Source organism: Phytophthora infestans, genomic scaffold, assembly GCF_000142945.1.
Source record: "Phytophthora infestans T30-4 supercont1.15 genomic scaffold, whole genome shotgun sequence".
Classification (NCBI taxonomy): domain Eukaryota; phylum Oomycota; class Peronosporomycetes; order Peronosporales; family Peronosporaceae; genus Phytophthora; species Phytophthora infestans.
In genome coordinates, this window is record NW_003303744.1 from 2,883,311 (window position 1) to 3,018,395 (window position 135,085).

Genomic DNA, 135,085 nt, shown 5'->3' on the forward strand with positions numbered 1-135,085 from the left:
CGATTTGTTAGGACTTCCGGTGGAGATACACGGTGGAGATACAACGTCCGGCCACATGAGGCTTGACCAGCGATTTGTTAGGACTTCCGGTGGAGATATCGCTGTTCTGATTGCCCTCCAAAATCACCAGCTCAGACTTACCACTAGCACAAAATGCAGCCCAGACCATGACACTCCCACCACCACTTTGGCGAGTATAGTAGACTTCAGGCTCGCGGCGTAAATCGTGCCAATAGTACTGCATACAATCCGGTCCATCGAGATTGAACTTCTTTTCATCTGAAAAGACGCAGGCTCCCCATTTTTCCTCACTCCATGTCACCTTGTCACGAGCCCATTTGAGACGAGCCTCCTTGTGCTTCTTTGTTAGCACGGGGGAAGCTTTACGCTTTTTATATTTCATGTTAGGGTCGGCTTGTAGGATTTCACGGATCCTCCGTGTACTTACCGGTAGCTCTAAGGCCATTTTGAGCTCCGCAGAGCTCAGCTTGCCTTTCGAAGCTTCACGGAGCAGTCGGCGGTGAGCTGTCGGTGTCAACTTCTTGGGTTGTCCGGGTCTTTTAGATTTCGTGTAGCCTTTTGGATCGGTTAGGAGTGCGTGTACAACTGGTCGAGAGCGACGTACGCGCTGCGCTATTGCTCGCTCGCTTAGCCCTGCCTCGCGAAATGCTATTATACGATGCTGCTCTTCTTGGGTGAGCTTGGTTCCTCTAGGCATGCTAGTAGTACCTTTACATGCACAAACGTATGTTAGTACACTTGTATGGTGCTGGGCATCATTATATTAGAAGGACACGCCAAAACAACGCGTCCTTGACTGCAAAGTACGCACCGGCAGTATACTAACCGCCAGCCTCCTCAAGCAAGGGAGGCGTTTTTTTCTGTGGTGGGGGGAGGAAATGGCCGATTTACCTGAATCGAGTGGCGTCCGCTTCGGTTTACTGCGCGTTTTTCATTGGTCCCAAGAACGTGCAGAAAAACCTCGCATTGGATAAAATCTATCGAAAAACAAGGGTGGCAGTTTACTAACCGCCAGCACTGTAGTGAGTAGCCCAGCTTTTGCTAAGTTCGTTTTAAAATTAAGTGCGCAGCTAAAGTACGCACATCCGCTGTGCTAGGTAAACTAGCTTTGTATAAAAATGCAGAATTGTCGTCTTTTTGGTGTACCCACTCAGGATTCGCCTGTTGAAGTAGCCTGATGTATCCTTAGATTTCGGCTACGAGAACTCTCAACTCAATTGACGTCTTTTTACTAATAGATATACGGTAAGTGTACAGCATGACGTAGTTGCCGTATTTCACGTAACAGTGCCTACGTTAAAAAATGCTGAATATTTTTACTGTGCTGTTATGGCGATCACGTAATAGGTATCCGCCATATCGTTTGACGAAATCAAAAAGGTTATACCTCGACCTAAACGAATGAACATGTTGCTTGTTCTGGGCTAGATATTTGGTATATGCGAGCAGTGGACATCTTAGAAGCGATCCTTAGCGACCATCTAGGGGTTTTTCTTCCTGTACGCCTTGTGTATTTTGTTCAGCAGTGTGGTACGTTTCCAGGAGTTTCTTGGCCGGGTCGTAAGCAGCGTGAGCTCGAAGTAGCCGTTGGACCGAATCACTTGGAAGAGCAGTGTTGGAGGTCGAGGCGGCGTTAGAGTTCGACAGAGCGTTGCTGGTAGCCAGCAAGGCGGCTGCGATCATCAGGAGAGCTCGAGATAGGTGCATGATATCGGTGGCTTATAAACTGAAGAGCAAATTCTGAAGTGAGCCCTAAGCCGCTGATAATGTAGCTGGATGCATTGCTGGCCTCTATCATGCCATCTATCGCAGGCTATGAATACAGTATAAGTATTCATGAGAGACGTGCTTTACATGTTACTTGTGGTGGTGTTGCACTGGCGACGATATGACAGATCCCAAATGTTATCGTGATCACTCGGCACGTGATAAAGCTTATTTGTTGGTGTAATAGTGTACGTACACGCCGTACACTGTACAGCCAGCGACATATACAGTACAGTAATGGTAAAAAAGAATTAGGTACTCCTATTGCGCTTTCTTACACGACTTAACTAATACAAAATGCTGTATATGCCAGTACATCTTAGTCTGGCTGAGCTTCTTACAAGTGCATCATCGGAGGTAGCTAACCGTCTTAACCGTAACTACAAGGGTTAAAAGAATGCAAAGATCCAGCTCTATTCTGCGTTCAATTCGCTCTTGTATCGCATGGAAATATGATGAAGCTGATGAACCCGTTGAATAAGAACGTGCACCAGTATTTGCTTGTCTTGAATTAAATTTGGTTTTGGCGATTTGGTTTGATCGTTATTCTTTAGAAAGCTTACTATTTCTGACGCTGCATTCTACAACAAGGGTGCTCAGAATTGAGGGAAGCCCTACCAGACTAAGATGCATTGAAATATTTATATTTAGACAAGAAACATAGCAGGAATATGTACTTATTTCAACATAACTGTAGTTTATTGCTGACCGTACAGTGAAGGACGCACAACGTCAACACAACAGAAATTGCTGACTTCATCACGTGCCAAGCGATCACAATGCATCTCACGCCTTTGTTCTCGCCACCCAGCGTCTCACGATTCTATACGGATACGAAGTGTGTGTTTGTATGAAGACGTCCGATCCAAAATTTAAAGGCACGTGCTGGAGAGCCCAACTGGGAAATTATGAGACGGGGCATTTGCCCCAACTCGCCCCAACTGTGCCAGACCGCGACCAAACAGAGAACAAACGAGCCCAATCTGAGCCCAATCCAGCCCAAGTGGAAGCAGTCCACTGAACGCTTCTTCGTTCTCCACAAAGATGTCCCACTCAGTTGGAAGAGGCATCTGATGATGTTCTTACCCACTCCTCGTCGCTGTTGTTAAATGAACACTCATCCAAATTCTCGCTGACTTCGTCGCTGGATGACACGGGGGATCACAAGACCTCCCTGACGCGCAAGTTCTTGGCAGGCTGGTTCCCGACTGCTTTGGCCCGTAAGTCGCGCGATGCAGGGCGTGTTATCGTCGTGACGCGTTGATCGCATGCTGCGCTACGCCGCAGTCGCGGTCGCTCTCCATGGCTCGTATTCCTGCTCGAATGAATTAATGGTGAGGAGGGGGGATCGTACTATACACTATACGCTGGACGGATGAACTAGTGGGGTAGGCCTCAGTTGGGTTCTCCAGCCACTCTCAAATTTAAAAATCAGATCGATGCGGCGTGTCATCCCTCCGCGAGGAGGGGAAAACCGTTGAGGTTAATTGCTAGGGTGGTAATGGGCAAAGGTAATTGCGCATCCGATTCCAGTAATCATAAAATCTGGCAGGGTATCGACTGATACCGGTGCCGAATTGGAGGTGCACGACTGTATAGGGTCCTAAATCATACGATAAAATACTCGCAAACACACAATATGAGAGTGCTTTATCCTGGGCGAGAACAAAGGCGTGAGATGCATTGTGATCGCTTGGCACGTGATGAAGTCAGCAATTTCTGTTGTGTTGACGTTGTGCGTCCTTCACTGTACGGTCAGCAATAAACTACAGTTATGTTGAAATAAGTACATATTCCTGCTATGTTTCTTGTCTAAATATAAATATTTCAATGCATCTTAGTCTGGTAGGGCTTCCCTCAATTCTGAGCACCCTTGTTGTAGAATGCAGCGTCAGAAATAGTAAGCTTTCTAAAGAATAACGATCAAACCAAATCGCCAAAACCAAATTTAATTCAAGACAAGCAAATACTGGTGCACGTTCTTATTCAACGGGTTCATCAGCTTCATCATATTTCCATGCGATACAAGAGCGAATTGAACGCAGAATAGAGCTGGATCTTTTGCATTCTTTTAACCCTTGTAGTTACGGTTAAGACGGTTAGCTACCTCCGATGATGCACTTGTAAGAAGCTCAGCCAGACTAAGATGTACTGGCATATACAGCATTTTGTATTAGTTAAGTCGTGTAAGAAAGCGCAATAGGAGTACCTAATTCTTTTTTACCATTACTGTACTGTATATGTCGCTGGCTGTACAGTGTACGGCGTGTACGTACACTATTACACCAACAAATAAGCTTTATCACGTGCCGAGTGATCACGATAACATCTGGGATCTGTCATATCGTCGCCAGTGCAACACCACCACAAGTAACATGTAAAGCACGTCTCTCATGAATACTTATACTGTATTCATAGCCTGCGATAGATGGCATGATAGAGGCCAGCAATGCATCCAGCTACATTATCAGCGGCTTAGGGCTCACTTCAGAATTTGCTCTTCAGTTTATAAGCCACCGATATCATGCACCTATCTCGAGCTCTCCTGATGATCGCAGCCGCCTTGCTGGCTACCAGCAACGCTCTGTCGAACTCTAACGCCGCCTCGACCTCCAACACTGCTCTTCCAAGTGATTCAGCCCAACGGCTACTTCGAGCTCACGCTTCTCACGACACGACTGCTGCCGAAGAAGAAAGGCACGCCCCTTTCGAGCGAGTCAACTCGTTGGCTAAAAAATACGACATTGATCTTGGAAAAGCCGCCGCTGACGTGAGTTATTTTCTTACCCTGGACAAGCAACTCCTGCAAGAGTACCAGACTGCGCTGGCCAAATTACACGAGGCGTACAGGCCGAACAAAAACCCGCGATGATCACTAAGGAGCACGTTTAAGATGTCCACTGCTCACATAGACCAAATGTCTAGTCCAGAACAAGCAACATGTCCATTTGTTGAGGTCGAGATATAACATTTTGATTTCGTCAAACGAAATAGCGGATATCAATCACGTGATCGCCATAACAACACAATAAAAAATCAGCATTTTAACGTAGGCACTGTTGCATGAAATACGGCAACTGCGTCATGTTGTACTCTTGCTGTAGATCTATTAGTAAAAAGACGTTAATTGAGTTGAGAGTTCTCGTAGCCGAAAGCGAAGGATACATCAACGAGAATTTTTCACTGCAACATTTAATGTTGCGGTCTCTGTTTAAACAACATTTCACTTGAGCCGACTCGCGGTGTGTTTTAAACACGTATTGTACCTTTTCTCCTCGAAAAAAACGGGCTGCGTTTCATCTGCTCGGTGAGGCTGCCTTGAATGATTAGGTCGTCGATGGGATCGAGGTCAAGCAAGTCGAGAGATTCATTCACGGAGTCGTATTTCTGGGCATCCGGCATCTCAGCACCTTGACGAAGCAAGGCACTAAGGCCTTTTTCAAGTGGAGAACGCGTTATGTGCCGAATACTTTAAGCAATTTGATTGGCTAAGAGTTACGGCACTCCTGCATATGTTTTGCTCGTTCGTGTCAGTTTTTCAAAACACCAGCCAGAGGTGTTCTAGCGAGAGAACAATTGTGCTAGGGAAATGAAAGGCAGTTTTTACCCTGCAAGACTGGTCGCATGGATTCCAGTCCGGGAGGTCGGAAAGCTCGCACCTGTGCATTGCGCTAGGCAGCGACAGGGGTCGCGTGGCACATGAGAAATAGCACTTAAGTTCAAGCAGTGGTTGGTGAGGTCCGCCTATGATGCCGTTCCCCCTACATCAGTAGATAGCACGCACAGCTGTTCGACATTGTAGTGTACTTCGGGCGGGGAATTGATAAATGATGCAGTCAATAGCTGCCAAGAAGGGAGAATTTACTTGGACAACCACAGCACAGATTATCAAAACTGGAAGCACAAAATAAGGCAAACAGAAAGCCCTAACCCATTCTGAAGCACAGAACACAGTTCTCTACCTGAACCAGGACCTAAACGTCGCGGAATGTAGCCTCCGACGTCCATCTGCACGAATAGCAAGGTTATCCGTTAAGCAGGATGTCTCCACGGATCTGTCCGCCCGTCTTCCTGCCAGCAATAACATCCATAAGCGTGGTCTTTCCTAAAGAACCTATCAGAGCAGAGATCGTCCCTGGTTTTACAAAAAATATTCGAGAACGCAAGCTCCTACATGCCAACATGTCGATCTTTTCAAGCTGTGCCAGTGAAACGGAAGGAGGGCGTTTTAAATTGGATTAGAAGGTGAATATTGTTGATACAGACAACGACGGTGAAGCAACCCCCCCCACCACACACACACACAAAAACTCGACGTGCAAATTTGGACTCAAGTACAACAAAAACAAAAATGGGCTGCTTTAATTTAAACCAATTACATAAATTGCTGGACAGCACGCCTGAGCGTTATGGCTGTGAGACGATGGATGCATCTCGTCGCCAAAACAATTACACCGTCAAAGAGAGGCTGGAAGCGCTAGAGCAGGGGGCACTGGAGGGATGTAAGCCTACCTCTCGGGCGCTTAAAATTCCATTGAGTAGACCAAAAGAATAGAGGAAAAAGGCAAATCTGCTGTTTGAGTTCAAGGGCGCCCAGACAAGCAAAACGACAAAAAGACAGGGAGCAAAGACGAAAATCGTATTTAGCTTGGGAGAACAAGTCTACGACTGTAGTGATGGTGTTGATCAAAAACATACATGTACATTCGTTTTGTTTTCCTTTTTTTTCTTTTTTTTACTCTTTTGTTTTATTTCATTTTGACCAATCGCAGGTGATACCGCGCAAGGGCACAGTTTTTAATTGTCTTGTTGGCCTTTCTCATTTTGTATTGAAAATAAATATCTACGGGGGGTGACTTTCACCGTCGTTGTCTGTACTTGCTGCTACAGCCATGACTCCACCACAAGTTTTGTGATATTTTTCTAATTAATAGCATGAACATCTGAATTGCTAAATGATTGGGCGATTCGTTTCCAACTCTATATCAGTTTACTCGACAAAAAAAACATAATGTGAAGGATTTAGAATTTAATTTAACAGTCGAAGAACGCTGTGTAACCGGCCAATTATCTCGTCCGGCCGTAGGGCGGGTCGTTGCTTTACAGTGCTGCACTACGCCGTACGCTTTGTCAAGAAGTTTGACTTCTAGATTGAACAATACACAGTACTGGCCGACATGATCCACTTGATCCTGCGCCGGAACGTCCACCACTTGTGCTCTCTCCCACTTGATTATCAACATTAAACTGCCTTAGCCACTTGCTCGTACAGCCTACACCTGCCTTCCACTCACACACACACCGGATTCCCCGTCAGCACGCACGCAACCTTTACGCTCGTCCACTCGACTCGCTACTCCCAACAGAGTAGATTCGATCCCCGCCTGCTCCCAACAGGGCAAATTTTTGATTGAGCGACCCTCCTTGCTTCCCCGCACCCGATCACTGGATTCATTGGGATGTGCAGCACGCACGTGCTGCACGATGATGCCACTTGCATCATTCGCGCCACTCGCCGCCTCACACAACCAAATATTTTTCCATACTCCCCCGTGATCAGGGTTGGATTTTGCCGCGGCTTTATCGGCAAAATCGGCAATATCCCTTTTTTTGCCGATCGGCAATTCGGCAAAATCGGCAAAATCGGCTTTATTTTTCGGCATTATCCGTCCGGATTGCCCAGAAGACGTGATCCGTATCCGGACCCATCCGAATGGCCAACTCTCCGCAAGATTAGCGACATTGTCGTCTTCTTTCCCGCTCTGGTCCATGTTCGAGCAATATATATCACATCAAAGTGGCGGGCGACTGGCCCGCCAGCTGCTGCGACTCGCGGACAGGGCCGAGCTCGGCAGGAGTGTGGTGATGGAAGTCCTGCTGGACGGGCCGTACGGCGGCGTGTTAGTCGACGTGTACGGGTCTAGAGGCGCTCACGTGGTGCCGCTGGCGGAGGGCGTCGGGGGACAAGGTGGCTGGAGGAAAAGTACTGGAGATCCGAGTGTGGTATCATGACAATTGTTTCTTAAATGCATCGTCGACGACAGAAGATGAGAAAGCTTTGGTGAGACGAAAGACGCGGGAACTATGTGGAGAAGAACGAGAACATGGTGATGAAGAGGAACTGGACCTGATGAGATGATTATTTTGAAGGCATCCTGGTAGCATGTGTAAGCTGACGTGGCTTCTTGTTCTGTTGTATGCTACGATGGGGCTGCAACGAAGTGCTGGTCCGGTCGTACACGTACAGCGAATTAATAATGCCGATTTTCACGACGATGAGCATTATGGTAAAGCGAGCTACGGCTGTATCGATTGAAGAAACGATATCAGATCGAGCAATCTTCATTAATGCACCAACAAACATATATTCTTCATTAATGCACCAGCAAACATATATTCTTAAATTCTTACGTGCGTTGCTGCAATCGAGTCACGTAAGGCGTCAACCCAAACGTTCGTTCTGATGGGGAAAGTGTTTTGAGACTGAACTTTTGGCCTCAAATACCAGTGAGCTTTGTTTCTTGTGGAAATGTCTTATCGTTGCGCTGCGGAAACTCTGTGGTATTTGGTTCTGGAATGTCTTCGAGTCCAGCACACACGTTTTGCTCCAGCTCTTCGTTTTGTGTACTACTAGTACAGTTTTCGTCGCTCGTTAATTCATCTCCATCTAACACATTGAAAATATCCTGCCAGTATTCAGTCGTATCTAAACCTGGAGTATCCTGCCTCACGATGGCTCGATTCTCTTCTAGTTCTTCAAGAGTGATAGGAGGAACAGTATCACAGTTAGCGACGTGCGTTCGCTCTGAGGCAGCAACAATACGTTTGATTTTACAGCATTCCACCCCTTGGTTGTATTCTTTGTCAAGCTGGCGAATACCTTGGCGAACTAGTGAAAACTTACGCGCCTTATCAATGGACATTCTGTTTTTCAGTGCTGTATGGATTGCGGCTAGCTCGCTAAAGTACCGTTCACACGTCGCTGTATTGACAGCGATAGAAAGAATGACTGAAGCGAGCCTGGGCAGCTTTGAGTGTGGTCTGATGGTACGCGCAAAGCTCCAGTGTTTTCCTACATCTCCATTGAATCGCACAATTTCACAGCTGACGAACGCACCACAAAACCAGTCATGTAGATCATTTGATAAAACTCCAACGATGTTGTTGTCGACGTACCGCCGGTGGTAGTAGGTGGCATATCCGCACAACCTTTCAAGGAAACGCAGCTCTGGTTCTTCAGTATGGATGGCTACAGCTACACGAACATGCGACGGATGTAGGAAAAGTGCTAGCAGCATTAGCGGCTGCTCGCACTGTTGCCATCTCTTCTCCACGATCGATACAAGGTCCAAATTCTCAAAGTTCCCCAGAAACCCACGATAGATATCACGATAGGAAATTACAACATCTGCAAGTGAGTTTTCGTCACGCTGCAACTTGTAGGATACATTTGAGAGTGGCCGGATTACCTCTTCAGCTCTTACAAGCGATCGCCAAAATGCTGGGTCGCCAAAAATCTCAAGTGCAGGCGGGAAATCATTATCGTTATGGTACTTCGCCCAAAATTGAATCAGTGCACTTCGAATACGCAAAAGTGATGCAAAGCACCCTTACATACTGTTCTAACGAGTTTCACAGAGATTGATGAAACCCAGTGACTTGCCGTATACTGTTGTAATGACTTCATGCGCGCGAACTAGCCATTTTGAAGACGATGCATTCAATGTTACGGTAGCAAGTGATGCTTGCTTCGTGAGCTTACGAAATGAGGAGTTCAGGACAGCTTTCACAATGCTGTTAGTATCGTGCGCAAAGCAGTGGATATATGCAATGTCTGGGCGGCGGCACGCTAGAATGCGGCGTGCACGACCACACTGGCCAGCGTTGTCAGTAACCACAGCTCCTATCTTCCATTCATTTTTTGAATCGATTTCGTTTATCACTTTCTCCATTTGTTGAGCGATGGCAAGACCATCATGCCTCGAACCAGTCGGAAAAAGTCCATACGTAACAATTGTCCCAAAAAGCGCGAGCATGCATCCAAGCAAATGCAACTTTACAACATTCATCCACACGTCCGATAAAAAATTGAGTCGCCCGCCACTGAACGCGAGGCGGTTCTTGAGCGCCTCAACCTGGCCCTCTTCTTCGACTTTGATGTACTTATCTAGAAGCCGTCCCATACTCTTTCGCTTGGGAAGAGCTTTCTCGCATGCTCGGTTTAGAAATACTAACAGACGTATTGTGGAGAGCTTCTCAACAAAGCGATCTGGTAACGAATTGTCTGCTTGGAACTGGATAAGAAGGCGCTCAAATTCTTCTTGCTCTTCTCCAGTATATACGCTGTTGAAAAACTCACGGATCCCCCGCTGGCGCTTATCAGTACTTGTAGAAGAAGCGTAGTCAGAAAGGCATCTCGATCTCGACTCGGAAATCGCCGCCGAGCTTGGAGCTAGACTTGGCGCTTGATTGGATGCACTCATTTGCACGAAATGCTGAATAATGGACTGCTGAAGCTGTGGTGTTGACACATCTCCTCGGTCCAATGCTTCTTTATAGTATTGGCAACGCGCCAGATGACTTCTGTAATTTGTATCGCGCGCCACTAGAGCAGTGGGGTTGGGTGCGTCCGGTCTCACCGGGTCCTGGAAAGCTGCTAGGCAGTGCTTGCAAATGATCTGAGGCCTATTGCCTTTCTTCTGTAACCGCGTGGCGACAAATTGCTGCCTTTCGAAGCTTTGGGCTCGTCCCATTCTTCTGGAGTGAACAACGTGGGGCTGTGAACAAGGGTGTATAGTATAGGTATAATTCCTATATGAAGGCTCATTGTGATGTATAGGGGATGTATGCAAGGCTCTTCGGCTTTTCAATCGACGAGCGACTGGCGACTTGGTTTTTTGCAAATCTTAGATGAATTGCCGCGGCAAAATCCAACCCTGCCGTAATCGCCCGGCACGGCAAGTTCCACTCATGCATCCCATCCTCGTCTAGACTGGCTACACCATGGTCCACTGGACCAGCCAGCCTGTCACACTGCAGCTGCAAGTGATCGTCTATCCTTGCATTGTCCTTATCGGCTTTGTAATGGTCCATTTGACCGTCCAATGCGTTACAACTGCTTCGACCGTGCACAAATTTCGCCATATCCGAACGACTTTTGGTCCTTGTTCGTAGGACGAATTTGATTGGGAACTTGAAATCATATTTATGCAGTCAAAGTCACACAGCATAAAAAGTTTAATAAAAACTTATTGATGTACGGCGTGAGGAATGATACTATAAACATGTGTTGGTTAGAAAAGAGCCGTCATTCGGTTTCTATACCTGCGCTCAAATGCACTACCTGGGCCAGTACTTACAGCAAAACAAACATCAGCGCTAACACGTAAACAGGTATTCTCAGTGTAAGTCGCATACGATATAGTTTCTACTGTGGTACCCATCTCAATTATTAGTAGTCCTACCTGTGTTCTTTACATTTAGAAACAGGTTTTTATCATACCGGTATTTTTTTAAGCAAACGGGTTTGCCCATTGAGGAGAAAAGGTTATAGCTTATCGCGAAGAGAGCTAAGAGAAAAAGCTGCCGTGTTCCCTGTAACATGTTTGCATTAATAAATCTGAATGTCATGTTCTAATACCTAATAGTGCGATGAAAATGATTAGGTGATTAATTGAGAAGTGAGACTCGACCGGCTGCTCCGTGGATACCTCGTGCGGGTTTGCTGCAGCACACACCAACTTACTTCCGCTAAAGTATAGTCCACATGGTTTTGCGAGCTCGTTTGAATACTCAAAATTGACATACATAGGACCGCGTAGTATTTGTGGAGGCGCCTCTAACGACGAGCTCACACAAAATATCTTCCAATCAACTGTATGTCGACCGAGACGGCCGAAGCTTGAGCTTGGCCATCGTGACTGCATGCTTACCTCGATCTTCGCTTAACTTGTCTCCGTCAGGAGTAGTGAAAAACAAGCATGTAATTGGCGAAGTAATATGTTGTAATCTTAGCTCGTAGAGCAAAACAGCTTGCCTCGTGAAAGTATCAATGTCAAAGTGCACAAATAATTTCTAAAGGTGAAATATTGTACAGCGGTGATCAGCCCCATTAACCAGGTCTACACCAGCAGCAACCGGCATGAGGAGCGACTTTTGGCAGATTAAGTGCGTCAACAGCAGGTCTGCATGTTCAGTCGCGTCTACAGCAGCACTGCATTATCGGCTGCGTCAACAGCGCACTGCATAAAGAAGGGGGGGTACCACAGGGCGCGATCTCCAGTGGTGAAGGACTAGAATGGTAAAACTCACACTCAATAGATCTACTCACTTCGCTACTTACTTTCAAGCGCACAGAACGCCATACTAGAGTCGTACTTCGACGCTGTCTACACGATGTGCACACTCCGCAGTGTGTAATCGAGGCAGCTCAGACTCTAGAGCCTAGAGCAGGGTTTAGAGCAGGGTTTCCTAGATTTAAAATATATGATAGCAATTTCTAGATCAACAGGCTCGCTGATCCGAGTGCAAAATGCCGTCCAAACTCCGTTGGGATCCGGTCGTTTCGCACGGATATGTATTCGTGGGCTGCAAGAAATATGGTAGGACTGCCGGTATTTGTCGCGACATGCCCCCCCCCCCCCCGATATTTTTTTTACTGATACATGGAGCTAGATTATGTTACCCAGTCGCTCTTGATGCTACATAGACAATGCTCCAATAAAAATACGTATTGCGTCGTACCGCGATGGCTTGGCTTGAAATTACGATCTTGGAATTACACTTCCGTCAATGACATATATTAATCGATGAAGTCGAGAGATGTCAGTGCGAGAAGATGAAGCCTTGGGGCCTAACCTAAGGACTATATATCCAAAGTTGGATTTCAAATTGCTGATTATTGCTCCAAGTTATCTTCAGTGCTGTTATTTCAGCAGCCACTCGTTAGAAAAACAAACAGTGAATCCACTGGTTTACATAATTTCTTACGTTTTTCTTCTCTGCAATTTAGAATACTACGTACTGTAGTAGTGTGTCCATCCCACCATACCTGCTGTATCCCCCTAAATTGTGTAAAAAAGTCTCTGTAAATTATTTCAGTGCTAACGAGCGGGGAGGGGTGTCCGGTTGGTGTTTCAATTTCCAAAACCAAATAGTCTGGGTGTTGAAAATAACCATGAATTCATAAGGGTACGTACTATACCGGAAAGTTATAGCTCTGCTGTTTATACCTGTGCTGGTTTATTAACAATACAAATGTTACCTGTGTCGTTGCCCTCGCGCTTAAAGTACAATCAATATTATCGAATGTAGCACGAACAAATAACAGGAGCTATACCTGAACCGCGTGTAAATGCGGACGATTGGTTTTCTCAGTTGCTCCCGAGAAAAACAAGCACGAACACGGTAGATTCGGTCTTATGAAATGTTAGTGTGGGAAGGATGAAGTAGCCCAGCTCGATCGATATTATAGCAACGTTTACGAGGCACAAGCATGTTTGTAGGCACTCACAGGTTCTTGATGAAAATCGCTTGGCGCGAACACAAAATCAGGTGGTGTATGCCTGTAATGGGTCTACTTAAAGCCCACTACTTCGGCTTACACGTTAGCGCACGTGTACGGGGAGGCGTAAGATACGTTTCATTTAGATTAAATATACTTTTGTCCAAAAGTATAGAATACTGAAATAGGAAAGCAAAGCCGATTTCTGGTAAAATTGAGAACTGTTCTTTTTTTGTTTTGTATGGGTTTGCCTCCTAATCTAAAATTCTACATACCGTCACCAAGTCGATAACGAAGAAGTATAGCGGCACGAACTCCGCTCGAAAATTAGAACTTCTTCGTGCGCAGAACAACTTCGTTGGTTTGATTGTACCGCCTGTATAGTCCAAACGCGCGTAAACCATAGTTTAATAACTTTTATTTAGGACAGTTAGACCGATTGTCAACAGGAACCCGACGCCAACGCAGCATAAGGCGTATTCAAGGTCTTCGAGTATTACAATGGTATCGACACCGACTATTATATCTGTATATTACTGTTTAATCCCAATTGCTGTACCTTCACCCATCCTATGGATGACACGCAAATTGTTAGAGGTTAAAAGCAATTGGCAATGTACCAGATAACATTGTTTTGACACTGTCTCCAAAATAGTGAAGTTTAAATTATAATGGTCACCAAGCCAACAAAAAGGACATGTCATCCGACCTAGTTGTAGTACGGCTGTAACAGGGTACGTACCCCTAGCTACATGAAGTGTGGTATGTCATACTTCGGAATATTTGGTACATGGTACCAGGTTCGTCCGAGGCCAGCCATTGGCAGACGACATTGCTTTTCTAAAGGTGACTTGTAGTTTGTATATTTAACTCAAGGATAGCCTACCTATAAATATATTTACTCTCGGAAGCTAACTTCCTCTTGCGCGAGGTGCTGTGTGACCCCGTCACACTTGGTAGCACTTGTTGCCAAGCCACGCCAACGCGGGTAGACTACGTGAACCTCTCTGACGTTCGCTACAAAGGATAGGAACGGCTTCCCCCATCTGAGCGACTCTCAGTTCGAGTCAGTTCGGAAGATGGCTGGCATCTTCGGAATGGAGGCTCTGCAGAGTCTGGTGGCATCAACAGCGGCCGAGCGGCTCAATCGCGTCAATGCGCTTGACGCTTACGAGCCGGGGCTCATCACGCATGTGCGGGAGAGCCTGCAGACGCCGCACCCGAAGCCAATACGGCTGAAGGCTAAGCCGTATGAAAGGAAGGAAGGTGATAACCTTCACTTCTGGGTTCGAGAGGTAGAGCTTGCGATGGACGCGGCTCTGACCTCGACTGAGCAACTCCGTTTTGCTGTTGTACTCTCCAGCATTAGCGGTCGCTCTAAGCGTTGGGTGTACACGCGGGAGGCGACATCCCTTGGATGTTTCACATCCTGAACTGAGCTTTGTGAACAGCTCCGAGCCGCGTTCCTGCCGGCGAACTACGAGTACCGCCGGCGTTCGCACTTCCTATCATACAAGCTAGGAGGGCGCGATCTGCACGAGTAAGTCCAAGAGATACGGGAGCTCACGGCATCCCTAGTGAGGAACGCACTCAACGAACACGTTAAGATGACTGTGTTCATGGACGGCCTTTGCGTGGGCTTAGCGCGCACTCAGCTATTTAGGGTGCGGTCAAGCATCCTCGAAGAGGCGATTCAAGTGACTGTTCAGGAAGAATACAGCCATCAACAGGCGCGGACGCCGGCCTCAGCATGGTCTGGTAATTCTTTGGCGAATCCCGGTCGAACAAACTCCAACGGTCTAGTTCCCATATAACGCGGGTCCGCCGAGCAGCGCGACATTCGCTGCTTTGGCTGCGGGAAGCTGTGCCACGTCAAGCACGACTGCCCCGTCGAGAGACACCGCATGCGGACTTTCCCCAAGCCCATCCTTAAGGGTCGCTAGAAGAAGCCAGGACAGGGGAACGCCGGAGACCAGTAGGGGCGGGCCGCCCTACTGGGGAAGAACTAAGGCTTCGTGAGGGGTGCGCGGGTAGCGCGTACCACGGGGACTTAGCCCCTGAGAGTATTCGCAATCTCGAATCGGCGAAGTGCAGCGGCGGGTTGCTCGTAGTACACGGAAGTGTACGGGGATATGATCACCCCTTTAGAATCTTGATCGATTCTGGGGCGTCGAAGAATTGTGCACGCCGCCAGACGGTTGCTCGTAAAAGCAACAAGTTGTCCGATGCTTTGAGAGAAAGCAAGGGCAACGGAACGGTGTCAGTGCGACTGGCCGACGGGAAGGTCGCCACGGTTCCCAACGTCCAAGCGGATCTGGCCGTCAAGTATGAGGACTTTGACAGCCTCGAATAGCTTACTGTTCTCGACGTGGATCCCTACGATATGATCCTGGGCATGCCCTGGATCGAGAAACACGAGCTCTGGATCGACTGGCGAGGCAAGGCAATCGGTGCCTGCGAAGTCATTGGTGAGTCATGTTTTCACCTCTGTCAGGACCCGAGTCGTCCGTAATGGGTGCTAGGGTACCGAAGCATCCAGCAGATGCTTGGGAGTCGTCGACCTATATGACAAATCCGAGGACGCATCGATGGTGGCGGCGCTAGAAGGCGCCGGCCAAACGGATAACTTAGATCCGCAAGCGGCTAACATAATTCCACAGACAGCTGTCACGAACGCTGATAAGAGCGTTCTTAAGATGGGTAACAGAGTTCCACACACGGTCTACCAGACCTTAACTGAAGAGGAATACGTCGGATACGCTTCCTGTGTGGGTAGCACAGTGCCACTCGCGGTCTCCCAGGCCGTAACTGAAGCGGAAGACGTCGGATACGCCTCCTGTGTGGGTAGCACAGCTCCAGACGCGGTCGCCCAGACCGTTACTGAAGCGGAAGACGTCGGACACGCTTCCTGTGTGGGTAACACAGTACCACACGAGACCTCGAGCGACCCGGATGTCAGCGCTCCGACATCCCCAGACGTGGGTAAGAAAGCTCCACGTCGCCGTCGACGACGCCGCCGCCGCCGCTAAAAGTCGGACCTGAACTTTGTTCAGTTCGACGTCGCTTCAAGCGACTCGAAGTCCAGGACCCGGGATCCTCCGACACAGCCGGTGGAAGAGGGTTATCACATCGTCTATGGCGAGTCTTTCCAGGTCAGCTCAAGTCTGGGAAGATTGCAGAGATGGTGCTCATAAGACCTGAGACCACTCGGGAGGAGTTGAGCCCCTCCTCTGTCTTGGACAAGGACGTCCTGGAAGAGTTGAACAAGCAGCGTCAGACACGCTTGGGTTCTAAGACCCTTAGGAACCCCAAGGATCCGGTGTATCCTTTGGTGACGGAGTATGCTTAATTTGGGGGGAGGGGTACCTGTCAATAACTAATAAACCGAAGATAAAGATGAAAATACAGGACCTAATCACTTAGTTTTTTTTTATCAACACAATAAACAGCTTTAAAAGGGGCCAAATTAATTATTTTAGAGCTGTCCGTCCAACGTACCGTTGCACTATAATACCAGGATTAAGAGTATTTGGAGAGGACTTCCACGAATTTCTTTACTGCAAAAAAATGATTCTAGTATCCACCGGATATACATCGAGTGATCGTGCGAATACGAGCTTAAAATGAACGGAAGATATTTCAACGACCAAACCGAAGTATCAAAGTGTTTAGCGGATGGCGTTGAATCGAGCTATGGATTTACACGCCTTGCTACCGTGTTTATATCATAGGCGGAGCCTTGTGGTGGAGGCTAATTTGCTCGTAATTTAGTGAGATTTGCAAAAGGGACGCGATATGAAACACTGAACGTGAATATAATTTGCTCACATATTGAAGGCCTTTTGTCGACTACGACGACTTCAGTTAGGCCAAAATACGTGCTGACATGTATCAGTGGATCAGTCTGGTGAAAGGCTTTAGGTGACGATAACCTGGCCCTACGCCTCTGTCTCATCACTACGAGGTATGCCTCTCTAATTTAACGCTTGAATATTCGTATTCAGTAATTGCTGGCCTTAAAAACATTTATTTAGATGATTCTGTCCCTAACCAGCCAAGCTTGTTGGGATTTATGCCAGGGACGACCACACGATTTTTTTAAATGTTGCTCTGATTTGGACGGGAAGGGAACCAATCGAAAGTTGCTGAACACAGCTTCACCAATAGGTTTGGTCAAAAACGTGCATTAAGAGACAAAAGAGGCAGGTTAAAAATCGCTCTTGACAAAAACATTGTTTTCAATACAAAACCCAAGTACAGCTTTGTCACATTAGGGCCAGGTTTTACGTTTTGTCCCACAGGGGATACCGACGACAACGATTTTCCTACCCCCCCCCCCTTGCTAGAGTTTCTGCCTACAGCTCGGTTATCCACTTCGATCGAGAAAATTAGAGCCCAGCACTTGATAGTTGCACCATCATGTTGTCGTGTATACTCCACCACAGGAGCAAATGCGATCTACTTATAAAAAGGGAATTGCTAGCTAAGACTTTGAGGGTCATCGTTTTTAGCGTCTAAACCATGGACATAATATGTCTATAGTTTTTATTTTTTTCGTGTAATTTGCGATATTATCGATATTATCGCAAACTACACGAAGAAAAAAAAACTGATCCAGTTTTGCTGACGTCGATAGCTGAAGCAGCTGAAGGGGCAGTTTTAATATCGAAAAGTAAAGGAATCGAGGAACGAAAATCGCAAAGTTTATTTTCTTCTGGTAGCTACTATTGAAGTATTTGTAGAGCGTAACAACCCCAGTAATCTCCAATTCTTGCGACTCACATGTTGCTTGTTCAGGACTTAAGTTGCTTAATCCGTAGATGTGTCGCATTATCCGTGATGCTCATACGTGACCATCCGCTCTCCCTTCTTCCTGTTACCTTGGATAAAAAAATCCAGATACGCACGATACTTTGCGTAATTCTCACGCACCTCAGGGTCATTCAAGTACGCAGTGCTCTTGCCAGCTTTCGCCACGTCAATCTTCAATTCCTTAGCGTATTTGGCTAGTAACTCATAGTGTTCTTTCGTGAGACCCCTCTCTTCGGAGTCAATTTCATCTTCATCAGCAGCGCGGTGGGCCCTCAGGAGTCGTTGACCTGGCGCATCAAGTAAAGTTGCCTTTGAGGTCTTGGCTTTCTTGTCACTCGTAGCGAAGGCTTCACTGGAAACTAGACAGGCTGCAGCGATCACAGCGAAGACGTGGGCGAGGCGCATGGGTGCACTGGGTGTTTGCAGCTGACAGCTCCTGAGCAAACTGTAATGTGAGAGTCGAACCTTCACCAAATGTGTTCTTGGTCCTTCCTCATCGAGGTTGAACATTCCGCATCTTACTTTTTCTCAGAAGCCACGATCATGAGCGTGCATATCTTTGTGTCATCATCATTGTTACAACTAAACGATACTCTCACGGTAGAATTCATGGCTCTGAAATGCTGAAAGACGAACTGTACTGAAGTCTCCAGCTATCTAATGATGTGCTCACCGTAGACTTCACTGTAAAAAGCTCCAATGTACGGTACGTTTGAGGAACTTACCGGGCGATGATTATGCATTGCCATTGAATACAGTAAATATCGGTATCCATGTGCTGTGCCTGCGGACCGCAATATCACCACACTACGGTGGCATTGCGACTGACAGCAGCATGATCATTTCCAGATTCTATTGCGAATCGCAATTTGCGATCAATTGGCAGCTTGTTGTGTGGTGTTGTACGTCGTAATCTGTATGGCGAGCGGTACAGAGAATTTTAATGCCGTATATGCTACTTCGAAACATTATTTTTTTAGTTTTTCATGCTCAGTAAAATACTTAAAAGTATGTTGACTGGTGGTATTTGACCAATTATTGTAATAAATAGGCTAGCCCGAATTTGATTTATATTGTACTTACATTTTGTAAGCCATCATGCTACAGTACAGTCGTGCACCTCGTTTTCGGCCCCGGTATGGCTTAATAACCTGCACAATCTAATGATTGCGTCACATGCATTGCGCAAATGAGTTGCCCATCTCCTTTGGACCAAATAACCTCAATGGTATTCCCCTCCTCGAGGAGGGATGAAATGCCGCACTTCCGCCACGATGTATCAGCTCAATCACTTCACCATATCACAGCTCATTATAAATTTTGTCGCAAAACGCCATGACACGTCGCCCGTCCGCCTATTCTACGTTGAATCTCGCCAATAAGCAAACATTGTGCAGGAAGGCAGCCACAGAGCCATCATGGACACAGTCTCAGCTCACTCAGTAGGCCACACAAGAGTTTCAAACCCACGTAAAGCGCTCCACCCTCCAAAGCATTCTAAAGCGCAAGAGGGACACGAAGACGTCCTGAATGCTCACTCTCTCCGCAAAAGGTTTTGCACGGCTTCGCAGCGCTCGTCCGACGAGTGTCGTCTCATAGCGACGAACCTGTTGAGTTAACTAATGTCGTTGTTCACTAGCTTTCTCCCAACACAACCGGTGCCTTGCAGTCAATTGACCAAGGGATTATTAAAAGTCTCAAGGACCACTACTGTACAAAGAAGTAGGAGGCCGAGCTGGACATGTTTTACAAAGGCGAGAAGTATACCCCCGTCAATATTTATACAGCGATGAAGTGGTGCTCAGAAGGTTGGCCATCACACTGGTATGGTGTCGAAGATGTAATTGAGATTTATACTTAATTAAGGTAATACAAAGAAGTACATTTGGATTCCATCTGTTCCTCTATATATATTCGCAGCTCGTAGACTCTATATGGTCCACCCCGCCGAATACGAGGTGCACGACTGTATTGTTTAAATATTTATATTCCTGTTATGCATGTACTTTGTTTTAAAAAAATGCAATTTTTATAAAAAAGCATAATAGACTTGCTGAGCTTGATCCAAGTCCGAGCAGCTATCCTGCAGAGTGCATCGTCGGAGGTATTAATAGTTAGCTGTCTCAAGCGTAACAATCCAGCTCTCTTCTGCGCTCAAATCATTCTTGACTTTTACGGCTTCCAGTAGGGGGCTACATTTAATAATTATAGCTAGATTTTGAAAACACAATATTGCCGTACTGATCGCCATAAAAAAGAATAATGTGCGGGGTTTGTATTGACAGGAGAATAAATCATTGCAAATGAGTTAAACAAATATGTCGCTGCATTTTGACAATGACATTAGCTTAACTCTGGCAGGTCTCGCCAGAATGGTTATGCTGCAAATCTCGCCAGAATGTTATGCTATAAGCAACATCTGGAATGATTATGCTACCAGTACAAGCTTCTGGCCAGAATGGTTATGCTACTAGCATAACCATTCTGCTACTGTAAGAGCAACATCGCATTTCCATTTCGTCTATACGATAGCAACTGCATGTACTTCAAGTTTTTTTTTCCTTTCATAGTGGCGATTTCGGTACCTCGCCATTATGGACATGAAAAAGGAGGAGAGATTTCGACACCGGTGAAAAGGGATCGTAACACCAGGGTTGTGACAGAAGGTGGGAGGGATCAAATCACCGGAAAAGCCGCTTTCCACACCATGAAAAGGGTTTAGCTTTTAAATAATAGAGGTCTTAAGAGCTGTGGGTTTCTGGCAGTCTAACAGCGAAAAACATGTGCTGAAGCCCACGAGGAGGGCTGGCGAAATCCCACAATTGTCAAGGACTTTTACGGTTGGTGGGGAGCAATTACATTTACTAAATATACTGTACCTTATGGCAGTGATTACGGATCGAAGTCTTGTTCGCCCTGCATGCTTTTTTAAATTCTAATTTCTTTAAGTATTGAGCCAGTGTTCCGTATCAAAAGCTTTTTTTGGACTGCCCGTATGGCAAGTACAGTAAGGCTCTTTTACGGTAACTACTGTAGTAAATGTCGTTAATTTACTGATTCACACATTTTTTCACCCCTTCCTCTCTTTAATAAATGGTTTGTAATAGCACATCATCGAAAATAATCCGGATTGCTATTGGTGTGTGCACATAATATGATAGCGGAGTATTGCGGTCACTGTTAAAGTAGTACTCGATCGCGTAAACAGTTGACGCTATTCAGAAATCCCCCCTGAACAAGCGTAGCTTGTTCTTCATATACCCCTTTTTATCGGATCACATGGATTTATGAATACATTTGGCAAATCACAAGAGCGCTGAGAATTCACTATGCAAATTAATCAGACGACCCCGTACGCTTATTGAGGGGGACTTCTATATGACCACAGCGACAATTTTGTACTGTATCGATTCGATACAAATTTCAAATGAGAAGGTATTATTTTCCTACCAATTCGTACAAACTTCACAAATTTCACTCGGCAGTAAAGGTTTAGCATGGGTATAAACTGATAGAAACTTGGTGCACGATACAAATTATAGCTCACTTTACTCCTCGAAGTAAATGCTAGGATTTTGTCTGCTTAGATTATCTAACTTTATTCAGATTTTCTTACACTATAGATGGCTAGGTATTGTGCAAGAATATCACTATTCATAGCTGATCTTAATTACTATAAAAAGTCTGTAAACGTAGCTGTCGAGGCCGTTGAGGTGTTTGTCGGGGCAGAAAGATAGGATCTGCAGACTGGCAGTCCAATGAGAGCACGTAGCGCCGACAGGCAGCGCGACATCATCCGTCTACCTTTCGTCCTTGCTTGCTTGAAGTAGCAGTGGTTTCAACGCCTCACTGCAGCCACTTGACGCAGCATCGAGACGCTGAGACTCCTGGACACGGTGATTTCGGAGCTCTGCCAGTATTTTTCGCGAGGTGATGGGCTCGCTCGTATGTGTCGTTAGGGCCGTATCGGGCCAGTCGCCGCGGGCGTCGCTAGTGTTGGTCTCGGTTGGCCCAGAACTTCACCGAGCAGAGTGTAAATAGGTAAATAAGTGGAAGATAAGTAAAAGAGTAGACGTATCATGTGGATAGAGCGAAGATAACCGCAGCAGCTCACTCACTGCCGCGTCGACGGTGCTGGTCGCCGCAGCAGGTGCGCTCGCTGAGAAATTGTGATTGTGAGAAACAATCTTTTCGGTGATAGAAAATGATAATCTCGCTCAAATCGAATTACCTTCCTAAACAGATTTAAAAAATCAAGAGGTGGTGGAGTTTAGTGTGGTAACATATTTTATCTGAATACGATTGCAGATACTGTAAAATTCAAAAGCACTACGCCAAAAGCACTACCAGCACAATTCTCTAGTAATTAGCACACCCAGTTATTTATGTTTATGTTAAATTGCTATTTATTCTCTGGATATTTATATCCAGAGTCTTAGGTGGGTTCCAGAACCGTCGTGGATCCTATAAAAACGCATAAGATCGTACTTCTGTACTTGATAGATTGCAACTACTAATAACAAATCAGGTACAATAATGACGCAATACTGAATAATTACTAAAACGTTATGCTACAATGGCTGAATGCTAACCCAGTCGGTGAAGAACGACATTCGCGCAATAGAACACTTGAGTAACATTCAATAATAACATTCAAACAACAACGTCACTCATTAAATACATTCAAACTACAACGTCACTCATTCACACATACGGCGTCTGTCTCCCGGTCTATTTGGATCGCAGAGGTATGAAGACTACTTGAAGCGCACGAACCCAGCAGCAGCACTGGCGGCAGCCACGCAGAATTCTCCGACACCCGGAGCTACGACGACTGAAACTGGAGCGGTCGGAGGCTTCGGAGCGCAACCAGCAACGAGTTCAGCCTTTGGAGCGACAGGAGGCTTTGGTAACACTCCGCCATCTGCATTCGGTGCTGCCTCTAGTGGAGGAGGCTTTGGATCGTTCGCTTTTGGCTCAGCTACGGCGTCTACAACAACTGGCGGTTTTGGTGGATTTGAATCGCAGCCTGGTGCTCCCGCCACAAGCGGTGATCTGTTTGGAAGTAGTGCAGCACGCCCTGCCACTGGAGGATTCGGCGCACCGGCCACAAGCAGTGGTGCTGCGCCTGCTGCTTCGTCGGCTTTTGGGGCACCTGCCACTGGTGGTGATTTTGGATATACCACCGGTGAATTCGGTAGCAGTTTTGCGCTGCTCCAGCACCAAGGACACATTCTACGCTACTCGACCTTCAACCCGTTTGCGTTATTGCTTTACTTACCTCAGGATGTTGTACGGCGTCTGTCCAAGGCCTCATACTACTTGTACCTATATAACAACGTCGAGCTCGAAGTTGTAAGTGGTAAATTGCTAACGTCGATTCATTGTGAGTATAAAGAGCGCTAACAAACTTGGCATGCCGATTCGTATCGGTGCGCGGGTCTACTGATGTTTAAAGAGACAACAAGACATCATATATTTGTTAAATGGTGTACAGCAATCCTTGTCCAGATAGATTGTTAGTGCCTACCAGTCAGGTGACGTAACCGCGAGCTTACTCCGTTTTCGGCTTCTTTGGTGCTCGTGCCTTATTTGGCTGTTGTGCGAGAAGGCATTCCTCGCCTGTTCCAGGCTCCACGACCTCCCGGTTTGTCTTCCCCAGCTCTGAGCTTCCTTGGCAATTTAGGCGAACAAAGGGGAGCATCCACGTGGCGCGTCGGCGTCAGTTTGGTTGCCTTCCCGTGCCTTGACTCTCAGCTTCGGGAGGAGAGGTGTTCTCGAGATCGGAATCAGTGTCTTAGACTTTTGTGACCATCTCGATGCGATTCGTGTTGCCTTGAGCCATTTTGTTTCAAACAAGGCCAGCCCCGTCACTCGTTCGACGTACACTTCCGCTCCATCGGGGGTCTCAATGAAGTTTTGAACGTCGGGGTCTTGCTTCTTGTTGGTCCACACCGAAAGTCGAAAAAACATGGCTGCCTTCTCGTCAAAGCTCATTGACGGCATCTCCTGTTTCAGTTCCGGCTCCAACTTCGTAACTTGTTCGATACTTAGCCAGATGTTCCAGCCACTCGCGAACTCTTCTCGAAACGCGATGTACATATCCAAACCGATGTACGGTGGCATTTTGGCGGGTTCTGAGGGCGTGGACGTCGAATCTGGCGGATTGACGGCAGTGACTTTGCGTAGCATTTCCACGATGTCAGGGGTCTTCTCGTATACTGGTGGGCGTTTTTCTTGTTTGCGCTTGATCCTGGATCGAAGAAGATCAGCCAGCTCCATACTTCTTGTGGACAATTAAAAAGTGAGCTGGGTAGGCTGTTCAAATATTTACCTTGCCGTTGCAGCTAGTATTCTATGCGTGCCCTTGTGTTTGCCTGTGTCTGTGTGCGTGTTGGGGGGGGGGTGGCGGGGATGACACGAGTTTGCTGATAAATACAGAACCGATGTACATGTACCACGCATCACCACTTCCATTACTGTACAAGAATGAACGAGCAAATTTTCCAACTATGATTCTTTCTTAAATTTTTAACCAGTTTTGCCTGATATTGGATGATGCATTATATCGATAAAACATGTAGTATTGGGGATTGACGAAATTGAGCATACAAAATTACAGCAATGCTGTAGGGATATCAGCGGGAGAACGAAAACGCTATGACGCTTCTGTGAAAGTTTATCGATTCCGTATCAGACGAGTGACTTCGAGCAGTGACGCAGATAGCTCGAGATTTGACATGAATAAGGCTGTGGAGTGTCGTTGCTGTAAAGTCGCAACAGCAACAACACGAATAATTTATCGTCTTCTTGTTTCGTACCCAAAACTTTAGGCGAAAGCTCGAACACATGGACTTAACGCAAATTCATCGACCGTAGAACCTACCCAATGAGAACCAGACCTCATACAGCCCAGTGGTAACACGTACTGTACCAGGAGATGTAAATAGAGAATTGGCACCCACAACGAAGTGCTCGGCTTACATCCTCGGACGTTGCCCGTTATTAGCTGTCCAACGTCTGCCTGGTGTAATATGTGGCCGTACTTCGAGCAGGTTGACATTGCATGGATGAACACAAATCGACTGATAAGATGTTCAATCGCGTATTTACTGTCAATCCAGCACAGCCATGGACCCGCTGTGGTCGCCCGGTGCCGTGACAATCTGGACGATTTTAATCAATGGCGGCGCTACTTGTCCTATTTTCCCTGCCCAAGATGATTATTCCTGTGATTGCAAGCACCAGATGTGCTACGATGAGAATGGCTCTTGTTGTGGTAATTATCACTCCAAGATCCTTTGTGACGACAGAAATTGTACAATTGGTCTTGGCTGCGGTAATCGGTTTATCCGGACACATTCCTTCAACATTATTCAAACGCGTACTGCTCTGGGTCTAGCTCCGTCAACCTTCTTGGCAAAAGGATCGTTTGTGCTTGAGTTTGTCGGCGAACTCATATTTGAGAGTATCAAGAGTGAGCGAAGTCGCGACTATATAATCGAGGTTGCAACAACGACGATTCGGAATGACAAGATATTCATCGATGCCGGCAAGTGTGGAAACGAATCCAGATTTATCAACCATTCGTGCGCGCCTAACTGCAAATGGGTCGAGTTTTTATCGTGCGATGGACCTCGTATAGGCATCTTTGCTATTCGTGATATTTCAGCTGGTGAAGAAATAACGGTGGAGTATACCCGCGAGAAACTATGGTTTAAGTGCCTGTGTGCCAAACCCAACTGCCGTGACAGACTCGTGTAATGTTCAATTGTCGGTTTCATCCGTGTTCAGACCCGTAAAAGCGTTTCTTCACTTAAATATACAAGTTTGTTTTGAGCATATCATTAAGTGATGTGATTGCGGAACCTGAACATTTAATATGGCGGTGTCGCGTGGTAGAATCGTAATTCGAACGTTCGAAATGACTCCTACCTACCTTGATATTTAGGTGCGGAAACAGCCATCCATAGTCATTGGGCACCTGGAAATTTCACGTCGCGTTGTTGGGTGTACTAAATGGTTTGTTTGTTTCTTTCTTTGCCGTCACATGACGATTTCGCTTAAAAGGCACCATTCTGCTTTGAAAGCACAATGCATTCCGAGCGAGTGTCATGTACTTGCATGGCGAATAGACCCACCCGCTCACAATTAACTCACTGAGTACCGTTTTGCCAGGCTTGCTCTCAGCAACTCGCGGATAACGCGCGTGCTCATGATCGAAACATGAAAGAAAGCTCGAGCATCAATGAGTGAGGGTGACCATGCTGCTCAACTTGTGAAAAGGAAGCATCGGTGAACATCCAGTGTTGGACCTGAAAGCAAAAATTTAGCGGCCGTTAACAACTTCTTAAAGCATTTTGACGAAATGGAAAAGCGTACGTCCGAACGTGGAGCCAAATATCTCTCGGGTGGTTTGCTAAATGAACTTGCTTGCTGTGTCTGTGACTGTATGCACCCTGCGGCGCGCGTCAAGGTGGAAAAAGTTGATTCTGGCGCGTATCTTCTGCAGTCAATGAAACCCGACTAAAACCTCCAAAAACACGTCCATCGGAACTTCGAACGTACTACGATATGTCGGGTCTGAGTGCTGAACTGGCAGGGATATTGTTGGCGAGATCAGGCATTGTTGTAAAAGACGAACAACTAACCATGCAGGTGTGCACTTCGTGCAGAACATCACTACTGGACAGAAAGAGAGGTCACCCGCCTAAATTTGCTGTTGCCAATGGGCTTTTTATGGGTTGTTTGCCTATGTGTTTTTCCGACAGTACTTTCACGGAGAATGCAATGTTAAATCTTTCGCAACCGATGCATTTTATCTCTGTGGTTCGAGGAGGAAAACACTCCTCTATACGTTCTCACACGGGGCTATGACGACCGCTCAAAAAGCAGCAACTTTAAAAAAAAATATGATGTTCGCCTCTTGCGCCTAAGAGAACAGCTAGACTGGTACAAAGCAAAGAATCATTTATACATATCTGTGGAAGTGAAACCGGAGTGGGAAACTACGATTGCGACAATTCGTACGCGTGTCGTACTGAATCAAGCTGGCGATGGTAATCGCGAACACATATCTTCTTACAATGATCAGACGTCTGACGAACGGCTCAACCCACCGGCTGGGTCTCGCACAGGAATTGTACTTCCCACCCGAGATGACAATGAAATTAATTACTCCGGTGACGCAATATCGTCTAAAGCGACGCTACCAACAATTGATTGCTCAATACAGGATGAAAATAGCTATTTTCTGAACCCTGCCAACTCAGTCGCAAGCCCAACGCAGCAAAGTTTATATAGAGGGACTGATGGGTCTGAGGAACTTGACCGTGCAACCTGGAGGCATAACGCACCTGCACCTGCCCATGAATCGGTTTCCGAAGAAGATGAGATGTGTGAGCAAACTGCCGATGGATGGATAAGTGACTTCAGGCATATTGACGTTCTTACCGGTGTTCAGCTTGCACTGAATAATTCTCGCGTAGTGGTCTATCGATCATCTAATATTTAGTCCGATTTTGACTCGGCGTTTTGAACGAACTCATTCTCGGAATTGTTTCCCTACGGGCGAGGAGGCCTTGAAGAATCTCGTGTTATACCGATCAGCCTTTTGGAGTTCATTAGATTTTGTTTGCAGCACTCATCACGTCGCATTGTCCAGCATCGCTCGTTCGCCATGGTTGCGTTTGATGTTTTAGCCAGGCACAACGCACTTCATGCGATTTCAATCAGAGCTCGGATGTTGCCAGGTTCAATGGAGCGGTCTGCTAGTGTTTCTTGTGAAGACCTTCAAAACTATGTCCAATACCAGCAGAGCCGATTAAAGGCTATAGCAGATCAGTTGCCCATACCACCTGCACCGGAAATTAACAGATCGGTCCGTGAATTATACGGTAATATTTCAACGGGGATGCGATCCTACTGGGGGTCTAACGATGAGCGGACAGCAGCACGTGCAGACCTCTTTTCGATGCAACTGAAGCTTGGCCAGCCGACAATTTTTTTTACGATTTCGCCAGACAGTGCAAGCTCCTTTCAAATTGCTAATCTGGCCGGAGGTGTCGCAGATGATGTATTTGAAGAAATGCAAGCAGGCATCTATGAATGCTTGGAGTTTACTCGAGCAAAGTTGGGATCGATAGCGACGGCTAATCCAGCCATTTGTGCAAGGTAAGTTGTGATGCAACTCATTTGTACCCTATCAAAAGCACAGACTAACGGTTTATGATATAGACATTTTGATCGCTTGATGAACATGTTTATTGATGTAGTTTTGAATTGGGATTCAGATCAAGGCTGTTCTCGAAAGGATTCAGGACTCTTCGGTCACACAAAATCATTTTATGCTGCAACAGAATCACAAAATTCAACGGAATCGCTTCACTCTCACATGCTCATTTGGATTATAAATATGCCGTCTACAGTTGACGAGTACTATACGATGTGCTCCTCCGAGAGATTCCGGTCTACACTGATTCAATACGTCGAAGCGATTTCGACCGCAAACGTGCCACTTAATATGTCTCTCTGTCCTTCCTGTGGAATTGGCGAGATTAAACCACTCGCACTCCACCAACTGGCATTGAGGAAACCTCGATCTGGCGCAACCAAACGAGCAACATGTTATTGCGATCACTGTGGAGAAAAATATGGGGCTGATCAATTGATCATGAAGACATCCAATCGAATATTACAAAAAAACAATGCGCTCGACTGTGACGATATGAAAACATTTAGCATAATTGCTAGCCCGCGACCGTTATCCCCTGCTTCGAATTTGACGTCAAATGAGGCTGTATTTGCTCTCGTGCGTTGTTGGCTTACCAACATCATTGGTTCCATTCAAATTCATGCTTCAAGGTTACTAAACGGACCCCCGACGGAAAGGTTTGTCGGATGTTTATGCCGAAAGAAACTTGTAAAATGACACGGTGGACATCGGATAATAGAATCGAGCTGAAACGCCATCCAGGCAACGGGTACACTAACACATACGTACCGATTGTCAACGCGTTGTTTAAGTGCAAGCATGACATAAAATTTCTAGCCGCCGGTGAAGGTAGGATGTCAATGTTCCCTTTTACTCACCTGTTAACCGTTTCCAATACATCGATCCCATGTACACAGGTCCCGAAAAAGCATATTATACTATCAAGTATACGACCAAACACCAAGTGAACCTCGAAAATCCATGGGCGCTTCATTTGCACGCATTTGATAAGGCAAATCGCGTACTTTCGAACGAAACGGTAGCTCAAGCTGCCGCGGAACGTCGCCGCATCCAATTTATGTCTTGCACGCTGTCGAATCCGCATGAGGTCGCCGCACCGATGGCGTGCCTGTACGGCATCAAAGGCACTGTTATGTATTCGTCACATGAGCTCGTAAAATTACCGCTCCCAACAGTATTGAAGGCACTGTTCCAGCAAGATGAGCAACTTGACATTGTCCTCGAAGGTGACACCAATCAGCTCAATTTACTATATGGACTATATATCTCAGCCAGCAACACTAGAATCTGTGGACCTCATATGGACTATATATCTCAGCCAGCAACACTAGAATCTGTGGACCTCATGACCTTTGCTGAAAATTGGTGCAGAAAAAATAGCAAACGTGGAGTGCCGTTTTTGAAAGAGCATCCTCATTTTGGTACACATACGATAGTTGGGTCCACATCCGAACGCGTTGTAATAATCAGTCACAAACGGCTTCCAGACGTTCGCAGATCTAACCTCCCAAAGGATGAATTGCTTCGCTACCAACAGTCTGTGATGGCACTATTTCGTCCTTTTCGCTGTGGCGCTGACTTTGATACAGATGGTGAAACTTTTGGTACATTTGTTTTAGCAATGGTGGGCAACGGAAGCTCCACCAAGTGCTCGAACGTTCGTAAAAAATAATACCGACTACTTTGCCTCTCGAGAATTGCTTCAATCACAGGATGACCCTGAAGCTGCTAGATACCTTCGTTATGAAGCGGGCCTAGATGATGATCGTGAAATCGATTCTACCGGCTTTGACATGCAGGATGCCGACGAAGATGAAGGCGATTTTGACGAAAGTGAACCCGAGGATATGGACGAGATAGTATGGGCCCCAACACAGCCTACAAAGTATATCAAGGACCTCGAAAAATCTACAGATTGTGTGGACCTTGCTGCAGTTTCCACTTTAGCAGATACGATGGTCACAAACATATCAATGTCTCTCGAAGATGTTGAACAAAAGCTACACTGCTTAGTTGCTCCAGAATCACATCTGCGTTTGGGAACCTGTGCTTCGACGTTGTGGGCTAAATACCCAGATTTTCCGACTAGAGTACGTCTCCTTCAACAATCAATTGGAAACGATGAGGTAATGGAGCAACGTTATGAGTCAGCGGTGCCGGTCTTAAACGATGAATACCGCACTCATGACACACCAGATATGCATTTACTGGACCAAGTATCTCTGGCAACTCAACTGAACGAAAAACAGCACAAAATGTTTGCTAATGTGGGAAAGAAACTGTTGAAATCGCTTTTACTGGGTCATGACGTCAACGAACAAATTGTAGCATTTCTTGGAGGAAAGCCAGGTGCAGGGAAAAGCAGGGTTATTGGCGCATTGCAGGTTCTTGCCCAGAAGTGGAAATCGGAGGAGTCGATAGCAACATGTGCGTACCAAGGAGTCGCTGCTCAAGCCGCAAACGAGCAGACCATTCACAAATTATTTGGATAGTACGTGAATACCAAACGACGATGGTCTACGACTCAAGAGAAACGGGAACGGTTTGCAAAATTGAAGTTACTAATCGTGGATGAGATATCTACGTGTGTTGTCAGTATTCTTGGCAAAATGGATTCGTTCCTCCGCGAGATACTTGGTAACCCGACAAAATTGTTTGGTGGAATTCATGTACTTCTAGTTGGCGTTGGCTTCAGCAGCTGCCCGTTGCAGGGCAACCGGCATTTATCACTGCCGATGAAGTGATCCAGTTGCGCCGAAGACACTCAATAGACTACTTGGATCGTGTGAGGGGGATAAAAGCGTACCGCTCACTTAACTCGGTGGTCATTCTTACCGAAAATATGCGTCATAGGCGTGATCCGGTATGGAGAGATATTCTCGACAAGTGGAGACTTGAAAATTACGAAGATGCTGACATTGACCACGTGAATAAAACTACCCATGACGAAAATCGGACATCACTCAACATAGGTACGAAGTCCTACTGCCCAATTACTGTCACATCCAACGCCCTCCGTGCTGAGTTCAACATGTCGTCGCTGTGAGTATTCTGCAAGAAAGCTGGTGTGGTTTTACATCGATTTCCTGGGGCTGTGTCTAGACCCAGACATCGTTTGATCAGTCCGCAACGAAAATCGCTCGAGTCCATCCGTGATGACAAAACTGGAGGCATGCCGATTGTGCTTGAGATCGCAATTCAATGGCCATGTATTTTTGGACCATCGGCATTGACCCTTTTTCTGACAATTGTTGGTCTAACATCTTGAGCTGCCGGTAGTCCAGAAACTAATTGTGGGATCCTTTACACCATATTTACTGTTTTGAATCTAAAGTCACAAAATAAGTATTTCTGAAGCGCTCCGAATCGTTAGATTTTATCGCATTTGCACGCATTAAAGTACTCACTGAGTCCGATAACTCGCCTGTAGAATAAGTTGCCTACTTTTATTTGTGACCCGAACAGTAGACGAATGAAATACATTAGTTTTAATACAGCTGCTGAATTACTTAAGTATTTTGTTTGTTTACTGTTTGATAACGGTATGCATGTGTGCATGTATGCCTTCCAGTCCATACATCGTTTCAGTCGACTTTTCAAGATAAAACACTTTCATTTGTACCCAACGGGGTAAAGGAGAAAAAAAGAGAAATACAATTCAACATTTGAGCTCATGGTGCCTTTTCTTATGCAAATATCCTGTTACGTTCTAAGTGCCCAGCTCGGAATACTAGACCCAAACTAACAGCTGGTAAGGCTACTACGTAACATCTACTTGTAGGGGGTACTCTAGATGTCTGACGCAGTAGCTTTCAAATGGAACTAATGCCGTGCGCTGCCCGGGAAGCTCTGGATATACGCAGAGTGCGACTAATAACAGTACAGTACAACATGATTTCTTAACAACAAGCTGTGGGATTATGTAAAGTGGTTCGCATCCCAATAATGATGTGGTGCACACATCTCGTCGGCTCTTTTTCTCCACGCATCTCGGCATCTCATCACGCTGTTCGTACAGTCCGGACTCATGATTTCGAGCTACTTTTGGCTCGTGTACCTCGTGATCCCTGGTTATCTGCTGTATCACGGCGGTCGCATTAACCTAACGGGCCTCAAGCTGGGATACCGCCGTATTGACACCGCCGAAATCTACGGAAACGAGGAGGATGTGGGTCGTGCAGTACGTGACTCGGGTATCCCGCAAGAGGAGATCTTCGTAATCTCGAGACTGAGGTGTTTCAGTTCAATGAGGTCGAAGGAGAAGATCAGAATGAGACTGTGAGACACAAGAAGACGATGAGAAAGCATACACGGAATAATTGCATTTATCATAGTTCTATCGCCTCCAGCCGCGAGCTCTCATATTACCGGATCACAATTGAAATTTGACTTCGACGACAACTCGACGTCGGCAATTTTGTAGAGCAGTGGGGCTGCAACGTGTAGAAATGCGAGGTGTTGTTCCTTGTTGAGACCAAATGCGCTGGATACGTTCTGTACCGATGCGAATGGTGGCAGATCGTCAGCCAACGTGGGGTTTCGGTAGGATTACCGGCTGTTAAGTCGGCGATGGTAGCGTTGATCAGCTCGACTGTAATCTCAGTCGTCTTAAGAAGCGCATGAATGACAGTCGAACTGTGGTCCGGTTCCTCGGCTATTAGTTGGTGTTCAAACACGTCCAGCTCGCCCAAACTTACTGGTACTAATCGCACCGAGACGTCCGCCATCTCAAGGGCTGGCAAGTCAGTCAGCTCTACGTTATTGCGGAGCAATCGCTGTCGTCGGCAGCGTTTTCCAAAACTGCTGCTTCTTCGTCAGTCAAATTGGTCGGGTTGGCGGCGCATGCGTACAAGTCTGGTGCGACTTCTAACAAATTTTCACCCCGTGCAGCAGCAGCGCTGCTGTCACGGTCAATGCGGCTGTCCAGCACATCTGGATCCGTACATATGTTGTGTTCACTTTCGGCAGCTTACTGCGCTCGGAACGCGCAAGCTTTATCCAGTGCAAAATAGTGTTGCTGATGGAACTCAAGTGAACGTTGGATCTTTGGCTGTACATTTGGGTTCCACTGCAAAGAAATGTTGACGTGCTGATCCTTCATCGTCAAGAAAGTCTCGCGGATGTCGGAACGGACAGTAAAGAAGAGCGGTTGCACGGTAGTACAGTTCTGATTGGTCGCCGTGTTCGACGTCTTTAAGTAGACGAGCATCTGGTAGACGAGGGCCGATGATCTCTGGTACATTTGGGTACTCAACTCGAGAAAGGCCGTGCAAGCGCGCGTGTGAAGCGACAACGTCTGGATTGTTGGATGCAAATGTGCAGGTGTCTCCTAGCACGGCAAATTTGGATGTGCTTGGCTTGAACCATGCGCAAAAATCGTATCAGCAGTACTCATCAAGACACTTCGGGCGTGTGATGTAATGCCGGATTGATGACTGCGTCACGAGATGATCGCCTTGTCGAACGACCGACAGCTCGATGTCTTGATTTACCATCATATGCAGACCTTCAACAAGTACTAAGCGCTCAAACTTGCAACTGAACTTTCCGGCTCCTCCCTCCATAAGTATTGCCGTCGCAAGCGGCCCTCCGATTTCGATCGCCGACGATGCGGAGTACGCTAGGGACATGAGACGGCTGATGCCTTGTTGCATCTCAGTTGATTTGTCATTGGTGCTGCGGCCTCGCGCTCCTCTCGCCGTCGCAATGCAAGTTCCATCACATCAATGTTGTCAAGCGTGCTCTGACGTTTAGATGCGTACTGCATCGCATATTGTATTGCTTGCAGGCTATTGCCTGACCAGAGAGCTCGTACGTCCATATTAAAATGTAGTAGACGTCGCCTGATTGGTATATATGGGTTGAGCCACTGGTTGCCGACACTGCGTCGGTATTTCATTTCGCCACCATCGGTGAGCTGTGTTGCTTTTTCAAAATTACGGAAAAATGGTATCTGCAAGCTGTACCAGAGGTGCCTTTCACACAAGATGACGTGTGCTCGTATGCATGCACCTGGTCGTGTTGCAGGAGTCGGCTGAGCGGTAGGTTTGTGTGCAGAAAGCCTGCTGAATCGCAACCCAAGCGCGTTAGTTGCTTGTCTTGTACTGATCGATTTACAGTCTGCGTCGAGTTCGCACCACTTGCGCTCAATGACGAGACTTGCGATATCTGTGTCAGTGAGCTGTTGTTCACATTGGTTACACGCTGCGGTTTTGGGCGGGGGTGTGCCGGTCTTTAGACGATGCTTAAACTTGGGAAGGATGCTGAGTGGATTAAGGTTGCCAGTGCAATTTGGCGTTGGGCACTTGATCTCTTCGATTGAGCGGAAAACAGGCAGCTCGGCAGCGAAAATTGACGCACAGTACTCTTCAAATCTTACACGCATCGTTGAATTAGCGAGTAGGTTTTGCCAATCAGATTTGGTCTTCGGTAACCCCGCAACCCACATTACCCCATGGATGTGGACGAGTAGACGTCCTTGTTGCTCGAGCGCATAGAAAAATGTTTCGACAAATCCGGGCTCTCCTCAAAGAGAGCTCTGTTTTCTCCTATTGTGATATTTCAAAATGAAATTTTCATAGTTTGTGATTTGACCAGTGTGCGTCACACAAGATTTGCTCACGACTCAAAATGGCAAATAACAGGGTTACGCCCCCGTTTTCGACGACATTTACACGATGTATGTAAAAACAAATTACTAGCCATTTGTATGTAAACGCAAGAATGCCCCCGTTCCCTCCCTGCCACGCGTTCAGCCAGCACGCTTACTCCCTCCCTTTGCAAAGTATTCGCACCGCACCAGACTCTGCCAGCCTCCCTCGGTATCATGACTAGCGCAACCAGCCATCACTATGCTCTCCACAACGTGGAGCACTTCACCTTCACCTCAATCATTGAGGCGACGAGCGACGAGGTTGGGGCTGTAGCGTGGTGGCAACAAGCAGGACTTCTAGAAAGCGCTATGTATTGTCCAGGCTGCCAGCGCCCGATGCGTTTAAGAGTCTCCGGGAAGACGAAACACTGGCGGTGCTGCCGCAAAAAAATGCCACAATGACGGAAGGGAGGTAAGTTTGAGTATATTAACTAATACTTGGTTTTCTGGGATAAAACTGTCGCTAGCCCAAGCTACTGTATGCATGGTGCATGCGTGCATCGCACGCACACGCGGCGGAGATAGCGACGTGTCGAAGACTACGGTGGAGGACTGGTACGGCTACGTACGTTGTCTCTGCTCGAAGCAGCTGCTCAGTGATCAATTTCAGGTACTGCTCATATGCTGTTCAAATGTGTATTAGTGCTCTTAACATGTATGGCTACGGTACTTGTAGATTGGTGGTGTGGGCCACATTGTAGAAATTGACGAAACAAGCCTCAAAAAGAAGAGCAAACACAATCGTGGGCGACGATTCCCGGACTATTGGCTCTTTGGTGGAGCTGACCGGTCTACAGGACAGTGGTTTGGTCGAATTGTTGACGCGGATAGAACCCAGAAGAAGCTATTTCCCGTCATTCGGAAGTTTATCTAGCCCGGGTACGATATTATGATCAATACTTTATGACATATGAATCATTGTATTTATTAACTTGATTTTTGTAAGGAACAATAATTCACTCGGACATGTTTGCCACATACGTCACCGAGCGAAAGACTAAGCGCGGCGTGCACATCAGAACGCTCGCCAACCATCCTTCTCTTCGGGATTTGAACTATACGCACAAGTATGTGAACCATACAGAACACTACGTGGATCCAGAGACGAAAACGCATACAAACACTATAGAAAGCCTGTGGGAGATCCACATTAAGCGTCACGTCAAAGTCATGCGAGGTATGACAAAGAGTGCACTCGATGGCTATTTGGACGAGTATGTGTGGCGCTCGTGGTACTTCGCACGGAAGGCTACCACCGCACAGGTAATGTGTGGCTTAGTACAGCTAATTAACCGTCACGGGACATAACAACACAAAAAAATTGTATTGAAATTTTATTTTAAAATATTACAATAGGAGAAAACGGAGCTCTCCTTGGGGAGAGCCCAAATCCGAATATCCCAGGTTCGGCTTTCGGCTTGTTCGCCGTCGAGTCCCAACCGAACATCACGTCGATGAGAATTGTACAGCACATTTGAAAGTACTGCGCCTGTAGCGTTGTGTTTTGCATCGTGAGCCGTTTCATTCTGCTGCTGCTCGGCATATTTACGACCGTGCATGCTGCGGGATCCCTGGGACGGCCGTTCGGCAAGTCGAATCGCGACCAGAACGCGACCGCAATTGATCCTTCGGAATGCGGTGTCAGCGTCCAAAATATCGACGGGTTTCCGTACATTAACGCCATCGCGTTTACCTTGCGTTGGAACCCATCACGTTTCTCATTACTGCCCCACATTTTTGGCTGTCGACGCATTGATCGCTTGGAGTACGTTGTTGGCACGGCCGTGACGTTCGGAGGTTGTGACCGAATTTTCAGTTCGTGCTGCGCGTCGCATCGCTGCACGCGCTTCCATTGCTCCACGAAGTTCTTCTGCAGAGATTTGGATGGCATGTGTTGCAGCATCGGGGTTGTGTCGAACGCGGACAAACACACCAGTTTTTACGCGTTCCGTTGCCAAGTAGTCGAACATTTGATTTTAAATAATGCATCTTCCGCGATTCGATTGGAGAAGACGTTCAAGGAATGCAACACGACGTCTCGTTTGGTATATCGATTGCTTCGTGAGCTTGAAAGCCCTCCAATTCCGAACGTCAGCAGATGTGGATAGACGCGCTCCAGGTAGTAGGGATCGTTGTGCTGGAGGATAGACGTTGATCGGCGCGCAACATACGTTAAGTGGCCCATGATTACATCTAGTGCGCGTGAGAGGCATGCATCCTCGTTAACATCCACTGCTGTCACGATGATCACGGTCTCCGTCGGAAGAATACTGGTTTCGTCCGCAACTGCACTGTTAATGTCGGAAGAGGCTGCAACTGTTTGCTGTCTCGCTCGCGCACGCGCAACGAGGCCAGCGTTGTCTTCATTCTTGCCGATCCTTGTGCAGAAAAAATCTCGAGACTGGGCCACGTTATCAAACTCGAAGTTCTCGTCAATGTCTTTGTTCAGCGGGTTAATGCGACGCAATAACATTTGAAGCGCATGTACGCGTGCGTCATTACATTCGTGTTGCTTGGCGACCACCAATTCTTGCTCCGGCGCCATTGGGCCTGCGAGAACCACTCGAAAGTCATTACATGTGCGGACACTTGGAACGCTACTCGCAATTATTGCATGACGGTTGTCCCACGAGATCAAGCGGCTCTGCAAAACGTTACCAGGCCCGCCGTAGACCACTTTGACGATTCTGCGTGTTTGCACGAGGCCGACCGCTTGGCGTTCGATCAGTGCGATCGCGTCAATTTCGCCGAACGTACCTGCGACGGAACAGTCTGCGATCGCAATCCGCGGTGGTGCAAGCTCATCTTTTATGCTTTTGCATAGTATTAATTTTGCATCCAGCGCTCGTAAATGCCTCAGTACATCACGCGACATCCATATTTGGACGCAATTTTCTGTATGCTCCACCCCGCGTGGAGACAAAAGCATCCCTGCCAGTCGTTTATCAATCGTACCACAATTGTAGTAGTCTCGGATTGAGGGCGTGGTCCATGCTTTAGGCCCCAAAACTCGCCGCATTGCTGCTAATGGTAACTCTGCGATGGACATTCTGCACGCATCTCTGCGAAAAACCCAGATGTCCGTAACAATGCAAGCTCGCCTGTCGATGCACTCATCGCCAAAGTTGTCCACGACTTCCGTCTCGATCCGTTGACTCGTCGCCGTTTTCAATGGTTCGAACGCACCGGTTTCATTGATCGCTTGCAGCTGCTTGTACGATAACCATGGTGACTTTGGGTGGGGCGTGCGTGCACGCTTCGCTTGTTGCTCATTTTGACTTGAGTGATTCTCTTCTCTGGCTCGCTTCAGTGACGACAGTTGCTGCTGGGTTAAATCTACGAGCCGTCGATAGGGAATAGAAACACAGTTAGCGATTGGCATCCTAAGCCCCATTCTATCAATTCTTCTGTGCGTCAGTTTGACGAATGGGCAGCAGTCACGTTAACAGAGCTTTTCTCTGGAAGACGGCGATGGGTGGTGGGACTGCTAGTAATCATTTAACTTCTCGGATTACTGCAGTCATTTTTAATGCGTGAAGATGGAAACTTCAGTAGATCTGGCACGATGTCGACGTCGCCGCACGGTGTACGAGAAACTCTATATTCTCGACGTGACACGAACATGGACACCTGCACAAGCCGCTACTGTCTACGGTGTCAGCCGCAGTACAATCATTTCGTGGCGGGCTACCGAGGATCGCTTCCGGCAACAGGATTTGCCGCCCCGGCAACATTTTGGAGATGTAAGTGGTCACGCAACCCAGCGTTAGTTCAAACAGCAATGGGTAACGTCAGATTAAAAATGTTGTGCGGACTAGCGATGTTTCTCGTGATTTCTCACACAGCACACGCATAACGAACTGCTGCACCACGCTGGTAGTCAATCAGGCATCGTGAATGTCGGCTACGTCGGTCAACGTGGAACGCTCGCTGAGATTGCAGTGCGAATTATGTTCCCACCGCTCCAAGTGGGGCACCCCAGAACAACGGCAACGTTAATTGAAGGAGTAGGTTTCGCTCACGTAATCGACACGATGGACGCTCTTACTGATAAGGAGATCGACTATTGCGTGTTGCCGACCACATCATTGTTGTCACTACGTCCCGATTTCATGCTCTCTCAATTAATCTCGAGGCCGCTTAATATTGTTGGCGAGATTGCGTGCACTATGGAGCTGTGTCTTAGCGCGCTGCCTGGTACGGCGCTGCGGGAATGTGACTGCGTTATGTCCGACTCGGCATTGCTCCAAAAGTACGAAGCGTTGATTTTCCAACTCGAGAGCGACCAAGGTTCACCGATTGTGCGTCAAGTGGCGTGGGACAGCGCTGGTGCATGCTTCATAGTGCGTGAGCAAGCCGCACATGGCATCGCCGCCATCGCCAGTAAGGATGCCGCTCGTGAAACCGGGTTGAACGTGTTAGTGGACAACCTCTGCGATGACAGCCCAGAATTAGCACAGTACCTGATCCTCGGTCGGCAGCAATGCGTACCCATCCAACCTCGCTCTGATTGTGCACTGCGCAAGGTGACATTGTACGTAATACTGCAAAACCAGCCAAAATGACTATCGGCCACCATGTAAGCGTTTGCCGACGTCTACGCTCATGTTGTCGACATCCAGACATACACCAATCGGTACGTGTACGCGTCCTACCATGCTCCAGAAAGCCTAGCGCTGTGTTTGACAACCCCTGCTTTATGTTGCTGCCGCAGTTGCGCCGAGCATAAAGTGCTCATCACTGTTAAAGCGACCGTGCCCTCGCCGTTTGCGAAGCCCCCTCCTCTGCTGCTGGAGCGTCTTGACGATCTGTCTACGCCCATGCACGTCTTTGATACGTATTTCTGCCTCACCAACATGACGTAACAGTACCAACGCTCAGCATATGCGCGAGTTACGGTGCTCTTGTTGTGTACATGCATGCGTGTTTGCTCGGCCATTGGCCACGAAGCGTCGTACGCTGTACCGTGGCGCAGTGTTCGCCACGCTGATTGAGCTAGCCTTATCACCTTTCTTGTGGTGGTAACCCGTCGTGGGCGGGCAAAGCGAGATACCAAGTTCATTCACTCGAATTTTTTGTTGTACTCGCGCGTATACGATACTTGGACGGTTTTGCACGAACTATATTTCGCAGGTTGGCGGGCCTTTGATCACTGCACTTCCATTCTGCCAGCTTTTTTGCAGACGCTACAACTAACCTGTGGAAAGTAGTATATTATATACTACCTTTCACAGGTTGCACTTGACGCTTTGTTTGCTTGTATGTATGCTTTACTTTCGAAACTTCAATGTTGAAGTCGACTAATTGAGCTACATCACGGTGCTTCCATCTCGCTAACCTTTTTGCAGGTACAATTTCTCACAGGTCCTGCGTTGTATGTTTGTATGTGGGAAGCAGTGTTTCCTCTGCCATGGTACAATGCAAGGTATGTGTTTTGCTTAATTAACGATACCTGCGGTTAGGTTTCGACACAATAAGCCGGCCATTCAAGAACAGGCCACACAACACAACAACTGCAACATCATCGGCCATCTGCAACCAAGGTTGTATTTTTGAATATCCTGATCTCTGATTGGCTGCACGTAGCGTATAGACCACAATTGTGCCTTGTACAGCGCGAGACGGTGGAGTGGTGATTGCAACTTGAATTGCTCACACGGTGGCAGGTAAAGGTCAGTTTTGCAACCCAATCTGATACAAAAAGCAAGTCAGGCTGCAAACGTACTTAGGGTAGAACCAGATATCAAAATCCAGGTGAGATGAAGCCAGAAGTTTGCAAAGAAAGAAAAGACCGCCACAAGCCCCAGCACTTTGACAAGTCAGTACAAGCGAGAGCTCACGAGGTTCATGCCGTGGTAGCGCTGTACTCGGAGATGGTAGTCGCCGTGAATTAGCAGCCCATCACTCGCAGATTGGAGCAGGGCGACGCCAAACAGCCGAAGTGCTGGACGAAGTCATGCATTTACGGCGAAAGAACCAACGAGAGCTACCGAAGATTCAGGCATACTTAAGCGAATTGCCATGTAGCCATCTTTTCGGCGCGACGTTATTACGCAGGATATAACTACATCGCCACCTAATCCGCCTCCGACTCGCCGAGCGTCTACGGCTGTACTTTCAAAGCGGCCGAAATATTTATTCAAACTTTGGCACGAATAATAGGTCGGATGCGGTGACCTGAAAGCAGCAAAAGACTTAACGTCAATCGAGCGTGGTACGAGCAAATTCGCCTTCTTTAGGCAAAAAGTGTTCTGGGACGTAGTCGTTAGCTTGGTGCGCTCAGGTTTTACCAGTGACGCAGCGATAGACAAGGTATATTCAGTCTATGGTAGGCAGCTCTCAGTGTCAAGTATCTTGGTGGCCCTCCGTGCGGATCGTAAGAATGGCGGCCATCCTACTCTGCGTGTGTAGTTACCGCTTTGTGCACTTCAACAGTCATCAGCACTAGTATTAACCAATCAAAATAGGGTTGCAAGCCCGGTTGCACAAAAGGCCGATATTTTAAATTCTGAAGTACCGTAAACTTCGGCCGGTAGTCCTCCATCCATGACTAGGTTCGATTTCAGCACGTAGCCCCGCTCAATCTTCTCACCAGGTGCAATTGCGATGTGAAAGCGGAGCAGCGTGGTGGCCAGGAAAAACTTGACTTCCAGCACAGCCTTTTTCATACCCAGACATATACGCGGGCCGGCTTGAAAGGTCGGACATTCGCATCTCCAACCAGCGTTCAGGGCGAAATTATAATGAATCATTACCCCAGAGCTCGCCACTGCGACCCATACACCACGGATTGTAGACCATGTCCACACCAGCAGGCACGAATGTACCATCCGTCGTATTTGACTGCACATTTGAGGTTATACGGCACCGGTGGGTACGGTCGCAAGCAACAGCGTCAAGGTATTACATGTTTTCACCATTTCAAACGTGAATGGAGTGAAACTTGAGTCAGTACTTTGGTTCATACTTTCCAGCTCCTCAACGATTCGTTCTTGAACGGGTGGATGTCTAGCGACGGCGTAGTAGGCTTCACATAGTTGTTGACGTTCGTCGACAGAATGTGCTGCACGTCCTTTGGACCCGTGATCTGTAAAGGGGAGATGCAGGAATTATTAGTATTTTCAGCTACTTTTGAAAAAAAAATATGTGGCTTTCTTACGTAGATGCTGAAGAGATGCCACGGCATCCTCATGCGTCCTCCATACTGCTTCAACAGGTCCTCCTTCGATAAAAATACATGACGCGTTAGTATGATATTAACCAGATGAATGCGATGATCCGCACCAAGAAATTGTAGATACGGTTGATGTTCTTGGCGTACGCATGCATACAACCGAGTAGAAAGACACCTGGTGGCCCGCTATGTGGTGCCAGGCCACGGGCAATCCGTAGCTTACGGTGCAGCGCCGTCGAAACGGTCGCCAATAGCCATGCGACGGCAAATGGGCTTAAGAGAAGGAACGGTGATTCCATGTTGCTCGATCTAGGGAAAATCTAGAAATGGGTAATTTAACTTATCCGTTATGTGCTTTGAGCACGTTTGAACCCATAAGCATAAAGCAGAAGGGCTTAAGCTTGACTGTAATACCGGCGCGGAGCTTTGACTTATTTCACTTTCTACTCTTGGCTTCCGCTTTAGTACGTCGCACTTGAATTTCGATTGCTGATGCCTCCAGGACGCATGGGAAGTCTGTCAAGGAGAAAGGGTCCAAAAGTACGTTGCCATCCAGACATAATTGCTGTACAAAGATTAAATATTAGTCATATTGCTTCACCCTCAACAGCACCATAACAGTCAATGCCTCACCGTTTCCTGTTGCTTAAAATCGTACTCGTCTTCGAGGAAGACCTTCAGCACAGCTATGGTCTGGCCTTTCTTAAACTGCCGAGATATCCAACGTCAATACAAGTACATGAACACTAAGCCCACAAATGAGAATCTTCAGACGAACCTCGCTTGCGATGGTTGAGTCGTCTGGCAGAAGGAACGTGATCTACACAGCCAGAGATCAGTCTTTTGTTATTCCGATGACGGCAACGCAGCTCTTACCTGCACGGACTCTTCTTGGAGAGCCATCACGTGGTCGAACTTGGTCTCCTCGCCTCTCTGAGCCACTCCATCTTTGCTTGCTGCGCTTAGCTCCAGGTTCAGCACCGGCTGTGGCATCTTTGCTTACGCCCCTTCAAGTAAGATTTGGCTACATTTTCACTGAGTGATGGTAAAACATATGTGGTCCACTTAACGCGCCAATTCCGCACTCGCTGGCACAAACATGCAGGCCGGTAGCGATGCGGACGCCTTGCCCTGGCGAGAGGCGTTCAATGAGCTGCTGGTCTTTGAGCAGGACTTTGACACGGCGATGCAAATACTTATATTCCAGGACGAGAAGGTGGCGCGACTATCGCTGGAGGATTCACAGCAGTCGAGAAGCCAGCGAGTACGAAGCCGACAAGAGGCTTCTATCAGAGACAAGACCCGCAGTCCAAGCCGCAAACGACGTCGCGTTAAGCGAGCAGCATCCCAACGCCCAGAACCTCCTCCTTTTCCTTTGTCACACACGCCAGAAGACGAATTCGCGCTATCTGGCACCCAGTCGGACAGCAGTTCGATGCAACTTGGCGCTGGTTCAAACACTGGCTTTGTTTCTGAAGTATGGCACCGACAAGCTCCCGAAAGGACGGCCAAAAGAGGCAGCTTGATTCAGGTACGAAGATGGGGTCGGCCGGTGGTCGCACTGGTCCCGGCCCGGATGTCGTTGGTGCTGGGCGTGGTGACGAGGCTGGTACGGGACTGGTGGCAAGTTTGTTCTCCACGGGGTCTGGGAAGCAGGTGTCTATCTCGAAGGCGAAGCTGGATGCGTACGAGAGGCAGATGTGCGATGACGAATCCGAGGTGTTGGCACCATCGAGCTCCCGAACGGACGGCCAAGTGAAGCAGCTTGGTTCAGGTACGAAGATGGGGTCGACCGGTGGTCGCACTGGTCCCGGCCCGGATGTCGTTGGTGCTGGGCGTGGTGACGAGGCTGGTACGGGACTGGTGGCAAGCTTGTTCTTCACGGGGTCTGGGAAGCAGGTGTCTATCTCGAAGGCGAAGCTGGATGCGTACGAGAGGCAGATGTGCGAGGACGAATCCGAGGTGTTGGCACCATCGAGCTCCCGAACGGACGGCCAAGTGAAGCAGCTTGGTTCAGGTACGAAGATGGGGTCGGCCGGTGGTCGCACTGGTCCCGGCCCGGATGTCGTTGGTGCTGGGCGTGGTGGCGAGGCTGGTACGGGACTGGTGGCAAGTTTGTTCTCCACGGGGTCTGGGAAGCAGGTGTCTATCTCGAAGGCGAAGCTGGATGCGTACGAGAGGCAGATGTGCGAGGACGAATCCGAGGTGTTGGCACCATCGAGCTCCCGAACGGACGGCCAAGTGAAGCAGCTTGGTTCAGGTACGAAGATGGGGTCGGCCGGTGGTCGCACTGGTCCCGGCCCGGATGTCGTTGGTGCTGGGCGTGGTGACGAGGCTGGTACGGGACTGGTGGCAAGTTTGTTCTCCACGGGGTCTGGGAAGCAGGTGTCTATCTCGAAGGCGAAGCTGGACGCGTACGAGAGGCAGATGTGCGAGGACGAATCCGAGGTGTTGGCACCATCGAGCTCCCGAACGGACGGCCAAGTGAAGCAGCTTGGTTCAGGTACGAAGATGGGGTCGACCGGTGGTCGCACTGGTCCCGGCCCGGATGTCGTTGGTGCTGGGCGTGGTGGCGAGGCTGGTACGGGACTGGTGGCAAGTTTGTTCTCCACGGGGTCTGGGAAGCAGGTGTCTATCTCGAAGGCGAAGCTGGATGCGTACGAGAGGCAGATGTGTGATGATGGTTCCGAAGGATTGGCACCGTTTACTATTCAGACGAATGGAAAGCTTGGTGTCGTCGTGTATGATGATCATAACCAGGATGCTTGTACTGGTTTAAATTCCCGGTCTGTTACCAGTATCTCCTGTGGTGTTGACGTTCCGATAGTGCGAGAGGTGGAGCAGTCCGTGGGAAACGCAGTAAACAGCTCGATCACCAGAAGCTCGTCATTGACAACAGGACCGGGTAAGGTTGTAGCAATATCGACACCTCACCAACACGCTGACGAGGAAAAGCGCCGCGAGAAAAAGGAGAGAAGTGGTGGCAGCGCGGTACATGTTATTTCTGAGGAGATCGTTGATGAACGTGTCAATGATCCAGCGTCGACATCACAAAGACCAGACACAACTGAGAGGAAGGTATTTGGCGAGCTTGGCGTCTCTCACGACAGATTGGCACACCAAAGTGTTACGTCCAACAACCTTGCTCATTCAAATCGCCACCGAGGGGTATCATTTCCCTCACGCCGTTTATCAGATTCAGTGCATCCGCTAGCTGACAATCGTCATCACCAAACTCAAAGACTTGACTGTGGTGACAAGGAAAACGTTCATCCCGAGAATGGTCTTATCCGGAAGACTGCTGCCCTAGAAGTATCAAAAGCATTGCGGCCATCAGCGATCTCGATGCATCTCAACTCCGGAATATCTTTCAATCACGTTGCACTGCAGCAAAAGAAGATAAGAAGAGCGTTAAAACCGTCGATTGAACCTCGCTCCAAAATGGTTGGGAAGAAGCGGTTCCGTCCGCCCACAGCCAGCAAAAGAACGAGTTCAAACAACCCCAAAAACCTTCAAGACGTCGACTACTTCACAGCATCAAGAGGCAAAACGCAGAGAGTCGGTGACTCTAAGGCCCAGCCTTTCGTTTACGTGGAATCTATGAAGATCTCGCTGAAAACTCTCATTGATCTCCACGACGTCGGTGAAGAAGACTCCGAGCCGCCTCGTCTTCAGCTGCTGAACTCTATCACAGCAGAAAATGCCGGCAACGTTTGTTTTGGACAAGATGGCGGTTTGATTCTCTCTTCAGATGACTCTTATGACACGTCACTCTTCGTTGGTCCACGTGAACTTTACCGTCAACTCCGAGCGGGGAATTACATTTTGGAAAAGACGGGGGCGACGTTTGTGTGGTTCTTGAATCATTACCGATGGATTGTGTGGAAGTTGGCTGCGATGGAGAGATCCTTTTCTCGCCTCTTGTTGGCCAACTATTTAACGACAGATCAAGTTCTGAAGCAGATGACTCACCGGTATCAACGAGACTTGAACGATGCGCAACGCTCTATTGTGAAGAAAATCCTTCAACGAGACGCAAGCCCACTCAGCTGTATGGTTCTGTGCGTTGCTGCAGTGCTCCCTTTTTCTGTAGATAGCAATAACGCCGTGGATCAGGAGCTCCCTGCTTGTTGGAATATGGCTCTCGTGCTCACTGACGGTTGGTATTCCGTGTACGCGGTGCCTGATGCTCCTCTAGCCGCTATTTTGTGGAAACTTCATGCGAAATCAAGTCTCGTTGGCACAAAACTCGCGGCGTGGAACGCATCGTTGCAAAACTCAACAGAGGGGATCGACCCGCTGGACTGCGCTATCGTTCGTGAATCGAAGTGGAGCAACCCTTTGATGGCTACGGAGGACCTAACGCAATGGCCATATCTGCAATTACGCTTCAACAGCACGCGTCGTGTGAGGCTCGACACGCGCTTAGGAGTGGAGAAGCTACATTACGTGACCCCCGTCAACTCGCGCCATCGGAAACAGCAGCCACAAGTCTCATTTTTATTGTTAAAGAGCGTCCCTTTGAAGAGTTTAGAGGTCGGTGGCGGGATGGTTCGATCCGTGCGCGTTCGAGTGACTCGGATATCTCCTGTGCTTCATCTCCAGTCCAAGGGATGGACGTTAGGACCGCGGATTCTATGCGAGGAGCAGCTCCCACTGTACTTTCAACTCCGATCCGAGTATGCGCAAGCTGTCATGCGGAAAAAACATCAACACGAGGACAGAGATGAATGGTCTGGTGACGATCAGATCGATGTGCCGTTACCCATTCCTTTTATCAAAGTGGACGTGGAATGCACACACAGTTCTTCTAGTGACAGACAGGGAATTGGTTGCGGTATCCTGACGATCTGGCGGCCTAACGAGGACTTACTATCCGGTGGACTAAGAGAAGGACTCGAGTATTACGCCAGCAGTTTGACTGTGAATTGGAAACTCGACGGCGGACGTGGCCAGGATGCTTTTCTGCGACTGAGCTCGACGAAGCATAGCAGTTTTGAAGAAGTCCGTGAAGACTTAGCCAAGAACGATGCAGAAATTACACAACGACGTGTGTGCGTCGATGTTCAACAAGCGACAACGGACTATCGAGCCAATTTCGAAGATGGAACTAATGGTCGTAGGAACGAACGGAGACCAACGATCGATGTTTGTGTCTGTGTTGTGCTTGCAGCAACTCGAGAAACACAGGAAGTCACCAGCGCGAGAAAGACACAAGCAGACGTTTCGCTGCTTGATCCCGAGCTAAAGCCACAAGAATCTCGATATGTCGAGCACGTCTTCGTGACGGACCAAAGCTGCCACTTGATGAGTATTCGTGTATCTGGCATGGAAGTGAGTACGTCGAAAAAGAAAAGCAATAGTCCTTTGAAGCGCTCAGCGTCGTCCTCGTTCGTCTTCCGTCGAGGCAGCAAGAATATCTGGAAAGAAGGCGCAGTGTTGTGCCTAAGTGGACTGGAAGTGTCGCACTACGACGAGCAACTGCGTGTTCTAGACTGCGTCTTGGTTGAAAGCACGCAGATTGTGTCGTATCCCTCGAAGAGATCACCTTTCTGGAACCATTTTCAGCTTCTTCAACGCGAAACACGCAGCTCTACGCAACTCGCCACCAGTTTCGCTGAAGAACTCATTCAACTGAAGAAATATGTGGAGCGAGATATCTTACGAATGTACTTTGTGCCCTCGCAGGAATGTAACGAGCATGTCGAGGTGGTGGAACAGGAACGACTTACTCAAGATCTTCAGGCTCACGAACAAGGTGAAGACGCTACAGTTGCTGACTCGTCCAACTCTGTGTATTGGGACGCACGCGTTGTCAAGATGATGCCGCTGATTGGGCCAAATCGATTCAAGTTTCCGAGTGGTGTGGAAGCCTTCGCGTGTGTGAACATGGGGACAGATGACACGGCATTGCGGACGGTGTATCTTACGCGAGAAGTATTACTATCAATGCAGGCCTTGCTTCAAGTAGCTGGCGGTCTGGATGCTACAGCGAGTGACGCCGCCGAGGTTCAAACTATCACAGACATGCTGGACAAACTCACGAATCAAAATGTCGACTACTTGTTCCGATTTGAAGTCCGCCAGTCCACCAACGAGCGTCTGATGAATAGCTGGAAGCCATGGGAGCGTCTGAACGCGTCGTACTGGATGGCGGTGTCGGTTGCAGCTATTCCAACTGTGAAGTGAACGTTGCATGGGTTATTTTCGGACCAGGTGCTGGGTCTTATGACGCAGAAGTAGAGCGACGTTCAGTCGCGAAACGTAGAGCGCACAAGACCGCGAGCGAGATTATGACCATGTCAAAGAAGAGAAGCGACGAGTATCTCCGTCAGCGCGAGAGCGGCTTCAACTTGTCGGGCGTGCATCAGGATCGTCTGCCGCAGTACAACGCGCTGTTGGACCGCAACTTGCGTCACCACTTCGAAAGTCGGCCGCTGCAGAGCCATCTGAACGAGCTTGGACTCATCGATCAACGTGGTCGAATCGTGGATCTCGACAAGCAGAAGTCCAAGCTATTTATAATCGACCAGGAGTTCAAGCTGGCGGAGGAGGCCGAGTGAAAGATACAGCGTGAAGAGGAAGAGCTGCGTCGTCGTGTACAAACTAAGCGCCATGACGCCATTTCACAATGCTCGTCAGCGAGAGAAACTGCAGCAACTCAAGGAAGAGAAGAAGATCGCACGGGAAATCATACAAGCATCCAAAGGCTACAGCTCCGCCAGCAATCTACCCAAAAGCAGATGAAATAGGACACTTAAACAAGGAATGTTACCTTACATGCCAGGTGATCAATGAATGTTACGAGGAGTAAAGCTCTCATTTTTCTAGATCTGGTCTATCTTTGACTCACGATTAAAATTGTAAATTTAAAAGAGAGATTTAAAATTACTGGCACTTACTACGTACTACGTAGTAAGTGCCAGTAATACTACGTAGTACGTAGTATTACCGGTAGTGCCGAAGGTGGACATCCTTGCCGCCATATCGTCTGATTAATTGGTTGGCAACATTATCCTCCAAACGTCGAGAGAGAGATCGATACAGTAGTTGTATTGTTTTAATTAGAATCTTCTTGTACGGTTGAACATCGAGTCAAAATTGGGTACAAGGTTGTAGTTACCCACTGCTTTATCTTTCGCTGACAGAGCTAACGTCGTGTTCTTGCAATGCGGAGCTCCTGCTGTCCTCGAGCTCGTCTTCATCCTCCTCATTACTCGGGACGTCGCCGCGACACACCTCCGCAAAGTTGTGAGCACAGCCGCCGTCAAAAGGGTTGTAGAACTCGTCCAGTGGTGTCTTCAAATACGGATACTTGTCCTTGTTGAATACTTCGTTGGTGGTCAGATTACGACTCACGTTACGCAGCTGGATCAGCAGCAACGTGGCCGTGGGCAAGCCGAACACCGTCGCACAGACCAGTAGGAACCCGTGGATCCCATGCAGCAGTAGCGACGATGTCTCCGAGTGTGGGTGTATATCTCCAGCCATCGCCCACTCAGGCGGTTGCAGCCACCTCCACGGCCACACAGCAGAGTCCTCAACACTAGACGCAGGCGGATGCAGCGGGAGGTGACCGAGTAGAATGCTCAGTGATATGGAGCCGATAGCGAGGCAAAAGCTCGACAGAGTGACCAGGAAGATGAGGAAGCTGCGGTGGTTGCCAAGACCCACACAGTTGTTAATCCACGGACAGTGGTGGTCGAACCGGTACACGCAGCGTCGACAGGCCGAGCAGTGCTTCGAGCGCTGAGGCTTCCGGGCGACGCACGTCGGACACGGGACGGCGTTGTCTTCCCTCGCCAAGACTTGGTACGCGGGGCGTGTGGAGCGAGGCACATACCCCGGGTCCTTGCTACAAACGTACGTGTACATGACACACGTGAGCGTCAGAAACGCCAGCCCCACTGTCTGGTACCGCATCGTTCGGGTCGAGCTGTGAGGTGGCAGACACGGCACGGCAAAGATGAGCGACAACGTCGCAGTCGTCAGCACCATTCCGAAGAAGAAAAGCACCGACGCGCCCTTCCGCGACGCCCAGGGCCACCAATCGATCCGACGCACCGGCTTTTAACGCACTCGCCGTGTCAAAGTGGGCTCCCTGTCGAGCGATGTCCATCGCCGTCCGCCCGTGTTTGTCCTTGGCATGTACAGGCGCTCCTTCCACGACCAGCTGCTTGGCGAGAAAGGCGTCTCCAAGAGCACTCGCGATCATGAGCGGCGTCTGCTTCTCCGAGTCGCAAATCTTCTGGTTCGCGTCGTACCCCACCAGCAACATGGCCGTGTACTGGAACCCTTCGAACACGGCCCAATGCAGAGCTGTAGCGCCACGACTGTCGGTCTGGTTGACGTCAGCTCCGCGATACACCAGCAGACTCACGAACGCAGCGTTGCCCGTGCTTGCAGCGTAATGCATCGCCGTCATCCCGGACGAGTTCGTCGCATTTAGCGACGCGCCAGCGTCAATCAACGTGGTCGCACACGCCACCGACGTGCACAGCATCAAGGCCGTCGCGCGGTGCTTCGAGTCTCCACAGCGACTGTCAAGGAAATCCTGTAGGGTGCCACACCCAACGTCCTCGTGCTCGCGTTCCTGGGTCTCGGTGCTGGCATTGCTATTGGTCTCTTCCTCCAACTCTTCGCGATCCGACGCACACTCGGGACCACCGTCGTGTCCATTGGTGTGATTTACATGAATATGTCTCTTGACCTTCAACAGCGTGTCTCGCTCTCTTGGCAGATACTTCCTGGCGACCGACACCAGATACGCCACTAGCGTCGGGTGTTCGTACAGCACGGCGAGATGCAGAGAGTTCATCTGATGACGGGCTTCATGCACCGTCAAGAGACGGAACACACTCTCGGCCACACGTCGCCTCGTCGCTTCAGTGACGGCTCGCTCGGTTCGTTTCTCCTCCTGCATCTGTTCCTGTCGCTCCGCAGCTTGGACGGCCTTGCTGATGGCCATCTCCACGGCACTTTGAGCCTGGAAATAGTCGCCTTTCACACAGGCTGAGCCCAGCACCTTGGCGGGGGATGCAAAGTACGCGTATTGGCTCTCTGTGACCTCGTCATCCTCGCTCTGGGGGTCGTCATCTTCGTGCTGGGACAGCAACTCCGACAGGTTGCCCGTACGCGGTAGAGACTCTTTCTGGTCCTCGAGTTCTTCAGTGAGTCTGAAGGGCGAGAAGGCGGAGGACGACGGAGACGACGCCGCGTAGCTTGGAGACAACAGCGGCGCGCCTGAGCCCGAGTTGGAGCGCGAGCCATTGGGACCGCCGATTAGCGGCGTCAATTCGGTGGCCGCGTCGGCTTTCGGAGATCGCATCGCGTTAAATTATTTCTCTCTCTTGACTGCTATTTGTGGCACTAGACAGATCGGAGAGACTCTTATCGACAAGATGGCATCCGCTTAAAGCGGAGACGCTGTCCACGTTGAGGCAGAAGTGGACTGTCGGAAGATCCCGTTGACCTGCGACTTGGACCTGCACTGGTGGCAGAGCAGAAAAACTCAGCTAGTCACTATTCTTAAATCGGCACAAGTCACTATCACGGGGACATCTTTTGGCTACCGGTACGTCACTTTGCCCTTTGCTTCCCCGAGTAGCCAAGGGATCATCCAATGGCTTCCTCTTCTTCCTCTGCTCCCGCCGTGTGGGACTCGGCCACGCAGACATTCCATGGTGGACAGGACTGGAAGTTCCTGTCCAACTTCGCTGAGGACTTTAGCGTGACCACTAACGCGCTGGGTACGCCCAAGAAGGCGCTGGAGACGGCGACGCAGGCGATGAGCACTGTGCACCACTACCCGCCCGCCGACTTCCAGCCTGCTATCAGTCACTTGGCTGAGTTCCTATGGCCTGAGAACTGGCAGCAGAACCTGCCTTTGCTACTTATGGGCAACGGAGCCAGTGAACTCATCGATCTGGTGATCCGCAGCGTGCAGCCTGGCGGCTGGCGTCCTGGAGGCACAGTGACGCAGTACAAGGAGTACGAGCGCTCTAGCAAAGCTGACGGGCGCGAAACGCTCGCTTGGAATGATCCCAAGGCAGCGTTGACGTGTCTCGTGAACCCCACTAACCCCACGGGCGACTACATGAATGTAGACGAGATGAAGAGCTACATCGAGACCAACTGCCCCGACAACCACACTATCATCATTGACGAGAGTATGCAGCCGTGGGTGGGCCCTAAGTGGCGTGAGGACTCTCTCATCCACCAGCGCGAGTGGGTCAAGCAGCTCAGCGAGACCCGCCGCATCAACGTGTGGGTCATGACCAGTTGGACTAAGATCTGGTCTTGCACGGGTCTGCGTATCGGCAGCGTCGTCGCTCCCACGCCTCAGCACGCTGCTGAGATCAAACGCAAGCAAGTGCCGTGGTCCGTTAACTCCATGGCGCTGGCCTTCGTGTCCGCTGTGGTCAAGGACGACGCGTACATGCAGGAGACGTGGGATGTTACGCCCAAGTGGCGCGCCCACGCCGTCGAGCAGCTGTCCAAGCGCTTCCCCACTTGGGAATTCTTCGGTAAGCCCTTCCTGTCATGGATCTGGCTGGATACCAAGTCGGTCGCCACGTCCGAAGAGGCCTGTAAGCTGGCAAAGGAGCACGGCGTGCCTGTGTGTAGCGGCAAGCCCGGCTACAACCTCCCAACGATCGTGCGCATCGCCGTCCGCAGCCCAGAGCAGACGGCAGTGCTGCTTAAGGCTTGGGAACCGCTTAAGTAACCTCTGCTGCTTGCTTCTCTATGCATGTGTGGCTAGATACGATATCAAGAGTACACAACATGCAGCTAGCTTTCTCAATTGGACCCGCCCTCTCTCTGTTAATATGTTGTTCTTTTCACTCCCTGTCTGGCGACATCCGATGGTCCAATCTCTTGAATTTTCCCTCCCAACCGCGCACAACGTCCGTGTATTTCTCGATCAGGTCATTCTTCTCCGCCAGCTCCGCCTCCAGGTTGAGAATTTCCAGCTCCAGCTCGCTCTGTTGTTGGGTCCCGCCCATAATTTCTGCGTCTGCTCCCGATTCGAGACGCATGGAGGACAAAGTGTCTGCCATATCGTTCAAGAACAGCTGCTCAAGCTGCTTAGCGTGCAGGAAAAACTCTTCCAGACGCGCTTCGATCTCCGCAGTGTCGGCCGCGTCGCGCACCGGATTAAACCGGCAATGCGGAGGATACTGAACGGGCGGACATACCAGCGACAGGCAGCTGGCAAACGCTGCATTCATCTCCGACAGCGCTGTCTCGCCCGCGGACGTCGAGACCATCGCGCTTGCGTCCTCATGTCCGTCTTCGACCTTCATGTTGAAAAATACTAGCCGAGCGCCGCCGCTACGCGGCGGTAATTTAGATTTTACTTTAGATTTTTGCCTCCCCGCCTTCGCTTCGCTTCGGCGGGATAATTAGTCCAAATCCTCTGTGTGCCTAAATTGACTTCTTAGATTTCATAAATCTGCGTTTCATTTGCTACAAAATGCTGAGTTCCCAGTAAGCCGTGTATATATTTCTACCGGTACAAAAGACTGAACCCCTAGCACATACTTACCATGCTCATAAACGCTTACGCTAGTGATCTTGGCAAAGTCTCTTTATTGTTGTTGGCTATCACTGTACCTTAATCTTCCACCAGTCTAAAAACGCTAAATAATATATTTAGTTCAGCGTCGTGCTCGATTTCACGGGCCGTTTCTGAAACCTAAATTGCATCAATACAAAGAATATCTGTCCAGCTTGCATCAAATACCCGCTTGTACTGCCTGGTTAAGCTTGTAATAAACTGACTACTGTATTAACCACTTCGCATACCAAACTCGCTACTTTGAAAAAGTGCTACAATTTGAATATTTAATAAAATATTCAAGCTGTAGCATATTTTTATGCATTGAAGTGTGTTCATTTTGTGCTGATTCAGAATCAGTCATAAGACACTCGAATATGTGCCTGTTATGGTTATAGCCTTTGGATATAACGATGCGTCGCAAGACGCCTTGCTGTTGTTGTTGTTGACGGCGGTATTTTTATTTGATACTTAAACGATGATTCCAGGATGGTTAAACGTAGATTAGGCTTTAAGTTGATAAACGTTTCTTTACGGGCCTACTTATAGTAACCATAATTGACACCTCTCATGTTGTGCTGTTATCTTACCGCTGCATGTAAAACCTTATTCTACGCCCTTGTCGACAACGCGTCTACCTATTAAGAAGTATCAGAATGTTGTTGTCTAAAAAACCCGCGTAGAAAACAATGGTCAAGTTCAATTCACTTACAGTAGTAATTGTCATCAGCACATACAGTATTGTTCACACGTCAATCTAAAACTATCTATCTTTGTGAATCAAGTGACAACGTTTATAAGCACAGCTTTGTTCTTACGACCAGTCCACACGACCGGCTACTGCTGTACATGTAACATATACGATTTAGCAATACAGTCAGGTAACTTAATAATGCTAATATTTTTACAGTAAATATATTGAAATTATCATTTTAGTCAGTGTAACACGCAGATCCTACTAAGTAGTATACTTAAAAAAATCATGTCCTCGGCAACACGCCTGCTTACGTGTACGCTAAGCACCCTGCCCTCCGTTTACTGTAGTATTCAAATATCAATAACAACTTGCATTATGAAAAAGTATATAATATTTAAACGATGCCGCCTTCGGGTATAATATTCATAATGTATAGCCTTGTGCAAATCCCCATATGTAAACTGGGAAACACATGAATTTATTGATGCAACAACACAATCTAGTTTTAACCAATTAAAGCCACCTTCGCTGCGCTCGGCAACCAGTAGAAATATTTAAATCATTTTATCCAATGATTTGTCCGGAAAAGCGTGACAGGCACGACAATTTAGTGTGACGGACAGACAGGTTGCTGCAGTAGATGTTTAAGATTCAATCACTTTCGGTATTTGCGTACCGGTATTGTGGGTTCATTTTTCAAGTTTCCAAGATGGGTTGGTTTAATGGGCCGAGTAGACCAAAAATCCAGTTGAGCCGCTCTCGTTAATAATGCACCTTTGTAACGGCACCTTAGCACCTTTCCTGTCTAATCGGATCGATAAATTAAGAGATCAGCACCCCTCAAATCGAATAATATATAACCACCACTCACGTTATATATCATGCGATCCAGCCTCCAAATGAACCGGTTCGCACGGTTAAGCTCGGAGTCATTGCCGGTTCAGTTGGCGAAACGACGCAGATACACAAAGTCAAAAACGCTACGGAGCAAGAGCATCGAGCGAGGTGCCGGAGGACACGCCGCGCAGACCATGCACACTGAAAACGTGAGCAGCGAATGCTAGCAACCGCAGGAAGCTTCTTCAATGCTTCTATGGAGCCGGATTTCAGAGCTTGAGGAGCTTCAGCTCAAGCTGAACAAGATGGAGGATCTTCTCGTGGCGCTGGTGGAGCTTCATGGAGATATTGCGGCAGCTGTAGGCGATAATATGAGAGATGCGGTGACGACAGCAACAGAAGAAAAGGAGCTCCGTCACAACGTGAATGTTTCATTCTTTACAGTATTAAGTGATGTTATTCGTAAAAAGAAGACATAGTTTAATTCATTTATACATGAATTATGTACTAAGCAGCTCTTGAACGCTGTCTTCACCTTCTTCCGAATGTCTAATAGCTGCGCCCAGGCCTCATTATCTCTAGTTGCATCGCCAGTTGACTTATGCAGTATTGTCCACAGTAGGCGCAGTCTCATTTGAGCCAAATCACTGTCTGAAATCGAGTTACGTGCCTTCAGCGATCGCACGCAAGTCACGTAGCTATAGACCTGCGCAATGCACATAATACCACAACTTACACTGTCTACCTGCTTGGGGTCGTAACCGGAACTGCAACAATTTCAGGTAACGAGCACGGAGAGGTCATGGGCGCTGCACCATCATCATTTGGCCCAGTTGTTGTAACTGCTTTGCTGTCTCCCGAGTTAATCTGGCGTTTTGTTGTCGCCAGATTAGACACCCAGTTGCGCAACTTCTCTCTGTCTTGATCTCGATCAAACCATTGTTGAAGTAGTGGAAGCGTGAATGATATCCACTTTGCTTGACACACATCTAAGTTAGACGCCACGCCTAGTAGATCGTAGAAAGTTACCCATATCTTGAGCTTGGACGTATCCGGATCGGCCATCTGAATCTTCACAATTTGAATAATCCAGTGCTTGAAGGCAGCCATGTGAATAGGTACCAGCACGTAGTTGCATGACGCCAAAGAGAAATCTGGAACGAATCTCTTCTCGTTAGTAACGGAGATGGCGTCGATACCGTAGCAGGTTTTGCAGTACGTTGACACATGCCAGAGCGCTGCATCCATCACGGCGTCATTAAGACGCTTGCTTCTCGCTAACTTGCCCACTATGTGGCGAAGTGTTGAAGTAACACTGCGTCCTGCAGGCCCTGAAGATATGACAAACGTCCGAGACAATGGCGACTGGCGAAAACGTTGCGCAACTTCACGTGACAACACTGCAGGTGACGCCGGTGCCTCCTCCAAAAATTGATGCTTCATCGGTGTCATACTACTCCACCCTCCACGCAACCATGCTAGATCCATTCGATAATCATCAACAGCCTTCATGGACGCGTAATAGTTTTTCACAAGTCGTACATATTTCCTACAATAACCATAGACACAGGTCAGAGCCGTCAAGTAGATAAACATACTATCACACCTTACATGGAGAAGCCGCCCATTTCAGAAGCCACAAATGCCGCTGGAACCACATCGTCTTAAGAAGGATCTAAATCTTCTGTTTCGGTCTGCTTTGAAGTCCAGTGAAGTAGTGCACTATTTACACGCTCCAACAACTTCATTGGAATGACGAAATTGGCATCAATAATGACTTCACTTGCCCTCTTTGGAAGAACCGTTGGAGATCTTGAGAGCAGGAAACTCTTGTTGTAACAAACCGGGTAATTTGACGCTATTTTTTCGACGTAATCAACGTCAGGCGTAGTGTCAATCCACTTTAAGAAGTCTTCAAGATCAACAGGACAATCGGTTCGACACTCGGCGATTGCCCACTTGCTGCCCTTTTTAGTGTTTCTCGACCGTGAACTGGATGCTTCAGGTAATCGCAGAACTTGCATGTTGTCTATAGCACCCGCTCGCTCCAAAAGAAACCCCGGCTGCGCCAATAGAGATGCTGTAGACGTTGCTGAATGAACATTTGGCTGCTGTTGCAACACCTCTTGTGATTGCTCGCTGATAGTCAGGTCCGGCAGGGATGTCTGGGATGGGTTTGTTAAGCAACACGACGGCAGATCGTCTCCGTCGAGTCCCTGCATCACGGGAGAGCTCGTGTTGTCCTCCGGAGGCTCATGAATATCGGCTTCTTCCACAGTACTAACGGGAAGCTGCGCGTTATTCATGATACCAACGCCTTCACAGTCAATCTCGTATTCCAGGCCCATCGCATCGGACTCGTCGTCCGATTCACCCGCATCTGAGAGAGAGTCTCGGTCCAAGCCCCACTTCTTCTTGAAGCTTCTTATTGCTGCGCGAAGATCGGCAAATGTTTCGTAGAACTTAGCAGACGGGAGGCTCTGAAGACTGTCAACTAACGGCATACTTCCGCTCTGACCACGTTGTACTTCTCACAGTCAGAGAGTACGGTCTCGTCACTGGTCTCACCCTTCTTCAGCTTCACAAAAGCAAACCGTTTCTTCGAAGCAAGCATGATACTCGACGCAGGCGTGGGTGATGCATTTCCTGTAATTCTTGTAACCTTTCGTAAATGCCCCATTGTCGACTCTACAAATGGCAATGTTGCCGATGCTTCCTTCATCGACCAACACGCGTGAAGTTGGGCAACTTCAAAAAAAATTATCGCTTCTGAAGGTTGGTAAGACACTGCACAGGTGCTTGCAAGGAAGCCGTAACGACGACAAGAAAATACAATCGCAATTGGGTTGACCAGAAGTCTGCCATGTCACTCGAACACAGCTGCCTTCCGAAGTAGCCATTGTGAAGACGTCCTGACCTCCGTCCTGCTCACAACTCCAGTCCCAATTCGCACCATTCAGCTTGTAGCTCTCCCGTTGCTGTTGCACCTTCTTCAGCGTGTATGAGCTCAGAACTGTAGCGATGCGGTGCAACGCAGCCGGTAGCGGGTCCGTCACAGGAGGGCACACATCAAACAGATTTATCGCCGTCGAAAAATCACGCAAAACACTGAGTTGGTGCTGAATAATCAGTCGAACGCATCGGTCGATGCTAGTTTTTTTCCCCAGTAGCTGCTTTAACTGGTTCCACCCAGCCTCCACCCGGTTTGTAGTAGTGTTACCCGCCGAGAAGCAGCGTCGACGACCGTAGTTCGCCCTCATACTGCTACAGGCTGACCAGTTTCGTTCAAAGTACTCAGCAAACCCTGGCGCAGCCTTCTTTGTTCTCTGTTCGAACAGCTTCAACCTGCTCTGGAACTGTTCCTTCGTCGGGACGTAAACCATTTGCTTAAACAGCTCTTTGATTTCATCGCGATACTTGGGCAGCACAAAGTACTTCTTGCCGGCAATCATTCTCTTCACATAACGCTGTGCATGAAATTGGCAAAGCAAAATCTAGTAGCAACGTTGTTAGTAATATTTTCTATACAAAACAACAGCTCTAAACAAACTCACCGCCGCCTGCGGAAACACCTCGCGTAACGTAGACCACTCTGTGAAGTCTTTGTCAATGATGAGACTTTCCAATCGACCCCACGATGGGTTCTTCGTCTTGAACCACTGAAGCACAGCTAGCAGAGACTCCTTTTGTTGATTCAGACACAGGTAATCTAGCACAGATACGCCGCGTCCTGTTGCTACGGTGGCATTAAGAGTACCTGAACAGCACGAAACAAGTATCTCGTAAGCTATAAAAAAACCTGCACTAAGTTGCGCACCTTCATTAAAAGTTGTGCAACTTCAGCACGTACCGACGTAAAAGCCGAGATTTGTACAATTGTGCGTCCAGTCCAGCGACAGTGTATCTCCCCAGCGAGCAAAGATATCACGCTGCGCTTTCGTCTGCATCACAATTCCGATAGTCTGATCGTATTCGCCTTGCAGCAGCACATATTCATTTCCCTCCGTGGAAGCAAATTCAGACAGCACACCGTTTAAGCGCTTCTCCGCGCTGCTGTGCCCGAGACGAGCATTCATGAGGTTACGCACTTGTTGCGTAGAGATTGGAAGACCTGTGTCGTATTCCAGCAGCGGTACACGTTACGAATGGCTACCAACAACTATAAGCAGGATAGTAGGACGTACCAGTCGTGTCAGCTACATAGCTGGCTATTTGCTTAGTGTCCGTGTTGGTCTGCCCGAATGCGTCCAGCATGGACAACACTGACTCGCTCAACAGGTCCTTGCACTGCTTCAAAGCAGTATAAAGCGTCTCGGTGTTGACATGGCTGTGGCACGTGTTCTACAAATACACAATAACGAGGATTCATATTAGTTTGACATGTACATACGGAATAGTGATATACTGGACAAAAAAACAAAAGAAATAATAAAACCAACCTCACTTGTTACTGTAATGGTCCAGTTAGAACTACTTGAAAAGTCACCACTACTAGCACGAATAACAGCGACGCGAAACATTGCTTTGCATGAGATTTCTGCTTGCAGCCGAGAGTGCAAACGTATTTGCGAAACGCGTAGCCAAATGATTCAGGAACCTGGCGCTCTAGGTGATTTATCTTTGACTTATTGTACCCTTTCGTAGTCTGGCAGTCTCTCGTGCATTAGACAACAAGATGTTGCCTTTCAAACTGCTCCCAAAACGAAAAGAAATCCGGCCACGACGCAAAAGTCCTTCCGACAATACTCGGAACAGCTGCAAGTGGAACATAAAAAGGATCTAAAGCATTAATAAACGTAAACAGCATTAGCAACAAACTCTCTAGCTTCAGTTCCATTTCACGTATTCCTTACCCGTAGCTTTTGACGCAGATGACGGTTGTGTCGGCTCTAACACTTCGCTGTCGTCGCTGGAGTCGTCTGCGTGCTCGAGAGGGGAAGTCCTTCGCTTCTTCTTGAGTGGTAGCATCGGCGGAGGTGGCAGGAGGCTCTGGGAAGCTCCGGCGGCGGGTTAACGGGAAGCTCTGGCGGAGGGTTGGCAGGAAGCTCGCAAATTTTGAACTGAGGGGGATTTTCAGCGCCCGGTTCGGTTGCACGGCTACGGTTCGCTTTTAAATTACCGTAATTTAAGTTGCGCAATTTTTTTTTGAAGGTGCATTAACAGGTTCGCACTACAACTCACATTAGGTACGCCATCGGACTTAAAAGGAGCACCAGGGTACCATCCGAAACTGTGTCTTTTGATTTTCAAATAATTGTTTGTACTGGTTGCAGGGAACGAAAAAAATAAATTGGTTTATCCGCCGAAAAAAATTGCAATCAAAATGCTATATTGCAGGTACCGATGAGATTGCAATATAAACTGCAAAAAAAATCCTGCAATACTCAACTGCACTAAGTAATCGCGATTATCAATGATGTGGCATACTGCGGGTTGAGCCTTCACCCAGCGCTTGACGCCCAGATTAAATTTGTGCGCTGCACATCCTAGCAACGGTACGTCCACCAAGTCAGCCGTCGCCTTATTAGTAGGACAGTTATCCCCAAATAGAACAGAAACATTGGTCAGCGAGCGGTTGAAAACTTCCAGTACGTGTTTAAGCAAGTCTCGGTGCGACTCGGCGGTGTATGACTTTTTCGTCCAATGGCGGGGAAAACCCAAGGATCACCTCCCTGCATTTATCGTCGTTCATGTACATGTACACCGCAAACACAGCAACATAATGCGTCGTCTTGTGCTGCCAGCCATCGAACATAATGGCAAAACACTCCGGCATCTCCGTCGCGATCATATTCTCGACAAGGGGCACAAGCTCACCTATGTAGGTCCGTACAGATTTGCTGGATACATGCTTGGAAGATTTCAGATCAGCTAATTCTCGTGTCAGGTCATTGTCGACTTCGGAAAAGGGCATGTTCCTCATTATGACTCATTTAAGCCACTTGAACACGACCAGATCACGTTAACTCACAAATTCAATAGTCTCAAACCCCAAGTTGTTGTTTTGTGTCTTGAGAGCTGCAGCACATTTTTCTCGGAAGTCGTGGCCCTTGCACTTGACCAAGTGCCGATACAAATTGGTGTATCATGTTTTTAAGCGCTGGGTAGGCGTGCAATTGCACTTATTGCACCTGTAGACCACATCACCAGCCGAGTACGGAGTGTCGAAGTAATACTTGGTCGACGCAGGCATTTCGTCACGTCTGGCTTTATTTTTTGAGAGAGCCATTGTAGAGATTGGTGAGTTACACACAGGGGGTGTTTGTGCTTCTTTGACTGAGAGGATTCAGGAATGAAACTTTTGGTGCACTTTTGAGAAATAACCTATTCCGCAGGTAGACTAGTAATCTCTTCCGCAAACGCTACACATTCAACTAGAAAATTTGGACGGACAAGACCTCGAAGGAGGATCTAACTTCAAGGTAGACTTCAAGATACTTCGTACTAAACGCTAGATTATTGCAATTTGAATATTGCAATTAAATTACCCGATTGCATGCCTCCTCAAAATGGCAATACCAAACTGCACCTGAAGAGCCAACTGCAATGCATACTGCAAGGGAGGATTATCGAAAAAATCGATGCAAATTGATTTTTTTCCCTTGCCTGACTGGTTGGAAAGGATGACATGAAAATCTAACGCTCTAAATTCGCCCCCAAACGCGCTCAGCTTCGGACTTTGACATGGCGCGCACATTCTTAAGTGTGTCACTCCGGCTATACACGTTTGATGTATATAATTTGCACTGGCTTCTTGAGCTGGGCGCGTAGTTGGGAGCAGTATGGGGGTTTGTTTGGCACGAGCTGGGCTCGTATTAGGCGAGCTGTGTTCAGATGGTTGCAGCAGCCTCGTCACATATTTTTCAGTTTGGTGCAGCAAAGAGTGCCATAAATGTATTAATAGTGTATCGTCCTATTCTCAGTGAGAAAAGGCCAGCATCGGCAAATTAACCGGAATTTACAATAATACAGTACGGGGAAACTCTAAAACATGCGGGTGATTTGTGCAATTAAGGTATGCTAAAATATGCGTCCTTCGAAGTAGGTTTTAAGAGCAAACGTTATTTAACACCGAGCCATTAAGAGCGTCTCCAGTTTCTGGAATAACGCAAGGCTTAGAATAACGAGTATCTGGATAGAATCAGAATAAATGACGGATAGATTATGGTTCAATCGTCCAATGCACCAAGAATGTGTCACCATTTTTGAAACTCGCAAACGGGGGGTATTGGTACTGTCGTTGTATTTACTATGGCGCAAAATGATGAAGTTCATATTCACACTTCGGATACAATCGAAGAACACCAGCACAAGCTGCCTCCAGACATTGTTTTTGTGAAACTTAAAGATTATTCCAACAACACGTTCCTTCCAGGACTCCCACCAGGTGTCGTTCCTGTTTGTCGAAGGATCGAAAAAAGAATTAAGGTCAAGTTGTCCGGTCGAGAATTTTCAATCGCAATTGATCAAGTTCCGTTAGTTGCAGCATACTCACTGACAACTGAGAAGTGTCAAGGGCTTACTGTCGACAAAATGATCCTGGCACCTTTTTTTAAAGCACACTACACGACGGACACCACAACGATCGTCGTTCTACGTAGCCGTCACACGGGTCAAATCTTTGAACCAGTTATACCTGATGTCATCACCTACGAAAGAGTCCCTCGAGTATTTTAAACCTCCTAAGGATGTTTTGCAATATTGGGAGCTGGAGGCACCGGCAAAACCCGCATTATCGACGCCCTGCGATGCCTCGCATGCCATTGGGGTCGCCCGAAATGTGTCATGGCAACGGCGTCCAGTGGCATTGCAGCGGCAAACTTGAAGAAACAGACGATGCACAGCTCAGTCCATCTCGGTATCAACCAAAAGTGCCTACCACGCCATATCATGAAACCGGACGACAAGCTACGTGCTAAGTGGGATCCGGTAGTGTGTATAGCTGCCGACGAATAGTCGATGACCGACGTCGGCTTTTCCGGCCTCTGGGAAGAAGCACTGCAAAAAGTGAAAGACTGTCGTTTGGGGGACTGATTGCAGTGTTCATGTTTGATTTTTTCCAATTGCTCACTGTACGAGGAATACCAGTTTTCAAGGCCGCCGACCCGCAAAACCCATACAGCGAAATGCAGACTAGATGATCTTTAATCTACAGATCAATAAACAAGGTCGTCTATCTAACGCAAAACATGCGCTTTGTGGACGACCCGGAATGGGGGGAATGGCTTGCAGAGGCACGTCTAGGAAATTGGACGCCGGATCTGCGTTCATTCCTCGGCAGCGTCGGTCCTCCGCCAGCCGACAATCTGCACGGTCAGCTCATTCAAATCATCTCAGCTGTAACGGGGTACGTATCCCTATGTGTACCCTGGTTACATGAAGTGTGACACTTCACACTTCAGGAGTATGACACGTCATACTCCGAGATATTTGGTACAAGGTACCAAGGTCGTTCAAAGCCAACCATTGGTTAAATGACATTGCATTTCTATAGGTAACCAACAGTTTGTATTAAACCCAAACTTAATCTACCTATAAATATACTCAGTTTACAATCTACCTTATTTGGGTCACTTCGCTCTCTTTAATAAAAGAGGGGATCTGTCAAACTGCCGTTCACTGAGAGTTTGTATACTCTCGGAAGATAACTTCCTCTTGCGCAAGGTGCTGTGTGACTTCGTCACACTTGGTAGCACTTGTTGTCAATCCACGCCATCGCGGGTAGACTACCTGAACCTCCGAAGTTCGTTGCCATGAATAGGAACGACTTCTCCCATTTGAACGACTCTCAGTTCGAGTCGGTCGGAAGATGGCAGGCATCTTCGGGATGGAGGCCCTGCAGAGCCTGGTGGTGTCAACACCGGCTGAGCAGCTCGAGCGCGTCAATGCATTCGACGCGTACGAGCAGGGCCTCATCGCGCATGTGCGGGAGAGCCTGCAGGCTCCGGCGGCGGAAGCAAATCCGCCTCACCCGAAGCCAATACGGCTGAAGGTAAAGCCGTATGAAGGGAAGGAAGGCGAGAACCTTCACTTCTGGGTCCGAGAAGTAGAGCTCGCGATGGACGCGGCTCTGATCTCGACCGAGCAACTGCGTGTTGCTTTTGCACTCTCCAACCTTAGCGGTCGTGCTAAGAGTTGGGTGTACACTCGGGAAGCAACATCCCCTGGATGTTTCACATCCTGGGCTCAGCTGTGCGAACAGCTCCGAGCCGCGTTCCTCCCGGCGAACTACGAGTACCGCCAGCGTTCGCGCTTCCTCGCGTGTAAACAAGGAAGGCGCGAACTGCACGAGTATGTGCAAGAGATACGGGAGCTCACGGCGTCCCTAGTGGGAAACCCACTCAATGAACACATCAAGATGACTGTGTTCATGGACGGCCTTCGCGTGGGCCCCGCACGCACTCAGCTGTTCCGGGTGCAGGCAAGCACATTGAAGAGGCGATTCAAGTGGCTCTTCAAGAAGAGTACAGCCATCGCCAGGATCGTACGCCGGCCTCAGCGTGGCCTGGGAGCTCCTTGTCGGCTCCCGGTCGAACAAGCCCCAACGGACCAGTTCCCATGGAACTCGGGTCCGCCGAACAGCGTGACATCCGCTGCTTCGGCTGTGGAAAGATGGGCCACTTCAAGCGCGACTGCCCCGTCGAGAGACACCGCAGGCGGACTTTCCCCAAGCCCATCCTTAAGGGTCGCTAGAAGAAGCCAGGACAGGGGAACGCCGGAGACCAGTAGGGGCGGGCCGCCCTACTGGGGAAGAGCTAAGTCTTCGTGATGGGTGCGCGGGTGGCGCGTATCACGGGGACTTAGCCCCTGAGAGTCTTCGCACTCTCGAATCGGCGAAGAGCAGCGGCGGGTTGCTCGTAGTACACGGATGTGTACGGGGATACGATCAACCCCTTTAGAATCTTGATTGACTCTGGGGCGTCGAAGAATTTCGCACGCCGCCAGACGGTTGCTCGTAACAGCAACAAGTTGTCCGAAGCTTTGAGAGAAAGCAAGGGCAACGGGACGGTGTCAGTGCGACTGGCCGACGGGAAGGTCGTCACTGTCCCCAACGTCCAAGTGGATCTGGCTGTCAAGTTTGAAGACTTTGACAGCCTCGAACAGCTCACTGTTCTCGATATGGATCCATATGATATGATCCTGGGCATGCCCTGGCTTGAGAAGCACGAGCCCTGGATCGACTGGCGAGGCAAGGCAATCGGTGCCAGCCGCCCTGCGCAGTCCGACAGAGCATTGGTGAGTCATGTTCTGACCTCTGTCAGGACCCGGGGCGCCCGCGAGGGCTGCCAGGGTACCAAAGCATCCGGCAGATGCTTGGGAGTCGTCGACGTATATGACGACTCCGAGGATGTTTTGATGGTGGCCGCGCCCAGAAGAGGCGCTGGCCAAGTGGGTAACTTAGGTCCACAGGCGGGTAACTTAGTTCCGCAGACAGCTGCAGCTGTCATGAACACTGAGAACAGCGTGTTCGGAGTGGGTAACAGAGTTCCACTCACGGTCGCCCAGACCTTAGCTGAAGAGGAAGACGTCGGATACGCTTCCTGTGTGGGTAACACAGTGCCACACGCGGTCGCCCAGACCTTAACTGAAGAGGAAGGCGTTGAGCACGCTTCCTGTGTGGGTAACACAGTGCCACACGCGGTCGCCCAGACCTTAACTGAAGAGGAAGGCGTTGAACACGCTTCCTGTGTGGGTACAACAGTATCACACGAGGCCACGAGTGCCTCGGATGTCGTAGCGACGACATCCCTAGACGTGGGCACCAAAGCTCCCCGTCACAGACGCCGTCGGCAAAGACACCGCCGCCGCCTCAAGTCGGATCCGAACTTCGTTCCGATCGACGTCGCTTCAAGCGACTCGGAGTCCAGGGCCCAGGCTCCTCCGACAAGGCCGGTGGAAGAGTGTTATCACATCTTCGATGGCGAGACAGGTTTACCCGTCAAGGCATCTGGTGTCCACTTGGAACCGTTGCCAGAGGTTGCGGAGATACTGAACCTCGAGGAAATAGCGGCTGAGTCTTTCCTGGCCAACCTCAAGGCTGGAGAGATTGCTGAGATGGTACTCATGAGACCTGAGACCACTCAAGAGGAGCTGAACTCCTCCTCTGTCTTGGACGAGAACATCCTGGAAGACATGAACAAGCAGCGTCAGGCGCGCTTGGGTTCTGAGATTCTCAAGAACCCCAAGGATCCGGTGTATCCTTTGGTGACGGAGTATGCGGACGTGGTGAACAAACACCCACCGACTTAACTCCCACCGGATCGAGGCGTACGGCACGAGATTGATCTCGTGCCCGGCACAAAGTATTGTGTCACGAGGCAATGGCCTCTCCCGCGCGAACAGTGCGAGGTCATTGATGCCTTCTTCGCCGCGAAAGCGAAGGCAGGCATGGTGTGGGAATCGAAATCCCCGCACTCGACGCCGACTTTCTGCGTTCGGAAGCCGAACGGAAAGTGGCGTCTGGTTCACGCTTATAACAAGCTGAACAACGCAACGGTGCCGGCCCAAACACCGATCCCGCGAAAGGATGTGTTGTTGAACAACATGGCCGGGAGCGTACTGTACAGTGCGCTGGATTTGGTAGACGGATACTACCAAATCCTGATGCGAGAGAGTGACATCCCGCTCACCGCGGTAAGCACTCCAAGCGGCATGCTTTAAGAGTGGCTCGTCATGCCGCAGGGCTTGTCTAACGCCCCGGCGACGTTCAATCGCCTGGTGACGCAATTGTTCCGCCCTTTGCGTACCTTCGTACAGACGTACTTTGACGACATTTTCGTCCATAGCCGTGCCGAGGGAGGCAAGACGGCCATGGAGGTGCATCTAGGACACCTCCGTCGAGTGTTGGACGTGATGCGAGCGAACAAGCTCTACGCCAACATCGACAAGTGCGTTTTCGCGTCACCAGAGATTAAAGTTCTCGGTTGCTTCGTCAGCAACGTGGGCATTCGGGCTGACCCAGACAAGGTCAAGGCCATAGCAGCATGGCCGACGCCCCGATCCCAGAAGGATCTTCGAAAGTGGTTGGGCTTGGCCAACTACCTTCACAAGTACAGCGCTGGGTACGCGGGCTTCGCTAAGCCCTTGTCAAGCCTCCTTCAGAAGGACGTCGACTGGCGCTGGGAGCAAGAGCACCAGGATGCTTTTGACAGCATCAAGGCCAGTCTCCAAGAGGCCCCTGTCCTGGCCCTGCCGGACGAGACGAAGCCGTTTAGCGTCGTCTGCGATGCCTCCGATTACGCCATCGGGTGTGCATTGCTGCAGGACGACACGGCTGGACAGGAACGAGTCATCTCGTTCCAGTCCCGGCAGCTCAAAGCCGCCGAGCGGAACTACCCTGTCCATGACAAGGAGCTCCTGGCAATGAAATATGCCCTTGTGAAGCTCCGTGTTCACCTTCTGGGCTCTAGGCCCTTTGTGATCTACACAGACCACGCGTCCTTGAGGACGGCGACTAACTCGCCTCACCTCTCCCAAAGGATGGCGAGGTGGCTGTCCTTCTTCGCGGAATACAACTTCCGCGTCGAATACAAGCCGGGCAAGCTCAACGTGCTTGCGGACGCCCTCTCTCGGCGTCCCGACTATGAGTTGGCCCACATCACGCGGGTGACAACGGATCTATATGATCGGATACGCATGGCGTATCGGGACGATGAGGCTGTCGCGCCTATCGTCAAGTTCCTTAAGGCCGGAACAAGCGCGAAGTCCGACTGGCTCTCGTCGCGACAGCGCTCACGGCTCCACCGATATGAGTTGAAGGAGGGCCTCCTCTATTATCGGGTGGAGCCCTCTGATCCTCCACGGGTGGTCGTACCCAACGACGAGGATCTGAAGCTCGACATCCTCGCGGAGGCGCATGACGCGCCCTCCAGCGGCCACTTGGGCCGCGAGAAGACCTTTCTGTCGGTCTCTCAGTTCTTCTGGTGGACCCACATGTACAAGTGGGTCGCCCGGTACGTCAAGACATGTGAAACATGTCAGCGGGTCAAACCCGCAGGGCACTCGTCGGCTCCACTACAGAGCCTGCCCGTACCGGCTGATTGTTGGAAGTCGATGAGCCTTGACTTCATCTTTGGGCTTCCCGCCGACGGACACGGCAGCACCGGAATTTTGGTGTTCGTGTGTCGGCTGAGCAAGATGGTCCATCTTGCTCCAGTTCCCGTCACTGTAACGGGCGAACAAACCGCAAGGTTGTTCGTCGATGGCGTGTTCCGCTATCACGGTCTCCGGAGACGATTGTCTCGGACCGAGACCCGCGGTTCACTGCCGCGTTTTGGAAAACGCTGTTCCCTTTACTGGGAACTCGTCTGCAGATGTCCACTGCGGACCATCCGCAGACCGACGGCCAGACAGAGCGCGTCAATCGAGTGCTCGAGGACACTCTGCGCAGTGTGTGCGCGCAGCACCACGTACGTGGTCGACGCAGCTTGCAGTGGTTGAGTTTGCGCTCAACAACGCGGTGCACGCGTCCACGGGGTTCACGTCGTTCTACTTGAACGGCTTCCGCCACCCCAGAGTGCCTCTCACTCTTCGAGGAGACACTGACTCCTCTATTCTAAGTGGGGGAGAGGCTCGGAAAGCCCTTTCCTCCCAGGTCTCTGATGTGAGGCCAGTTTCGCTGCGGAAACAGGTGGAATTCTTTATGGATACCAAGCTGAACATTGTCAGCAGGGTCCGCGATGCCATGGCAGCGGCCCAAGACAAACAAAAAAAGTACTCGGACAAACAAGGAAGAGGAAACTTAAGTATATTTGAGGTTGGTGACTTAGTGTTGCTAGACACGAGGAACCTACCTCTAGACACTGTTAGTTCTGTCGGCAGCAACAAACTGAAGCATCGCTTCATCGGACCTTTTGCAGTCCTGGCCAGACATGGTGCGTCGTACACCATCGACCTTCCAAAGTCAATTACGACGCACCCGACGTTCTATGTCGGACGTCTTAAGCGGTACTTTGACCCGCAGGGGGTTGCTGACTCGCAGATCCCCCTTGACCCAGCTCCTCGAAGCGAGGGCCGGTCACAGTCGTCGACGAGGGCGTCGGAGCAGGCACCCAAGTCTCGGTCGAGACGGCAAGGCTGCGGTCAAGACCGTACGCCGGAGGGGCTCCGTACGAACGGACCCCGGCGCCCTACGCCGAGTACGCTGAGTACGCCGGGTACGCACCATACGCGTACGTCTGGGAGTGTGCCGCAGGCGGCTCCGGACGTGGCAACAAAGCCTCGATCCGTCGGATCATGCGAAAGGCCTCGTCCAGATCGGACGAAGAGGCCCGGCGATCCACCAGCAGGTGCAGGCTCGCGACCTCTCGCTCCACCAGGTCCAGGCGGCCCGCAAGACGAGCGAGCTCGCCCCGATTCCCGGCCTGGGCGGCAGCATTACCGCCAGTCCCAAGGCCAAGTGCAATCTCAAGCACGAGGACACGTTGACGGAGGCGGTCAGCCTCAGGGTCCTGTGTCGGACCCGCAGTCGGAGCACTCGGACGAGAGTGGCTCTCGGGAGGCGCCGAGAACTGTACTCGTACGAGGGCACCTCCGCCCCTGCTTGACCGGAATAGAGAAGCCCACTTCCACGTGGAGCGGATCCTCCAGGAGCAACGGTGTCGCGGCAAGCGACAGCTCCTCGTGAAGTGGAGGGGTTATGCCCACTCCGAGAACTCGTGGGAGCCGATTGAACGGCTCCTGATTGACTGCCCGAAGGCTGTCGCAATCTGGGAACAGAAGCGGCGGCAGCTTCATAAGTAGTCCGGGGCTTCTTGCCCGAACGGGGTACGGTCGATGCATACATACCGTACCCGCGCTCAGCGTGAGCGCTAGAAGCCTCGCGCTTCAGGATGTCCCTTGGCAGCATACGCTTGCTGATCAAGTAAGCAAACCTCACACGAAGATCACGCTGGTCCAGGATGTGGGACAGTTGCTGATCTTCATGGAGTTCCCATAACTCCGTGGGCGAGTACTTGAGAGTCTCCACCCACGCCCAGAACATGTCCTCACAAGAACTTCACGTGGGACAGTTCTCGGGCATAACCCAGGGGTATCGCCACACAGGATAGATACCACCCCGCGTCTCGGGCTTCTTACGACAAGTCGTGAAGTCCTTAAGGGGAATGCGGTGTTGCGCGAGAAGCACACACCGAGCAGCCTCCAAGTTGTCGACGAACAACTGTTATTTCTGAACAAGAGCTCGTTCATAGATGCCCCTAGAAGTGTGGCCGCCCACAAGGCCACGAGGAGCGACGAGATGCTCTAAGAAGAGGTCAGCCCCAGAGCTCTCCTCGGGAGGCCAATACCCTCTTGAGTTGATGGCAGCTCCCTGGCTGACGGGTGCCGCCACCGAACCTTCACGCACACGCTGGGCAGCTTGGAAATCCTCCTGCTGCTGGTCGAGGTCATTCGAGACCTCCCGGGGCTCAACAATGGCATTCTCCTCTTCCTCTTCTTCCTCCTTCTCCTCCTCTTCATCCGAGGAGCCGAAGAGACTCTGATAGGAGCGTCGAGTCTCCTTCTCCTCGCGGAGTGGAGACTTAGAGGCGGTACGCTTCTTTGAGGGCTTGGCGCCTTCGGCTTTAGAGGCCTTAGCGCGCGCAAGACCCTCGGCAAGCGAGAGACGTTTGCGAGGATTCTCTTCCTCATCGCCACCGGCTTTGGGAGCGCCTTTAGCCTTAACGGCCGGACTCTCAGAGCGCACAGAGGTCCTAGGACTGTGATCACCGTGATCACTAGCGGGCGACTGCACGCTGCCTTCTTTGTGCTCACTGGGCACTGGGCTGTGCCCTCCCACAGAGCCCGCAGGAGCATCATGAGTGCTCTCGGACTCGGCATCGTCTTCACTGCCCGATTTGAACTCGCGTTCTACGAACCGAGGGTTCGGACGGTTGTCTGAAGACGAGGGCGACGGACTGCGGCGCCTGCTTGCGCGCTTGTCCGCAGCCGCGTCACCCGAGGAACCGATCGCCTCGGAGGCCACCTGAGTAGCCTCCTTGAGTGCAGAGCCTTTGCCGTGAAGCTTAGTGCTCTTGGCCTGCGCCTTACCGGCTGCAGCCTTGGAGCGTGTCTTAGCACCGCTCTTAGCAGTACCGCGAGGCATGTTAACGGTAGAAGTGGAGACCTTGACGAAGAGCGCACAGGTTGCTGCTCGAGGCTCTAACTGTGAAGTGAGCCTTCGCCGCGCTCGCGCGGCCAAGTCGATGGTTTTCGACTTTGAGAATGAGAGTTTGTGACGAACACCTCTTCATTCGGATTGGTCGGTAAACCGAACCTAAGTGGGGGAGGATGTAACGGGGTACGTAGCCCTAAGGGTACCCTGGTTACATGAAGTGTGACACTTCACACTTCAGGAGTATGACACGTCATACTCCAAGATATTTGGTACAAGGTACCAAGGTCGTTCAAAGCCAACCATTGGTTAAATGACATTGCATTTCTATAGGTAACTAACAGTTTGTATTAAACCCAAACTTAATCTACCTATAAATATACTCAGTTTACAATCTACCTTATTTGGGTCACTTCGCTCTCTTTAATAAAAGAGGGGACCTGTGAACTGCCGTTCACTGAGAGTTTGTATACTCTCGGAAGATAACTTCCTCTTGCGCAAGGTGCTGTGTGACCCCGTCACATCAACAGACAATGCGTACCGCAAACGAATCAATGACGCCGCGATCCAGACTGCCAGCCGCGCATTTCCACCAGAGCGCAAAGTATATGCCGTGCCAGCACAATTGCTAGCGACACTGACGCCCGCAAAAATTGCAAAAATCACCGACTTGCCAGACAACCAAACAGGCAACATTCCCGTGTTCCTACTGACTTACATCGGTACGCAATTGCGCAATCTATCACATGGTTACGACAATAACACTAATAATGCGATTCAATGAGAGGCATGCCAGTGCGCGTAAAGTCGAACCAATGCACCCCGAAGGGCATCGTGAACGGAGCTAGCGCCAACCTGTTTCACATTGACTGGTGCCCAGGAACCACATTCGAGCAAAAGCAGGATAACGTATTTGTCGCATCGGAGCCTCCAACGAATTTATACGTCGACATTCACAACAACCCCACATTAACGCGATTCACACGTAACCCAATGCAATGGCCAGCGTCAGTGATGCCGATTGTCCAGTCGAAGGTCTCGTTCAAGCTAAACAAAGAGGCGATCTCCATCAAAGGTTTTCCGATTGTACCGGCATTTGGCATCACCGTGCATGGCGTGCAGGGCGACACGCGAGACGAAATAGTCGTCACCGACTTATGACCTCCGCACTGGCGCACAGTGGACCACCACGCACTGTACGTATCGCTGTCACGGGTTCGAACTCGCGCCGGTCTATATTGGATCGGTCAGACGACTCCGACTTTCAGTTTTTCAGGCCAAAAGCAGACGTACTCGAAGAAGATTGGCGACTTCACAAGCTCTCAGCACAAACGGCAACTCGAGCTACCGAATTGCCATTACTACGTTTGCATGTATGCATGAGCTATCAAAACAGAATTAAGTCCACATTAATGTTCAATTCCGACCACGTCACACCCACACGACACGAAATGCACGAAACATCGCCCAAACACCATCTCGATCCGAATGTCAAACATGTACAGAAACATGGAGTAGTCCACACTACATAAGCGCTCTAAAAAAAGCGCTAATTAAGGGCCGTTCAAAGCAACCTTCTCTTGTTTTGATTGTATCTTTTGATCTAGTAAAAAGTATAATATGGCCTTGGCATCAATCAAAAGCTGACACAATTGTATATTTCCCTGGTTATTGAATTGTTAGCTATGGTGCGTTCAGTAGGACAAATTAAAACAGTGCATAAAATGTGACGGCCATGCCAATTAAGGGCCGCTTGATTTCACTATGGGTTGCTAAATAATCTCTTATATGATACCTTAGTAGTGGCCAATGAAATTAGATAAGCCTGAAATTCCGAATTGCCTATTGGCTAACCGAATCCGGCCCTTAACTGGTCACCGGCCCCTAATTGGCATTTTACCTTACCTAAATTCTTGCCCATCGAATTAATGTGGTCCACACCATTTTCCGACGGCGTATCCGACGGCGTCAGCTTATTCGTTGCCCGACGGCGGCCATGCTTCACTTCCCGAGACAATTTTTCCTCATTTGCATTTGCTCCGTGTACGCGCTGGCCTTTGCGTCTATCAGAGCACAAGTTCGCGGTCTCTTCGGCGAGTACGTGAACACTGTATTCTCCGCAATCTCCTCCCCTGCTTGGATACATTTGCTCATGTGTCTTTCTCGCAGAAATGGTATCGAGCCCGTGGACGTCTATTTGCGCAGCATAAAGCTCCGCTATGCTTCAGAATCTTTCGACACATCGACTTTCGCTTGGATCGTCGACAAGTTTCCGACACTTGTGTGGCTGCACGAGCCACTACAATGGACGCCGAGCTTCTGCATGGAAGTGATCTGTCTGGCAGGAGTCACCACGGCGCTACTGGGCATGATACGGCCGGCATGGCGTACAGCAGGACCCCTGATATTAATGTGGATATGCTACTTGTCCGTCGTGAAGTGCGGTCAGACGTTCATGCAGTTCCAATGGGACTCATTCCTATTAGAAGTTGGGGTTCTAGCAATCTTGCTGGCCCCATGGTGCGTCGATACGACGAAATACACATTCGAGACACCAGCAGCCGCTGTGTGGACACTGCGTTTCCTATTCTTCAAGTTCATGCTCATGTCTGGCGCCGTGAAGATACAATCGCGCTGCCCGACATGGCTCGAACTCACTGCACTGGACTTCCACTTCGCGACTCAGCCTCTGCCTTTACCTCTCAGTTGGTATGCGCTACAAGCTCCCCCGCTTATTAACCGCCTCGCAGTGGCAGTCACGCTGCTGATTGAAGGCCCCTGGACATTCTTCTTGATCGCGCCTCACCCCACGCTACGGAGAATCGGAGCCATCCAGCAGACCGCGCTGCAGATTTCCATCCTTCTTACTGGAAACTACAACTTCTTCAACCTGTTGACCATTATCTTAGCTACAGTTCTTCTGGATGTCGACAACGGAGCAACTGGTTGCGAGAGTGATATAACGTTAAGTCAACGAGAGTCGTGGATAACTCGAGTAGAGTCGGCGTGGCATGCATTCCAGACACACCCACAGGTCTCAAATGCGATGCTGGCGTGTGCTCTCAGTTTCTGCGTCTATACGTGGCTAGAAGTGTTTGAACTGACAATTCAGGACGATAACCAGACGCATAGCTTTATGGAACTCCTGTTAGCTACGAGGATCCGACTTCTTCCAACAGTGGAAGATACTCAGGCATGGCTAGCACGGATTCTTCCTCGTTGCACACTATTTTCCACTGCGTTAGTGGCGTGTTCAAGCTCCTGGCAGGTCATGCGTTGCTTCTCACAGTCAGGACGCAACTCCACAGCCAAGAAGCGACTCGTGCTGCAGCTAATCTATCTCCTGACAACGACAGTGGCCAGCCTATGGGTGTTTACGAGCAGTGTGGTCACTCTTTCGGTATTAGATCAGTCGTTCCAGCAGTCATTGCCTTCGTTTGCTATCTTGGCGTACTATTCAACCGAAAAGTACCGTTTCACCAGCGCTTATGGCTTGTTCCGCACGATGACTGGTGTGGGTACAGTACAACTGGATAATGGGCATCAGGTTTCTGTTGTGGCCCGACCGGAGATCATTTTAGAGGGCACACAAGACGGCGGATTAACGTGGACACCTTATCACTTCAAGTACAAGCCTGGCGACATGAATACAGCCCCGCGGTTAATAGCGCCGTTCCATCCGCGACTGGACTGGCAGATGTGGTTTGCCGCTCTAAGCGACTATCACAGCGCTCCGTGGCTCGTACATCTCGTGGCCAAGCTCCTGGAAGGCTCTCGTGACGTGAAAGAACTGCTCGATACTACGCGTGACCCGTTTCCTGATGCCCCACCGGATGCCATTCGAGCACAGCTCTACTACTACGACTTTACGAGGCTTGATACGTTGTGGAATCAAGCGCTACCCACCACCAAGATCCTTGATAATAGCAATGATCCGCAGTGGTGGACAAGAACCTTTGCAAAGGAATACTTGCCAGCTCTGGAGCGCGGAAACCCCTCCCTCACTGCGTTCGTGGAGCATCACTGGCCGTCTATTGGCTCCAAACTTCTACCGAAGACTAGCGAGGTCTCAGCGCTGCATCACTGGAGTAACCAAGTGCTTAGATGGCTGTGCAGCGAGCCGTGGTCGCCCGTGGGTCTCGCGGCGAGTTATGTCCTGGCTCAGTCCGGTATTGCAGCCATGTTCCGCTGGATGCGGGCATTGACCAAGTTGAAGCTTCAGTGATCCGCCGGTGGATTGGTTGGAAATTCGTGGTGATTGTAGCCAATGGAAGGATAAAACCTCGGGCTTCAAAAGCCGCGTCAGGAGGGGCGACATCTAGAGATCTACAGCCAGTGCCGTTTCTTTGACCAAACTGAAGATCGCTAGCGTCTCGGAGCCTACACTATCTGTCAGATAATGTGAGGGCTGAGCCCCCCCCCCCAGGTCGACTAGGCCAAGTGTAAGAAACAAGGCATGCAGGAAGATGTTGACTCATCGAGGAGTTAAGTCGAACCCCACGCTCGCCACCGCTCGAGGCCACACTTGCCCACAGCCAACTTGCAATGGAACGAATGCTACCGACCTCCGACGGTTCATCCCTCCTCGAGGTCCACCCTATTATCCCCCAATCCGCAACCGATTCGTGACATAAAACCTCAGGCCCCAGCGACCAATCGCGGTGGCGGACGTGGAGACTCTTGGCTCGGCCTGGAGCTATTCGCGTGTCATTTCTGCGGAAGAATCGGAGACGAGAGGTGAGAATGGTGGACGTGTGATGGGATGTGTGAAGGGCGGTCAGGCAGCTTGCGTTGCTGGGCTTTTAGTGACCGGATCGCTGGCCGTGCTGCTACTTTTTTGGACAAGCGACTGACCGCGATACCTGCATATCTTTTGTTCTATATAGAGACGAGTATGGAGACGACGGGTGCTGACCAGCGTAAATGCCACAACTGCGGCCAGGGGGGCCACCTCCGCCGTGACTGCCCTGAAGCCCCGTCACAGGAGGGCGGCTTCGGCGGATACAACAGCGGCGCCGCTTGTTTTGGCTGTGGCAAGACCGGACACCTCAAGCGCGACTGCCCGACCAGTGCCGGCGGCCGCGCCTGCCACAACTGCGGCCAGGTAGGCCACATCCGTCGCGACTGCCCGGAAGAGGCGCAGCCGCCCAAGTGCCACAACTGCGGTGAGTCCGGCCACCTGCGTCGTGACTGCCCACAGGAGCTGCGCGAGTCGCGTAAGTGCCACCACTGTGGCCAGTCGGGCCACCTGCGTCGCGACTGCCCTGACGACAGCGGTCCGAGCGAGGACAAGTGCTATCAGTGCGGAGATACCGGCCACTGGGCCCGGAACTGCCCTGGCGCTAAGGAGTAAGCACATAGTCGCCGTGAAGGATCCAACTGCGAGAGAGGAGGGAAGGGAGCGAGCGAGAAAAGAGAGGGTATAGATGTGTGACGACGCGCGGAACTGCCTGCTTTGTACTAGTATTATCCCGATGAGATCTTCGGCCTATCGTGGTGGCGAGACACGTAGTGAAGGTGCGAGAGAGAGAAGGAGCCTCCTGCGCACGGGGTCGCGTCGTGGCTTCAACTAGTGAAGTCGCCGCGCGGGCCGCGGCAGTGCTCGGATTTCTTATTACGGTAACTAAACTAACATGTCGACAAAAATAAGCACAAAAACAGCAACGCGATCTTTCTGTGACCTGTGCTTGGTCGATTAGGCCTGGTAAGCTCACTTTTAATATTCCTGAATGTGTCAACAGTACAAGATCATGCAATAGCAATGCCAAGCTCCAGCACAGTGTTGAACGCGGGTATATAACCAAAAATACATCTCGGAATCATGGAGCGTGGTGCGCTGCCTCTCCTGTTTGCTGCTTACTTTTTTTCCTGTTCGGTTCGTGTACTTCACTTTCTCCTTAGAGCATCAAAGCCAGCTTAACACTCGGAGTCAGCAATCACAACGAGAGGTTTGATCCTGCTTCAGCTGGGCTGTCCTGCTTCACACTGTAGAGACTGCTCTTCATACAGCGACATTTGCTATTGTTTCGCATTAAATGCCGCAGCTCTGGCCGCTAATTTCCGGTCACGATCGTCCATCATGCGGTCCCAGTCCGTCAGCAGCTCCAGCTTGCTCTACTCTCCCGAATTGCAGGGAAAACAGATTTATTGTTAGACACCGCTCCTTCATAGAGGGTGTGGAAGGCGATGAGGCGTACCTGCATGTTGTTGCGAGCCTGCCACTTGTTGACAGCGCCGAAGCCGACGCCCATGAGCGAGAAGGCGACGGAGATGACCACGAGGCCGGGCAGCACTTGGTACGGCATATTGGACTCCAATAATGAGCGGCCCTCAACCGCCGAAATATTCGCGCAACATTCTTTTGATTGGGCTAACATTCAAGTTACTTTTCTCAGAGTTTCAATACACTTTACAATACATGTATAAAAAACAGCTTCAATTTGACTGAATCTTTTTCTACGCTGAATGCGCGGGCTGGAGTCGACTCGACTGTCGAGGGGTTAATTGTAGCGGCAATCCGCCGTCCATGAAGAGCCCCGACTTCAGTACGTAGCCACGTTCCTGTTTCTCGCCAGGTGCAATTGCAACTTGGAAACGGCGCACTGTGGTGGCGAGGAAGAGCTTGGCTTCCAACATTGCCATGTTCATCCCCAAACAAATACGCGGACCTGCTTGAAAGGCTGGGAACTCGTACGCACTGGGACGCTTGGACATCTCCAACCAACGTTCGGGACGGAACTCAAGTGGATCATCACCCCAAAGCGCGCCGTTGCGACCCATGTACCACGGACTATAGACGATGTCAACACCCGCAGGCACAAAAGTGCCATCAGGAAGATAATCGTCCTTGACTGCATTTTTGACGTTATACGGAAGCGCAGGAAACAATCGCACCGCCTCATAAACCACAGCCTCGAGATATTTCATGTTTTTCACATCTTCGAACGTAAATGGTGTTGAGGTGCTTCGCTTTGCAGTCTTCAGCTCCTTGGCAATTCGGTCCTGTACTCTCGAATATTTAGCAATGGCGTAAAAGCTGTATGTGATGCACTCTGCTGTCGTATCTCGGCCAGCAAAGACGAACGTCAAGATAATGGACCGGAGCGTTTCGGGTCCCAATAAGGACGAAGCGTCTGGCTTCTTTTTTTACATTGTTTAAGTAACATAAGTTCACGAGACTTTCGAATAAACAATGACAGTAGGTCTGACCGTGCGTTGATTTCTTCTTCAGACTCCTCCAAGCGTCGGAGCAAAACAGCGTCGGCAACCGCACGAATCTCACGCGTGCGCCACCGGAGTTCTCGCTCACTGGGCATAATCCAACGAAGAACTTTGTAGTACTGCTTTACAAATAATCTTTGTGCGCAGTGCTCGTTGACAAAATCCATGTGCTTAGCAAACTCCTCTACATCCGCAACGTCGCTCAATGGAAGACCAAACGCAGCGTCAAAGATAGACTGCAGTGTGTATCTCGCACTGATCTCCTGTAAATCGCAACAGAAGCTTCCATCATTCGATTGGTTTCCATATTGAACTGCATCCCTGATCGACTCAGCTTGTGCAGTCGCAAGTGTCTCTTCAGCATGACGTGCAAAAACTTTTTCTGTAAAGACACGGAAGTTGGCAGTAGTGAACACCTTGGCAGCTACCTTACGCTGCAGACGCCAACCAGCACCGCCATCAGGTGCTTGAGGGTGATGGTTCATCGCGAAGAACGAGTTGGCAAAGACTTCCTGAAATGCGTCCAGGAATCCTTGTGGCTTCACGTAGTTGCTGACGTTCGTCGATAAAATGTGCTCAACGTCCTTCGGATCCGTGATCTACGCGAATGATCCGCATTAGGTTATTTACGACAGTTCCAGCATTTCTAACAACGATTTCCTTACGTAGATGGCGCCGTCGAAGAAAAGATGCCACGGCATCTTCATCCTACCCCCGAACTGCTTCAGTAGATCCTCCTACGGTTTCAACAGTGAGAGTTGTGGGTGGACGAGAATTGGCTGCATACTTCAAGTACTTACCAGAAAGTGGTAGATACGACGACGATTCTCGATGTATGTCGGCATGTTTCCCAACAACCAAACGCCTGATGGTCCGCTAATTGGGGCCAAACCGCGAGCGATACGCAACTTGCGCTGCAATGCTGTCGACATCTTCGCCAACAACAACACAGCGGTGATAGAAAACAGGAGCTTCATCTCTTTTGCTTATGACAGCGCAAATGCAAATGTGTTCCATGGACCCTAGAAGAAAATCGGTGTGTTCTAAACAGCAGATGAAGAAATCTGGTAATGAACCTACGGGCAACTTGAGTTTGACGTTTTTCGATAATCGAACATGCGAACTTGACCGAACAAATGCCATTTCGTCTGTGCTATTTAACGTTAGTATTTATTGGGATGAGATTGCGATCCACTTAAATACTTGTAGCTGCTTTTTCAGATCAAACCAGGAGATACTATCCCACTTATTGCGTTGGACTACCTTACATCATGTAATACATAAGGTTTTCGACGCAATCCGTCGAAAAGAAACACGAGCGATCTGCAAATAAAAATTGTAGTGGATCATTAAAAAAAGAGATCCATGTTCAGTACTTCGAAGTACTCAAGTAGTACACTATTTGAGTTTTTTGTCATGTGAAATGCATGAAATAAAAGTCTCGAGAGGCTGCGAGCGAATTGCTCTTAGAACTCTTCATTAGCATCATCAAAGCTCTGCAAGAATTACTCAAGCAACGAGCTGGTAATCCCTGCCTCTGAAAAAATAAAACTGTGCAATCTAGGATACATTCCCAGATCTCTGGCAAAAAATGAGCTCTAAGGGAAATGCAACAGAAGGAATTACTTGGTTCAAGCTCTGTTGTCGACTACGGCCATTCTCGCGAGCAGTAATGGCATTGCTATCTCGGACACCAGCGATGCCTGACGACATCTTCGTCAAGTCTATGCCTTCCAAGTACGGCAACATCACCGGGCAAAATGGTGATCGTCACTGATAAAGATTCTCTCTACGAAGTTTCTACCGCTACATCCAGTTCCTCGGATGTCTTCGACTTCACTGAGCTCAACAAGGCGGATGGTGCTTCGGGTGACGAGGGCAGATTGCTCGCATTTGCAACAGGTCAATTAGTCAACGACAAGATTACGTCGGGTGTCATTTTGTGGGTCAAGAAGAATCTCTAAGTGACCTAAGCACTGCTTAATTCGCTTAGCAAAAAACGAATGTACACCTTTCTAATCAATCCTAGTCTTTGGGGTTCTTGCTTTTGCAGTGTTTACTTTAAATAACCTGACTGAAGTACTCGTCGAAGTTTGCAAGGCTACTGTAGCAGCGTGACCTGATGCCATGTACTTACCAGTAAGCAAAGCAGCGAAAACTACATGTACTTGTGGTGTTTTAGCGACACTTACGCATATACTACTTGTTGAAAGACGTATCTAAGTTACGCATACCCCGTATGCGTTATCAGCTACCATTTACCAGGGAACCCGAAAAAATAATATGCATAAAAATCACTCCTAATTTTTTAATTTAAATATTAATTTATGGCTGTCAGCAACGGTAACTTAAGTGAACAACCCATATTTTTAGTAAGGTCTAGTCAAGTTACAGCGTGGGGACGCGCTGAACGTCGCGTAAAAATAAGCCTGCGCTGAATTTAGGTCGCCTGATCTCGAACGGTCGTCTTCAAGAGCCGCCGAAGAGTGCTCTATTGTGAGAGCGGCGTTCAAGAAACGCAATTGCGCACTACGTCGACGTCGCGTACATCCCGCCAACGTCTAACGAGTGTGAGCGCTTCTTCTCTCTCGCTAAGGCTCATTCTCAACCGGAAATATAGACCGCATGCGGCCGCAGGAGGACAAATAGAGTCTTCTAATTGGCTTACGGGGTAGGTGGTCGCATGCGACGAAGCTCATAAAAAGACGCTCATGCGGCAATTTGCCCGCATGCGCTAAACTTGCCGCACAGTAGAGTGTAGGGGTCGAGTGAGCAATAACCAATCAAAATAATTTGTGACTCACGATCTTATGGGGGTGTCTGCTTCAACCTTAAAAAGATCACTTCCTCTTTCGTTCGCGAGGTACACATTCGTTCACTACCATGTCTAACTTACAACTACTACTGAAAGCTGAAGAAAACGAGTTTTTTTATTTGGTTTTATCTGTTCTCGCATCTTTTTGGTCAGCAACGATAACAGAAGCGATGAAATGCAGACAGTTCGTGATCGTATCAACTGGAATTCACATGCTGAGCGATTAGTTTTGGAAGGCGAATTCAAACAGTACTACATAATGAGCTCTGAGGCTTTTGAACGTTTGCTGTTGAACGTAGGTGGAGCATTGGTCATGGACCCGTTGCAATCGGCACGACGGGCCCGTGGAAAGCCTCCAGTGTCACCTGCTGGTATGCTACAAGCCTGTATTTCGTGGCTCGCTGGAGGTAGCTACCATCATATTCGGGTTATTACAGGGACCAGTCGCGCTGGTTTCTATAGAATTGTACATACTGTGCTACGCGCAATCAATACCTGCCAAAAGCTAGCTATCAAGTTTCCTACTACTGATGACGAAATGGAGGTTACAGCAGCTGGATTTCAATCTGTCAGCACTAGTGGTGTCATGCCTGGTTGCATCGGAGCAATCGATGGCTGGCTTTGCCCGATTCGCGTTCCTCGGGCGAGCGAATGTGAACGAGTAGTCTTTTTTTTTTTCGGGCACTATCAAAGATATGGTCTTAATGTCCAAGCTTGTGCAGATTACATGTGCCGATTCACGGCCATGGCTTGCCGCTCTCCGGGTGGTCGTAATGATTCTATTGCTTTCCTGCAGTGGTCTCTCAGTCAAGTTCTTTCGAGGTTACAAGGTCCTTACTTTGTTGTCGCCGATAATGCATACTCTCAATCTAGAGTGGTCATGACGCCTTTTACCCAAGCCCAATTGAAGGGCCATCCTGAGCGCGACAACTACAATTTTTATTTGAGCCAATGTCGAATCCGGATAGAGATGGCCTTTGGGTTACTCGTCAACAAGTGGAGGGTTTTGAAAAGGCCACTTTGTGTAAAGCTGTCTAATGCGTCGCATGTAATTCATGCTTGCATGCAGCTTCACGATTTTTGCATCGATCAAAACTCAATTGAAAATCCTGATACTGTGTCGCGTGAAATTATTGCGATGCGAAGAGATCTACGCTCATGGAACGGCTCGAGAGACCTTAATTACTGCAATACTCAGTACGAAACGGAAGACGGCGACCTCATTGAGCTTCTAGATGCGGTATCACGAGATATATTAGTCCAGCATATAGAAGAAAACGATTTACATCGTCCTGGTCGCAACATTCAGCGTAGAATGCAAATGGATAGCAACAAGTAATAGTATAATCAAATGAATATGTATCTGCTCAGCTTCCCAAGATATGTGTCTGTTCATCTTTCCAAGACATGAACTGATTCTCGTTGCCCTTTAAATCATCAATTAGCGACTGTCTTTGACGAAGAAGAAGGGCTCTATCCTCTTTAAGCCTCTCCATTGTTGCTTCACCTGCATTTGCCATCTCTGTGTCAAGCTCTGACAGCTGATGGCGAATATCCCGAAGCATTTTCAAAATGCAAGACTTTTCTTGTAGATGTGTGGAGGCCGAAGTGCCGGCACGCTCAGCTTCCACCCGACGATCCTTCACATACTCTACAAACGCCCCGGTAAAAACCTCCATGTGCTCGCTATTCCCACGTTTCCCTTTAGACGGTGTAGGTCTGGCGGCCGGTGATTTGAACACAGCTTCTCCGTTGTCATCCAGGGTATCGTACTCGTCTGTGGACAGGAGTCCACCTTTTGCGAAGTTTCTAAGTTCTGGCTTCAGCTAAAGCACTCGTCACATATACACAATTCACAGTTTTAACACTTACGTTAAGACATTTCTGCAAGTACAGTACGTATCCGCAACCATTGACGAAATTGCGGAACTCGTTTTCGTGCTGCCCCGACGTCGTGAACTTCCTCTCGGCAATAATGTAGAGTTTGTCGACCTCTTTCCACATTTCATAGAGTTTCTTTGCTGAATGTGGCTTGAATGTAGATGTGTCAATGCCTAGAAAGAAATCGTCCTCAGCTACCAATTGATGTAATGCGTGGTCTTCAGGGTACGTATGCATAAAAGCAGACCGAACGTCCAACCAGAAACTGCTTTTGTCGTTCACAGATCTTGTGTCCAGGTCATCACGAGGAGGTTTATTCCCAGACTCGCTGAATCGAGCGGCAAGGTCGTCAGAAAACAGAATATTGAGTAGGCGATACATGCAGTGTTTAGTCCGAGTGCCGATTGCAATTTTGCACACTTTGCCATTCGAAGATCCATCTTCACCAAGAAGTACACTACCGAAAGCTGCTTTCGCAGCGTCGTGCCGAAGGAGAATGTCGATACGCTCGGTCTTTTTTAATTTTGCTTTCACCCGCAGACCTCTGCGTGTGCACTCTTTCCTTATTTCATCTGCTGACCACGAGCTGTACACACTTGCCTGTGGTATTGGCTTTCTACTTCGCTTTTCATCTCTTTTGTGTTGCGGGCCGTCGGAAAATGCGGGTTGATCACATGTATTCAATACGTTCTGCGAAAATGTTTCATTCTGGCTGTCGAGCTCAAATAGTCTATGCGGCATTGGTTCTTGCAACTCGAGTTGCTGTTGTTCAAGCGCATGCTGCTGCTGTTCTGCATACGGCAACATATCTCGCTGCAACCGGAGCTCATGTTGCCCGTGGTGTGAGGCTTCGAGGAGGGAGAGTTCAGCATCAGATAGTTCATGCTGTGAGGAGTTGCCAAGCTGCGAGCCTTGCGAGCCTTGGTGCTGCAAATGGTTAGCCGGCCAGAGTCCTTGCTGTGATAGCGCGCTGGGCGTACGCGCTGCCCGTCCAGGAGATGACATTCTGTATGCAGCAACATGGCTAGTGAGCTGCTAGTAAAATAGATATACATGTAGTCCAGGTTCACTTACTCTTTGCTGGTGGAGTCTTGGAATGTGCCGGCTGAGATCACTAAATATATATTTGTAAGCACCAGCTGTCGTTATTGATTGCTCGCAGTCGCTGGTTTTGGTCTCAACCGATGCGGCCGCATGTTACAAAGCCATGCGCTGCGGTGCGGTGCGGTCGTGCCGGTTGAGAATCAGCCTAAGCTGGTGCTGTCCGATCTGCGGAAGCGAATGTCTCAGCCAGGCTCGAGATGATAATGTTTCTGAACTACAATCGTGGACTTGCGGAGTAATGCAAATACATGTAATAGGGGGAGTCAAACTTTGCGTTTTTGCCTGTCATATTTTGGCGTGTACCCATATCATATTTTGGCACGATTTCTGTGATATTTTGGCACCATGACCTGTCATTTCAAAAATCACCTACCTCAGGAGCAGGACGATGACAGGGATTACATGGCATTTCCAATAATAATAAAGTGATCCGACGAGGCAATGTTGCCGTCAGTCTTCAATTAGCTCTTGTACCTAACAGAGCTCAGGAGCAGTTTGCACTGTCGGGAACCGTCATCACAAGTGCTCTCCAGTCACACTTCACGTCGTTCTCAACACACTACTTACAGTACGTAAGCCGTGTGTCCTTCCTTCACGTGGATGTCTAACTGATCTTTTTTTTTTAATAAGAATGACGCTTAATAACGACAGCGGCCCGTCCGCAAAGGTGCATCTATCTAAAGAGGACTATGGCCTGCTCGTTACCTGGATGGAGATACCTGAGAACTTTGCTGCAGCTCATGGCACCAGCAAGAAGACCACCGTCTCGAGAGGGTCCCAGAAGACAAAGACGCAGGCTTTCAATGAGCTGGCGGTGTATTTAAACACACACACGAAGACATCTAATCTTCCTACGCTTACGGGAGCAAACGTGCAGCAGCGCTGGCGAACATACAAGACGAAGAAGTTCCAGCCAACACTAAAAAAGAGCCGCACGGAGACGGGTTTGGGGATGTCCAAGAAGGAGATGAGGCAAGGCTTTTCAATCCAAGGCAAGTTGGACAAGCTGTGCCCACACTTCGCGCGTATGGAAAAGCTGTTCGCTACGAGGGATAATGTTCGAGCTCCAGCAACATTACAACTTGGCTCGCTTCAGCAACATGCTACCGGACGAAATGTGTCAGGCTCTAAACACGGCGAGGAGGACAAAGAAAACCGTTTTAAAGAGATCAATAGTGTTGATAGCGGTGATGACAGCCTCAACTCAAGTGGAAGTGACCCCAACGACCAAAACGACGATCCCGATGGACCCGCTGCTGGTGGCGCGGTAGCTGATCTTCAAGATGATGATAGCGCAGACGAACAAGAACCTTCAGATTACGAACATGAAGCATCAAACTTGAACGCCCGAGCGATTGAACCAGACAATTTATTTGAGCCGACCCCACCTGAAGGTGCTCTATGGACTACAGAAGAAGAGGATGAGCTACTCTCCGTGCCTTTCATGCTAGCGTTACTTGGCAACGCCGCGCTGGACCACTCCCCACGGCAACCACAGCAACGAACAGACGCTCCTGCTATCGGCCAAAGTGGTCCACATCTAGTAGCCTCTATCAGTACGGAGCCAACTGCGCTTCCGGAAGCCTCACGCACGACGGTTTCGACCACTCACCCCTCTTTCCAGCGCGGTAGATCGCGCTCGAAGCTATTAAAGAGAAAGTCACAAGCCCCAGATACCAACTCTGGCAAAACGAAACCACAGAAGAAGAAGAAACGTTCAAGTTCCGGCAGCTCGGACTCTATCGACAAGGAAAAGCCAAAGCGAATGACTGCTCACGAGAGCAGAGCGTCACTATCCTTTGCTTATGCAAAAAATGGAGAAGACAAAATCAATTACATGAAGAAAAAGCTGGAGCTGGACGAAAAAATGTGGAAGGAGCAGCGAAACGCAAACAAAGCCCAGCAGGAACGTGACCAACAGCTTCGCACTCAAGAACTGAAGGAGCGCCGAGCTGCGCGTCGTCATGATATGTTTATGTCACTGGTGGCAGCACAGAAGACTCCGGATGAAATCAAGACGCTTATGGACCTCTAACAAACTGGACTGTAGCCGCCACCATCGAACCCATTTCGAAAGCAAGGTGTCTATGACGCTCGCTAGTTTTCAGTTTTTTTAAGTGTTAGTGGTGCATGCGTTCATAAGTATTGCTTACGGTTAATTTCAATTTTTACTAGCTAAGTGCATTCAGCTCTCCTACCATAGCATTAATAAAAAAAAAACTAGCCTCTTCTCAGTATTCCACCAGGTGCACGTCCACGAGCGATGGCTTTCGCTTTAATTCGTCGCCGAAACGTATACGGGTCTTCATTCATCACTATCCGAGTTCTCACCATCTGAATCACTGCCGGAGCTTTCGCCATCACTAGGCCAGTCATCGCCAAACAACAGCACCATGTTGTGCAGTACTACGCAGGCACAAAGCCACAGTAGCACTCGATTCATATCTTCGTTCTGCCGTATCTGCACTCGTAGCTCCCTAAGTAAAGACCATCGTTCCTTCAGCACACCGATCGTATGCTCATTTACCACACGCACATGAGCAACGCACTTGTTGAAATCTTCTTTCTCGCTTCCAAGACTACTCGTTTTGTACGATGGTACAATTGTATTGTGTGTGAAGTCAGCTGGGTACGCAGAGTCGGCTATCAGATATTCCTCAGGACTGAAAAAGAGTCGTTTCTCTCTGTTATTTGAAAGTTGCATCTCTCGGTACACTGTGCTATCTGAGCATGATCCAGGCCATCCACTGTAAAACGAAATAATTCGGCGGCGATCGTCGCATACTACTTGTGCGCTCACACTGTATCTGTGTTTTCGATCAAAGTAACACTCGCCATCCACAGCGGGCTTTTGCGATAACGGGATCATAGTACCGTCAATAAACCTCACACAGCCAGGAAATCTTTCGGCTTCCATACGACGTGATATTTGCTTTCGGTTTGCTGCATCTGGCCACACTACGAACTCGTCACGAAGATCGTTGAGAGCAATAATGACTCGGGATGTGTAAAGAGCGACAGTTCCTTTTCCAAGCCCCACAACTTTTTTGTGCGACCGAGAGAGGCTCCATTCCCGTTAGTTTCTAGTCTATCAAGTGCAACCGCGAGCTGAATTGTTGCTTAAGTTGCTAAAAATGCTGTGATTCTCAATCGCCGCAAGGATCTTGGAGAATGTGCTGCGCGTAGTCCTTGTCTGCTGCTTGAAGTCCTCATCAGGAAGCCAACGAAAGACGTTGTACGCGAAATCAATGCTTAAGGGGAGTCGCTCTCTTGGTACATGATATCGATGGCCAACGACTAGCTGAAGCAATTCTGCTAGCTCTTCAGTAGGAGTCTCTTCGGAGACTTCCAACAATCCGGGGCCTAGGGTGTTAAAGCCGAGGTCTTCGTCGTCCTCCTCTTCTAGTATCAGGACTGCTTGGAGGTCGATTATTTCCATACTGAACTGCTCTCTTTCGCTCGACCTTGGCATGCTTTGCTTAGTGCCGAACTGACAGTGCGGAATGCAGAGTGATGGTCGACATGTTGGCTTACACCCAGAATGTCAAGTTTTCTTGAACCGCAAGACGGGGTTGCCAACGTTGGGGGCATGATATATTTTGAAGTGTACCCATGTTATATTTTGAAACGATTTCCGTCATTATTTGGTGCACCGACCAGTCATATTTTGTCATACAAAAGCCAAGTTTGACTCGCCCTAATTGAATTATTAATTTGCTCAGCTCACATCAATATATTAATCTAAGTATTGCATTTCGGGTTCCCTGGCATTTACCCGTTTGATCCAATTTTTTTAAGAAAATGTTATTTTTTTAAGGCCCGTGTAGACACTTACATTAACCAAATCTTCCATCCCTACGTGTGACACGCCATAATTGGGTTGCTGCGTCGTCACTTTATCAGACTCACGGCGTAAGCAGCGAGTCAATCTCTGCTTGTGCGTGCCGCCCCCTCCATCGTTTTGCTTGTGGCCATCCACTGGCCTTCTCCCCCCTTCATCTCTTTATCCAGAGCAGCCTCCTCTCACCGCCCCATTCTCCGTACACGTGCTGCAGATGTCATCAAACCCGAGCGCCCGCCTGAACGGCATCTTCCAGGACGCCTCGGTCTCCGGTGGCGGCAATGATGCATTACGCTACACAGCGCCTCGAGAACCGTCGCACAACCAGCAACAACAACAGCCGACACCGGCCCCCGCGGCCACGTCTTCGACAGCCTCGGCCGTCGTGTATTCCACCATGGTCTCGCTGTATCAATACGATTCCACTGCCCGCAAATACGTACAACTTGGCGGCAGCTCAGCTGGCTCAAAAGCGGCCGTGGGCTGCGTCGTCGTGGGTGCCGAGACAGCCTACAATCTGCTCTTCTACAACGCCTCCAAGCAGCATTTGTGTGCTGTACCCATCAAGTTTGGGACCTTTAGACCCACCCTTCAAGCCAAGAGCTACGTCAACTTTTACGACGAACAGGGAGCCAATTGGTCAGTAAAATTTCCCAGCGACGCGCAAGTGGCCGAGTTCATGGGACAGGTCTTCCTGGCCAAGATCCACGTCGAGATCTGGGGCAGTGACAAGACCGTGACCAAGACGAACCCAAGCGCACTAATCCAGGACGACCTGGTGTTCGTCAAGCCCGAGACGCAACAAGTGAGCAACGGAGACACCGTCGCTGTTGCATTTAGTGCCTGGCGAGTCGTAGGCAACGCTAATTCGGCCCCTGCCGACGTCGTGACCAAGTACGCGCCGTTCGAGAAGGCCAGTGAAGGTGATCTACGTAAAATTCGCCTCGGAGACGGTAGTGAACGCATTAAAGCACTAGAAGAGGCCATAGTGGGCATGCGTAAAGGTGGCAAGCGGATCGTATTGGCCCCACCGGGCAAGACCAATGGCCAGGACTGGTATCTCCTGGAAGTTGAGCTGTTTAAAACCAAAACAGGCCATAACGCCACTCCACGCAAGTCGGTACCGACTGTAACCACATCTGAAGAAGCGCCGAAAGCTTCAACTTCCGAGAAAAAGTCATCACGACGACGGTCAAGTCCCAGTAACAACACGTCGTCTTCCCGGTCTACTGGCACCAAAAACGAAGCCAGGAATGGCGACCTGGTCCCGTACGATGAAGACGCGGCAGCTAAGAACGACATGGAGCTCAAGGAGCTGCGGTTGCTACAACGTGAACAGCAATTGGAGCTTCAAGCGCGTGCACTGGAGCGCGAACGGATGAGTGCCACTGGCGGTGGCTTCGGGTCTATGGGATTCGGTCTAAACAGCAGTTTTTCGAACTCATCCTCGATTTTTAACGCTAATTCTCTAAGCACAGGACGTCCCGCGGACGCGATGCTGTCGGAATTGAACGCGAAAGTGGATTATCTCATCCGGATGGCCCCCGGGACGTCGAACTCGGGCTCTGGAGTCGGTGCTGGACCCAGCGACGTGGCTGCAGTTATCCGTGGCGTCGAACGTCTAGCTAATGAAAACGACAGACTTCTAACGCAGATAAACTCGCAACATCAACAGCAATCATCGTACGAGAAGCGATGTGAGGAGCTACTGGAGCAAAACCAGCGTCTTCAAGAAGAGAAGCGGTCGCTCCAAGAGCGATATCAGTCGGCCGCGAGCTCGCAACTTAATGCCACGTCCGAGTTGAGTGCTCTAGCGAGCGCCCGCGACGCTGCCGTGACGCAGACGAACCGACTGCATGCTGAGTATCAACAGCTATTGACCGCGTACTACCAACGCCAACAACATGGTGCTAGTAACGACGCCAAGGAGCACAAACAAGCGTTGACTTTCGAGCGTGAAGCCCGCTCTCGAGCGGAGAAGCAACTGGCCAAGGAGACACAGGCCCGTTCTTTGGCCGAACAGGAGTTGGCTCTTACGAAGAAGCAACACGATGTGGCTCTACAAGTCAAGACGTCGGAGCTGTCCACTGCGACGGCGCAACTGGAGCAACAAGTGCGCTCGCTACAGACGCAACTGCAACAAGTAAATGACGACCGACTGCGTCTCCAGGCGTACGCGGAGGAGCAGACGAAGCAGTTATCAGCTCACAGTGAGACGAAGGAGAGAGACGCGAAGCAGCAGCTGGAACTGGTTGCGCAACTGCAAAGACAGAACGAGGCCTTGACTGGCCAAGTGGACGTGTCCTCGGCACGCGTTCGTGAGCTAGAGACGGCGCTGGCGTCGAGAGCGGCAGCTCCAGAGACGAACGCCGAGGTGGCGGCAGAAGAGAAACGTATTTACGCGGAACAGATCGAGTTGTTGCAGCAACAAGTGAAAGATCTGGAACAGGACAAGTACGAGCAAGTGCTCGCGTCTGGCCGCTTGTCGTCTGCGGAATGTGAGATCTGTGCGACTGTCAAGGAGCGCGAGCAAGCGGCCGAACGGGCGCTGGCCGCTGCGGAGGCGGTCAAGCGGGAGGCGCAGGATATGCTGGCCGTGGCCGCACATACTGGGGGAGGCGCAGAGGAGCGTGAACGCCTCGTGGCGCTCTTCAAAGAAGCAGTGAACGAGATGTTCTTCCGGTTCCAAGACTTGTTTGAAGAAGAGACGGCGGTGGATGGCAAGCAGGCACTTAATGCTATTCGGAAGGTCTTGAAATCCAGTACGAAAAGTATCATTCAACAACTCCAGGAGCCTACGCAACAGAATGAAACAGAGAGTGATGGTAATTTGAGTGATGGTCCCCCGCTACCGCCACAAACTGTGGCAGAAGCTGCAACTGCAGAAGCTGTTGCGGACGCTGTTGCCACTGTAGAGGCTTCTGTTGAGGATGAGAGACATGCTGAAGAGAAGTCACCACGTGTTGCCGCTGTTGTTGCTGATGAAGAGAAGGCCACAGTTGCCTCTGAAGCCAAAGTGGAAAGTGAAGCAACTGCAAGTACAGAAGCACACGCACAGGCAACTGTGGCAACTACACCGACGCTCCATGAAGCGCAGTATCCGTCTAGTGACGAGAGCGACAGTGATTCGGAGCTCCGTCGATAATCTCGACTGCCAATTTAAGGGAAGACGCACGACGCTGCAGGACGATCGAAGACTTGACACGCAACGTATGTCGCCAATATATACACACTCAGCTCGTTTTTGATACTAAACCTCTTAAAAGATAAATATGAGAACAATGGCAACACCTTCCAGCGTCCAAATGAGCTCTTTACTCACTTGGCAATTTGACCTGACAGTGCATTTTGAAGTTGATAAAGAGACCGACTAGACGGATTATAACGATGCCAGGAAGCTCCACGACCAAGAAGACGCCCGTGCGTATGGGCAAGATCTTCTCGCAGATGCTGACGGAGTGTCCGCTAGACGTACGTCTACGCTAGTGTCGCTGCTTGAGGATGTTTAGAGGCCTCTGTTCTTGGCCACATATCACATTTTGACATTTTTTGTTTCTTTCTCATGCCGCTAGGTGCAAGTGTACGGCAAGTGCGTGGCCGACATCCACGGTGGCGTGAACCGTCAGGCCTGTGAGAAGGAGTTCCAGAAGCTGCGGGCCTGCTTCGAGCGTGTGGCGCGTCAGCGTCGCGCCTAGAGCGACACCCATAATTGCTGTGAGAAAAGTACCAACATTTGACCCTTTTCCGCCCAGTTCGCGCCATCTTATCATCATTTCGGAATTTTACGCTCGTGGGTCACATAGCTGAGATGGATGTGGCGGCCTGCGTCCCACAGAGCGATTCAGCGCCTGGTAATAGGTTCATTAACTCTGTTATGATCTCTTCTAGTAGCTGTGCAAGTGGCCGGGACGGAGACACTCTCAAGCACGAGGAAATTGACGAAATCGAAGATAACTTCGGCGAGGACGCGATGCCAAGAGATCGGGAGAGTCTGGAACATGAAGTGGCACGACTAGACGAACTAGAACGCAAACTACAGCTCGAGACCGCAACAGATTTTGTGCTGGGCTGCGAGCTACTGCGGGCTACGCTTCGGGATCAACTGGCCAAGGCTCACGCGGCTCTAAAGCGGCGACAAACGGCGGCACAGCGAGTGTGTGAGTACGCGGGCAAGAAGGGCCGACAAACGTACGTCAATCGCTGCGCCGAGCTCCAGAGAGAGATGAGCGCCGATATCGAGCGAGAGCTACGCAGACTACAGACGGCCAAGGACGGCGTGAGCGTGACCAGTCGCCGTCGCCGAGCTGTGCGTGACGAAACGCGCGGGGGCTTCTCCACGCCGGCCAAGAAATCGGCCAATGGCATGCGAAGACGACGCACTATTGACGGAGACGACGACGGCCCCGAGGACGTGTTCTTGGCCTCGGCCTCGCCCGAAGAGAGAGCTCACAGAGTTCAGTTCCAAGAGAAGAAGCGGCTGGAGCGACTGCTGGGCCGCGCGTCGGTCTTTAAGCCGGCCATCAAGCACGTGACACCCAAAGAGATGGCTGCAGACCTGGAGGCTATACGCAGCGCTGTCCCTTGTGATATGAAGCCCCCAGTGGCCAAACCTGCAAAGAAGAAGCCGGGTCGGCCAAAGAAGCTGAAAAGACGGAGACCCATGATCATCACTTCTCGGAGGATACCCCACGCGTCTGCGACATCATCGAACATCATGGCAGCGAAGAACCGACGACCGAGATTGGGCTACAACCCGCGCATGTTACAGGAGGGACAGGAAGTGGAGGTGTTCAAACGCCAGCGGACAGAATCAGTGGCTGGAAATGACCACGAGAGTCAGGACGAACGTGTCATGTCGGGCACTATCACGGCCGCCACGGCCACGCAGGTATACGTGCTCACTGCGAGTGGCCGCTTCAAATCTTTCGATGTTCGCGACTGCGTTCTCGGCTCGTTGTACGTTCGGGCACTGGAGAGCAACAACGGCCCGACAGACACGTGAACCGCACAAACGCATTGCAATATAATAAAAACAGGCATCAAACCTGCAACCACAACAGCTATACAGTATCTCACGTGGAGTCTATTGGCAGCTTGTCTGTCTTTTGCCTTATTCAGCGCGGCGAATGACTTCCTGGCCACCCATGTACGGCCTGAGAACCTCGGGGATGACAATAGAGCCGTCTTCTTGCTGGTACGTCTCCCACAGACTGATAAGCAGACGAGGGACAGCACAGGCGGTGCCGTTCAGTGTATGCACGAACGACGTACCAGTTTCCTCGGCCTTTGGGTCCTTGTGGCGAATATTCAGGCGACGGGCCTGGTAGTCGGTGCACATAGACATACTAGAGACCTCGCCGTACTCTTCGCGGCCAGGCATCCACGCCAACAGATCGTACTTACGATACGCGGGCGCACCCAAGTCACCTGTGGCCATGTCCATGAGCTCATAGTGCAGACCCAGCTCGGCGTACATACTCGTCTGTATCTCTACCATCTCGTCGAAGAACTCCTGGGCTTGCGTCTCATTCGCACAGAAGGCGAACATCTCCACCTTGCTGAACTGGTGGATACGGTAAATCCCGCGTGTCAGACGGCCACCGTGGCCAATCTCCGTGCGGAAGCAGTGACTGAAGCCTGCGTACTTTAGAGGCAACGTAGGAGTCGACAGGATCTCGTTGCTCTTGGCCGCTGCGAGCGTAATCTCCGACGTCGCAGTCAGACACAAGTCCGAGTTGGCGATCGAGTAGATCTGCGTGGCCTCTCCACGCGGTTGGAAGCCGCAGCCTTCCACGAGTTTGTAGTGGGCCACATCGGGCGGGAACATGACCTTAAACCCGCGTGCACGCAGCTTGCTTAGTGTCCAATGAACTAGCGCGATCTCCATCATGGCGCCTTCGTTACACAAATATGTAAATTTCGACCCGGCCACCTTTGCAGCGGTCTGAGTATCCAGCAGTTCCAAGGCTGTGGCCAAGTCATAATGATCCTTGGGTTTAAAGTTGAAGACGGGTTTCTCGCCATACTTCATGACAACGCGGGATTCCTCTTCACCTCCGACAGGGACATCTGGATGCGTGTCATTGGGGATCTTGAGTGCTTCAAGCTCTAGCTCGGCCGACACCTGGCCGAGCTCGGCCTCGACATCTGCGATCTCGCGCTTCAGTTCCTGTCCACGAAGACGCAAGGTCTCGAAGACTTGCTCTGCTTCCTGGCCCTGTTTCTTCTTGGCTGCGGCAGCTTGGCCGAGCTGTTTGGCGTGTGTATTGCGCTCGGCACGTAGCAGGTTAACACTGTGACGCAGCTTGGCCTGACGCTGATAAAGGTCGGCCACGAGCTGCGGGTTGCCGTCACTGCAACGCTTCTTGCCGTTTTCAATGGCCGCGTCTACATTTTCCACGAGCTTCTTGTAATCGAGTCTGGCCTGGACATGTCCGTGCTGGTTCGCAAACTCGGCCACATCCGGGCCCAACGCGGCCGTAGTACCTATAGATCCAGAGTTAGAAGAGGAGAAACACAACACACGGGCCATGCGAGATGTGGCCCGTGGCGCTCGGGAGCGACAGACACGCGCAAGCGCATGCATCGTGCCCCAATATGTGGCTCAACTGCTAGGAAATGCATGGTGTACGCAACACAACAAAAAAAAATGAACAAATTTGAAGTTGAAGTTGAAGTTATAGCTGTTTTTGTTGTTGTTGTCATTTTTTGGCTGAAATATCTATCAAATCAAAATCACAACTGAAAGCTGGCCATGTCTAGCTGTGGTTCTCACTATCTAAAATACAGTCATTCCCTTAATGCATCTCTGTTCGAATCCAGGAAGGAAGGAGCCTTACCATCCGTCGGTGAAGCGGCCGAAGTTGTTGCGGTTCGAGGAGCGGCCCTTGGAGAAGGACGAGTCAAAGTCGCGGCCGCCGTTGCGCCGGTTGCCGCCGTCGCGGTCGTTGCGTTTCCAGTTGTTGTCGCCCTTGTTACCTCCGAAGCGGTTGTTGCCACCTTCGCGTCTGTTGTTGCCGAAGCGGTTGTTCGAGAAGCCGCGCGAGTTGTTGCGGCCGCCACGTTGGCCAAAGCGGCCACCGAAGTTGTTGTTGTTGCGGCCGGCTCTGTCGACGACCAGACGCGGGAATTCCACAGCGGTCGTCACCGATACTTCCTCATCGGGCGACGAAGCGGTCAAATGGGCCTGTAGCGCCTCTATCTTGCCCTGCGGGATGTCAAACACCAGCTTGCCTCCTTCCACAGGGTGGATGTCCACACGGTCGTCCATGAATGACGCTAGTAGACGGTTAAGATCACGCGCGTTCTGCACGCCCTCCACCTCTACAGTCTGCATACGGTGGCGGCCCGTCAGCATGGAAAGCGACGTCAGCTTCTTCGAGTCGAAGCCGCACAGCAGCGCGAGCGCAGCGCTCAGCACACCCGGTCCTTGTTGTTCAATCATGGCCTGAGCAGCTTCATCGAACAGCTGCGCGTTCGCCTTGGGCAGTGACGAGAGCTGCTTGTTCACATCCTCCAGAGCGCCAGTCATCATCTGCTCGGGACGAGGAGGAGCCGCGTGCGCGAACTTAAACTTGTAGCGGCGCTCAAAGTCCAGCACGTCGCTGGTGTCGTTGCGATCGAAGAAGACGATGTTGGTGCCCGAGCGGCCGGCACGGCCGGTACGTCCAGCACGGTGCACAAAGCTCTCCTTGTCACTGGGAAGACGGTACTGCACTACGAGCTCCACGTTGGCAATGTCCAGGCCACGCGCGGCAATGTCCGTGCACACCAGCGTCTTGACGTGGCCGTTGCGGAAGCCGTTCATGGTAGACGTACGCATACCCTGCGACAGATCGCCGTGCAGCGCACGCGCGTCCTGGCCAGGCAGCGAGTTGGCAATCTCGTCCGCTTCCTGCTTCGTTTCTGTGAACACCAGTGTCTGGCCGTCGTGCGCGTGCAGACGCAGCACGTTTTCGAGCACCTGGATACGGTCGCGCGAGGGCGCGAGAATGGCCTTGTGGGCCACAGTGGCCGGCACGTGGTTGTCATTGTCGCCCACAAGATCAATGTTCACGAGCTCGTCAGGAACTTGCTAGCCATCGAGCTGACCCACTTGGGGAACGTGGCCCGATCCACATGACAGTCTGGCCACCGTCGGGAACCCAGCCCAGAATGGTCTCCACGGCCTCCTGGAAGCCGAACTTAAGCATCATGTCGGCCTCGTCCAGGACGGACACATCAACGTCTTCGAGAGACAGCGATCCCTTGTCCACCAGGTCCATGATACGGCCGGGCGTACCGACGAGGATGTCCACACCGCGACGCAGTTGGTTCTCCTGCACTGTGTAGGACACGCCGCCCACGACGTTAATAGTGCGCAGCTGTGGGGCCACGCGCTGCACCTGGTCGTGCACCTGCTGCGCCAACTCGCGCGTGGGCAGCAGCACCAGTGCCTGCGGGTTGCGCGTGTTCTTGCGGTTGGCCAAAATGGTCTCGATGGTTGGCAGCGCGAAGGCAAGCGTCTTGCCCGACCCAGTTTTGGAGCGGCCCATGATGTCTGAGCCCTTCATCATCACATCAAACGACTGCGTCTGTACTGGGAACAGGTGCGTCACGCCGGCGCGCTCCAGATTGCGCTGTGTCTCTTGCGATAGATCGAAGTCAGCAATGGGCTTCTGGTCCACGAAGCCCTGCAGCGGTTCCAGTACGACGTCTTCGCCGTCCTCCAGCTCCACGACAGCAGCTCCGTCTGTGCCAAAGTCCAAAGGGGCCGAAGAGTACCAGGCCGTGGAAGCATGGCCCGGCACGGCCGCGAACACGCGGACTGAAGAGCGAGAAGCCGTCGGCACGGCGCGACGCATGGCCATTGCGGCCGAGCGGCCGGCTAGGCGGCGGAGGGAGACAGCGAGCGGCAGCATCTTGGACAACAGAGCGAGCTGAGGTCGAGGATGAAGTAGTGAGCACGTGCGGCCAGCAGTGAGTCGAGTACAAAAACCGACGGATCAAAGTAAATTGGTTGGTTGTCGCTTCTCTTGGTTTCACTAAGGCCCCGGGTTATTGTATAATGTTAGCTGAATTTGCCACAATAAAATTGACGATATTTTTTTTCCGTCTATTTTTTCTTTAAGGAAAAGTGCTTTTAAATGCAAAAATGAAACGCTTTAAAAAGAAAGCACCTTTGCAAGAAAAACGCTTGATTTAAGAAAAGCTAACAAATGTCCTGCTTACAGTACAGTATTTTAAAATCGCCGTGTACCGTACTTAAGTGGGTTGTCAAAAGCTAACATATACAGTACCGTTACCAGCCGTGACGAGTGTACACAACACAATTTGTGCCTGTCACTATTTGGTTACTACTAATGTACAAGTGTCACCAGTTATGATACATCTTCTGATTTTTAATCAGTGCGAAAGCATGTCAATTGCGCAACTGATTTATAAAATATGAGATCCTCTAAAGATACGAGCTGCATCCACTCCAATCACTCTTTAATCTCCTCTCAAGCCAACAAGACCTCTCCGCTATGAACCTCTCACTTTTTGTCGCTGCTGTCCTGTGTGTTGCGTTTCAAGCCGCCGAAGCCACCACGCACCTGCGTGTGCACATCCTGACCGAGTTGGCGAGCGCGGGCCAGCAGTGTGAATGGGTGAACAAGGCCGTCAAATGCGACGCTGCTACGTTCTGCCAGAAGTCTGACAAACACACCGGATTCTGTATGAAGAAGAAGCCTGGACTCAACGACCAGTGCGGCGGCAAGGGTGTGAACGGCCCGTGGTCTGTGACCTGCAACGCCACGAATCTCAAGTGTGTCCAGCAATCGAGTACGGTGAGTAAGTGCCAGAACAAGTAAACCCAGGTGCTCCAGCGTGAACACAAAGCAGGCTGTAGAATACCGTTTTATAAGGCTCGATTGCCCATGCCAAACGCAGTAGACGCCCACCCATTCTTTCGTAGTGACAGTTGCAGTGAGTTTTGCAGGAGGCAATATTGTCGCTCGATTCGGCCGTCTGTTGCAACGCTCGTTAAAAAAAACGTAATGGAAATGAACACATTGCACTTTTTGGCGGATATGATCCTTTATCTATCAATATTTCAGTCCGTTGCCATCCATTGTTATTGCCAATCTTAGCACAAGGTTAAGGTATTCAAAAGTTGTGGATTGGACACGATCACGCAAAGTGGGAGAGAAGCCGAATTTCACACTTGAGAAAGACAGACTTTATCTTAAATGTTTCTTGCACTTGCAAATTTCTCAACTCTGTAGAAGCAAATATGAAGAAGCTTTTTGCTATCAAAAGTGGCAACTTTGGCGTCAAAAGGCGATGCGCCACTCTCACGACGCTGCTGCTTTCCATCCTGCTCGTTGCAGTCACCAGCACAAGCAACGCGGCGGCAAAGGAAGCAGCTTTCAATGCTTCCGATTACTGGGCCAAAGACCAACCGTACAAGTTTCAACCACAGTGGACTCGTCTTCCGGATGGGAAAGTTGTGGCGAACAATGGCTCAAACTTCAGCAACTTTACAGAGTACCGTGGTGCGGTTGAAGCCAAAACCCCGAGATTTTGAAGAGGGGTTTTTCTACGCGAGTGAGAGTACTCTCGCACTCTTTAGAGAGAGTACGTTCCAGCACTCTTTGAAAGAAGGACATACCGCGATTGCTGATGTACAATCTCGTGTCTCCTATGGATTACGGAAAGTCTGTGCGCTCCAACAACGTGCGTCGTCGCCGCAACAAAGCGATTGGAATGTTTCTCACTAATAATTTGGCACTTCCACTTGTGAAATCTCTTGGTCGTGTTGCTTGGAACCTTATCCAGAGTCACTATGTTGGATATTTCAAAGACGAGATATTCGCACAGCGTCTAAAGATGATGAACGCCAGTGAAATGATTCGAGAATTTAATCTCACCTTACCGTTAGATGCGATTGAAGCTGCAGAAGAAGAAGAAGAAACCCGACCGAATACAACGTTGTCGTTTGTTTATGATGGGGCAAGCAAGAGATCTGTGCTTTATTCGCAGTATACTGCAGCTTTTGCGCCGTATGAAGGCTACTCGGACCAATATTACACTCGCGATGATAAATTACCACTTCCAACTTTCCCAGCTGATAGTTATCCCTGGTTGTGGTCTCCACGTATTAACGAGACGAGAACAATAGCGTCACTGCTGCTTGAATCACTTAGCTCGGGTAATGAAGACCACGGTGGCGAATCAAACCCGGAGACTAACAATTTTTTGAGACAACTTACAACTCAAGCAGCAAACGACAGCATTCCTGTTCGAGTCACAAATCAGAGCATTCATAGTGGCAAAACTGCAATGAATGCGCGCGATACCGAAGCTCTTGATCAAATTCAAGTGCAACTTCAAGAATTTTACTTCGATACCGGCATTCCTCGGCTTACAATTCGTTCAAATTCATCACACTCGGTCTTTCCGCCGCCGACAGAATTTCTCCAAGATCTGATCAGCAATCCCGGCGCTAACAATTCTGAGCGCGGTGCCACGGAAAGCCTCGCTAGCTCAGAGAAATCTTCACATTTGACATTGCTTACCATCGTCGACGACGTGACGGATTTCTTAACAAGAAATGAAGTTTACGCTGCACTCACTCACTTTTACTCCTATCCTTCGGTTGACAAATGGATAGTTGCAAGGGAAACTACATTTGGAGGCAATTGCTCAGTGGGTCAACTGTGCCTGGTGCAATCTGGCGTGACCGTGTATACGCCATCATTGCCAACGCTGTCGTTGTTTCAAACATTTGCCAACATGAGCCTGGACCGAACAGCAAAACGAGCAGCTCGTCTGAAGGCACTTCAGAAAATGACCGAAGTTGCTTTTGAAGCCGAACGACGAGCCCTAAATCACGGCTTGCAAGGACCTTCCACCGTCTGGTATTCCAGCCACGACCTTGACGTGGATGAGTTTGCCGACGCTGTTCTAGGTACATTGAACATGTCAATAAAGGAAGATCCATCTCCTCTTCACGTGTTCGAAAAACACAGAAATGAACGAGTTTCCATACTGGACGAGGTGGTATCGTACTATGCAGATACGAACCACGACACGAAAATTTCCATGGAGCTCAATCACAGCATTCCAATGCTCGATAATTTCGAGGAAAGCGAGCTTGTCCAGTTGATTAATGTGATGGAAAAACACATGAAGATTCTGGATGAATCAATTATCTCGTACGTACAGACTCGAGTTGCCAACCCACTGTATCAGGAAGTTGTGAACGCCACGAAGAGAGAAGTTTTCTACAATGGAAGTGAATACACGTTGGTAGGTTTCGGCTTCGTTGTACCTGCAACCAACGACAAAAACGTGTTGTATCGCGACATGAAGTTGCCAGTGCCGTTTCATCTGGTTCTCCGCTTAATCGTGCGATTCCAAGAGAGTCGTTTGCTACTACCGCAAGAATCTCGTCAGCTTTTAGTTTGCCTAGCGATGGCATTCTACAATTTGTCTTTTTACCGTTGCCGTCCTGTGCTGACTTAATAAACGAGTGTACCGTCGTAACATTTTACGATAGAAAATAAGAAGATAAAATTCCATGTCAAACTCCTTTTTTTCTGATTTAGTTGCTCATGAACTTTTTGTTTTCGGCAAAACCCTCGGTTGAGGCCTTGCCGAGTGGCGACGTGAGGCAGTATTCCTGTAGTCTCTTCATCATGGGCGTGTCAAGTCTATGTGGGACAGCGCTTTTACCGGAGATGTAGTTGAAGATGTCGATGGTCTCTTCATTCAGAATGTCCTCGTATTGCTTCAGCTCGTCGCTCGAGAGTTGCATGACATTCTGGCTAGCCCAGCGGCCCAATAGAAGATCCACCTCCAGCCAGCCGCGCTGCTTGCTGCGGTAGATGATGCGCTTGCGATTGGCCTCGTCCGAGTCTACATCATGGTCGCCTTGGCTGCTCGCTGGGAAATTGCCCTTTGCCGAGATGTGATCGGCGCGGATGGCTGCGCTGCGCTCCAGTGCGCGCTTGGCTTGATCTTGAGAAATGTTTTTAAGAAAAGCCTTGTCATCTACTTCTCGATTCGTAGACATCGAGCGTAGCGTCTGTCGCCCTGAGCTACGGCGAGCGGCGGCAAGCATCCGCGTCACCTTGATGCGCAACATGTTTCTTGGCCACAAGCGGCAAATGCTGTATTTTCAGTTTTTATCAGGCAGTTTTGTCCGTGAAAATAGTTCCAATTGGCCAATACTCAAATTTTCATTTAAGTGCGAAATGAAGAAGATCTCTTCGACTGTCTTCAAAGCCAAAAGCAGCGGAAGCGACTTGCCTGTGTGTGTAGAGTGTAGAGCAGCCAAAAGAGCACAAGAGCGACCATGAACGCGTCCGACGCCGACCGACAGATCAAGCAGATGGTCAACTTTATCCTGCAGGAGGCGCAGGAGAAGGCCAACGAGATCCGCATCAAGGTAATAAAAATGAAAAATAATTCACCAGAGTGAAGGGGAAAGTGTTGCTGAAATCTCGGAACCATTTTGATCAGACGGAGCACGACTTCAACTTGGAGAAACAAATGCTGGTGCACAACGCCAAAATCAAGATCCAGGAGGAATACACTCGCAAGGAGAAGGAGCGTGAGATCAACAAACGCATGTGAGGGAGCTGTGTGTGTCTTTCTCGCTATTGGCAAAGTTAATTAACGCTTCATCGTTATTTTACTAGTGCTCGCTCGGCGGAGATCGGTGCCTCACGTCGACAGAAGATGATTGCGCGTGACGAGCTCCTGAAGACGCTCATTGTGGACGGTCAGGCCCAGTTGAAGAACTACACGACCGCCGACGAGAAGAACAAGGCATTGTTGCGTGACCTTATCGTCCAGGGGCTGATCAAGCTGTATGAGACCGACGTGGTGGTTGCTGTGCGCTCCAAGGACGTGCGTCTAGCGGAGATGGTGATCAAGGAAGCCACGGACAAGTACATCGCTACCATGAAGAAAGAGGCCAATCTGGACGTGAGCAAGGTCAAAGTGACGCTTAATAAGGTGGCTGATGGCATGCTGCCAGAAGCCAAGGCTGGCGGTGTCGTGTTGTACGCCAAACAGGGCAAGATCGTGTGCGACAACACTTTGGACACGCGTCTGGACCAAATCTACTACGACCTTAAGCCCACGGTGCGCAAGATGCTATTCCCGACTCCGTAAAGCAAGATCTGGGCTATGCAACTTTTGTTGCTTGCTTGCTTGATTTCAATGTCGTGTTGCCGTATCACAGCGGCAACTTGATCGAACACCAAGACCTAGTTAGGTTTTTGTGTGTTAAGCTTTTACATTCAACCCACTTGCCATTGTGTTGCAATGATGTGGCCGAGGAGCAACCGTTGCTTAATAACCGAAAACTTGCAAAACTTTTTTTTAACACAACTGAAGTTGCATTAAATCCTGCAGTGTCCATTTTTGCCATGAAGCAGTTTGTTTGGCCTCCTCAGTATAAACAACAGACTGGCTGCTAGGAGAAATATCAGCATGAAATAGGGAGCTTGTATCGGGTTTCCACATCGCCGAGAACGGTCCGTACGCAACGCTTACCAAATGTGCAGCATCAATCTGAGTGGATGCAAAACGCCAGTCGCTAGATCGCTCTCCATCCAAAAGTAGTTCCCATTGGTCTTCTACGCGAACAAACTCAGCTCGGAGTAACGAGAAGCCTAGTCCGATTCCCACCGCCTTAATGTACGCTTCCTTGAGAGACCATAGTTTATAGAATCGAATATATTGACGATCTTCATCTTCTGCTCCGCGGATATATTCCCATTCTCCTGGGTTGAAATGGCCCGTGAAAGCTCGGAAAAAATCCTCGATCGACGTCTTGCGATGCGGTCGATCCGTTAGTCGAACGACGTCCACACCCACTAAGCTACGAGCGTCACTGGCAATTGTAACGATGGTGCCATGATGCGAGACATTGAAGTTCCACGATGACGGAGCGGGGTTTCCCGGTAAACGATTCCAATACGGTTTATTCTGCCACAAGTAGCAGTGTAAGTATAGCAAGAGCAAAGGACGGAATGTTATTTGTAGTGCAGGCTGCAAACGCACCTCGGGTGTACGCGCAATATCGATGGTGTCGTATTCAACTCCGAAGAGCTCGTGGATGAGCTGTCGCTGCAGCAAGCGACTAGCGAGCGCTAGCTTCTGGTCTTTCGCGAACATGAAGCGCGTCACCTGCTTCTGCTCGTGATCTGGGAGCTGAAGCAGCAGCCGACGCCATTCACTGGAAGTTAAATCCCACGCGGTCACGTCCACGAACCGCAAGCATTGCATGGGTGTTGCACAAATGCACGACGATGGTTCAAAATAGGATTTGCTCGAAGCAACAAATACAAAAAAGATCGCAGCATTCAAAATACGATTTGCTTGAGGCAGCAAATACAAAAAGATTGCTTGATGCTTTAATTGACGTTATCCGTTGCAATTTCCTCCAGCTTTGTTAACTTCGTGTCACTTTCATGAACATCGACATGCTTCCTTTACTTACGCGCGGCCGCCAATGGGCGAGTAGTGACGACGCACACGGTTCTGGCGCCAGCGCACAACTGCAAAGATCGCACCGGCAACAGCCACCAGGGCGAGCGCAATGACGCCCAAGATGGCGGCAATGCTCCACTTGGCCACCGACACGAGCAAGTGGCCCGTCTTCTCCTTCGTCTTGTGGATCGGAACAGGCACAGCCTCCGGAAGCTCCGTTGGGGCAGCGCCCGGCACAGTGAGGAGGTGGCCGGCACCACCGAAATCGCAGGTCGCTCCGTTTTGGCGGTTGAGGTGCCAGTACTGGTTGAAGGCCCAGTCGCACTGCTCCTCCAGAGTGAGGAAGCGCTTCTTGATGTCCGAGCAGTCGATCTCCGGGAAGTTGCACGCGAACGCGAGGCCGCTCTTGAGCTCGAACTCCTTGACTCCACGCTTGGCACGGCAGACGAACTCGCCTCTGTCTTCCTTCACACACGCTCTCTCCACTCCATCGCTCTCGTGGTAGTCCGACACGTTCTTGGGGAAGGCGCCCATACGCCATAGGTCCAGGAAGCTCCACTTGGTCGCAAACTCCGTCTTGAAGTTCCAGAAGTACCAGCCGTGGCCATTAGCGAAGCCATTGAGCTTCTTCAGAGTCAGCGACTTGGTCAACGCCGCGTCGTCGTCTTGGTGGAACGAGTCCTGACTGGTAACGGGACACTTACCGAAGGACGGACCAGACATGCCAGTGCCGTATGGACCCTGGATCGGCTTGGTCTTGTCCAAAGGAGTGCCCGGGAAGCCGTCGCCGAGGTACGTACTGTTGACCGGGCAGTCTATCATGTGGCACTGCACCTTAGGGAAGCCAGGCAAGTTGTCGTTGAAGCCGTTGAGCCACATGGCGCAATTGTCCGTGCCAATAGACCACTCGCCGACAATCACCGGCATCATGGCGTTCTCCATGTCACTGATGACATATTTCTGCTGACAAGCGTTGGAGAAGAAGTCTGCAACCGTTCCAGGAGGGTTCCAGGCCTGGTAGATGTGCGTGTCCAGAGCGATATCGGGGCAGCCCTTGAGGAACTTGGCCCAGAACTGCAGACCGAAGCGGAACGAGTCGTGGATGACGAATTTCCACGAGGGAGCCAACACCTTCACACGTTTGTAGGACTTCCAGTAGTACCGCTTCAGCACCTTAATAGGAGTGAGTTCCCATGGCTCGTTCACCGGCTCGAGACCCATGATAGCCTTGTGGCCCTTGTAGCGGTTGATAATAGCCTCCACGGCCACAATGGAGTGGTTCAGGTTGGCGTAGTTGATGCTCGAGTAGTTGTGGTTCTCCACGTCAAAAGTACCAGCCCATTCAGCTTGACGGATAGGCCAGTGCTCGAACGTCGTGGTGCCCACAGGCTGCGTGCTGGCAATGGACGTCCACTTGACATTCGACGATTTGCCACTGTTGTCGAAGCCGTTCTGCGAGCCAATCAAGCCGTGGATATCCAGAAGGATTTCGAGGTCGTACTTGAGAGCCAAGTCGGCCACGCGGTCCAGCGCCTCGACGGCACCGTCCGTGCAGCCAGCAAAGGGCTCGTACGGGTTGAACATCCAGTCACCGACCGGCACACGCAGCGAGTTGACGCCTGCAGCAGCCAGCTCGGCGATGTCCTTCTCCGTGACCCAGTTGTCATAGTGGATACGCAGTTGACGGTTGGCTTCCTCCTTGTCCAGTGCCGTGCAGAACGTGTGCATGTCCATGGCTGTCTTCCCCGGAGCCTTGTCACCGAATCTCTGCTGGGTGTTGAGGAACTGGTAGAAGAGCGTGGGCGTGATCCACGGCTCCAGTACGAGCCAGCCGCCCAGGTTGACACCGCGCACTTGCTTGTTGAAGGGCGTGGCGTGCGTGTCCAACGAGCACGTCATGTCCGTGTCGTTGGGCTTGAAGGACTTGAAAATGCCGCTGTCCTGCGAGAACATGGAGGCCTCGCTGTGTTTCCAGTACCACTCGTAGTCAGGCAGGTCTTCCGTGTCGTGAGGACCCGAATCGGACTTCGGCTTGGACGTCGGTGCATCCGTTGGTGCCTCAGGGGCGGGCGGAGCATCGGTGAGCTCGTCGTGCGAGTCGTCCTGAGGCACGTCCATGGAGATGATGGACTGGCGGAAATTGGGCTCGCCCAGGGCGGACTTGCTGGAAACGCTCGGCTGCAGCGACAGCGCCAGAAGCGCACAGAGCGCTGCCGCTGTCTTCAGGCTGGACCCGACCAACATTCTGCCTACAGATTCGAAGCTGGCAACTGGATACAGAGTCTAGTGCGCACCTCGGAGCAAATGCGGAAATGAGAGAGGATCTTGCGACTGATTCGACTGCACCCTTTAACGAAGATACGATGGCTGAAAATTGCAAAACTAGACGGTATGGTGGACTTAATTTTTGTAAGGCACACAGCCCAGAAATGAGATAGGGATAAGAAAAATTACGTGATAGCCTATCATGTTGCGATCTTCCGTGTTGAAGTACTTCATGGTGTGGCAGCCAACCAAATGAGCATGGCATATCTTTAGCAGCTTGCTAGCCAAATGATAATAGGCAACGCATGCGCGCTTAGTCTGAGCGTCACCATACACGCGTCTGGTCTCGTTGCGGCAGGCCAGCGCCGCTTTGGCCCGTAGCGGTGCTCGTAGATGGTGAAGTAGAGTGGCGTGCGCTCCAGACACCAAAGTTTGTAGAGTCTACTGTAGACGGGTCGGAAAAGAGAAGGGGGCCCGAATCTGATCATGAGACACATTCGATGGTGATCGATAGCTGGCGCCATCGACCGACTTGGTAACGGCGTCTTTTCGAAAATGAGAATCAGGTTCATTGTCCAGCGCTATAATAAAACAAGGCAACCAAGGCAGTTATGAGCTTCGTTTACGTGAGTTCTCACTTTGTTCAAGCTATCCATACTTGCTCAGGACCTCAGATCGAGAAACTCGCCTAGCAGCTAGGCTAGCTAACGCGTACGTGTTGTCCAACTTGGCCCACCATGTTGAGCGATATTGCACCCAGCAATCGGCGTCCATGATCGTGGTCAGAGTTCCAACCGTCAACGCTGTTGCCAAGAACTCTCCAGGTATCAGTCATCCGACACCCGGATTGTTTCCAACCGTTCGTTGCCATTGCGATTCTGAATTCTGCAAGGGCGTCAATTGCTTCGCGATGCTTCTACCATCGATTTTCAATCTTGCACAATTTGTTTAAAGATGTGGTCATTAGGGATCAAACGTTCACGACGTGGCCGATCAAAGGAGAGTATTCTTGCCGTCTTCTGTGGCGCGTGACAGCCATGACGACAGCCAGTCCACTTAAGCCCACTGCAGCACACACGAGGGTCCAGACAAGGATTTCCTTACTAACGGAGGCGGTCAGGAATTCCTGACGCTCGACGCTAGACGGACTGGGGATCGTCATAAGGTGTGCTGCGCCGCCAAAGTCACATGTAGCGCCTTCCTCACGGTGAGCATGCCAGTACTCGTTGAACGCCCAGTCACAGCGCTCCTCGATCGTAGTAAAGCGCTTGTCAATGTCGGTGCAGTCCACCTTGCCATCGTCGCCACCACAGGCAAAATCCAAGCCGCTCTCGAGGTCCGATCGATGAACTCCACGCTTTGCCGCACAGACGAATGCGCCCTTGTCCTCAGCCAGGCAAGCCGAGAAGACTTCCTCGTCGGAGCGATAATTCGACACATTCTTGGGAAAAGCGCCCTTACGAACCAGCTCCAGGAAGTTCCAACGCGAGCCAAACTCCGTCTTGAAGTTCCAGAAGTACCAGCCGTGACCAACGGCGAATGCATTCAGCTTCTTCATGTTCAAGTTACGCGTGAACTCGCGCTCGTCGGTGTCGTCTTGCTGGCCAAACGACGTGTTGCTGGTGATCGGGCACTTGCCGAACGACGGACCGGATTGGCCAGTGCCGTACGGACCTTGAATTGGCCTTGTAATATCCAACGGAGTGCCGGGGAATCCCTGGCCGAGGTAGGTGCTGTGCACGGGGCACTGTGTCATGCGGCACTGAATGTTAGGGAAACCCGGCAGATTGTCATTGAAGCCATTTAGCCACATGGCGCAGTTGTCTGTGCCCAGCGACCATTCACCAACAATTACAGGCATCATAGCGTTCTCCATGTCGGCAATCATATACTTTTGCTGACAGGCATTAGAGAAGTAGTCTGATCGGGTACCGGGGGCGTTCCAAGCCTGGTAGATGTGGGTGTCCAGGGCGATATCGGGGCAACCGCGCATGAACTGCGACCAATACTGGACACCGAACCGGAACGAGTCGTGCAGCACAAATTTCCAGTGCGGCGCACGGGCCTTAACGCGCTTGTAGGACTTCCAGTAGTAATCTTTTAAGAGGTCAATGGGCGTGAGTTCCCACGGCTCGTTGACGGGCTCTAGACCGATGATGGCTGGGTGCTTGGCATATCGCTCGACTATGACCGCCACTGTTGTAAGTGAATGGTTTAAATGCTCGTAGTTAATGGATTTGTACGTGTTCGTAGCAAGGTCGAACTCGCCAGCCCACCCGGCGGAGCGTAGCGGCCAGTGCTCGAACGTGGTGGTTCCGATTGGACGAGTGCTGGCAATCGATGTCCACTTGACAGACGAGGACATCCCACTGTTGTCGAAGCCATTTTGCGAACCGACGAGTCCGTGGATGTCCAGCAGCAAGTCGATGTTGTACTTGTAGGCGAGGTTAGCAACACGGTCCAGTTCATTGACAGCGCCGTCCGTGCAGCCGATGTAGGGCTCATACGGATTGAACATCCAGTCGCCCACCGGTACACGGAGCGAGTTCACGCCGGCTTCAGCCATCTCTTTCAGGTCAGCTTCGGTCACCCAGGTAGCCCAGTGAATACGCAGTTGGCGATTGGCTTCTTCCTTGCCTAGTGCCGTGCAGAAGGTGTACATATCCATTGCCGTCTTCTCGGGGGCCTTGTCGCCGAACCGCTCTTGTGTACTTAGAAATTGGTAAAAGAGCGTGGGGGTGATCCACGGCTCCAGCACCAACCAACCACCGAGATTGGCACCGCGGACCTGCTTGTTGAATGGAGTAGCGTGTCGGTCACTGGAACACGTCTGGTTCTCGTCGTGGGGCTTGAAGTTTTCGAAGAATTCGAGATTCTCGGAGGTGAATTCGTGGTCGTTTTCCCAATACCACTTGGCGTCCTTGATCCCCGGTAAGCTGTCGTTGTTGCCACGCAACGTGGTGTCCAGGACGTGCTCGACGGGCTTAATGGCCGTTGCTGCCATCGACAACGTCGAGAGTGCTGCAGCCACTTGTAGCAAAACCTTCATGGCGACTACGGAAACGTCGGAAGCTTGTGCAGGAGCGGAGTGAGGTGTGCGCTGCTTGTGTCTGAATTGGAAATGAGCCAGAGAGGGCTATGGACAAGGAAATCGCTCGTCGAGACGAGCAATGCTCATGAGCCATGGCCTGGCCATTTGGGCGATACCTAGTACATGTACTCGATCGTATCGCTTGCTCGACTCAAGGTGCTGTGCACTGACACAGAAAAGGCAACAAGTCACCACTGAAAACTTCAACGCGGCATAAACGGACACGACGGTAAAGCGCTTGCACAGAGGCTCAAACTTTTTGCCGTTTTTTCAGGTAAGCAATGCTAACTTAGCATTGAAGTTGGAAATGGTCTCGGAGAAAATGGCGGTGTCTTCGCGGCTGAGAAAGCGAAAGACCTGCAGCAAAAGGCATCTTGAAAGTGATTGGCGTAGACACTCGAAATCCGAGTGTCTACGACGGTCACTTTTAATTTGGGCGGGTGGTCAGTAGGATACCAATACATGTATTATACTTGTACCGTGCTAAGCACGGCGTGCTTGCCTGCATGTTCTTCTCTCTCGACTGTACGTGTACACAAACACTACACCTTGACAATTCACCGGAAATGCTCGCGCTTGCACTCCAACCAAGACAGACTGCCAGTCTTCATCATCGAACTCCGCGCCGCGCTCGTCACCTGCCCACGCGGCAGTGCCCCACCCAATGTTCCGACGTACGTACAGTATCTCTTATAATACAGTCTTTGTATACTGTATTGAAAAAGAACACACGGCCTCATAACGGCGGAAGTTCGCGCCAACTTGGTCGGCTGCATCAAAATGCGATGCTGCCCGGAACAAGTCGATCTTCGTTAGCTCGCGTGTTGAAGTTCAGAACAGATGGCGCACATTTGAAGTGGCTTTTGCCAAGTGGCCTGTCCATCGCGACAGCCAAAGCTCGCGTCCTCAGCCTGACGCGCGCAACGCGTGGTTGTGCGAACCTGACACCACGCCGGAGGAACGACAACATAGCCTTGGAGCTTGCTTTGCACGAGCCGTACATGGATTCAGAGAGGATAGAACTCTCCACGCCGGACAAGAAGCGAGACGAGAAGCGAGATAATACGCATATCCTCGTCGATCATGCACATGTAGTGCCCACCTTTCATTCCCGCGGCAGAAGCTCTGCATGGATCACGCAGTGAGGAACACTGTGGACTAGCAATTGCTTGTGAATCAGCAGGATGTCACGGCATTCTCTGCTAGGCTTCACGTCATCGAGACACTCTCTTGGAGAGAATGGCAGCACCGCCGGCTGAGCGGTGAATTTTTGTCGGGAAGGCACTCAACATTATTGCTGTACCGGTAGTGCTCTATTTCCCCCTGATGAAGAGGCACATTTTTTTTGTAAGAAAATGGGCAGGCGTTATTGTGACCGGTTCCACCATTTGAGACAAAACATCGATAAAACAAAATGTAACCAACGGATGACTTTTTGGGCTCGCACCAGTTCGACAAAACACGGACTAAATTTGCCCATCGACCATCCTCCGGTCATCCTTCGACAAGATATAACACACCGATGATCGCTGACAAAACACTACCTTATGCGACCCTTCAGCGCTCAGTGTACGAACGAAATCTTCTCGAAGATGCCAGCACGAGAGAAGATCGCGCGAGGGCGTAACTATGCTGTAGCTGAAGAGTTGGAGCTAGCGCGAGCATGCGTACAGGTGTCTACCGACGCATTAGTCGGAATTAACCAGACCGCCAAGGACTTTTGGTGTCGAGTAAAGATATTATGAAGAGTTCGGAGCTCATATCGGTTGCTCTAGTCAGGAAAGATGCCAAGTCGTACGTGGTCAAGCCTCCAGGCGCATTTTGGTCAAATTCAAAAGTCAATTGCAAAGTATGCTGGCTGTTCGACTCACATTGAGTCTCTGAGAACGTCTGGATCAACTGAGAGGGTTATGATGAAACAGGCGTTGGCGTTGTATAAAGAGCGCTACAACCAGCATTTTGCTTATGTAGAGTGCTACGACTTGCTGTCCAGGTGCCCAAAGTTTGCGAAGGAGCTTGATAGAGATTCAGGTCGCGGGCAATCTTTATGCTCTGGGAAGCGTTCTGTGTCTGACGAGGAAACTGAGACTACAAACATTGGGCAAACACTGTCCGGTCCTCCTACCAGCGATAACACAGACAACGAGCGTCCCAACGTCGGGGTTAAAGCTGCAAAACGAGCTAAAGTAGAGAGGTTGATTCCACTTCGAGCAGTAAAAGCCCAGGAAACACTAGCACCGTCGATGACCCTAAAGGTGAAAGTACTAAAGGATCCGCTTCACATCAATCAAGCCCAACAGCGCCTCCAAGAAGAGCAAGTGCTACACACAATGCTCAACGAGCTTTTTAGTACTGTGCCAGCAAGTCGTGAGCACGCTACGTACCTAGAAAACCGTCGTGCCAACTTGCTGCGTCGCCTTGATACTGTGAGCACGATCTCACCTCAAAGGCCTCCATTAGACTCCGCCACCGCCGCCTCGCATGATTTAGCTGCTCTGCTATCTTCGGATGCAAGCTCAACACCATCCTCACCAGAAAACGCGGATGCTACAGCTCAAGATCGACTATTTCCGAGAGATGAGTCTTCGACACCACCAAGCACATCATCGACCGGTGACAATTCATCTCTTGCAACTTTCGCTTCACAGGACTACAACCTACCATCGTCATCGGACATTTCATCCACGCTATCGTCTTCGTTCACGACGGCAAGTTTTCCACCACTAACTCAATTATCTGATACTCCAGCTTCGTCGATCGAGTTCACTGACTAGGATGTTTTTCACGTGACTACTTTGTTTTTTTAACAGAAAGCTAGCAAATTCATTCAAGAATTAACGTTAATAAAAAAGTCTTGTCAGCTCACGATCTTTATTCTATTTTAATCGTCTGCTTCACCAAAACACTTCCATACATGTTCAACTAAGTCGACCTGCAGCTGAGCGTGACGTGAAGCGTTCTTGATCGTATTAATGCGTGCTGTGAGCTCACCGAGCGATCTAGGTCGATATCCAACTGGTCGTGAAACGCGAAGCTTGTACAGAGGATTTTATTGCTCGTCGTCAAACAAATATCCGTGCTCATCGACTGAAGAGAAACGATTCTCTTCACATATCATGTTGTGCAGGATAATGCAGGCTCGCATAACGTTATTCATGTTCAGCCGTGAATGTAGTTTGCACGGTAAGGCTAAAATCCCCCATCGGGCCTGCAGGACGCCAAATGCGCGTTCGACATCTTTTCTGAGCGCTTCCTGTGTTTTTGCATAGCACTTTTGCTTGTTACCACGTGGTTCTGGTAATGTGTTAACAAATGCAGCCCAGTCAGGATATATTCCATCTGCTAGGCAATACGCCATGTCATACGAATGTCCATTAACTTCGAAATTCACTTGAGGTGCGTTTCCTTTCATTAATTCATCGAGCACGGGAGATCTATCGAGAATATTAAGATCGTTTAGCGCTCCAGGCCAGCCAAAGCTAGCGTGCCAAATCCAAAGCTCTTCATCTGCGCACGCCTCCAGAACAACCGTAGTTTTTTTTTCTCCTTGCCTTTAAACTGCCCAGCCCAACCGGTCGGGCAGTTTTGCCACTCCAAGTGCATGCAGTCGATGCTGCACCACATTCCGACAAATCCACGCCGCGCATTTAATTCGAGTAGCCGCTTCATATCTGATTCCGTAGGAGATCGTAGATACTCGTCACCAAACTGCTTGTCCACGGCATCCACAAAATGACATACGTTACTGTAGATAACCGTCTTGGACATCTCCAGATTCTCGTCTATAGAATCAGCGGACATTGCGTAAGCTAGAACCCTTAAAGCAGATGTCACCTTCATAAGAGGGTGAATGCCCATTTTCTTTGCTGCATTCGGTCGCTGCTCAAAATACGCGGAATCTACATCAAGTACACCGTTCAAAACGCGATAAAACATAGTCTTGCTCATGCGATTTCGAATTCTAAAGTCATAATCATCATATACTGGAATCGGCGCAAAATACTGCTCTACAAAGCGCTGGTAACGCGTCTGAAAGTCTCGTTTCTTGTGGCACGTTTGCCGGGGCGTGACCCTCCGCGTCGCTGGGCGACAGCATGAGGATCAGGATATAGGAGCTGCTGAATGACAAGATCCTCCTCCTCGTCTTCGTCTTCAATGTCGAGATAAGCCTGGGGGCATCTCGACGCTGCGCTAAACGGATTCACCGACATGGGCTTCTTTTTGTGAGATCTGGGGTGGATTGTCTTCGTTTTGTCCGAGCTGGTGTGGAGTCACAGGTCGATCAAATTTGAGTATGAACATTATTGACCAATTATAGCTTTTGTATTGTCGCAACTGGTGAAAATGCTCTGAGTGTCGCAATAAAACATAATCGACGATTAGAGGGCACAACATAAAAGGGACCAGCCGCGCTTCGCTTGGTTGGGCGCCCCTTCGGCGCCCTCGCGGTTCGCTGCGCTCGCAATATGGAGATAGAATGTACTGGAAAGTGTAGTGCTCGGCTCGCTGGTGAGCTCAGCGCTGGGCCCGCCTCGCACCCGCTCACCTTAGTTGACGCTGCGGCTATGGCACCCATGTCGCCCAGCCCCGTGTGTGTTATCCCAGCGATGGGCGTGTTTTTCTCCTATGCTCTCGAAATTCACCAATTCTTGTTTAGGTTGTATAATCCGGATACGCATACAGTGCTAGCGGTTAGTATACTGCCATCCTTGTTATTTTTTTACGGATTTTATCCCATAGGAGGTTTTGTTGCACGCAGTTGGGACCAATGAAAAGCGCGCAGTAAGCCGAAGCGGACGCCACTCGGTTTAGATTAATCGGCCATGTAGTCTTGCTGCAATCGTGAAAAAGGTGAAGTTGAAGTTGGCCTCGTTGGCATATACTGCCAATTCGACTAAAGCGAGATCTACAGCTAGTTAGACGCCAGTATTTCGCTCAGTACTCCGTCCTAGCTCCGTGACGCTCTAGCGTAGCGATGGAGCGCCTTGGCATCGACTAAATCAGCTTTTTAATGAGGTCGTTTCCGATCGTCGCCCAAGATGCCTGAATTGTTTCAATGAGGTCTTCTCTCGTCTGAAATTGCCGTCTTTGAGCGTAGACGGCACGCGCGAGTACTCCTCACATGTTTTTGATGGGATTTAGGTCCGGTGACCTGGCTGGCCAGTCCATCACATCGACTTTTTCCTCCTTCAAAAACGCCTTCGTGGTGGCCGAGGAGTGAATGGACGCATTGTCCTGCTGAAAAACGCAGTCCCGACCGTTCACTCGGTCGATGAAAGGTAGCAAATGCTCAGAGAGCGTGTAAATGTACCACTGGCTGTCTTGATTGCCATCCAAAATCACCAGCTCAGACTTACCACTAGCACAAAATGCAGCCCAGACCATAACGCTCCTACCATCACTTTGGCGAGTAGAGTAGACTTCAGGTTCGCGGCGCAAATCGTGCCAGTAGTACTGCATACAATCCGGTCCATCGAGATTGAACTTCTTTTCATCTGAAAAGACGCAGGTTCCCCATTTTTCTTCACTCCACGTCACCTTGTCGCGAGCCCACTTAAGACGAGCCTCCTTGTGCTATTCTTGGGTGAGCTTGGATCCTTTAGGCATGCTGGTAGTACCTATCCATGCACACACACATATGTTAGTACACTTGTAGGATGCTGGACATCATTATATTAAAAGAACACGCCAAAACAACGCGTCCTTGGCTGTAAAATAAGCACCGGCAGTATACTAACCGCCAGCCTCCTCAAGCAAGGGAGGCGTTTTTTCTGTGGTGGGGGGAGGAAATGGCCGATTGATCCTGAATCGAGTGGCGTCCGCTTTGGTTTAATGTGCGCTTTTTGTTGGTCTGTTATTAGAGCGAAGTCATCTCAAAAGCGAAGTCATCCTCAAGGCCGAGGCTAGCCTCAAGAACGAAATCAGCCTTTTTGTGGTGTTTCCAACGCAATGTGTTCGACAGCAACTGTATAATTCAAGTTAATCAAAGTATATCGCTTCATATGCACATCTGCAAGTAGCGATAACGCTGGTACTGCAGTGCCTTCTTACGTAATTCACCTGTGCTTTGTCCACTACAGAACGTTTCGAATGCAAGCAGAACGTACACTCCAAAGTAGCTGTCTAGCTGAGCTCCAGCATCCGCAACATAGGGATCACTCTGTAACTTTAAGTAGCTGGCCTGTTGTAACGGGGTACGTAGTCCCAAGAGTACCCCTACTTACATGAAGTGTGACACGTCACACTTCATGATATCTGGTACATGTCACTAGTGACATATAGTATGTAAATTTAACTCAAGCTTAGCCTACCTATAAATATTTGCAGCTTACGACTTACCTTAAATTGGTCACCTCGCTCCCTTAAGCAAAAAGGAGCCTGTGAACTACTGTTCACTGAGAGTTTGTATGCTCTCTGAAGCCAACTTCCTCTAGCGCAAGGTGCTGTGTGACCCCGTCACATTTGGTAGCACTTGTAGTCAATCCACGCCAACGCGGTAGACTACCTGAACCTCTCTGAAGCTCGTCGTCATGGATAGGAACGACTTCTTCCATCTGAACGACTCACAGCTCGAGTCGTCTCGGAAGATGGCTATCATCTTCGAGATGAAGGATATGCAGAGCCTGGTGGCGTCAACACCGGCTGAGCAGCTCGATCGTGTCAGTGCGCTTGACGCTTACGAGCGAGGGCTCATCGCACATGTGCCAGAAACCCTGCAAGCTCCGGCGGCGGAAACAAGTCCACCACACCCGAAGCCAATACGGCTGACGGTGAAGCTAAATGAAGGGAAGGAAAGTGAGAACCTTCACTTCTGGGTTCGAGAGGTAGAGGTCGCGATGGACGCGGATCTGATCTCGACCGAGCAACTTCGCGTTGCTTTTGCCATCTCCCATCTTAGCGGCCGAGCTAAGAGCTGGGTGTACACGCGGGAGGCGACATCGCCTGGATGTTTCACATCATGGGCTCAGCTGTGCGAACAGCTCCGAGCCGCGTTTCTCCCGGTGAGTTACGAGTACCGGCAGCGTCCGTTCTTCCTCTCATGCAAGCAAGGAAGGCGCGAGCTGCACGAGTACGTCCAAGCGATACGGAAGCTCACGGCGTACCTAATGGCCAGCCCACTTAACGAACACATCAAGGTGACTGTGTTCATGAACGACCTTCGAGTGGGCCCGGCGCGCGCTCAGCTGTTCCGGGCGCAGTCGAGCACCCTCGAAGAGGCGATTCAAGTGGCTCTTCAGGAAGAATACAGTTATCTTCAGGCGCGCACACCGATCTCAGCGTGGCCAGGGAGTTCTGTGTCGAATCCCGGTCGAGCAAACCCCGTTCGCATGGGACTTGGGTCCACCGAGCAGTGCGACATTTGCTGCTTTGGCTTCGGGAAGCTAGTACACTTCAGTCCTGTGGAGGAGAGAAACCGCAGGCGGACTTTCCCTAAGCCTGTCCTCAAGGGTCGCTGGCAGAAGCCAGGACCCCGGGGAGAGGGGAACGCCGGAAACCGGTAACGAAGTTCCCCGTCACGGCCGGTAAAAGAGTGTTATCACATCTTCGATGGCGAGACCGGTTTGCCCGTCAAGGCATCTGGTTTTCATATGAAACCGTTCCAAGAGATTGCAGAGATACAGAACCTCGAGGAAATGACGGCCGAGGCTTTCCTGGCCAGCCTCGAGGCTGGGGAGATTGCCGAGATGGTGCTCATAAGACCAGAGGCCACTTGGGAGGCCCTTAACTCCTCCTCTGTCCTGGACGAGGACGTCCTAGGCGAGCTGAGCAAGCAGCGTCAGACGGGTTCTAATATCCTTAGAGCTCCAAGGATCCGGTGTATCCTTTGGTGACGAAGTATGCGGACATGGTGAACAAACATCCACCGACCCAGCTCCCTCCGGATCGAGGCGTACGGCATGACATTGATCTCGTGCCTGGCACAAAGTACTGTGTCCCGAGACAATGGCCTCTTCACACGAACGGCGCGATGTCATCGATGCCTTTTTCGCTGCGAAAACGAAGGCAGGCATGGTGCGGGAGTCAAAGTCTCCGCACTCGACGCCAACGTTCTGCGTTCGGAAGTCGAACGGGAAGTGACGTCTAGTTTACGCTTATAACAACCTGAGAAACGCGACGATGCCGGCCTAGACACCAATTCCAATTCCACGAAAGGATGTGTTGTTTAACAACATGGCCGGAAGCGTACTGTACTGTGCGCTGGATTTGGTAGACGGATACTACCAGATCCTGATGCGCGAGAGCGATATCCCGCTCACCGCGGTGAGAGCTCCAATCGGCATGCTTTGAAAATGGCTCGTCACGCCGCAGGGCTTGTCTAATACCCCGGCGACATTCAACCGCCTGGTGACGCAGCTGTTCAGGCCAATGCGCGCCTTCGTACAAACGTATTTCGACGACATCTTCGTCCATAGCCGTACCGAGGGAGGCAAGACGACCATGGAGCTGCATTTGGGACACATCTGTCGAGTGCTGGACGTGATGCGAGCGAACAAGCCCTAGACCAACATGTCACCCGAGATCAAGGCTATCGGTTACTTCGTCAGCAACGTGGGCGTTCGGGCTGACCCAGATAAGGTCCAGGCCATTGCAGCATGGCCAACGCCCCGATCCCAGAAGGATCTTCGAACGTGGTTGAGTTTGGCCAACAGCCTTCATAAGTACAGCGCAGGGTACACTGGCCTCGCTAAGCCCGGGTCGGGCCTCCTTCAGAAGGACGCCGACTGGCGCTAGGAGCAAGAGCACCATAATGCCTTTGACAGCATCAAGGCCAGCCTCCAAGAGGCTACTGCCCTGGTCCTGCCGGACGAGACGAGGCCGTTCAGCGTCGTCTGCGATGCCTCTGATAATGCCATCGGTTGTGCATTGCTGCAGGCCAACACGGCTGGTCTCGAACGAGTCATCTCGTTCCAGTCCAAACAGCTCAAAGCCGCCGAGCGAAACTACCCTGTCCACGACAAGGGGCTCCTGGCAATGAAGTATGCCCTTGTGAAGTTTCGGGTTCACCTTCCGGGCTCCCGGCCCTTCGTGATCTACACAGACCACGCCCTTGAGGACGGCGACAAATTCGCCTCACCTCGCCCAAAGGATGGCGAGGTGGCTGTTCTTCTTCGCGGAGTACAGCTTCCGCGTCGGGTACAGCCGGGCAAGCTCAGCGTGCTTGTGGACGCCCTCTCTCGGCGTCCAGACTACGAGTTGGCCCACAACACACGGGTGACAACGGATCTATATGATCGGATACGCATGGCGTATCGGGACGATGAGGCTGTCGCGCCTAGCGTCAAGTTCCTCACGGCAGGAACGAGCGCGAAGTCCGACTGGCTTTTGTCGCGACAGCGCTCCCGTCTCCACCAATATGAGTTGAAGGATGGCCTCCTCTATTACTGGGTGGAGCCCAATGAACCTCCACGGGTGGTCGTACCCAACGACGAGAATCTGAAGTTTGGTATTATCGCGGGTGCGCACGGTGCGCCCTCCAGCGGCCACTTGGGTCGCGAGAAGACCTTCCTGTCGGTCTCTCAGGCCTTTTGGTGGACCCGCATGTACAAGTGGGTCACCCGAAGATATGCGAAACATGTCAGCGAGTAGAGTCCGCAGGGCACGCTTCGGCTCCGCTACAGAGCCTACCCGCTCCAGCTGACTGTTGGAGGTAGATGAGTCTTGACTTCATCTTGGGGACGGACATGGCAACACTGGGATTTTGGTGTTCGTGTGTCGGCTGAGCAAGATGGTACATCGGAGACGATTGTCTCGGACCGAAACCCGCGATTCACGGCCGCGTTTTGAGAAACACTATTTCCTTTACTGGGAACTCGTCTGCAGATCTCAACTGCGGATCATCCGCAGACAAACGGCCAGACAGCGCGTCAATCGAGCGCTCGATTACTCTTTGCGCAGTGTGCGCGCGGGAGCCCCACGTACGTGGTCGGCACAGCCTCCAGCTGTTGTGTTTGCGCTCAACAACGCGGTGCACGCGTCCACGGGGCTCACGTCTTTCTTCTTGAATGGCTTCCGTCGCTCCGAAGTGCCTCTCACTCTTCGAGGAGACAATGCATCCTTGATTCTAAGTGCGGGAGAGGCTCGGAAAGCTCTTTCCTCCCAGGTCCAGAAGTGAGACCGGTTTTGCTGCGGAAATAAGTGGAATCCTTTGTGGATATCAAGCTGAGCGTGATCAGCGGGGTCCGAGATGCCGTGGCAGCGGCCCAGGAGAGCCAGAAGGAGTACTCTGACAAACATGGAAGATGAAACTTAACTGTGTTTCAGGTGGGTGAATTAGTGCTATTAGATACGAGGAACCTACCGCTAGACACTGTAAGCTCTGTCGGCAGCAACAAGCTGAAGCACCGCTTCATTGGACCGTTCGCAGTCCTGACCAGGTATGGTGCGTCGTACACCATCGACCTGTTCAAGCCAATGACGACGCACCCGACATTCTACGTTGGACGTCTTAAGCGGTATCATGATCCGCAGGGGTTGCTGACTCGCAGACCGATACAAGGAGTCGAGATAATTGTCTCCAATTTCAGCTGCTGCCGTACGTAGAAAACATGTCTGCATGGCAATAGTCGCGTACTCGCAAATACATATGAGCACTCCCAGGTTGTGTAATGGGCTCTCCCAAGCTACATATGTAGGTAGTTTTATAGGTTCTTTGTAGTGGTTCACACCATTACATAAGTAGGTAGATTTGCATTACAAAAGTAGGTGCAGCAGCACACGAGTAGCGTGTGCTGAGCTTCCGTCACCTTATTGGTTGAAATATGGGGAGCCAGACCCATAATCAACCAATAAGGAGTTGACGTGTATTTGAGTGGTCAGGGCAAGCTGCCCTGGACCTAAAAAAAAACAGAGTTGATTTTCCTTCAGACTAAGTACTTGGTTTCAGTATCACTGGACTATTACGCTTCCTCATCACTACGTGTAAGCAAGTAACGGACACCCCAGGCCCGCTACACCTGGTAGCACTTTGTAGTCCTTCCCACGACCAAGTTCACGATGAGCCAAGGCATGACGTCTGAAACGCCAGGGCCGACCCTGGAACATGCTGCTTTCCCTCATCTCACTATGTCGAGTGGGAAGCCCTTCACGCCTCGCGGCGGTGTCTGGTGAGGCTGTAATCGCGTCGCTGCTGAGCTCAGCGACGTCCGACCAACAACGCCAAGCAGCCCAAGAGTTCATGGAACGCGAGCTAGCCGATGCGAATCGGCGAGCAACAACTCCCGCGCGTTCCTCGAAAAATGATGTCGTGAAGCTAGAGACGTCTACCTACTCCGGTGAAGGAGCGAATCGCCTCCTGCTGAACCGGTGGTTTCGCGAGGTCGACATCGCGATTGCTTCGAGAATGATCGAAGCGCAAGAGTCAAAGGTCAATTTCTTATTGTCCCGGTTGTCCGGGAAGGCCAAGGAATGGGCCCTCGGTAAACTTGTCGTTGATCACGACGCATTCCCCACTCTGGAGTCTCTCCAGAAAGATCTTAGGCTCGCGTTCGAGCCCCCTCAAGACGAGTCCCGCGTGCGTTCCGAGTTCTTCGCCCTTCGTCAAGGTAAAATGACTATGCGCGACTACGTCCAAAAGACTCGCCACCTCGCGTCATGCATCGTGACAAATCCGATTGACACAGCATCGCAGGTCCATGTATTCGTATTCGGCATGCGTGAAGGCATGACACGGTACTGCCTGACCCGAGCGGAACCTTCCTCTCTCGAGGAAGCATTCGCCCTCGCATTACGCGAAGACTACGTAGTGGCGGCGTCTTATGCGCGCGCGATGTCTACGGCAGCTCGTGAGTCAGCCCCCGAGCCCATGGAGATCGACGCGATTGACGCGTCGAATAGTCACCGTCAGTCGACTTCTCGTGGGCCCAACAGCCGTCCTAATCGCCCGCTCACTTGCTTCCGCTGCCGGAAGATCAGTCATCGCGCGGCGGAATGCCGCGCGCCAGCGCCGGTATTCGCGCACACCGCCGAAGTCTCACCTGCCGTTCAGTCAAAAAACGGTCAGGGCCAGTAGGTGCGGGGCGCCCTACTGGCTGGAACGGAGGTCTGGGTCCCCCGGTGGCTACCCAACCTTCTAGCCCTCCCGTGCTCCACGCACACTTTAATGCCACCACCACGTCGGGCGACTCGAGGCTGATCATCGTCAGTCTTCATGTCGCCGGCGCCCGGCGACCACTTCGCGCACTCCTGGACTCAGGAGCGTCGAATAACGTCTTTCGTGAATCGTGCTTATCGATGCTTCCAAGAGAGATCGCAGTCCGTAATGGTCGAGGTCAGGTCGTCGTCAAACTTGCTGACGGAAAGCCACGCCGCGTTGCGCGGCGCGAGATCACGTTGCCGTACACATTCGACGGCTTCCGCAGCAACAACGACTTCCTCGTGATTACGCGTTCGACTTCATCTTGGGTATCCCGTGGTTGTCACGATATCAACCAGAGATTGACTGGTTGGCTCGGTCGGTTAAACACCGCTCTGGCTTCGATGTGAGTGAGGTGTTCACACACCTCCTGGTTGCCCAGAAGGACTGGCCCCATGTCAGGGTCGTGGACCGGTTGTCCACAATGCAGGTTGAGCAGAGAGCGAGCGATGGCCCTCTCTGTATGTCTTGCACAGCGCTGTTGCGCGAAAACCCCTCGCTGCGAAGCGAGGTTGTTAACACTTTGGCGGTAGGGCAGGGGCTCCCGCAATCCGAGCAGGCGGTCGAGCATGAGTTCCCGTCACGCAACACGGCGGTCGAGCATGGGTTCCCGTCACGCAACACGGCGGTCGAGCATGAGTTCCCGTCACGCAACACGGCGGTCGAGCATGGGTTCCCGTCACGCAACACGGCGGTCGAGCATGGGTTCCCGCAACACAACAAGGCGGTTGAGCATGGGTTCCCGCAAAACACTCTAACGGTTGAGCAGAGGTTCCCGCAACACAACAAGGCGGTTGAGCATGGGTTCCCGCAAAACACTCTAGCGGTTGAGCAGAGGTTCCCGCAACGCGATTCGGCGGTCGAGCAGTTGGAGCTCCCGTCATCCACAGCGGTGGTCGAGCAGTTGACACTCCCACCGGCTACGACGGCGATCGAGCAGGGGCTCTCGCCTGTCGATGGCGCGGTCGAGCATCGAGAGCTCCCGCGCACTACCGACACGGTTGATGGTGCCCCTCCGTGTCTAGAGGGGGGTGATCCCTCGTCCAGCGATAGCGAGTCTTCTGCCTCGAGCAGCGGTTCGAGACGCCGCAAGAAGAAATCCAAGCGACGCCGCCTTAGGCGACGTGGTCGGCCCACCGCCGATATCGCAGTGAATGAGTCCATACACGTCCTGGAACACGTGGAAGGAGGCGTCGTTCGCTTACGCACACTTGACATTGAGAGCCCACCTCGCGAAGCTTCTTCCATCACACGCCTTCCGGGTCTTTCCTGGAAGCATTTTCTGCGCGATCTGAAGTCAGGAGACATCGAGCAGGTCTGCTTGATCACCGAGTCTGCCTCGGCGGAAGAGATCCACACGGTCGCTACCGACAATCTTCCACTTCGTCCACAGAACGCTGAGCCGAAGTCGTCGCGCGGAGAGCGCTTCGCTGCCCAGTCGTGGGAGTCACTCCGCGACTCGGGCAATCCAGTATACGACACCGTCCGCGAGTTCGCGGATGTTTTTCCCGACAAGATTCCAGCTGAGCTCCCTGCTGACAGAGGCATTCGCCATGAGATTGATCTCACGCCGGGCTCCAAGTACTGTGTGACGCGACAGTGGCCCCTCCCACGCGATCAGGTTAAAGCCATTGACGACTTCTTCGAGAGCCGCCTCAAAGCGGGTCACGTGCGCGAGAGTACCTCGCCACACTCGAGTCCGACGTTCTGCGTGAAGAAGGCCACGGGTGGTTGGCGCATTGTTCACGCTTTTAACAAGCTAAACGACGCCACCATTCCAGCACAAACGCCGATCCCTCGGAAGGATATGGTACTTGACACCATGGGCCGCAGTGTTATTTTCAGCACCATCGACCTGACCGATGGCTTCTATCAGATCTTGATGCGACTCAGCGGCGTCCTGCTCACAGCGGTGAGCACTCCCAGCGGGATGCTGTGGGAGTGGCTTGTCATGCCGCAGGGCCTGAAAAACGCACCAGCCACGTTCAATCGCATGGTTTCCCACGTTCTGCGCCCACTTCGCGACTTCGCTCCGAGCTACTTCGATGACATCTTCGTTCACAGCCGCGCTGAGGGCGATCTCAGCGCCACAGAAGTTCACATAAATCACTTACGACAAGTGTTCCAAGTCATGCGCGAAAACAAACTGTACGCGAACTTGAAGAAGTGCATCTTCTGTGCCCCGGAGATTCCGGTGCTTGGCTGTTATGTGAGCAAAAATGGTGTCCGAGCGGATCCTGAGAAGGTCTCGTCCCTTTGTGCGTGGCCCACGCCGCAGAATCAGACTGAATTGCGTCAGTGGCTTGGCCTCGCAAATTATCTCCACAAGTACACGAAAAATTATGCTGGTCTGATCCAGCCATTGTCTTCATTGCTGAAGAAAGACATCACGTGGTCGTGAACTCCCGAACATCAGTCAGCCTTTAATGCAGTGAAGAAAAGCTTGGCGGGGGCCCCAATCCTGGCGCTTCTAGATGACTCAAAGCCATTCCACGTTGTTTGCGACGCGAGCGACTTCGCCATCGGCTGTGCACTGATGCAGTTCGACGACGAAGGGCGCAAACGCGTCGTGAGCTACCAATCCAGACAGATGAAGCCCGCTGAGAAGAATTATCCGGTTCACGACAAGGAACTCCTTGCGATGCGCTACGCACTGATCAAATTCAGAGTGTACTTACTCGGTGAGCAGACATTCGCGATCTACGCAGATCACGCGTCGCTGCGAACAGCGACGAAGAGCCCTCATCTCTCTCAGCGCATGGCACGATGGCTGTCATTCTTCTCCATGTACAAAATCGTCGTTCACTACAAGCCAGGCAAGAATAACATCCTTGCGGATGCCCTATCTCGGCGCCCCGATTACGATCCACGCCGAGATTTGGGTCGTCAGTCACTTGAAGACGCGGACGACGACGAATTGGACTGCGCCACATGTGTGGCTGCAGGTGTGAACCTGATGACGGCGGTATCTCCAATACTTCCCCTGCGGGAAGAGATCTCTGCCGCGTATCGAGATGACCCGATATATGCCGGTATCCTGGAACACCTTAGCACACCAAGTGATGCCACGCTAAAGACACTGAGCCGCTCCACGCGCGACCAGATTCACAGATACCAACTTGACGGTGATCTACTGATGTACAGTATCGATCGATTCGATGCTCCTCGCGTCGTTGTCCTCAACGACCCCGATCTACGCGCAAGAATTATACACGAATTCCATGACGCTCCAGTGGGTGGCCACTTGGGCCGTGAGAAGACTTTCGCAGCGGTATCCCGCGACTTCTACTGGCCTCACCTATACAAGTGGGTGCGCAAGTGGGTCCGCTCCTGCGAAACTTGTCAACGCGTTAAGCCGTCACCCTCATCGCAAGCTCCGCTGCGTTCTCTCCCTCTGGCAACAGTGGCGTGGCGCTCTGTGTCAATGGACTTCATATTCGGTCTCCTACCCGATACTGACGGTCGTACTGGTGTTCTGGTCTTCGTGGATCGCTTTAGCAAGATGTGCCATCTCGTTCCGGTTCCGGACTCAATCACCGCGGCCGATACCGCGGTGCTCTTCGTCGACGCTGTCTTTCGACATCACGGCCTTCCTGAATCAATCGTCTCTGACCGCGATCCCCGATTCACATCGGCGTTCTGGACGAAACTCTTCGACCTCCTGGGCACCAAACTCCTCATGTCGACGGCGGCGCACCCGGAGACTGACGGGCAAACGGAACGCGTCAACCGCGTGCTAGAAGATGTTCTGCGCAGTTATGCCCCGTCCTTCGAGAACTGGAGTTCCTTCCTGCCTCTTGCGGAGTTTGCACTCAACAATGCCGAGCACGCGTCGACGGGATTGACTCCGTTTTTCGTCAACAACGCGCGTCATCCACGTGTCCCCGCACAACTTGCTGTGGGCCAACCCACGGCGACCGATGGCTTCACTCTGGAGGGGGAGGAATGTGATAACCCTGCCCAACCGGTTCCGATACTGGTTCAACCACCGGTTTCCGGTGAGACAACGGTTCTGCCGTCTACGAGTTCAGCTACTCCTGCAGTAGACATCAACGCGGTGACGCGTTTACAGTCGAAGAAGATCCTCGCACCCGCGCAATCCACGTCGTCGCCGTTAGTTGACTGGACACACCGAACGCTGATCGCTCCAGCACAGCCACACTCGACTGTGGCTAACTACGCGCCGAAACCCCCAGCGCAACCCGCTGACAAGGCAGCGGTATCCGACTTTGTCCTTCATCGCCAATCGGCTACCCGATTCGTCCGTGACGCGCTACAACTCGCGGTTGACAAGCAGAAGGAAAACGCTGACAAACGTGGCCGCAAGAACACAAGTGCATTCAAGATTGGTGAGCGGGTATTACTCTCAACGGATGGAATTCGTACCTCTGCTATTACGAACCTAGGCGCGAGCAAACTCGCGCCGCGCTACATTGGGCCATTCAAAGTACTACGAGTTATGGGTGATGCCTACACGCTAGACATTCCTACGTCGCTACGACTAGACCCGACGTTCTACGTCAGGCGACTTAAGAAGTATCTTCCCGCGATAATTCGGAGGCGGGACAGGAGCATGCGTTGAGCGGCCCTCACGACGAGCCTGTCGAGCCAGCGTCCCATCTGTCCCAGTTCCCCGCTCGCGCGGAAAAGCTCCACTCCTCGGTCCGCCAAACACCTGCGCCTCCAGACTACGCAGTCGCTGCAAGAGTTCACGATTCGACTGCCGCAGACTACTCGCCGTCGCCTCGGCGTTCCGAGAGCTCTCAGCCGCCCGCTCGGCCTCCTCCTGTGCGTCCCGAGAAGTGTTCAGCGCCTGCTCAACGTCGTCCTGGTCAACCAGGTCGCGTCGAATTCCACCGCGACGGTCCTCCGCCTATCGCTGACTCGAATGGAGATACGTGCTGGATTGTGGACCGTATTGTTGATCACGAAGATCATCCCCGCGTGCGTCACTCGACCAAGTCGTCGGCTCAACACGCGGCTCCCGCCGCGCGGAAGTATAAGGTACGATGGCTCGGGTTTCAACCTGCTGATGATACGTGGGAGCCTCGCGCCAACTTGCTTCGTGACGTTCCTGATGTCGTCCACGACTACGACTCCAGCCTTGAGTCAAACGCGGCCGCGAGCGACCTCGCGGCGATCGAGAACGCGATCGACTACGTGCCCTTCGAGACGTCGAATGCGCAGGAGACGGGCTCCGTCGCGAACGCTGTCGGCGCGAGCCGCCGCGAATAGCCGCTTGGGTGAACTTGGAGAGTGAGCGCTTATACTTCTCGATCCAAGCGTGTTCGGTCGGCATGAGCGGATACTCGACAATATGCTGATCCCACTCAGCTTGCGTCGGGCGTCGCCCAATTTCACACGAACTGCAACCTTCGCGTACGTTGACATAGCACAAACGGTCTTCGGTCCAAGCGTCGTCGCAGACTTTCAGGCGCAGATCACCGGGTGAATGCTCGGCTTGTAGGGCTTCGCGATCACCGAGCCAGCCGACGACACTTTCTCCAGCCTCATGCATCTGATTCCACCGTTGGATGAATGCGCACCATGATCTCTGCAAAGCTTCGTACGTCGCGCCGTCGAGTGTTTTGTTCCGGAGACGCCTGAAGCGCCGAAAGTGGTCCTGCATGGTGTCCAACGCGTCCGGGGTCACCGCCCCGGACAAGTCGTACAGCGCCCACGGCTTCATATCCTCGTTCATTACGCCGGGCCGAACCCCAAGTCGACTCACGCTCTCAGGTGCGATATCAGCGGTCCACCCACTGTTCAGCGTCGTCGCCGACGCTGGAGCCGTCCGCGTTGTTCCGCTTCCTGCCTGGTTCGCCGCCCCCGTCTGCTGCGCCATGTTGTTCTCGCCCGCGCAAGCTGTATTGTACTGCTCCTAACTTTCGCAGGAGCTCCCGCCCGTCAAGTTCTCAAGCGTTCTCTTCTCCGCCATTTCCCAGTTTTTTCCGATTGTTCTCCGAAGCGCACCCCCGTTATGTGATTGCTGTCTTAAGAGGGGGGTGATGTAATGGGCTCTCCCAAGTTACATATGTAGGTAGTTTTATAGGTTCTTTGTAGTGGTTCACACCATTACATAAGTAGGTAGATTTGCATTACAAAAGTAGGTGCAGCAGCACACGAGTAGCGTGTGCTGAACTGCCGTCACCTTATTGGTTGAAATATGGGGAGCCAGACCCATAATCAACCAATAAGGAGTTGACGTGTATTTGAGTGGTCAGGGCAAGCTGCCCTGGACCTAAATAAAAACAGAGTTGATTTTCCTTCAGACTAAGTACTTGGTTTCAGTATCACTGGACTTGTACGCTTCCTCATCACTACGTGTAAGCAAGTAACGGACACCCCAGGCCCGTTACAGGTTGACTTATTAATTGTTGTACTTTGCTCGTGGTTCGTCCAGACTTCCTTCTGCATCGTTCTCATTCTTGAATCCTGACATCGCCTCGTGAAATGAATAGGAAGCCGGTCCAGTTGCGTACGTGCTTGCTAACCAAGTTTGCCACGACATTCATCTCTTTATCATATCTCTCGTGATGGACGTGAGAAATCTTGGTTGCATGGCTGTACAGAAGTTATTCAGATCGAGTCTGATTAAAAATAATTGAAGCCAAACACTCATCCAAGACCATTGGAGAATCTTCAATCTCCTTCATGTGCTTCCAGGACGCCTCAAGTCTGTTGTTGGTGTTGTTGCCCAACGTCACCTCACTTTGTCTCGTGAAAGAACACCACATGACCCTGCATCCGTCCCAATTTTTCGCAAAGTAAGTCTCAAACGGGTGATTGGAGGTAGGCTGCTTTGTGCTCACAACCGCTCCCAATGCTGCAACCAACTTCACACTTCCACCGACTGTAACAGATTCCGTATCCGTTTCCACATCTGCACCAGATCTAGCCGTGGTCGTGCCAAGGCGGGTAGCAATAGAGGTCAAACGTGTCATGTAGCGTCGATGCTTCCCATACTCACGCTCGGTTTTTACGTACACCAACAGATTTACAACTGCGCGAAGCTGTTTTTTTTTTTTCTCGCCGAGAAGCCATAGTCGGCGCATGCAATCTCCTCCCGCAATTATTTCACGACGTGAAACTGACAGAGAAGGATACGAACTTCTGGAAAAGCAGTTTGAAACTCCAATTTCGGCAAAGTCTTTGTCCACGATCACACACTGCAGCTTAATCCAGAAATGATTATGCTTTATAACCTTTTCACACGCCGAAAACAGCGTTTCACTTCGCTCATTTCGTAGGATAGCGTGTTGTACGTACTGGTCTTTCCCGAAAATGTCATGAGTCATGAAAGACAACTCTTTTACTTTGAGACGTTGGTACCATGCGTTGCGTCGATCATTAAAACCTCAGGGAATCTGATAAAAATGTCAATCATGTGCTTCGTTTGTAGAGTAATACGCGTAGCGATCTTCTACAAAACGAAACATACACATTCAGAATTCAACTGACCCATTCACAATAATTGAGACCCAAAACGAGCCTTCCTGCCTGATGAGTCCACAAAAATATGCCTTAAGTTCCCGGGAACAGCACAAAGTCCACCATCCATGTATTGATGCGTTAAGAGCGAGATGACACGCCCTGGTCTTGGTTCTGTAGCTTCCGAGCTAGGTCTCGTACATCTTGAGGAGTTGGATCGCTGCTGGCGTTCTCCACACTAAATTTTAGAATTTTTGCGTCTTTGTACCTGACTTTCTGAGTGAGATGACCGCCACCAAAACATCTTCTTCTATAGCCAGTCGATTAGCGGAATAATGACGGTACGTACGCAACCCCAAGCCGTGGCTGTGAGATGATGCAGTCTTAGTCTCACAAACAGCAAAATCAAGAGGGAATGTGCTCACCACTTAAACGCAAGCGTACCGATCCGTAACCGACTGTGACCGACTGTGTCAGACTACACCCGACTGTGACCGACAGTCAACGCCTCGCACCTGGGTCTTGCACTCGATTGGGCGTATATTCTGGCGTGACCTCTCCCCTTTGCCACGGTATCTGTACTTGCCGCCATGCGTGCAAATGAGCGTCTTCGCGTACGTAGACCATGTTTCTGGGATGAGAGTTGAAGACGGCTTCTGGGCCTTCTGGATTAGATTGCTCCGATCTGCCACGCTTTTAGTTGATCGCACTCTAAAACCCTACAGTAAATTGCTCAAAGCCGTTGAATACCTCAAAATGTCATATATAGTGTCAGCAATTCCCTTACCTGGTAAGTCTGCTTCTAGTACTCGTTCAGATACGAGTGAAAGGCTTCCCAGGACTAAAACTGCGTTTCAACTTAGTCTGCACAGACCTCTGTGCATCCATCCCCGCTTGCACCTCCACTTGTTCTCTCACCCGGCGTATCACTCACGCTTGAAACCTCAACACTCCAAGTCGCCGCACTGGAACTACTGGATACGGTGGAGTCGTCCTCCCAGCTCGCGTCCGAGCCGTCCTTCTCACTGCCGTCGCTGTAGTCTTTCTGAGAGTCCCTTCTTCGACGCGCGCGCAGGCTGGCACCGATCCACTGCTAGCGCTGCTAATCTCCAAATGGAGTACCCCCTGAACGAGTGGCGCGAAAGCTCCGTATACGGGTACACAAATTAAACCGTACGGGGGACTCAAAATTCCCATCGACAATTTTTTTATTTGCATTTTTGTCACAATAACGCCTCTCATATAAATGTGGACAAGTCAATAGCCACTTTTAGCTGCTATTAATAGATCCAAAATGCAAAGTACTTCCTCCAGTACTGTTCATTAAGGTAATTTACGTTGTTCACCTGTCATTTATACTCCCGAATTATTAGGTATTAATAGAACCGCGCACTGTACCATATTGCGAGTTCCGGCCAAATTTGCCGTTTTGGCCCTATTCAGTGATTCACTTAAATACAAATTTCCTGTTGTATCAAAACGGCCCAGATCGTCGTTTTTCATACTTAAGTAAATTTTCTCTCAAGGTAAGTAGAACATAGATTTGCGCTATTAGTCGTGTTCATTCAAAGAACTGCGCACGGAGCTTTTGAGTAGAATTAAAAACCGCTCAGAATGCTTATGGGAATTAGGTTCAAAAACGGCTGATAAACCGGAGATGTAAATAGTGATACAAGTGAATACAACTCGTTCTGATGAGAAATGAATTTACTGGCTCGCTGCCATCTAGTGACTGGGCCCATGGAGGAGTAAGAGCATGTGCTTCTCAGACTACAGGCGGCGCACGGTCGAGCTTCACTTCGCTTATTCTGTAGCATGTGAGGTGGTAGGTCGCGTGTTGGGAGTGTCAAGGCGGGCTGTTCGTCGATATTTCGCTGGGTCCAAACACTGGGCACGTACTAGCAAAAAAGAGAGATTCGCGTTATGTATACCACCCTACAGTTACTCCCCAATTGCATAAGTAGGTAGGTTCTTTTACGAAAATAGGTAGAAAAGCACGGGGTTAGCGCGTGCTGCATTGTCTCTCTCTAATTGGCTAAAAAGTAAAACATTTAAGCCAGTCAGGTGTCGACCTGCCTTTGAGTGGTTCTCAGATGTCTACGGCTCCCGCCCTGTTCCTAAAGTTAATCAGAGTCTATTTTACTACGAGTTAAGTCTATCTTGCTTGTGAGCTTCCTCACCACTACGTGTACGCTAGTGCCGGTAGAAACATAGCCCGCTACACTTGGTAGCACTTCGTAGTCTTCCAACGACCACGACCAAGACCAAGATGCAGCACGGCTTGACTTCCGGTTCCATCGGAGCAACTATGGAGCACGACAACTTCCCCCACCTTACCCGCGCTGAGTGAGAGACTCTTATCCGCCTCGCGGCGGTGTCCGGACAAGCTGTCGTGGTGTCGTTGCTCAGCGCGGCGTCCTCCGAACAGCAACGTCAAGCCGCTCAAGGTTTCATGGAACGAGAGCTCGCTGAAGCCAAACAGCGAGGACAGGCTCCTTCACGCTCCAGGAACGACGACGTCAAGATGGGAACCTCGACGTACTCAGGCACCGGTCCAGACCGACTGCCGCTAAATCGGTTTTGGGAAATAGACATCGCCATCGCCTCGAGATTGGTCGAGGCGCCGTCGACAAAGGTGAATTTCCTCCTCCCCGGTTGTCCGGGAAAGCCAAAGAGTGGGACCTCGGCAAGTTTGTCGTAGATGCGCAGGCGTTCCCCACTCTGGAGGCTCTCCAGAGAGACCTACGTCTGGCTTTCGAGCCCCCGCAAGATGAATCCGTGTTGAGGCCAAATTCTTCGCCCTCAAACAGGGTAAGATATCGATGCGGGACTATGTTCAGAAGACTCGACAACTCGCTTCGTGCATCACCACGAGCCCCATCGACATGGCCTCACAGGTTCATGTCTTCGTGTTCGGGATACGAGAAGGTATGACGCATTATAGCCTCTCGCGCGGAGTCCGACACCCTGGAGAAGGCATTCGCCCTCGCACTTCGCGAGGACTATGTGGTGACGTCGGCATACGCCCGCACGATGCCAGCGGCCGACTCGGCAAACGCTTCCGAGCCAATGAAGATAGATGCCATGGAGGTATCGACTAACCGACGCACTTCGCGGGGAGGAAGATCCCCGCGTTCGATGACGTGCTACCGCTGCCAGGGGATTGGTCACTGTGCGGCCGTTTGCCGCGCGCTTGCCCCTGTTGCAGCGAATCCACGGTATATGACGTCTACAATCCGAACCAGGTCGCCCAGTCAAAAACCGTCCTGGGTAAGTAGGTGCAGGGTGCCCTACTGGCTGGAATGGAGGTCCGGGCCCACCGGCGGCGACCCGACCTCTTAGCCCTTGAGTGCTTCAGGCTAATCTCAACGCCACCACTGCCAGTGACGACTTCAGACTAATCATCCCTAATCTCCACGTCGCTGGCGCCCAGCGTCCACCGCGCGCGCTCTTGAGCTCAGGAGCGAAGAACACCTTCTTTCGCTTCGTGTTTGTCGGTGTTGCCCTCAGCGATCCCTGTTGCTGTCGACATCCCCGGCGAGGTTGTTGTGAAACTCGCTGACGGTATGTCGCACCGCGTCCAGCGGTGCGAGGTACACCTCCCGTAGAAATTCGACGGCTTCTCCAGTCGAGACGACCTCCTGGTGATCTTGATAGACTACGCCTTCGACTGTATTCTCAAGATGCCGTGGCTCGTGCGCTACCAGCCTGAGACCAACCGGCTGACGCGGTCGGTCCAGCGTCGACACAACTTCGACGTCAGCGAGTTGTTCATCCACCTCCTTGTGTTACCGCGAGATTGGCCACACGTTACCGTCGTGGATCGATTATTCACGACGCGACCCTACACAGAGTGAGTGATTGCCCTCTATGTACGACATGCGCAGTACTGAAGGATACACCAGCTAGGAACCCCTCGCGTACACGCGAGGCGAACGAGATTGTGGTCGAGCATGGGCTCCCACTAACGGGTGAGCCATCTCCCACGACGGGTGACAATGAGCTCCCGTCGATGAACGAGACGACAGTCGAGCCTGAGTTTCCGTCAATGAATGAGACGACGGTTGAGCATGGGCTCCTGTTAACGAACGTAACTACGGCCAAGCATGGGTTTCCGTCAGCAATCGATTTGGCGGTCGAGCATGGGCTCCCTGATGCGCGAGGAAATGGTAGTCGAGCATGGGCTCCCATCCCAGCAAGTGTCTACGGTTGAGCATGCGTCGCTCCCGCTTCCCGATGTCGTACGCGTTTGCGCTGCTCACTCGCGCGATGTCGGTGCCGATGGACATGGCCTCTCGCACCTGGAGAAGAAGGAGGAGAGGGGGGGGGGGTGATTCATCGTCCGAAGCATCGTCCGGCGATAGCTCCATACCTCCGCGCCCACGCGCGGTGAGCGCAAGCCGAAGATGTCTAAACATCGCCGTCGTCTGAAAGCACGGTGTCCGATCCCGGACGCTCCATTTACTACGGAGGCACTTTCCGTGCTGAAATATGTAGATGGCACCCCTCATCGCCAACACGTCGTCGAAGTCGCTAGCCCAAACTACGCATCCTCCTCAATAATAATAGGTGTCTCCAATGCATCTCCTGCAAGAACTTTCTCCGCGATCTCGAACGTGGCGAGGTCGCGCAAGTTTGTCTCATCACAACACATGACGAGGAGCTTCACCCAGTCAGCGACTACGAAGTCGTAGTGGTCGTTCCTCTCAGATTATAACTGTATAGTCCACAACAAGCCCGGCAAGAGCAATATCCTCGCCGACGCTCTATTGCGTCGTCCCGATTACGACCCTCGGGGCGCTGCCGTCTGAAGATACCATCGACGACGAAGAACAGTGTGCCACATGCGTGACGCTGGGTTTGAACTTGACGAGCGTCGCTCCAGTGCTGTCGCTTCGAGACGAGATGGCCGCTGTCTATGAACATGATTCCATCTACTCGAAGATCAAGCAGTACCTCCAATCTCATAGTGACGTCACACTGGGAGCCTTGTCTCAGGCATCTCGCAATCAGGTTCATCGATACCAACTCGACAACGAGCTGTTGACGTACAGCATTGACCAGTCTGATGTTCCCCGAATAGTCATCCCCAATGACCCCGACTTGCGCTCGCGGATCATACACTACTTCCACGACGCCCCCATCGGCGGCCACCTCAGCCGTGAGACGACATTCCCGGCCGTGTCACGTGAGTTCTACTGGCCCCACATGTACAAATTGGTACGCAAATGGGTGCGCTCCTGCGAGATTGTTCAACGTGTCAAGTCTTCCCCGTTGTTGCAGGCACCTTTACGCCCGCTCCCAATTGCCACGGAGCCGTGGACATCAGTCTCAATGCACTTTGTCTTCGGTCTACGGCCCGACCCCGAAGGCCGGACGGGTGTCCACATCTTCGTCGATCGATTCAGCAAGATAATTCACTTCGTGCCCGTTCACCTTGCGATCACCGCGGAAGAATCCGCGGCGCACTTCGTCGACCATGTATTCCGTCACCACGGATTGCCCAAATCCATCCTTTCCGACCGTAATTCTCGCTTCACGGCCCGCTTCTGTAACAAACACTTCGATCTGCTAGGCACGAAACAGATGATGTTTACTGCTGCGCGCCTGGAGACGGACGGTCAGATCGAGCGGGTGAACCGGGGCTTCAAAGCCATACTTCGAAGCTACGCCGCGTCATTTGCCAACTGGAACTCCTTAACTTACTTTGGCTGAATTTGCACTGAATAACGCCGAACACACATCCACTGGACCTACTCCTTTCTTCGTCTACACCGCGCGGCACGCACGCGTTTCGGCTCTCTTCGTCGTGGACCATTCCGCAGCGCTGCGTCACTCTACTTTGGTGGTGGTGGTGGTGGTGGGGGGGGGGAGTCGAAAAGCCGAGTGCAGCTCCTAAGTCAGCAACGCTCAACACGATCACACGCGCGCAAGCGAAGATACCTCTTACGACGCCGCCCAACACGGCATCAGATATCTCGCCATCGACCACACGCACGCTGATTACCCCGGGAGCTAGTCCAACGCCCGCTGCTAGCGACGTAGCAGCGAACTACGCGCCGAAAGAGTCGGCGCGACCCATCGACGAGTCCAAGGTGTCCGAGTTCGTCCTCAACTGCCAAGCCCTGACGCGATTCGTTCGTGATGCCCTTCAGTCCGCCGTCGATAAGCAGAAAGAGAGCGCCGACAAGCGTGGCAGGAAGAGCTCCGCCTCCTTCGCGACAGGAGAGTAAGTTCTCCTTTCGACAAACGGCATAAAGAACTCTGCGGTCACTAACCTCGGCGCGAATAAACTCGCGCCGCGCTTTATTGACCCATTCAAGATTACGAAAGTGCTGCGTGATGCCTACACGCTAGATATTCCAGCAACACTACGTCTACACATGACATTCTACGTCGGGTGGCTCAAGAAATGCCATCCCTCTACGATCCCTATCCCTAAGACGGATCAGACGACTGATCCGGTGCAGCTACGAACATCGAAC

General features: G+C 50.6%; 30 protein-coding genes across 30 annotated transcripts; 15 read left to right on the forward strand and 15 right to left on the reverse strand.

The window, feature by feature from the left end:
• Positions 1–1,491: 1,491 nt before the first annotated feature.
• PITG_22900 (secreted RxLR effector peptide protein, putative) lies at positions 1,492–1,728 on the reverse strand (the record flags this gene model as incomplete). The annotated part of the gene is made up of 1 exon (XM_002903318.1): positions 1,492–1,728. The coding sequence occupies one exon, from the start codon at positions 1,726–1,728 to the stop codon at positions 1,492–1,494; it is 237 nt and encodes a 78-aa protein (XP_002903364.1).
• Positions 1,729–4,312: 2,584 nt separating this feature from the next.
• Positions 4,313–4,660, forward strand: PITG_09771 (secreted RxLR effector peptide protein, putative; the record flags this gene model as incomplete). Its single annotated transcript, XM_002903319.1, has 1 exon — positions 4,313–4,660. The coding sequence occupies one exon, from the start codon at positions 4,313–4,315 to the stop codon at positions 4,658–4,660; it is 348 nt and encodes a 115-aa protein (XP_002903365.1).
• A 2,884-nt stretch (positions 4,661–7,544) lies between these two features.
• On the forward strand, positions 7,545–8,179 carry PITG_09772 (uncharacterized protein; the record flags this gene model as incomplete). Its single annotated transcript, XM_002903320.1, has 1 exon — positions 7,545–8,179. The coding sequence occupies one exon, from the start codon at positions 7,558–7,560 to the stop codon at positions 7,798–7,800; it is 243 nt and encodes an 80-aa protein (XP_002903366.1).
• Positions 8,180–18,121: 9,942 nt separating this feature from the next.
• PITG_09773 (secreted RxLR effector peptide protein, putative) lies at positions 18,122–18,508 on the reverse strand (the record flags this gene model as incomplete). The annotated part of the gene is made up of 1 exon (XM_002903321.1): positions 18,122–18,508. One exon carries the CDS (start codon positions 18,506–18,508, stop codon positions 18,122–18,124), a length of 387 nt encoding a protein of 128 aa, XP_002903367.1.
• Positions 18,509–22,036: 3,528 nt separating this feature from the next.
• Positions 22,037–23,509, forward strand: PITG_09774 (uncharacterized protein; the record flags this gene model as incomplete). Its single annotated transcript, XM_002903322.1, has 5 exons — positions 22,037–22,048; positions 22,193–22,253; positions 22,347–22,381; positions 22,850–23,465; positions 23,502–23,509. 5 exons carry the CDS (start codon positions 22,037–22,039, stop codon positions 23,507–23,509), a joined length of 732 nt encoding a protein of 243 aa, XP_002903368.1.
• A 10,209-nt stretch (positions 23,510–33,718) lies between these two features.
• Positions 33,719–34,236, reverse strand: PITG_09775 (uncharacterized protein; the record flags this gene model as incomplete). Its single annotated transcript, XM_002903323.1, has 3 exons — positions 33,719–33,727; positions 33,830–33,981; positions 34,086–34,236. 3 exons carry the CDS (start codon positions 34,234–34,236, stop codon positions 33,719–33,721), a joined length of 312 nt encoding a protein of 103 aa, XP_002903369.1.
• Positions 34,237–37,005: 2,769 nt separating this feature from the next.
• On the reverse strand, positions 37,006–38,184 carry PITG_09777 (uncharacterized protein; the record flags this gene model as incomplete). Its single annotated transcript, XM_002903324.1, has 5 exons — positions 37,006–37,026; positions 37,100–37,224; positions 37,282–37,789; positions 37,877–38,131; positions 38,176–38,184. 5 exons carry the CDS (start codon positions 38,182–38,184, stop codon positions 37,006–37,008), a joined length of 918 nt encoding a protein of 305 aa, XP_002903370.1.
• Positions 38,185–38,939: 755 nt separating this feature from the next.
• PITG_09778 (uncharacterized protein) lies at positions 38,940–39,391 on the forward strand (the record flags this gene model as incomplete). The annotated part of the gene is made up of 2 exons (XM_002903325.1): positions 38,940–39,336; positions 39,378–39,391. The coding sequence occupies 2 exons, from the start codon at positions 38,940–38,942 to the stop codon at positions 39,389–39,391; spliced, it is 411 nt and encodes a 136-aa protein (XP_002903371.1).
• Positions 39,392–42,599: 3,208 nt separating this feature from the next.
• Positions 42,600–43,156, reverse strand: PITG_09779 (uncharacterized protein; the record flags this gene model as incomplete). The annotated part of the gene is made up of 4 exons (XM_002903326.1): positions 42,600–42,728; positions 42,797–42,871; positions 42,942–42,983; positions 43,040–43,156. The coding sequence occupies 4 exons, from the start codon at positions 43,154–43,156 to the stop codon at positions 42,600–42,602; spliced, it is 363 nt and encodes a 120-aa protein (XP_002903372.1).
• Positions 43,157–46,216: 3,060 nt separating this feature from the next.
• PITG_09780 (uncharacterized protein) lies at positions 46,217–48,352 on the forward strand (the record flags this gene model as incomplete). Its single annotated transcript, XM_002903327.1, has 1 exon — positions 46,217–48,352. The coding sequence occupies one exon, from the start codon at positions 46,217–46,219 to the stop codon at positions 48,350–48,352; it is 2,136 nt and encodes a 711-aa protein (XP_002903373.1).
• A 110-nt stretch (positions 48,353–48,462) lies between these two features.
• On the forward strand, positions 48,463–48,910 carry PITG_09781 (uncharacterized protein; the record flags this gene model as incomplete). Its single annotated transcript, XM_002903328.1, has 2 exons — positions 48,463–48,671; positions 48,715–48,910. 2 exons carry the CDS (start codon positions 48,463–48,465, stop codon positions 48,908–48,910), a joined length of 405 nt encoding a protein of 134 aa, XP_002903374.1.
• Positions 48,911–49,196: 286 nt separating this feature from the next.
• Positions 49,197–51,491, reverse strand: PITG_09782 (palmitoyltransferase, putative; the record flags this gene model as incomplete). Its single annotated transcript, XM_002903329.1, has 2 exons — positions 49,197–50,070; positions 50,228–51,491. The coding sequence occupies 2 exons, from the start codon at positions 51,489–51,491 to the stop codon at positions 49,295–49,297; spliced, it is 2,040 nt and encodes a 679-aa protein (XP_002903375.1).
• Positions 51,492–51,771: 280 nt separating this feature from the next.
• Positions 51,772–53,458, forward strand: PITG_09783 (uncharacterized protein; the record flags this gene model as incomplete). The annotated part of the gene is made up of 1 exon (XM_002903330.1): positions 51,772–53,458. The coding sequence occupies one exon, from the start codon at positions 51,786–51,788 to the stop codon at positions 52,887–52,889; it is 1,104 nt and encodes a 367-aa protein (XP_002903376.1).
• On the reverse strand, positions 53,005–53,469 carry PITG_09784 (uncharacterized protein; the record flags this gene model as incomplete). The annotated part of the gene is made up of 1 exon (XM_002903331.1): positions 53,005–53,469. The coding sequence occupies one exon, from the start codon at positions 53,467–53,469 to the stop codon at positions 53,005–53,007; it is 465 nt and encodes a 154-aa protein (XP_002903377.1).
• A 19,877-nt stretch (positions 53,470–73,346) lies between these two features.
• Positions 73,347–75,575, forward strand: PITG_09785 (lipase maturation factor 2; the record flags this gene model as incomplete). Its single annotated transcript, XM_002903332.1, has 2 exons — positions 73,347–73,447; positions 73,520–75,575. The coding sequence occupies 2 exons, from the start codon at positions 73,347–73,349 to the stop codon at positions 75,573–75,575; spliced, it is 2,157 nt and encodes a 718-aa protein (XP_002903378.1).
• A 502-nt stretch (positions 75,576–76,077) lies between these two features.
• On the forward strand, positions 76,078–77,030 carry PITG_09786 (uncharacterized protein; the record flags this gene model as incomplete). Its single annotated transcript, XM_002903333.1, has 3 exons — positions 76,078–76,087; positions 76,237–76,699; positions 77,012–77,030. The coding sequence occupies 2 exons, from the start codon at positions 76,245–76,247 to the stop codon at positions 77,028–77,030; spliced, it is 474 nt and encodes a 157-aa protein (XP_002903379.1).
• A 776-nt stretch (positions 77,031–77,806) lies between these two features.
• Positions 77,807–79,503, reverse strand: PITG_09787 (cytochrome P450, putative; the record flags this gene model as incomplete). Its single annotated transcript, XM_002903334.1, has 4 exons — positions 77,807–78,483; positions 78,525–79,170; positions 79,237–79,308; positions 79,372–79,503. 4 exons carry the CDS (start codon positions 79,501–79,503, stop codon positions 77,807–77,809), a joined length of 1,527 nt encoding a protein of 508 aa, XP_002903380.1.
• A 5,335-nt stretch (positions 79,504–84,838) lies between these two features.
• On the forward strand, positions 84,839–86,548 carry PITG_09788 (uncharacterized protein; the record flags this gene model as incomplete). Its single annotated transcript, XM_002903335.1, has 2 exons — positions 84,839–84,939; positions 85,002–86,548. The coding sequence occupies one exon, from the start codon at positions 85,003–85,005 to the stop codon at positions 86,404–86,406; it is 1,404 nt and encodes a 467-aa protein (XP_002903381.1).
• Positions 86,549–88,426: 1,878 nt separating this feature from the next.
• Positions 88,427–91,357, forward strand: PITG_09789 (uncharacterized protein; the record flags this gene model as incomplete). Its single annotated transcript, XM_002903336.1, has 4 exons — positions 88,427–88,779; positions 88,870–89,630; positions 89,691–91,174; positions 91,271–91,357. The coding sequence occupies 4 exons, from the start codon at positions 88,427–88,429 to the stop codon at positions 91,355–91,357; spliced, it is 2,685 nt and encodes an 894-aa protein (XP_002903382.1).
• A 663-nt stretch (positions 91,358–92,020) lies between these two features.
• Positions 92,021–92,876, forward strand: PITG_09790 (uncharacterized protein; the record flags this gene model as incomplete). The annotated part of the gene is made up of 2 exons (XM_002903337.1): positions 92,021–92,795; positions 92,869–92,876. The coding sequence occupies 2 exons, from the start codon at positions 92,021–92,023 to the stop codon at positions 92,874–92,876; spliced, it is 783 nt and encodes a 260-aa protein (XP_002903383.1).
• A 446-nt stretch (positions 92,877–93,322) lies between these two features.
• Positions 93,323–94,798, reverse strand: PITG_09791 (seryl-tRNA synthetase; the record flags this gene model as incomplete). The annotated part of the gene is made up of 1 exon (XM_002903338.1): positions 93,323–94,798. One exon carries the CDS (start codon positions 94,796–94,798, stop codon positions 93,323–93,325), a length of 1,476 nt encoding a protein of 491 aa, XP_002903384.1.
• A 249-nt stretch (positions 94,799–95,047) lies between these two features.
• PITG_09792 (DEAD/DEAH box RNA helicase, putative) lies at positions 95,048–97,112 on the reverse strand (the record flags this gene model as incomplete). The annotated part of the gene is made up of 2 exons (XM_002903339.1): positions 95,048–96,271; positions 96,336–97,112. The coding sequence occupies 2 exons, from the start codon at positions 97,110–97,112 to the stop codon at positions 95,048–95,050; spliced, it is 2,001 nt and encodes a 666-aa protein (XP_002903385.1).
• A 606-nt stretch (positions 97,113–97,718) lies between these two features.
• Positions 97,719–98,761, forward strand: PITG_09793 (small cysteine rich protein SCR108; the record flags this gene model as incomplete). The annotated part of the gene is made up of 2 exons (XM_002903340.1): positions 97,719–98,025; positions 98,460–98,761. 2 exons carry the CDS (start codon positions 97,719–97,721, stop codon positions 98,759–98,761), a joined length of 609 nt encoding a protein of 202 aa, XP_002903386.1.
• A 95-nt stretch (positions 98,762–98,856) lies between these two features.
• On the forward strand, positions 98,857–100,759 carry PITG_09794 (uncharacterized protein; the record flags this gene model as incomplete). The annotated part of the gene is made up of 3 exons (XM_002903341.1): positions 98,857–99,323; positions 99,504–99,697; positions 99,794–100,759. 3 exons carry the CDS (start codon positions 98,857–98,859, stop codon positions 100,699–100,701), a joined length of 1,569 nt encoding a protein of 522 aa, XP_002903387.1.
• Positions 100,760–100,780: 21 nt separating this feature from the next.
• PITG_09795 (uncharacterized protein) lies at positions 100,781–101,333 on the reverse strand (the record flags this gene model as incomplete). Its single annotated transcript, XM_002903342.1, has 1 exon — positions 100,781–101,333. One exon carries the CDS (start codon positions 101,297–101,299, stop codon positions 100,781–100,783), a length of 519 nt encoding a protein of 172 aa, XP_002903388.1.
• Positions 101,334–101,533: 200 nt separating this feature from the next.
• PITG_09796 (V-type proton ATPase subunit E, putative) lies at positions 101,534–102,357 on the forward strand (the record flags this gene model as incomplete). Its single annotated transcript, XM_002903343.1, has 3 exons — positions 101,534–101,626; positions 101,701–101,810; positions 101,880–102,357. 3 exons carry the CDS (start codon positions 101,534–101,536, stop codon positions 102,355–102,357), a joined length of 681 nt encoding a protein of 226 aa, XP_002903389.1.
• A 316-nt stretch (positions 102,358–102,673) lies between these two features.
• PITG_09797 (L-aminoadipate-semialdehyde dehydrogenase-phosphopantetheinyl transferase, putative) lies at positions 102,674–103,476 on the reverse strand (the record flags this gene model as incomplete). The annotated part of the gene is made up of 3 exons (XM_002903344.1): positions 102,674–102,736; positions 102,835–103,176; positions 103,252–103,476. 3 exons carry the CDS (start codon positions 103,474–103,476, stop codon positions 102,674–102,676), a joined length of 630 nt encoding a protein of 209 aa, XP_002903390.1.
• A 210-nt stretch (positions 103,477–103,686) lies between these two features.
• PITG_09798 (glucan 1,3-beta-glucosidase, putative) lies at positions 103,687–105,924 on the reverse strand (the record flags this gene model as incomplete). The annotated part of the gene is made up of 3 exons (XM_002903345.1): positions 103,687–103,851; positions 103,918–105,765; positions 105,853–105,924. 3 exons carry the CDS (start codon positions 105,922–105,924, stop codon positions 103,687–103,689), a joined length of 2,085 nt encoding a protein of 694 aa, XP_002903391.1.
• A 991-nt stretch (positions 105,925–106,915) lies between these two features.
• On the reverse strand, positions 106,916–108,994 carry PITG_09799 (glucan 1,3-beta-glucosidase; the record flags this gene model as incomplete). Its single annotated transcript, XM_002903346.1, has 1 exon — positions 106,916–108,994. One exon carries the CDS (start codon positions 108,992–108,994, stop codon positions 106,916–106,918), a length of 2,079 nt encoding a protein of 692 aa, XP_002903392.1.
• Positions 108,995–112,492: 3,498 nt separating this feature from the next.
• Positions 112,493–113,612, reverse strand: PITG_09800 (uncharacterized protein; the record flags this gene model as incomplete). Its single annotated transcript, XM_002903347.1, has 3 exons — positions 112,493–112,818; positions 113,091–113,296; positions 113,575–113,612. 3 exons carry the CDS (start codon positions 113,610–113,612, stop codon positions 112,493–112,495), a joined length of 570 nt encoding a protein of 189 aa, XP_002903393.1.
• Between the last annotated feature and the right edge of the window lie 21,473 nt (positions 113,613–135,085).